At 44.8% G+C, this 144,179-nt stretch overlaps 1 protein-coding gene across 1 annotated transcript; it reads right to left on the reverse strand.

The window, feature by feature from the left end:
* Positions 1 to 39,872: 39,872 nt before the first annotated feature.
* Positions 39,873 to 108,396, reverse strand: C1QTNF9 (C1q and TNF related 9). The gene is made up of 3 exons (XM_078655984.1): positions 108,200 to 108,396; positions 86,889 to 86,951; positions 39,873 to 40,737 (listed from the first exon to the last, which is right to left on the reverse strand). Exons 1-3 carry the CDS (start codon positions 108,372 to 108,374, stop codon positions 39,965 to 39,967), a joined length of 1,011 nt encoding a protein of 336 aa, XP_078512110.1. The 5' UTR covers positions 108,375 to 108,396; the 3' UTR covers positions 39,873 to 39,964.
* Between the last annotated feature and the right edge of the window lie 35,783 nt (positions 108,397 to 144,179).

Raw genomic sequence — 144,179 nt, forward strand, 5'->3', positions numbered from 1 at the left:
ATTAGAGGCATATCGTGTCATAAAGTGTCATTTAAAGAGATTTCGCGGGAAAATGGCTGACCGGATTTAGATGGAATTTGGCAGGAATATACATTATAGAGTGGAAAGGGTTCTTTCTTGTTGTAGATTTAAAGTGGTTCAATAGTTTTAAAATTATACACACAAATCGTAGTGCTAAATTGGATTGGGCATACAGCGGTAATTTTGCAGAACACTGCAGCACATCACAATGACAAAACAGTGTATGATTGGGTAATGAACGTTCTTACAAAATTAAAAGGCAGCCATATTGCTTAGACCAAGGTTAGTCCACGTTCTGGGTTTCAAGCACAAATATATTGTAGTACTGTTTTAGACGTGCATAGGAATTAATGAGTCCGTTTAGCAAAGTATGTAAACGTAGTAACCACTTGTCTTATTACTTTATATACTTTACAAAAAGGTTTATGGAGTACCACAATAATACCTAGAAAGTACCTCCGTAAAAAAAAAGCAAAAAATAAAATCAGGTAAAAATATATTTTTTAATACGCTATATTTCCCTTTAAAACCCAGAACACGAACTAAGGAGTCGATGACGATCTCGTTCGGAAGGGTTCCGAATCGGATTCAGGCTTGCCGAATCTGATTTGGAAGCCTTAGTGTGACCGAATCGTACCCAGTTCTGAATGACCGTTATGATGTCCGGAAACAGTAAGGGCTGTCCGAATTGGTTCCGAAGGGCATTTGAACAGATCAAGCCTTTACCGGAGCCGAATAGTACAGCTCTATGGACTCGGTTTCCGAGCGAGCGATTTCGTTGTTCTATTCAGGCAGCTTTTCCGAATCGGTTTGCCTGGAACAAAACGGATGTCGGAATCACCCAAGCAGGCCCCCCTTCACCCGTGGCCCTTCGAATAGAGCCTGTGGGAGTTGCACGGTTTTCCACAACCACCCCTTTCTTCAATGGGAGCCTGTGTTCTTATTCAGAACGCAGGCTCCCATTGAAGTCAATGGGAATCTGACCAAATCGTTTCCGGAAACATACGGATGCATCCAAATCGCTTGGTTGGTCTCCCCCGATCCGAGTCATTTGGAAAGCATTCCGGAACCGATTCGCTCGGAATACTTTCCGAACGAGATCGTAATCGGTCCCTAAGCTTGGTCTAAACAATGTTTCATCCCTACAAAATTTTATTGGCAGCCATATTGTTTAGACCACACTAAGGGCCGGATTACAATGCCGGGCGGACGTCTTGGTCCTGGGACCAACCAACCTCTGTTCTGCGGTCCCGACCGGCTAATTACAATGCGACCGAACATTTTTCGGTCGCATAGTCCTTTTTTTCAATGGGAGCTCTGTTACGGCCATAAACCAGCAGTAACACAAGTTCCCATTTGTAGGAAGGTGGATACCTGACTATCGTTACCTCAGATTTTTTGCCTTGTGTTTAGCTGGTTTTCGACTTAGTTGGCCTGGGATCCTGCTACTCAGGGCCCCAGGCTATCTGCTCCCTCTGTAAAATGGACTCCATGTACTTTAGGTACATACCTAATTGGATATTGGGTCACTCTTGTGAGTCCCTGTACAGTGTACCATAGGTACCCAGGGCATAGGTGCACCCAAGGCCTACCAGGGGCTGCAGCATATATTTTGCCACCCCTGGCTGGTCATCCAAACTGACACAACTGGCTGATCACTCAGCTGGGGCAAGGTTGTGTAATCACCCTTTGCTTAGGTACAGTATTCCTATATCTACCCTTATATCTAGACACATATACACCTATAAGTCACTCCTATGGCAGGCCTTAACAATCCTGAAGGCAGAGTGCTTTGTGTTATGTGAGATGGTGCTCTAGCATGAGATGAGCCTGTCTGCAGATTTCGGAACCATGTCCTTATAGCTGTTCTAGGATATAGCCATTCCATATACTCTTAAGTGCATTATGAACCTCGCGGTCAAATGCTAACTTTGGTTTGGCTTTATCAAAACATGTCGTGTAAGGTGTCATACGCTTTGGAATACTACCCCCTTGCCAGTTCTGGCGACGGGGGTAGCATTCTACCCTTCTAGAGGGAGAAGACATGTTGTTCCTACTAATCCCGGTTAAAGTTAACCAGAGCCTCAGCATCACAAAATGGATGCTGCTGCCACAGACACAAGTCTGACCTCCTGCTGCTGGGAGTTCTTCCAGCGATAGAGGCTTGGACAATAGGTTTCCTGTCTTGGGAGGTGCTAGCAACCACCCCAGACAGGCCATAGTGTATTGGGGCAGGGAGGGCTAAATGAAATGAGACACTGCCTGGGGCACACAGGGTGTCCCATGCATAGTCCAGTTCAAACCGGTGCTGGGGCACTCCAGCCCCAGCTCTGGAGCGAAACTGGACAAAGGGAAAGGGGTGTAACCACCCCCTTCCTGGGTCCCACCCATAAGAGGGACCTAGCAGGTAATCCAGCCCCTAAATTTGGTATATAGGTAGGAGCTGAGTCCCAAGACTTTAGATTTATCCTGACTGAAACTCTGATACAAAACTATGCACCTTCGACGATCTACTTTGCAAGAAGACGACTGAAGAATTTCCCTTGTGATCAAGGAGCGACCACCCTGCACAAGCAGGCACCATCAAGCGATCAACGGTTTGCTTTGTCGACGCTCCTTCCGGAGCACAAGCACAGAGCCTGACAAGACCCAGACTTCCAGACATCCAATAGCCCGATCCACAGTCACAGCAGAGCTGAGACCAGTGGAGGCGACGAGAGACGTGGGACCTGCCATCTTGGAAAGCCAGCAAATTGCTTTCCGTGCAACTTCTGAAGCACCCTTGAAGTTGTGAATTAGGGATTGAGAAGCCCCAGCCCCGAGTACCAACTGCACCGAAGATCAGCACTCCACACTCCACGAGTTCTGCGTGGGGCCCTTCTGCATTTTCCTGCTTGACATGTCTGTCCGGTCAATTGCCCGTTGGCTAGTGGCCTCTGTGACGAAGAAACCTTTGATTTACACCACTGGTCTGGTTGCTCCAGACTAGCCCTTGCTTCCCTGAAAAGGAGAAGTCCATCAGGCCTTGCTGGCCTTATCAAGAAGCCATCTTCGATTCCTGCGTGGGTTGCCTTTGCCAAGGCTTGTTGACTCCAATCCGGAAGCCGACACCGCCGACAGCGAAAACCTTCGTGGGACAGTCCGTATCCAGCTCCTGGTCATCGTCAACACCTCCTGGTCTACGTGGCTGCAGAGACAAGCTTCACGACATCACCTGATTGCTTCGCGACATCGCCTGGTTCCTTCCTGGTTCCATCCTGATCACTGGCTAGTGACCCAGACTCTGTCCCCTCTGCTTTCAGGTACTCTTCATCCTCGATCCGCCCTTGGATCCACCCGGACACTTCTCTCCTGGTCGCCTGCAGCATCTTTCTCCAAGGCTCCATAGGAATCAGCGACTAAACCCGACACACTTTGACACCTATGCACCCGCGTCCTGTGGGTGAGGTAACGTGAGTATTTCGGTACTCCTGTGGGTATTGAACTAGTTTCCAATACTTTCATTCCCATTCTAACTCTATGGTAACTTGCGTGCGTGTAAAGACACTGCAGGCGCATCCCGTGGGCCTCCTGCTCCCTATCCTTTGATAGTACAGTGTAGCCCCAGCGATTCTGCAGGCCCTAGGCCTTTCCTTTGTTCGTGACTTGGTTCTTATACCACTATTTTAGTAAATGATTCGAAGTGCCCCTAGGACATTACTGTATTTTGTTCAACTTATTGTATTTTAATTAAGTATCTTGTTATGTGCTGGTGCCTCTGACCTCATAAAGAGTTCAGAGGATTGTGTTAGAAATAAATACATATATTTTTTGATATACAACCTGTGTGGTGTCCTTTCACTTCGTATTATTAAATGGATTCCATATGGTAAAACAGTTGGCTTCATATGCCCTCTTGAGTTTAGCCTAAGACTGCTTTTGTCCATGCTACCACTAGGATAGCTGGTCTATAAGGTTGACTTTACAACGATCACCATAAGGGTTGTTTGGACTGGTGCAAGGTGCTCACTAGAATAGTGAACATCATATACCAGGCCAACTTCTCACATTGGTGTGCAGCGGTGGAAATTTGAGCTTGCTGTTTTTTTACCAATTGTAATCTTTGCAATATCATTTGAAAGATCATACAGGTACCTATAGGTACATATAAAACAAGACTTAAAATACTTAAGTTCTACTGAACTTAGTTGTTGTAGACCAAAGGGCCTAGCACACCCTGACTACAACTCCTAGGGAGGTTCAGTAGGAAACACATAGTGTAGGTAGGTGCACACACCACACCTCACTAGATCATGTCTGCCACAGGTGAGCCTGTGGGGAGTGACCCTCCAAGGGCACCCTACAGATATGAAATACTCAACTTCCAAGAGCTGAGACACTTGTGTACCACAAAGAGGTTGAAACAGGGTTCCAACCCTACCCTTCAACACCTGATGGAAATCCTAGAAGAGTATGATGCTCATAAGGCATCTGTCTCAGGTCCTACAGGGAATGCAGATGAGAAAAAACAGCAATGGACCGCACACCGCTAGCACCTCCTCCGGGTCGCCCCTAAGCACTCTGGTATGTGTAGTGCCTGAAGTTCGAAGAATTATTGAAAGTTCGTAAGTGGTTCACCTATGTAGGTGCAAGTAGATACTTGTTGTTCCCCCGATCTCTAGACCCGGGACATGGCCCGGGTTTCAGGATATCTTCCCTCATCAGTAGAGAAAGCCAATAGGGGTGGAAGAGAAGGCCGCCTCGTAACCGTCACGGGCCTCGTTGCCCAGCACGCAGGTGCGTCGGCCAGAAGCTCGTCAGCTTGGGGGGCTCAAGGGAGCCCTTATGTAGAAAAAACAGCAATGGACCGCACACCGCTATCCCCTGCTCCGGGTCGCCCCTAAGCACTCTGGTATGTGTAGTACCTGAAGTTCGAAGAATTACTGAAAGTTCGTAAGTGGTTCACCTATGTAGGTGCAAGTAGATACTTGTTGTTCCCCCGATCTCAGATGCAGATGAGGTCTGCCCTCATTAGAGGATACCACTGATCCTACTGTCATAGATGAGGAGGAGGAGGAGGAAGAAGGTTCTGAAGAAGAGGTAGACAGCCAGGCCCAAGATAGGAGACTTACCCAGGCTAACCTAAGCCTACATGGGGCTGGAGAAGGGCTAGCCCTTCCCAGAAACAACAGTAGAGTTAACCAGAGGTAGAGGAGGGAAAGTTCTCACTCGGGTGAATCTCTCCACTCCAATGCCTCTAGAGGTTCTCAGAGGGGAATGAATTCCTCTCAAAGAAGAGAACATGAGGCTAGGATGAGGGAAGTCCAAATCAGAATAGAGAGGGAATAACTTGCCCAAGCAAAACTTGCTTTAGCAAGGGAGCAAAAGTTAAGTGGATTAGATTCCACTAGTTGCAGCAATACCCCTAAGGATAAAGACAGGTCCTATGATAATAGACACCTGAGTAAGATTGTGCCCCCCTACAAAGATGGGGATGACATCCACAAATGGATAACTGCTTTGGAGAGGGCTTGCAAAGTACAGCAGGTACCCCAAAGTCAGTGGGCAGCAATCTTGTGGCTCTCCTTTTCAGAAAAAGGCAGAGATAAGCTCCTCACAGTTAGTGATGAGGATGCTAAAAACTACTCAGCCCTGAAGAGTGCTCTGATTGATGGGTTTGGCTTAACCACTGAACAGTACAGGTTGATGTTCAGGGATACCCAGAAGACACAGACTCAGGACTGTATTGATTTTGTAGATTGTACTACTAAGGCTCTGGAAAGCTGGTTATTGGGCAGCAAAGTACAGGACTTTACAGGATTGTATAATTTGATTATGAGGGAGCAGATCCTTAGTAATTGTCAAAACCAGCTTCAACACCAGCACCTGGTGGACTCAGATCTGACCTCTCCACAAGAATTGGGTAAGAGGGCAGACAAATTGGTCAGAACCTGGATTAGGCCTAAAAATCAGGGTGGGTGACCAGAAGAAAGATTCTACCAAGCCTCAAGAGAAAGGTGGGGATAAATCAAAAGACAAGACCTCCACAGGGCCCCAACACTCCAAAGGTGGGGGTGGGTCCCAAAACACTTCCTCTAACCAAAAGAAACCTTATTGCCATGTCTGTAAACAGCCTGGCCACTGGAAAACTGACAGCAGTTGCCTAAGGGCCAACAATGAGGAAAACATTCCCCCAAGTAATACTCCCAGACCTCCTGTTACTATTAGGACTAATTCCCCAGGTGGTGGGAGTGCCCCCAAGAATTTGGCTGGGTTTACTTTGGTAACTCATGTGGACTCTGGCCTAACCAGGTCCCCTACAGCAGTTACTCTTGTCTGTGAAAATGGCATAGGGTTTGCGAACTTCACTGCTTGTCCCAACAGTTTGGGCAAGTACAGACACGAGCCCCACATCATTGGCCAGAAAGTTGAAGCCTGCAGAGACACAGGGACTAGCATCACTATAGTGACTGACAGTCTAGTCCCCTCAGGACAACTTTTACCTGGGTTCACCTATTAGGTGACTAACATTGATGGAGTGCAGAAAGATCATCCAATGGTGGTAGTAAATCTCAGCTGGGGAGGTGTCACTGGCCCAAAGAGAGTGGCAGTGCCTACAAACTTGCCTGTAGATTGTCTACTGGGAAATGATCTAGAGATCTCAGCCTGGGCTGGGGTAGAACAAGAAACCCATTCCAAAATGGTAGGCCTTCCAGAAAAGGTTAGTGGGGCTGTGATGGCTACAGCCCCAGCTCAAGTAGAATTCCTTCCTAAAGAGGTTAGAAGGGCTGTGATGGTCACAGCCCAAGCTCAGACAGACTGCCCTGAAAAGGTTGGCAGGGCTGTGATGGTCACATCCCAAACTCAAACAGATTTTAGTGTTGTGAAGCCTGAAACTATGGATCACTCCACTCAGACAGAGAGTATTGGGGAGGAAGAAAAGTCTCCCTCCCACCAGACATTAGGTGAGAGTCAGCCTCCTCGGGGAACTGACCCTACCCCTTGTGAAGAAACTGCCCCAGAGGTAGCCAGGCCTGGCCTGACCGAGCCTCTGATATCAGTGGACCCTTCCAAGGTGGGACCCAGTCTGGAGCAGGTATCCTGCCCCTCTCTACCCTGCCTCAGTCAGCCCAGGGCTGTAAAGGTCAGGGAGGCCAGTGGACCCCAAAGGCCCCCTGTTCACCAGAACACCCCCATCAGCAGATTAGGGGCACCAAAGCTAGCAGCCCTAGCAAGGTGAAAAATTCAAAAACTCCTGAGGGATCTCCCTTACACTTAGTTAGGAACCTCCCCCAGATGGACTCTGTTGGGCACAGCCAAACCTGGGACCCAAAGGCCCCAAACCTGACCATTCCCTCCAGTAAGCCAACAAAAGGGATCCAGCCTCCAGCTGTAGATAGCCAGAGGTTGACCCTGAGAGCACAGTGCAACTCAGTCATGGAAAGAAAGGCACCCATGGTGGATAGTGATTGGAGGAAGCTGAGTCCTACATTAGTGGAGCCTCAATTCAGTACTTCATCTCAACACCAGCCTTTTACTTTGCCAAAACACACCACAGGTAGAGATTCCCTATGGCGGAGACTCTCTGATACCCCTAGGGTGAGGGATTGCTTAGTAGACCATGAGACAGGGGGTAACCATGCTAGTGCAGGTACTTCCTTATATGGCCACTTAGGCAATATAAGCTTACCTGGTCAAGGATAGCCTTATCTCCTTTCGTTTGGGGGGGGGGGGGGGTTGCGTAGGAAGATTGATACCTGACTATGGTTACCCCAGATTTTTTGCCTTGTGTTTAGCTGATTTTCGACTTAGTTGGCCTGGGATCCTGCTAATCAGGCACCCAGGCTATCTGCTCCTCTGTAAAATGAACTCCATATACTTTAGGTACATACCTAATTGGATATTGGGTCACTCTTGTGAGTCCCTGTACAGTGTACCATAGGTACCCAGGGCATAGGTGCAACCAAGGCCTACCAGGGGCTGCAGCATATCTTGTGCTACCCCTGGCTGGCCATACAAACTGACACAACTGGCTGATCACTCAGCTGGGGCAAGGTCGTGTAATCACCCCTTGCTTAGGTATAGTACTCCTATATCTAACCTTATATCTAGACACATATACACCTATAAGGCACTCCTATGGCAGGCCTTAACAATCCTGAAGGCAGAGTGCTTGCTTTTATGTGAGATGGTGCTCTAGAATGAGCTGAGCCTGTCTGCAGCTTTTGGAACCATGTCCTTATAGATGTTCTAAGATATAGCCATACCATATACTCATAAGTGCATTATGAACCTCGGTGTCAAATGCTAACTTTGGTTTGGCTTTATCAAAACATGTCGTGTAAGGTTTCATACGCTTTGGAATACTACCCCCTCGCCAGTTCTGGCGACGGGGGTAGCATTCCACCCTTCTAGAGGGAGAAGACAAGTTGTTCCTACTAATCCCGGTTAAAGTTAACCAGAGCCTCAGCATCACAAAATGGATGCTGCTGCCACAGACACAAGTCTAACCTCCTGCTGCTGGGAGTCCTTCCAGCGAGGGAGGCTTGGACAATAGGTTTCCTGTCTCAGGAGGTGCTAGCACCACCCCAGACAAGCCATAGTGTATTGGGGCAGGGAGAGCTGAATGAAATGATACACTGCCTGGGGCACACAAGGTGTCGCATGCATAGTCCAGTTCAATCCGGTGCTGGGGCACTCCAGCCCCAGCTCTGGCGCAAAACTGGACAAAGGGAAAGGGGTGTAACCACCCCCTTCCTGGGTCCCACCCATAGGAGGGACCTAGCAGGTAATCTTTCCCCTAAATTTGGTATATAGGTAGGAGCTGAGTCCCAAGACTTTAGATTTATCCTGACTGAAACTCTGAAATGAAACTCTGGACCTTCGACGATCTACTTTCCAAGAAGACGACTGAAGATTCTCCCTTGTGGTCAAGGAGTGACCACCCTGCACAAGCAGGCACCATCAAGCGATCAGCGGTTTGCTTTGTCGATGCTCCTGCCGGAGCCCGAGCACTGAGCCTGACAGGACCCAGACTTCCAGACATCCAACAGCCTGATCCACAGTCACAGCAGAGCTGAGACCCGTGGAGGCGACGAGAGACGTGGGACCGGCCATCTTGGAAAGCCAGCAAATTGCTTTCCGTGCAACTTCTGAGGCACCCTCAAAGTCGGCATTGGGGATTGAGAAGCCCCATCCCCGAGCACCAAATGCACCGAAGATCAGCACTCCACACTCCACGAGTTCTGCGTGGGTTCTGCATTTTCCTGCTCGACGCATCTGTCCGGTCACTTGCCTGTTGGCTAGTGGCCTCTGTGACAAAGAAACCTTTGATTTGCACCACTGGTCTGGTTGCTTCAGACTGGCCCTTGCTTCCCTGAAAAGGAGAAGTCCATCAGGCCTTGCTGGCCTGATCAAGAAGCCATCTTCGATTCCTGCGTGGGTTGCCTTTGCCAAGGCTTGTTGACTCCAATCCGGAAGCCGACACCGCCGACAGCGAAAACCTTCGTGAGACAGTCCGTATCCAGCTCCTGGTCATCGTCAACACCTCCTGGTCTACGTGGCTGCAGAGACAAGCTTCAGACATCACCGGATTGCTTCACGACATCGCCTGGTTCCTTCCTGGTTCCATCCTGGTCACTGGCTAGTGACCCAGACTCTGTCCCCTCTGCTTTCAGGTACTCTTCATCCTCGATCCGCCCTTGGATCCACCCGGACACTTCTCTCCTGGTTGCCTGCAGCATCTTTCTCCAAGGCTCAATAGGAATCTGCGCCTAAACCCGACACACTTTGACACCTATGCACCGCGTCCTTTGGGTGAGGTAACGTGAGTATTTCGGTACTCCTGTGGGTATTGACTATCCTAGTGTCCTAGTTTCAAGTAGCTTTTCCCTAGTCCATCCGAAAGTGTCCTAAAAGAACTAGTTTCCAATTCTTTCGTTCCCATTCTAACTCCATGGTAACTTGTGTGCGTGTAAAGACACTGCACGCGCATCCCGTGGACCTCCTGCTCCCTATCCTTTGATAGTACAGTGTAGCCCCAGCGATTCTGCAGGCCCTAGGCCTTTCCTTTGTTCGTGACATGGTTCTTCTACCACTATTTTAGTATATGGTTCGAAGTGCCCCTAGGGCATTACAGTATTTTGTGCAACTTATTGTATTTTAATTAAGTATCTTGTTATGTGCTGGTGCCTCTGACCTCATAAAGAGTTCAGAGGATTGTGTTAGAAATAAATACATATATATTTTGATATACAAGCTGTGTGGTGTACTTTCACTTGGTATTAAAGGGATTGCATATGGTAAAACAGCTGGCTTCACATGCCCTCTTGAGTTTAGCCTTAGACTGCTTTTGTCCATGCTACCACTAGGATAGCTGGTCTATAAGGTTGACTTTACAACCATCACCATAAGGGTTGTTTGGACTGGTGCAAGGTGCTCACTAGAATAGTAAACATCATATACCAGGCCAACTTCTCACATTGGTGTGCAGCGGTTGGGATTTGAGCTTGCTGTTTATTTACTAATTGTAATCTTTGCAATATCCTTTGAAAGATCATACAGGTACCTATAGGTACATATAAAAGAAGACTTAGAATACTTAAGTTCTACTGAACTTAGTTGTTGTAGACCAAAGGGCCTAGCACACCCTGACTACAACTCCTAGGGAGGTTCAGTAGGAAACACTTAGTGTAGGTAGGTGCACACACCACACCTCACTAGATCATGTCTGCCACAGGTGAGCCAAGTGTGCCTCTACCTGTGTGGAGTGACCCTCCAAGGGCACCCTACAGATATGAAATACTCAACTTCCAAGAGCTGAGACACTTGTGTACCACAAGGAGGTTGAAACAGGGTTCCAACCCTACCCTTCCGCACCTGATGGAAATCCTAGAAGAGTATGATGCTCATAAGGCATCTGGCTCAGGTCCTACAGGGAATGCAGATTAGGTCCTGCCCTCATTAGAGGATACCACTGATCCTACTGTCATAGATGAGGAGGAGGAGGAGGAAGAAGGTTCTGAGGAAGAGGTAGACAGCCAGGCCCAAGTTAGGAGACTTAGCCAGGCTAACCTAAGCCTACATGGGTCTGGAGAAGGGCTAGCCCTTCCCAGACCCAACAGTAGAGTTAACCAGAGGTATAGAAGGGAAAGATCTCACTCAGGTGAATCTCTCCACTCCAATGCCTCTAGAGGTTCTCAGAGGGGAATGAATTCCTCTCAAAGGAGAGAACATGAGGCTAGGATGAGGGAAGTCCAAATCAGAATAGAGAGGGAATAATTTGCCCTAGCCCAAGCAAAACTTGCTTTAGCAAGGGAGCAAAGGTTAAGTGGATTAGATTCCACTGGTGGCAGCAATATCCCTAAGGATAAAGACAGGTCCTATGATAATAGACATCTGAGTAAGATTGTGCCCCCCTACAAAGATGGGGATGACATCCACAAATGGATAACTGCTTTGGAGAGGGCTTGCAAAGTACAGCAGGTACCCCAAAGTCAGTGGGCAGCAATCTTGTGGCTCTCCTTTTCAGAAAAAGGCAGAGATAAGCTCCTCACGGTTAGTGATGAGGATGCTAAAAACTACTCAGCCCTGAAGAGTGCTCTGATTGATGGGTTTGGCTTAACCACTGAACAGTACAGGTTGATGTTCAGGGATACCCAGAAGACACAGACTCAGGACTGTACTGATTTTGTAGATTGTGCCACTAAGGCTCTGGAGGGCTGGTTATTGGGCAGCAAAGTACAGGACTTTACAGGATTGTATAATTTGATTATGAGGGAACAGATCCTTAGTAATTGTCAAAACCAGCTTCTACACTAGCACCTGGTGGACTCAGATCTGACCTCTCCACAAGAATTGGGTAAGAGGGCAGACAAATGGGTCAGAACCTGGATTAGGCCTAAAAATCAGGGTGGTGGCCAGAAGAAAGATTCTACCAAGCCTCAAGAGAAAGGTGGGGATAAATCAAAAGACAAGTCCTCCCCAGGGCCCCAAAACTCCAATGGTGGGGGTGCGTCCTAAAACACTTCCTCTAACCAAAAGAAACCTTATTGCCATGTCTGTAAACAGCCTGGCCACTGGAAAACTGACAGCAGTTGCCCAAGGGCAAACAATAAGGAAAACATTCCCCCAAGTAATACTCCCAGACCTCCTGTTACTATTAGTAGTAATCCCCTAGGTGGTGGGAGTGCCCCCAAGAATTTGGCTGGGTTTACTTTGGGAACTCATGTGGACTCTGGCCTAACCAGGCACCCTACAGCAGCTACTCTTGTCTGTGAAAATGGCATGGGGTTTGCCAACTTCACTGCTTGTCCCAACACTTTGGGAAAGTACAGACAGGAGCCCCACATCATTGGCCAGAAAGTTGAAGCCTACAGAGACACAGGGGCTAGCATCACTATGGTGACTGACAGTCTAGTCCCCTCAGGACAACATTTACCTGGGTTCACCTATCAGGTGACTAACATTGATGGAGTGCAGAAAGATCATCCCATGGCGGTAGTAAATCTCAGCTGGGGAGGTGTCACTGGCCCAAAGAGAGTGGCAGTGTCTACAAACTTGCCTGTAGATTGTCTACTGGAAAATGATCTAGAGATTTCAGCCTGGGCTGGAGTCGAACAAGAAACCCATTCCAAAATGGTAGGCCTTCCAGAAAAGGTTAGTGGGGCTGTGATGGCTACAGCCCCAGCTCAAGCAGAATTCCTTCCTAAAGAGGTTGGAAGGGCTGTGATGGTCACAGCCCAAGCTCAGGCATACTTCCCTGAAAAGGTTGGCAGGGCTTTGATGATCACAGCCCACACCCAAACAGAGTTCCTTCCTGAAAAGGTTGGTAGGGCTGTGGTGGTCACAGATTTTAGTGTTTTGAAGCTTGAAACTATGGATCACTCTACTCAGACAGAGAGTATTGGGGAAGAGGAAAAGTCTCCCTCCCACCAGACATTAGGTGAGAGTCAGCATCCTCAGGGAACTGACCCTACCCTGACCCTACCCCTTGTGAAGAAACTGCCCCAGAGGTAGCCAGGCCTGGCCTGACCTAGCCTCTGATGTCAGTGGACCCTTCCAAGGTGGGACCCAGTCTGGAGCAGGTATCCTGCCCCTCTCTATCCTGCCTCAGTCAGCCCAGGGCTGTAGAGGTCAGGGAGGCCAGTGGACCCCAAAGGGCCCCCTGTCTACCAGAATACCCCCATCAGCAGATTAGGGGCACCAAAGCTAGCAGCCCTAGCAAGGTGAAAAATTCAAAAACTCCTTAGGGATCTCCCTTACACTTAGTTAGGAACCTCCCCCAGATGGACTCTGTTGGGCACAGCCAAACCTGGGACCCAAAGGCCCCAAACCTGACCTGTCCCTCCAGTAAGCCAACAAAAGGTACCCAGCCTCCAGCCGTAGGCAGCCAGAGGTTGACCCTGAGAGCACAGTGCAACTCAGTCATGGAAAGAAAGGCATCCATGGTAGATAGTGATTTGAGGAAGCTGAGCCCTACATTAGTGGAACCTCACTTCAGTACTCCATCTCAACACCAGCCTTTTACTTTGCCAAAACACACCACAGGTAGAGATTCCCTATGGTGGAGACCCTCTGATACCCCTAGGGTGAGGGATTGCTTAGTGGACCATGAGACAGGGGGTAACCTTGCTAGTGCAGGTACTTCCATATATGGCCACTTACGCAATATAGGCTTACCTGGTCAAGGATAGCCTTATCTCCTTTCGTTTGGGGGGTGGGGGAGTTGTGTAGGAAGGTAGCTACCTAACTATGGTTACCCCAGATTTGTTGCCTTGTTTTTAGCTGGTTTTCGACTTAGTTGGCCTGCGACCCTGCTAATTAGGGCCCCAGGCTCTCTGCTCTCTCTGTAAAATGGACTCCATGTACTTTAGGTACATACCTAATTGGATATTGGGTCACTCTTGTGAGTCCCTGTACAGTGTACCATAGGTACCCAGTGCATAGCTGCACCCAAGGTCTACCAGGGGCTGCAGCCTATCTTTTGCCACCCCTGGCTGGCCATCCAAACTGACACAACTGGCTGATCATTGGCATAAGTATCAAGGACCCCCTGAGGAACCAAATTATATAAGTCCTAGGATAGGGATAAAGCAACAATTGAAATAAAACAACCTAGGCACTTAAATGTAACGCTTGTCAAAAACAATATTATCCACAAAGAGAGGTTACAAAAGGTTCATATTCAATATTTATTAACACTGTTATTAAAATTACATATATCAAAATTCATTTAAAAAGAAAATTGCAATTCATATTCCAAATACCAAAGACACAATAGTTGGAAATACAATAAAAGAAAAGAAAAAAGGTCTTAAACACAATTAATAATTGGAAAAAACAGTAAAAAGTGGCAAAGGGAAATAGATCTCGACGCGCGTTTCGGCGCCAGCGCCTTCTTCGGGAGAATAGCCACGTGTATTCTAAAGAAAATAAAGGAAATATCACAAGAAATCCAAAATAATAATAAACACGATTGATAATATAAAATCTAAACAATTAAGAGTTTCTAGGACAACTTTATCACCTCTCATTTTTGAACAAGTTTACATAATTAATATAAACCCACGATGCGGGCTTTTCCTTTTCCTTGTTCACTCCGAAGAACCTCAGGCCAGGTAGTTCCCAAAAATTAAACATTAAATTTATAGGTAAAATTTGCTCAACCTTGATCGTTTAAATAACATATTATTAGTTTCAGAGAACAGACATATGCTTTATTTTATAATGGGGGAACTCATAGAACTATTAACAGAGGGTTCAAAAAAGGCAGATATGTCTATCTAAGAACCAATGATGATGAACTCCATTAATACGTGATATAACAGCGTACTCTCAATATGTCTCATAGAGATGGATATGACGGAGACTTAAAAAGTAGTGACATTTCATGGGGTTAAGGGATTTACAATCGTAACGGTTGCTTTTCTAAAGGTTATGATACTTACGTATAAATTTAACAAGATGGTATTTTTTTATTAAAAAAGATCTTGTGAATAGATGAAGAGCGTTTCATCACTTCCAGACCGCAAGGGGTTCAGATAGACTGCGAAAGGAATTTTTTTGTTACAGTTATTCTTATGCTGATATATAATAGAGGAAGTGAAGAGTAATGGTAATAGCTTTATTGGCTGTATTTAATACCTAAATTGATGCTGAAAAATAAAAGATTCGGTTTGTTTCGGCTAGTGTTTGATAATTCAGCTAATTCTACGACATGGGTACTCACAAACTTTCTCTCGGGGGCCGAATTTACAGTGTGGTTTGTGGCCGAGGGCCGAACCGGTGGGGGCGGGGTCATTTGGGGGCGGGGCTAGAGGGGTAAAAAAAGACCACTGTCGTTTCAAAACATTACTAGACAGTGCTGTATTTCCAAAGCAGATGTAACTACATGGGAATGCCTGTTTTTCAGTACACAACCTTGCAATTGTCAAACACCTTCAACGTAAGTCCCTGCTGCAAAAGCCAGTCCTTCCCCAAGAACAAATCAATACATACTGCAAAACAGGTGTTCACCCCTTTTGCATGCATGTCATTTAAGTGAGGTCAATGTCAGTTATGTCACCCATTCTACCCTGCCACTTTGGTGAATCCACTTTCATGGAAACATGTTCAGGTGGTTCGGCGGGAGTTGGAGGTATCAGGGCACCCAAGGTGGATTGCAGTTTAAGGTTTCCCTTCCCCATCTTCATTGCCCTGCCCCATCTTCCCTGCCTCATCTTAACGTCCCTGCCCCATCTTCATTTCACTGTCCCATCTTCATTTCACTGCCCCATCTTCACTTCTATTCCGTTCCCTCAACTCTTTCCATCCCTCCCCAGTAACCTCCCCTCCCTTTCCTTCCCCTTTCCCCTTATCTCTTTCTCTCCCCCTCCTTGTCTCCCACTCATTTTCTATTTGTTTCTCGGACCCCTGTTCAGCGTGCTTCATTGCTGTGCCAGTACAAATTAAGCACGCTTGCTTTCAGTCCCCCGAGCTCAGGTGTAGCCCACGCCCACCACCAGTAGCTAAACTGCAGGTCACAGGACATAGAAGACGGGGCTCTGCTATCCAGGAGGCACGTGCACGGCGATTGTTTATGCAGCGAAATGCAACAGAATCCACCCACTGTCTCAAGAACAGGCCCCGTACCTACCGGCTGGACCATCAGCAAGTGTGCTCTTACTTCAGGGTGACCTTGTGAGGCACCCCGGCGACAATCCTCCTTTTAGGGGCCCAGGCCCTTCCTGTGCCGCTGTAACAATCATTCATTCGGCGTCAGAGGTCTCGGGCTCCTGTTCCAACAACAATGCAGGTCTCTGCATGGAGCAGGTAATGTCAGACCCCTCTTCCTGGTGGTGCATCCCTCTCCCTGGTGCACCATTATTCTGTCCTGTAGTGATGGCGTTAGACCAGACACAGCAAGAGCAGGGAGATGAAACACTACATCAGCCTGTGTGACTCTACAGGCCAGGTAATGCCCCCCTAGTCTCAGGAGAGCAGCTGCATGTTTTACGTACTTTGAGAAAGGGAGAGCGAGAGGAGAAAAGACAGACAGGGGAGAAAAGACAGTCGAGGGGACGGAAAACACGAGTGAGGTGAAACACACAAAGAGAAGGAAGGGTGACATAAAAAAGAACAGATGAACAAGAAAAATGGACGCAGAAGTGCCAGAAGACAAGATGAGAAAGGAGGACAAGAAGAAAATATATAGAGGGGGAGGCGAGAAAGAAAGAAAAATTCAGAGTGCTGAGAGAGACAAGGAGCAGAGAGTAGGAGAGAGCTCCGACACCGTACGTCAGGAACCGGCCTAGTTAGTTGTTCGGGAGTCGGGCTGCATCCAGGCCCAATGCCTCGCTTGCATGCTCGATATGTAATTAATTAAAATGCTTGTGTCCGAGGCTGGAAGCGAGGGGCTGACTGAGGGCTCCAAGAATGCGGCCGAGCAGGGGAGCGCAGGAGGCAGGGATGACATTTGCTTCCGATATTTAGCCAACCATACATAACAAAAGCAAAAAGTGAAATATGACCACGGTTCACTTACCTGCAGTTAAACTATCGAGGCTGAAGACGACTGCAGTGAAGATTCTCCGTGGCTGGGGGCAGCGAGGACTTCAGTGAAGATTCTCCTGGAACACGATGAAGGTGACGATTCTCCGGAGCTGCTGCAACACATGGAAGATTCTCCGGGGCTGCTGCAGAGAGGGAGGTCGACGTCGTCACCATGGACACAGGAAGCTCCTTAACAGGTCCTTTAAAAGTCAGCTGTAACAGCGCTGGATACAGCTGACTTTTAAAGGGCCTGTGCTTCGCACCGGGTGCCTGGGGTAACGTCACAGGGGTGCAGAAGATGGCCGCAGGAGCATACGTTGTGAATACGTATTCACAACGTATGCGCCTGCGGCCATCTTCTCTGTTTAACTTTAAACTTTTAAACATGAAGGACATGCACGGCAACAGGGTCCGCGGGCCGCCAATTAAGGCCAGGCGGGCCGCCAGCGGCCCGCGGGCCGTACTATGAGTACCCCTGTTCTACAACATACGCAATTCCCGCTGCTTCTGTTGGTAGCTGGTCGCCTAAATCCAAAGTAAAACAAAAACACCCTTTAATGTCATTGTTCCTAGAGACATATGAAATGATATTAACACATAGTTGTCATTTTGAGTAGCCTTCAAACTGGAAACTCGCCTGATTTATATGTTGGGTTCAGGTCGGCGTCACGAATAACTTCTAGTTTTAGTGTGATAGAAATCTAGAGAGTTAAGATGGAATAGACTGTCATTAATTTCTAAATTTGTCGACTGACAAGCTATTGACATGTTAAAAAAATATAATAAAAATATCAGTTACCTGCTCGTATTCCGTAGAATCACGACTATGGGAATTTTGTATAAAACCAATGATAACAGGCTCTATGGATGAAGAAAGTTGAAATATAAAGGTAAAAAATCATTCAAAGCGCACATATTCTAATAGATAAGTCGTAGCATAAAAGCGGCGGATACCTGTTTCAATTTCGAGCAATTCATGCACTCGCTCCGCGGACCGGTAAACATGTGATAAGTTACCAGCTGGAAGGTTAAAGGGAGAGGAGATAAATCATGACTAGTATTGATAAATGCTCAACATCATCAACAAGAGGATCCACAATTCATTCGGGAAACGAGACACAGGCAGTACTGGAAGCCGGGAATGGGAATGTAATCCCCATTTTTATTTTAACTAAAACTGACCTGGATGAACCAAGCATTAAACTATTATCTAAAGGCCTATCATACGTTCCCCATACAACAGCGAATTTATTTGAACTATATTGCGACATTATCTCTTTTTTCAGTCAAATTCGTTTAAAGAAATATTTTTCCTCTAGTCCATCACCCGAGGAAGACAATCAAATTATGAGATCCCTCTGTCTTCCCTCTACTTTTAGCCCATCTCTTGAACAGTTGGGCTGAGGTGGCAGCCTTTGAACTGATGGTCCTCAAAAAGTTAGACCAAGCCCTACGTTTTGTGTCAAAACCTTTATACAACTTGAGCAAAGATGAATATCAAGCCCTCCATTCTCTCTCCTCGAATAATAATCTAACCATAAAAGGATGTGATAAAGGCAGGGGGATCGATATTATCGATTCCGCTCAATATGAGGCCAGTATGCTGGAAATGCTGGAAGACCCTGTATTTTACAGTCCAATTAAGTCATATTCCACCATGAATCTCTCTAAAGAAATACGATATCTCACTAAGCAAGCTTTAGATGATGGGGACATCTCAACTAAAGAGCATGATTTTCTAAATCATAACCAAGGAAAGATGGCGTGTGTTTATGGACTGCCAAAAATCCACAAAAATCAAAATAACCCCCCTTATCGTCCCATAGTCTCTACTATAGGTACGATCACAGAACCTCTATCTAAATATGTGGACAATTTTTTGCGTCCGTATATTCCTAAGATCAAGTCCTATATACGTGATACAGGACACATGATCGCAAAAACTGAAGGTTTGGCATTCAATTCATCACATGATTTACTTGTAACCATGGATGTGGAATCCCTATTTATTTATTTATTTATTTATTTGCGAGTTTGTAACGCGCTAGGATCACCTCCCGAAGGAGTATCTCCGCGCCTTTGGCAACCTAGAAGCAAATAAACAACCTGTCGCTGTATCTCCATGATTTAGAATAAGAACGTTTTCAGCTGTCTCCTAAAAGCTAGGTGCTCATTACAGAGTCTCAGGGAAAGTGGAAGGGTGTTCCACAACATGGGGCCCGCAATGGAAAGTGCTCTGTCCCCTTGTCTCACCTTTTTCGCTCTAGGTATCTGCAGCAAAGCCTGTTCGCTTGATCTCAAGGACCGTGAAGGCACATAGGGAGAGAATTTGCTAAGCAGATATAGAGGGCCTTTTCTCGAAAGACATTTGTGCATAATACAACACACCTTAAACTTCACCCTTTGTTTCACAGAGAGCCAATGCAACGCAGTCAGAAGGGGTTTAGAGGGTGTTCGGGGGGGTTTATTAAGGACAAGGCGAGCTGCTGTGTTTTGGACGACCTGCAATCTCGAGGTAACCCCCTCATTTGCAGAGAGGAGCAACCCGTTGCAGTAGTTCAACCGACTCAATATCAGGGCTTGTACCAGGGTCTTCCTTGTTGAATCCGGCAATAGGGGAAATACCTTCCGCAACATCCCAATTATGTGGAAGCAGGACCCTACCACTTGGGCAGTATGGTTTTTAAAGGAGAGGTCCTGGTCTAGGCGCACCCCGAGATCCTTGACCACCTGTTTAGGCTCCGGGACTGGGCCAAGGTCCTGTGGCCACCAGTCTGGGGACCAAAGGATCTTGGCTTCCCCGAACAGCATCACCTCCGTTTTCGCAACATTGCATTGCAGGAGGTTAGATGCCATCCAGTGGGCCACTGCCTTCATCCCCTGGGAAAAGGAGTTCCTGATCTCATCCGTAAGGATCTTAAAAGGGAAGAGGAGTTGGGTATCATCTGCGTATGACGCAGGGATGAACCCATGGGATCTCATGATGTTAGCGAGGGGGGCCACGTAGATATTAAATAAAGTAGGGCTCAGGCAAGAGCCCTGTGGCACCCCCTTTGAGATCCCCGACTCCTCTGACCGATAAGCACCCAAGGTGACAGTTTGGGTGCGATCCCTCAGGAAACTCCCCAACCAAGCCAGAGCCTTATCTTCCAGGCCGATGTTAACAAGCCTGGCGGTCATGATGTCGTGTGACACAGTATCAAATGCCGCAGACAGATCCAACAGGACCAGGATAACAGAGTAACCTTTATCCTGGAACCTGTGTAGATCGTCTGCGACTGACAGCAAGGTGGTCTCGGTGCTGTGCCCTGGCCTAAAACCCGACTGGGAGGGATCCAACCCATTAGTCTCCTCGACGAACCTAGACAGGTGTTGGTTGACATGTTTCTCCATAATCTTACCCATAAGGGGGAGAAGGGAGATCGGCCGTAGATTGGCTAAGTCCGTCCAGGGAACGGCAGAGTTCTTCCTCAGAGGTCTCACCAAGGCCCGTTTCCAGTCTCTCGGCACTTCTCCGGTGCTCAGAGATAGGTTTATTAACTTTTGAATTTCTGGGCCCAGGACATCCGACAGCAAAGGCATAATGCGAGCTGGAATGATATCCAGGGGGCTGCCGCTCTTGATCTGAGTGGTTAGTGTAGTAACCTCTTCTAGTGAGATGGGGGGAAAGCTTTTAAGGCTAGCTACGGTTAGGTTCGGGAATACATTATTGTCTGGGAGATTTAGAACAGCTGTCTCGTTTAACTTAGCAGCCAGTATCTTTTCATAGATGGCATCAATTTTCCTCGTAAAAAATAGTGCAATCTCATCACATAATGTCTGAGAGGCATTCTCCATTGTTTCACAGGCTGCCGGTTTGGTAAATGTTAGTAGGATTTTATACAACAGCCCTGGGTCTTTCCCAGCCTCTGCTAGTTGTGTGTCTATATAATTTTTCCGAGCTACCCTGATAGCTTTATGATATTTCCTTAAGGAAACTTTATGCAGTTCCTTATCCTCAGACCTTCGAGACCGTCTCCATACTTTTTCTAACTTCCTGGTTTTTTGTTTAAGCAATCTCAAGCTTTCGGAAAACCAGATTTCTTGTCTGTTTGCCTTGCGTGCTTTATATATTTTCAGAGGAATGGTAGAGTTTATGGCTGCACTAATAGCCTGCTCGAGCCGCTGAAGCTCAATATTTATATCCACCGACTGACCAGTGGACAGGTGATCTTTATATACCTCTGCAAAGGCCTCGGCAGTTAATTTGTGCCAGGGTCTTCTTTTAGTGGCAAGTGCGGTCTGTATGGCTGGTGTATTCATAGTGTCAGTATAGAATTCCAGAATAAAATGGTCTGTCCATTCGACCTGGGTGGAAGCTGCACATATTGTCCGGGGTGAATTCGAGAACACTAGGTCCAAAGTATGGCCTGCCTCATGCGTAGGCCCATAGTTAATTTTTTTTAGGCCTAAGATCTCAAGATCCGTTAAAAGAGTTTTAACATCCAGGCAGTCTTCCAACTCTCCATGCACATTAAAATCTCCTAATAACAGGAAGTTTTGATTTTGATCTACAAACGGTAGTAGGGCTTCCATGAGGGAGATAGAAAAGTTTCCACTGGGGCCTGGGGGGCGATAGACCAGGGCACCCTTTCTTTGTTCCCTCGATGCGGAGTTAAGTTTAAAAACTAGTAGTTCCATCTGTAGGGTACGTATTGGGAAAAACCCACATAAATTCACCAGCTATAGTTCGTAGAGCTAACTATAACTTACGCCCCCACCATGCACTGCTTATGACCTTACATATTATATCACTCATGACATGTTCTACGAGTTTGATGACATCATCCAAGCTTCTTTTGTATTAATTACTCTATAAACTAGTATGGCATTAGATGCCTGAAAGTAAGTACAAAATAGCTCAGAATAATATGAAGCATCATTAGTGCCATCACAGATTCATCTCCCTTAGGCGTAGCAAGAATGTGCTATGTTACACATTGACGATATACCATACAGTTCACGGGTAGCCTAGTTTACATTAACAATTAACCACAGGTTTATGGGAAACCATCATTACACACCGTGTTGAATATGTATCGGCTGTTAAGAGAAAGCCAAGTTACTCAAGATGCTCATCGTCTGTTCTAAAATAAATGCCCTATTGCTGACAACTTTTATCTGTATCAAACCTCTCACAGTCACTGAGCCTACATTGAGAGATGAAGTTAATATGAATATAAAAGTGGGTATTGTAAAACGTTTTTAGTCTTTGGAGAGAATTCACTCCATACCGCACTGTTTGCAGACAGTGAAACTCCCATGAGAAATATACCACAAAGTATTAAAAAGTATCCAGCAATAACAGTGTGCACCCTATGCAACACTTGCCAAAAAATACTCTATTTTCTTAAAATAACCAAAATCTGGAGATGCTAAAGATTATACTATCTGCAGCCTTCATACTGTGGTGAAAACTTTACAGATACCCCATCTGCCGAAGCACAGGAAGCACATGTACATATGTTAGTACCTGGTTAACACAGTGTTCTATTTTATGTAGAAATTGTCATGCTGAGATGAGTCTGTCTCATAACCCAAGCCTGCTTACAAAACTGTGTATCTGTTATGTAGAATACTTGCCCTGTTGGAAACTTTTTCTGTAGAGCCAAAAAACTTGTGTGGAACATGCTGAACGCAAGTCACCAACTGTCACCTGCAGACAGAGTTACTCTTCTATACAAAGATTTATAACCTATTCAATGCCTCTACACACCCATGATGCATTAGGAGCACATTGTGTTTTGTAAACACTTGCACCCATTAGCTAGAAACAGGCTGTACACAATTAGGTAGAAAGGTAATATGGTAGCTACCCACCACTATGTAAAATATAAAACAAACAAACACACACATTGCTTGACGTCATCAATGATGTCATAAGTGATTTAATCAGCAATGTCATCCCTTATGTCAATTGAATTGGGTTTTCTAAAATGTGTGTTTTTACTGTGTTCTCAACATTTCTCTCTCATTGGTTAGTGAGGCGTACCTCACACTCTTTTTAAATGTATATTTGTTTCTAACCTGAGGCTGCATAGGCCCCCTCTTCTGTCTCATTCGGCTTGTATATAGATAAAATATCAAATATGAGGTTAATTATCTCAAATTGTATACAATATACAAATAAACAGATAGCTGTGATAACATGTGTGCACGTTTTGCATCAATTTGCACCAAGCAATGAAAGATTGGAAAACCACAGAAAAAAACACTAAATAGTATTTTTTGGCATTCCTGAATATTGAAAAACAAGCAGAATAACTGATTTGCCCTTGCTGCTGCCTTGTACAACAAAATCACATTGTGCTTAGTCCCTCAACCAGAAATCAAGAATTACACACTTTCTCTTACTCTCAATTGATTTTGGTTGAATTACATTATAGTTTGTTTCAAAAGATTCTCTGGTTATGTGCGTTGTCCTACTTTGGGGTAGGAATATAACAGGGTTCGAGTTCAGTAGACTGGGTCTGATTGACCTATAGGGAGCAGCGGCTGCTACTGGACGAGGGTGGTGGGGCGGGAAGGAGGGGGAAGGTGGAATAACATTTTAAAAAAGGACTTACTTTTAAAGACCGGTCGACGCCTCTCCTCCATCCTCCCTCATTGTTCTCTTCCTCTTCCTGTCACGGCAGCAGCAGGAAGCACCAGGCAGATAACAGGCTCCCCTGACCCTATCACAAAGCTGCAATGCAGCGTTGTGATTGGCCTGAGCGCCGTGGATCGGCACTCAGATTCAAGCAGGGACTCTGTGTACGTTCCTGACCAGGCTGTGTAATGCAGCCTGGTAGGAACATGCATAGTGCGCATGAAGTTTTTGGTCGGCCCAAGAGGGCCCGCAAAACAGTTCATGCGCACTTAGGGAGTGCACAGCACTCCTCCCCATCTCTAGCCAGCCCCACCCTGCCCCGCCCACCACTGATTGCAACAGGAAAAATTAAATGATGATAACATTACGTTATTATAATTTTACTATTTAGAATGAACTATGCGGCTGACCATGGTTAAGCACTTAAATTTCTGAGTAAAGCTAAAAGTTCATAGATTGTGCAACAACACGTCAGGAGCTTGCCGCACAAATGCTCCAATGCGAGACAGATCCAAAGTTTGTGTAGAAAAGGACGGTGCACCAAAAAGCAAAGTATAAAAGAGCTTCACTTTAGTCCAAAATTCTTTATTCTTTTCAATCTCTTAAAACCTCAGCCAACGCGTTTCGTTCATATGAACTTCATCAGGGCTGAAAGAAGTACAAAATATAAAAACAAACTCAATATACACATTAAAACAAATACATAAACATATCATATACGTATCACATACATGAAAACACCATAAATATACATGTAATAAGACTTCAGGCATATAAAACCTAATGACAAATAGTACCATCACTAAGACAATGCGGACGGGAAAAGGAAAAATATATTACCAAATATATAAAAAGACAAGCACAAAACAGAAAGGAATACATAAATATACATCCCAAGCCTATTTATACAGATGTGCTATTAGCTTCATCTGGCAACTGATAACATACATGAAAATATACACAACATGAATATAACATCACAACCCTAAAACAATAACATACATAATCAACACATTGTGTATAATACTAACAACAAGTGTGTAGTCATAAAACACATAGGTCCCAAAAAGTTCTAATAGAGTGAAGAAAAGAGTGAAAGGAAACGAATAGAAAAGTCCAGTACGATTAAAGAACGCAGAAAAGTAACAACCTCATAGCCCATTGAATCAATACCCCACATCACATAAAAAGAGAACGCAATAAGAAAATTGCCAACTTGCGATATTTCTTCATCGAGGTAGGTTGTCACTATAATCCCTATGATTAATGCCTTACAACAAGGCGCGATACATGTTGTGTATATTTTCATGTATGTTATCAGTTGCCAGATGAAGCTAATAGCATGTCTGTATAAATAGGCTTGGGATGTATATTTAGGTATTACTTTCTGTTTTGTGCTTGTCTTTTTATATATTTGGTAATATATTTTTCCTTTTCCCGTCCGCATTGTCTTAGTGATGGTACTATTTGTCATTAGGTTTTATATGCCTGAAGTCTTATTACATGTATATTTATGGTGTTTTCATATATGTGATACATATGTGATATGTTTATGTATTTGATTTAATGTGTTTATTTAGTGTGTTTTTATATTTTGTACTTCTTTCAGCCCTGACGAAGTTCATACGAACGAAACGCGTTGGCTGAGGTTTTAAGAGATTGAAAAGAATAAAGAATTTTGGACTAACGTGAAGCTCTTTTGTACTTTGCTTTTTGGTGCACCGTCCTTTTCTACACAAACTTATTATAATTTTAGTTTTCCTTTTCAGCAGTTGGGTGACACACCCCCACCTTAGCAGAGGAGCAGCCACTGCCTACAGGGCAATCAGGCAGTGCCTGAAAGACTGTTGTGACAGTTCATGTATTTAGGAGGTTGTTTTGGCTCTTTGTGTGCCTATTTTATGGTCTTCTGGACCGGTTTTTACTGTTGATTTCCCTGATACTAAAACAAACATTGCCTGTAGCAAACTCAAATCCATGCAGTCTTCTATATCTTGCAAAACATTTATACAGCAGCCTGTGTTTACAAGTTCATAACTGCCACAATTTGCAACCATTGAAAACATTTTTAGCAATCTAATTTACTAATGGAGACACGTTTATTTTGGTGGCTGGTTCTATTTTCAGTGCCAGTCCGACCCTGGTTCAGTAAAATCACTATGTTTATCTGTTTGTACTGATAAGGACTGTTTCCACACACTATTTTACATCATACACAGGGATCGGGGATCCCTACACACATTCTCCTGGAGGCGCCTATTGTGTGAAAAAATGGCATTCACGTTGCGTGTGTGATATTGCTTAAAATCGCTAATTCTATTCTAGATGACATTTAGTCTACATTTAAGCCTATGAATATATTTTTAAAATATACCTATTAAAAATATATAACCAAATCTATTTTACTTTTTATTTCAACAGGCAACAATACAGTATAATCGATTCACCCCTTGCAATTATCGTCAATAAAACATTGCATGCGGAAGGAAAAAGTACAAAACCAAAGAGGGAAACGCAGCGTACTAGTGGGCAGGTATTACAACTGCTACCCCAGTTCACAAACTACTGTACAGAATTTGCTTCGATGGATTCATTTGTTAATTTTAGGAAGCGACTTTAGAAAGTTTCCAACAAGCGATCTCCAACAAAATCAAGAGGAAAAGAAAGGGCATTAGAGGGAGTTGTATACCATGTTCCCTTCTGTGTCGGTGCCAGTCAAAAAGCATGAGGATTTGTTCCCATCTCACTTGTATTACAGATACCCACTGATCTACGACTCGAACGTCTTGGATAAATTGAATCGCTTTCCTGATATCAATGTGCAGAAAAAAACAAGCACCAATAACAGTAAGCAACACAAAGGAGGACTTTCAGGAACAAAAACAAACACTAGGGATGCAAAAACAAGCACCACCAAAAATAAGCCCAAAATGATTCAAAACCTCTGTGAGAAGAAGGTGGTCCATGACCCACCTGGTAAATGGTGTTCATCTCCCACCAAGAGGCAAACTTCAAGCAAAGTGACCAGTCATACCAGGAAGAAAAGCTCCAGTGAGAACCGTGATGTCATAAAATCTGATCGACCCATCCAGCACATTGGGTCAACCAGAGCCGCTCCACCTAAGGGGTTTCCAAGAGAAACTAAGTCTGAGCCTTCGCTTCATGCGCCCCACAACACACCGACACATTCTGTTTGCAGCGATGAAGTGCTAAAGATTTTCAAGTTCATAGCTCCCTTGTACTTCTACAGGGAAACTAGGCGCTGCTCCTCAGCACAGAACGAGTGCTGTGGCACATCAAGTCACACTCCTTCCCCACCCTGCCCTCTCTTTCCTCCTCCTCCTCCTAATTCCCCAGGTACAGACTAAGGATGAGACATCTAATAATCACGCGTGACCAGCATTATTCTTTCACTCACATTGTTCCATGGTAGACTTCCAAAGATGAGACCAGGACTGTTTTCTACTTTATTTTTACTAAGTTGAAATACTTTCGATACAATGTGTGCTTAATATGTAATATTAATAATATAACTGCTGTACGGATAACAGAAATGGATCTTGGCCACAGTAGCAATATACAATTATTCAGAATCTGTGTGCTGAATGTCTACACGAATGTGTTTGATGCAAAAATGGAGTGATTGTGTGTGCACTTTAGTTTCCAGATATGAATAGAACTCTGGGGTCCATATTGCATCTTCACCAAGGATTATCATTTTAGAAAATGCCTAACACCTTAGAGAGTAACATTTGCATGTTAGGTGTAAGTTAAAGAAAAATACATTATAAATGTATTTCCATTGAACTCACTTACAGATCAAATCATTCCATACCTCTAAGGACTAATGCATATGGACATAGAATAAACAACTCAAATAAATGTATTGTGTTCACAGATCCATTCTTCTGAGAAGTACTTTTATAAAATCAGTTTACATAACATCTTACTGCTAACAGTATGTGCTCCCAAAATATCGTGATACACAAACATTGTGAACAAAATATAGAGCATAAATATATGTCTATCTAAGAGTCTCACTAGTGCAACACTAAAAGGCCAATCATTCCCTTTTCAAAAAAAGTTTTAGTAGTTGAGTCCTCGCATACCATATCTTTTTCACAAGGAAACGTAATCTATACTACTATTATAAAGAGAGAGCTATGTCCTTTGAGCCAGGTAAACTCGAAAACTACGCCACCAACCCAAACACCCAATACATCTTTAAAAACGTCAGGGCAAGCAGATGGACATAGGCTATATAAAAAAACAAATATACGTTGTTTAAAAAATAAAATATAAAAAAAAGTAGTCCCCTGCAAGTAGCGCCGGCCACGACGTGCGTTCTGACATCAGGAGCAAGGGGAGGAGCGGCGTAGAGGAAGAGAGGCAGACGTGAGCGCGGGGAGGAGTGGTGGCGGAGGAGGTAGGTCAAGCACCCACGGCATCAGGAGCAAGGGGAGGAGCGGCGTAGAGGAAGCGCGGCGGACGTGAGCGCGGGGAGGAGTGGCGGTGGAGGAGGTAGGTCACGCACCCGCAGGTGCGGGTGCGCTCCGGGGGACCCAATGACAACATCGGGGCGGGCGGGGGCCCTGAAGAACTTTATGTTTATGTTGTTCACACAGCTCAGGGATCACAATTATCTGGCAACTTATCACACGCAAAACAAAAAAAAGCACTCGAGAGCATAAGCAGAGATGGGCACTTACATTTAGGATTTATTGCACACTGAAGCAGCCTTAACGTCGGGGCAGGCGGGGGCCAAAACAAAAAACTGCATTTGAGAGCATAAGCAGAGATGGGCACTTACATTTAGGATTTATTGCACATTTCTAAGACGGCGAACACCCTCAGGTTGACATCTTGCATGGTATTAACATCAATATGTATCACATAGCTCAAAATGAGGCCCACACTACCTCTGCAGCCATATTCATTTGTACTATTCTACCAAAGATCAGTAAATAGCACTTCTCTGGCCACTCTCTATAAGTAAGCAACTGATTTCAATGAACATTGGGCGGGCGGGGGCCTTGAGGCAGCCTTTTGCTCCCGGACAACGTCGGGTCGGGCTGCTAGTCGATTATAAACATAAAAACAATGACATTTAAATCTATACTTCCATCCAGTACAACACAAGTCATAGATAATATAATGTATCATCATAAGATATCTTTTCATACTAAAGGTCTAATTATGAGTTTGGTAGTCCATTGGCCCACCAAACCACAGTGGGGGTTGTGTACTGCCGCACTGGCGGTCCGACCACCATAATATGACTACAGTGATTGGACACCCCTAGGACCGCCGCAACTGCTGGGAATCCACGTGATCCCTGGTAGTGGTCCGGCAGTCCAATGCCGCAATGTGCTTGATGTGTGCTGCTGCAGCACCGGTAAGCATATTGCGACTTTCCTTACCCCAGTAGCCTCATGGCAGTGCTCACACGTTGAAAATGCTGCTGGTGAGGAAACTGAGGGGGCCTTACAGGGCCCCCTGTTGATTCAGGGGCTGGCGATACATGCAGGTGGGCATATGTTGTGTCCCCTTGTGTGCATGCACCCCAGTTGCTGCACAGCAAGGACTGCGACATCCCTTCCTTGCAGGAACCTGCTTTGAACTGCACCACCGAAGGACTGCACGCCGCCCACCCACGAGACCACGAAGTGAATCTGGTGGGCAGGCGGAGGTCGACTTTGGCAGTATGGGAGCGGGGCACTGGTTGTGGGGGCCCGTTCCCACACCACCAAAGTCGTAATCAGGCCCTATGTCTTAGATTTTTGCAGAGAGATTTATACAATATTGAATCTGTCCATAAAATGTGTGACAAGTGCTCTGCCTCTCTCACCTGACCACTGTGTTCATTCCTTCTTCAAGGAGACAATTGACAAATTCATTTATTTTTGGAAACTTAGGCCCTGAATTCGAGTTTGCCAGACCAGGGCACTTTGTGTCCCAATCATGACAAATATCCTGTCCGTCGTATTACCAGTCCATTATGTCATCTGGGACTTGTACTACGGCGGGCTGGATATCCGTCACGTTTGTGATGGAGTAACCCATCCGCCAAACTCTAAATCGGGCGCTTAATGTGGACCATGTTCTGAGCTAGGTCGTCTATCCTTTCTTGAGGGGCAAGTAATTTAACTAGCTATCTTCCTTTCTGAGGTGACTGCAAAGCTGGAGGTTATTGATCTACTCAGATAATTCAATGAGATATCTATTTTATAACCTCTTGTGTTGACACGCTTGATCGTTTTGTTAGTGGACAGCCCTTATCAATGATGAACACACAAGTGGGGTTGATTTGAGTCACAGGTAAGGAGAGCTCCCTCTTGATCAGCCGCGGCCGGCAGTGGGATTACCTGCAGGGCGGTGACGTGGGGAGGGGGAGGGGCAGGGTGGGGGTAGTAATGTATGGATTACGGAGTTTTACAGGTAAGTAAACATTTTAAATAAATAAAATGAATTTTGTTGCGCGCACTGCATCGCATTTATCTGTAAAACTCCATAATCCATACATTACTACTCCCCCACCCTGCCCCTCCCCCTCCCACGTCACCGTCCTGCAGGTAATCCCACTGCCGGCCGCGGCTGCTCTTGACGTCGCTGTAGTAAGTGTGTGAATTTAAGAGATTTAGTCACTTGTAAATCAATGTGCCTGTGAGGATGTATGTCTGCTGCCTCATTCTACATGGTGAGCAGATAGGTCTGCATCAGTATAACTTTCGCCGCTTTATACTATGTAATGCTAATCAGCCCCATCTCCTAAGGTTCATTCTGGAAATAAGACTCAAACCACCGCTTTGTGCAGTACAAAAACTGGAAAAGTAAAGCCAAATAACCACACAATGGGTATTAAGAGCAGTAAAAGATTAGATAACACATGCTGATGCCTATTAATAAGAAATCCCTAAATCTAAGACATAGTGAATTATAACTTTCAATAGATTACACTATACAATGTATACAAAAAGGCTTATCAACCTGATTTCTTTCCATGATAGTTTAGTTCTCCCATCACCTTAATGGGATCATATATATTTCAATATCAAATGATTGAACGGAACAAAAATATTTATCATGCGTTAATATACAATATTATATGAATCAATTTAGCCCTGGATGGGCAAACGCTTCTTAACTTGTAGTTAATTATTTTGCTAAATGTTTGCATGTGTTCCATAGAAATTCATATCATGGTGCACAATCTTGCCTTGAATAGGCAAACACTTTGATTTAATTGTTCTTAAGATACAACAAATGAACAATTGACAGATTTTACCCATAGTATTAATTCATTATCTTTCTTTCTCTCCTATTTCTTTATCCTCCAACTATTTACAATATGTCACACTGCTACGGAATGTGCCATATCTACACTCTAACCCTTGCTGGCTCACCGTTTTTCTTTGAATTGGACCTCGGACCAGTGTGGGCATTCCGCTCTCCCTTCGCCGCTGCAGACCAACAGCAGCCGCTGTGCAGGGGAGAGTGAGAGGGCAAGAACTACCTTTCCCAGCTGCCCTTGCCCCGGGACCGGAAGGGAGATCCTGAAACAGCGCGCCAGGCGGCGCTTAAAACCAAGGCTCCACATCGTGGAGCGGGGGTCATATCTACACTGTAACCTTTGCTGGCTCACCCTTTTTCTTTGAATTGGACCTCGGACCAGTGTGGGCATTCCGCTCTCCCTTCGCCGCTGCAGACCAACAGCAGCCGCTGTGCAGGGGCGAGCGAGAGGGCAAAAACTACCTTTCCCAGCTGCCCTTGCCCCGGGACCGGAAGGGAGATCCTGAAACAGCGCGCCAGGCGGCGCTTAAAACCAAGGCTCCACATCCGCGTTGCGGGAGCGCGCGGGCAGCGCTGGGCGAAGCCCGGGCAAAGGGCGGGCCCTCTGAGGCCCTCAGAGGTCGAGGAGGCCTGGCCGGGCGCACCCCCCTAACATTGCCTTTGTATGCCTCCTGAGGTATGTGCCCGTTATATTTCCTGCTTGATTGACTCTCAGACTATCATATCTTCAACCTTCCAGTCGTGGGGTCTACATAGTCTCATATATAACACCACGCACTTGCTGACTTTATAGTCCCCACTATATGGTATATTGCTCTTTGCTTTGCTTGTTTTGCCACCTGAATGACTATACCCATCGCTTACATTGTATTTGCATCTGCACCGTGCATCGCGAGTAGCGCGTCGCTGGATTTGCCCAGATACACCCCCTTTGTACAATAGCCATCTTATAGGGGATCCTTTTAAAATTCTTCCTTCCCAGCAAGGAGAGCGCGAGGGCCCAAGTTTAGCATAATATTTTCTGTTTTTTGTTTTGTTTTAGGAATTGAGTCACATTTTACCTGTGATAAATACAAACGCACCCAAAACTATCATTATGACTACTAGGGGCACCAGGAGCAAAACAGCAGCTGGGGGGCCCCAGTGACAGGCTCAATAGATAATTTTATAACAAGGGCAAATGACGCTATAAACCAGGGCATCACACTTCTGGAGCGTAGGGTCTCGCAAGATCTAGCCTCAGCCAGACGATCATCTCTTGGGCTCATTGCATCAGCAAGAACACCAGTCCAGGCCACAAATACCAACGCTTGTCCTACAACTGCTGTTTGTGCTGATATTCATAGTATACCTAATGAGGTTAATTTATCTGCAATCAAACCCTCTAACAGATTCTGACCTAGATTCTACTACGGACCTGGAAAGGACCCCGGACCTGCCTATTGACCCCACACTAGTCGAAGTACCTGCAGATAGCATAAGGCAATTAAGGGGCAATCGGGAAGGTGCAGTACGAAAACAGACTAAACATATAACACAGCCCAGCAGGTCCAAAGCTAGAAAGTACAGCGCACCAAAGCGAAAGGCCAGGAAAGCTGCTAACTTACATACAAATGTAGATGGAATGAATGCAGTAATAGAAATAGAAAATGAAGTGTCCCACGGGGCGCCACAGAGCATAGGGGACAAACCTGATATAGATGCTGTAAATGACCACCTGTTGGAAAGAATGGGTGAACTTTTTAGCATCTACTTGTCCCCAATAGAATCTAGACTCATACGGATTGAAAAACAACTAGCTGAGCTAAGCGCACCCACTAAAAACACTCCTAGTGATGGTGCTCCAAACCGTATGGGATCTAAACCTAAGAATAACACAGCCCCCACTACGGTTGTAAAGCCTAAAACACCATAAGCCCCATGTAAGGGAACTGCTGCCAAACAACCAGCAGCCAGCACTACCACTACTGCTAATCCCACTGCCAATTCCCATAAGACTATGGTAACCACACAGCCAGGGAAGGGGTCAAACACCATCCAAAGTACGGAAATCCAAACTAGTCAAACCAATAATTCCACCCAAAATCCCCCAAGGGTCCATCCCGCTCAAAATATGGTAACCAACACGAGGCAGATCCCTCCACGCATTAGTCTGCCGCCCGAATGCGGGGCCTACGTGCTGGTCCTGGTAAATGTTTCTAAACTTAGGAAGGATCAGGAAGAAACTCCCATATCCCTTAAAAATAAGACCTTACACTGGTTAATTGCAAATTGCAATTTCCCAATGGAAGGGGCAAGGGAGATTATTCACACCCAGAGAGTGGGATGGGTAGGCCCGCTGAGGAAAAAGTTTGAGGGGGACTGTATTTTTGTAAATTTTAAAAACCCTCAATGGGCGGAAAAAACCTTGGCTAGTGCACCACTACGTTCACCATGGGAATTCAATACCACTATGCTCCCATTGGGCTATTTTTATAGACATTTGATTCCCCCCAAGCCAAATATGGCAAATAACTCTGTTGTGCCCTCTCGGGACTTAAACTCAAACTTAAATTTTGGTGCTGGGAATAGGTCCCCACCCTTTCGCCAGAACCTGGGCGCTAATTTCCTGAAGGGCCCTGTATCACGCCACCAGGCCCCAATGTTAGCACATCAACTTCACTATACCAACTCCCCCATAATGCCCCAGTATGACCATAGGGATAGATTTTACCCTACAATTATCCCCAACCAGTTCACGTATCAAAATGAAGTAAGGCCACTATTTAATATCCCAACCTATAATCGGTTTGAACAGGGCTTGTCAAATTTAGATGACCTGGACTGACTGGTTACTGGGGCAGGTGACAATACTGACAATACTGGAAGTACAGCTACAAGCAATGATTACAAGGGGTGCCACCTAACATAGGAAGAAAATACAATCCAGGGGAAATTACTTGGTGTCATGGATGTTAATAGTGGTCACACAGCAGTTGGCAACAGCAACGAGGAATGTTTATTCGCATTACTAGGCAATGCTGATCTGGGAATATCATCGCCTGATCTGGATGTGAATATGTGAATAGCCTACAACTGGATATTGGGACAGGGATCTTGATTGGGGGTGACTTCAATGCAAAGATACCTATAGATTCTGGGATCAAGGACAGGACCTATTCAGACCAAGCAGAACGAAGGGGCACTGAATTAGGGAATATTTTATCTGAGTTCAACCTTGGTGACGCCATGGAAATAGGCTACAATCCAAGAGCTCCCCATGCTCCTGCGTTTAGAGGTAGGGACTGCAGTTCCACCATTGATTACATCTTTATGACGCCCCATCTAATAGATTGTGTAGTTAAATCTACAGTGATGGAGACATCGTTTGGGGATCATAACCAATTAATAGTCACCTTAGATGTAGCCCCTAGCTCTGTTTACTCAAATATAAATGGTGCAAGAGATATTACACCCTCGGCTGACGGCCTGAGATTAAAATGGAGGGGGGTTGATAGTGGGGCAATTTTGAACACTGCCCAAGTTAACCACCCCCACCTGATTAACTCCTGTTTATCCATGGACGGCAATCACCATAAGATAATTGCCGACTTTGGCAAATTATGTTTAGTCATAAAAACTCTTCTGTCAGTCCCTTTACCAAGGGTGGAGACAGAACCAAGATGGTTCGACTTGGCCTGTTCACTGGCAAACAGGGACTTAAGAAGGGCACTCTCCACTAACCCTAGGTGCACTACGGCTGTCCAAATAGCCAGGAAAAAGTATAAACTCACAATAACAGGTAGAAAGGCAGCACTGCTCTCAGAACAGTGGGATTCACTGGTCGCCAGCGCAAATCTGGGGGGCAAATCTGGTGGGCCCTTCTGGTCCGCAGTTAGGAAAACTAGAGAAATGGGTAAAAAGTTAACACCAATTAGCTGTAACATAACTAGCAGTGTTTGGGAGGCCCATTTTTCAAAAATGTATGCTGCCCCACCTGAGGAGGCGATGACTTACAGCTTAGGACAGCTGAGTGGCCTACAGATTGATGTCCATGAAGTTGAAACAGCTATAAAAGAAAGTCTTGGAAACAAGGCTCCAGGCCCTGACGGTCTGCCCATCGATATTATTAAGTATAGTTCAGATTTATGGGCACCAATCTTAGTTACTGTTTTTAACAGTCTGCCAACAGTGCCCATGCCTACCACCTGGGCAACTAGCACCATCGTCCCAATTTTCAAAAAGGGAGATAGGTCGGACCCAGTTAATTACCGTCCAATCTCCCTTCTGGATAACACCCTAAAAATCTTGGGACAAGTAATTTATAACAGGGTGCTTGAATGGACTGAAAACACAGAGTTATTAGACCCGTGTCAGATGGGATTCAGGAGCGGGGTGGGGACAGTAGAGCAATGTTTGAATTTAAAATTGATAATTGATAAGTATAACATTGCTCGATCATCTCCCATTTACCTTGCTTTTATGGATCTCTCTTCCGCTTTTGATCTAGTGAACAGATCAAAACTCTGGACTATCTTATTGAATTATGGCCTAGATGAGATCCTTGTTAATTTCCTGGCTTATTTACATACTGATCTAAAAGCACAGGTCCGGATTGGGATGGGTGGAGAGGTCTCTGGAGCCATTGATATTGGTAGGGGGGTGAGGCAGGGGTGCGTTTTAGCACCCCTGTTGTTTATCATCTATATTAATGGCCTATCTGGAACCCTCAAACAAGTCACCAGCGATGTTCCGATAATTATGGGGAAACCACTTTCAGTTTTATTATACGCGGATGACGCGGTGCTTATGGCCCGCACACCAAATGCCCTCCGTTTACTTGTTCAAAGTTTTGTTAAACATATGGAGGGACTGGATCTGCGTGTAAATTTTTAAAAGTCTTTTATCATGTCATGTGGGCCTGGGAAGCGGAAGCTCAATACTATATACATAGGGACAGACAAACTTGAATCTGTCCCTACGTTTCCTTATTTAGGGTTGGTTTTCGCTGCAAACGGCTCGTGGAGTGGGCATTTGGCCCACGCCACGAGCAAGTTCTCGAAAGCCACCAATTCTATTCTGAGCTTGCCCCGCCCGAAGAAAATAGGTGCCACAAGAGCCATTTTAAAAATATTTAGATTACAGTGCTCTCCAGTAGCTTCTTATGGAGCAGAGGTTTGCGGGTTGGGAGATAGCACATGCATTCAGCGGGAAGAAAGCCGCTTTTGCAGAAAAGTACTGGGCGCCCCAATCTCATCCTCTGATTTTATTTGTCATAACGAACTAAACCTCCCCCTATGTATGTGATTTTATTAGAGCTAGACCAGCATTATTTTGGGTTAAGGTCTGGAGGAACAATTCAGCCACTCTCACACAAAATATTATAAAAGATTGCTTAAACTGTGACCGTGGCATGAAGATCCCATGGCTCTTAGGAGTTTTTAAAACACTAAGTGCCGTGGGCAAAGGTGATCTTTACTCCGACCCCTCCAAGATTGAGCTCAAGGATAAAACAGAGGTTAAACATGCACTGTATGCACTTTTTAAATCTGAAAGGATGGGAAGAGAATTAATAAAATCAACTGTCGCAAAATATATGGGAAACAAATTGTGCAGACATCCACTCCCGCTCTACCTTACTCTACCCATGACCAACTGGGAGAGATCACTTTTGTTTCGTTTAAGAGCGGGTTCAGTGAAATTTTTGTTGTCCTTCCCTCTGGGCTATCGACATAGCACTGACTTCAACCCATGCCCGTGTGATGGTGTCAGCACACAGAATGATTTACACTTCCTATTCTTCTGTAAATTTTATTTAAGATATATTAATTGGTTTTTAACTCCATATTTTAGGAAACATCGACCCCTCTCGCTGGAAAAGTCCTATTTGATGTTGGTTTCCTTGGACTCAGATGAACTAATTTTCCGCACTAGCACTTTATTGAGACTGTTAACGCGAGTGTGTAAAATGATGGAAAATCCTTGAAATTTGCCTCACTAGAACTGTATCGTACTGTATTATATATATTTTTTAACTTGATAATCTCGTAATAATGTGTTATGCAAATGAATTGTTGTTTTTATGTGGTACTTTTATGAATTTTATGAAATTAGAATAAAGGTCTTTTGAACTTGAACTTGTGTACGCACAACTCCTCTTCGTTATTAAGACCCTTTGGAAGTTTTTGTCTGTAGTTCGATAATGTATTTTGATTCTAATTCTTAACTTTCTCGTTCTATCGCCTCCCCTTTCTTCTTTGGGTATCTGGTCTAAGCAAAAGAACTTCAGGACATTTGGATTGCTTTTGTGTTTATCCTGAAAGTGGCGGGCCACCGGGTATGCTGGATCATGGTTTTTGATCGCCTACATGTGCTCCAGGATTCTTTTTTTGTTGGGGTGAATTGTGCTTCCGATATATCACATTTCGCACGGACAGGTAAGGCAATAAATCGTATATTTGGAGTTACAATTCAGTAGTTTGTTGATTCTACATTTAGTTATTCTGCCTGGTATCACAAATTCTTTGATTTTTTGGCTATTCTTGCACACCTTGCATCTCATACATGGAACAAACCCAGTCACCATATCTCTCTTCCTTTGCCCCTTCATGAAGTGGCTCCTGACTAGAAGGTCTTTTAATGCGGGACTTCTTCTGCACATGATGAGTGGTGCTTTAGCGATTTGTGGACCCACAATGTTATCTGTTTTACGTATTTTCCAGTTCTTACGGAAAATACGATAGACTTCAGAAGAACTTGTGGTAAATTTGGTGACCATTCTTATCGATCCCTTGTCACCTGGTATCTCCCCTGTGCTATCTTTCTTTTCTTTCTTATCCAGTAGGAGATTTTGTCTATGTCTTCCATCTGATTTTCTGACTGCCTCTCTTAATATCCCTTCTGTATATTCTCTTTCTTTGAATTTTTGAAGTGCTTGATCCCTTGATTTCAAAAATTCATTTTGGAGGAGCAATTTGATTTGATCCTCAGTATTTCCCCATAAGGGACACTGCTGATCACACTTGGAGGGTGAGAACTACATGCGTGCAGCGTGCTATTTCCTGCCATAGGTTTACGATAAAGTGTGGTTTGCAGAGTGTTGTCTTCAATATAGACAAGCAGATCTAAATTTGCCACCTGTATGTAGCTGATACATTCAGTGAACTTCAAGTTAAGGTCATTGTCATTAAGGACTGCAATGTAAATATTTGCCTCTTCATATGTCCCCTTCCAAATAATGAAAAGGTAATCGATATATCAAGACCATAACGTTATCTTCTCCAGCCATTTCTCATTTTTACCAGACCAGGCCACATGCTTCCCCCACCACCCCATGAATACATTTGCGTAACTGGGGGTGAAGCACGTGCCCATGGCAGTCCCCTGCTGTTGATGGTAGAGTTCCCCTGAAAATAAGAAACTATTATTTTTCAGGCAAAAAGATATTAACTCCATCAACATCTCATTGTGTTCACGATATTTCAAATTTTCCTTGTCAATGAAAAATTGCATTGCTGGCAGTCCTTTATCATGCGAAATGCTAGTATAAAGGCTCGTTATATCGAGAGTTATTAATAGCATGTCTGTCTCCCATTGGATATTTGTTACAATGAGCAAGAAATCTTTTGTGTCCTTATCATAAGAACTAAGATCGTTCACAATGGGGTTTAAAAAGCAGTCTATGTAAATTGATGCATTTTCGAGAAGGCTATTTTTTGCGGACACAATTGGCCTTCCAGGAGGATCAGTCAGATCCTTGTGAATTTTTGGAATGTGATAGAAGTCAGCAAATGTTAAATGAGAACCTTAGTCCGTCTTTCCTTGGTAGCGTTAAAATATGTGGTCCACAAACCTTGGACTTTTCTTAGGTCTGCTGAGCCCCAAAACAGTAAAGCTGAAAAGTTCACCAGACAAGCCATGCTAGCAAAACAGTAAAACAAAAGAAAATGAAAGTAAATGGCTAATCTTACCCCCAAAGCGGCATGAGAAAATGAGTAAGGAATTGCTACTATAAACCTAATACTCAAATAGGTAGTGCATTATAGTCAATAGTTTTTTATCACAGTGATTGACTCTGTTCATTTGAGAGAACAATTTCTTGGCCACTGTTCCTGCCAACACAATTGTCTATTGTCCACAGAGTAATGTCTGGCAACATACCCCTGACCAAAAATTAGGTGATTTCATTGTTCTACATTACAAAACGCTCCACCGTTCACTGTTCTGGAGGCTGAATCAGGATGAGGGATGACTATGACATTGGCTCATTTGATATTGCATTTGAAGTTATCATGAAGTTGTTATGGTGCAGCTATAAAAAAAATCACAATCTGTGAACACTTTGTCGAAGCAAAGGATATGTGCAATAATTATGCTGATATAAAGCCTCTGATTACTAGCATGTGCTTAACATGTGGTTGAGTACTTTGTTGGTTCCTGATGCTCACAAACAGCTGCAACCTCATTTTGCTGCTGATAGATTCTGTCATGTACAGTTTGTCCAATCCCAGCCCTTTGAAGATGTATCCATCATCCTACTGGTTGTTTTTGGGAGGTCCTAGAAAGTGGACAGGAGTGGAAGTTGTGCCCCAGGGTTTCATGCCAGCGAATTCAAAGGAAAGGGGATGGAGTAGTGGATAACACTTTTACTATTGTACAATCCGAAGAGGTTGGGCCAGGAATGCCCTTCTAGTGAGTTTTTTTAGGGTGTTTCCTAAACAATTCAGTTCTCACTTTCCTAGGAAATCCTAAAATTTGACATCACAGAAAGGGAACTGAGATGGAGTTTTTAGGAGAGTGTAGTAACACATTAACAATAAAATTAAGCTGTCCATACTTTTATACTAAGCAGATTATGGCCTTTGACGTTATAGGCCTTGTGACACAGAAAGCAGTGATTTCATTATTGTCAATGATACATAAAGGAATGAACCAAAATGCAGTATGAGGTTAGGCAGCATTTTAATTGACCTGTGCAATTTAAACATGAAACAATAAGGAAAGTCTGTTTTTGAGGAATTTGTATCCTTCATCAATTTATTGAAAGGAAAATAGAAGAAAACCAGTGAAAGTTGTGTCATCATCCTGGTCTGCAAACAATCCGCTGAAAGCCTCTCCCCCAGATGTCTGCATCCACACCTCATCGTCAACTTGCAGCTGGAGCACTGCTCCACCCGATGCCTGGTCCTCAGAGCCCTGGTACTTGTCCACAGTGTGGATGATTTTAATCCCATTCTTAACCAGAGCTACCCTTACATTTCTTGAATAAACTGTGATGTGATAGGTGAAATAATAGATCCCGGCAAACTCGCAGGTAAACTTTCCTGTTTCTTGACTGTAGTGACTTTGCCCATTATAGATCACTTTGTCAAACCTGATGGGAACATTTCCAGGTGGAAGCTTGGTAGCAATTGTGAGACCAACGGTGAAGGCACTTTTTGGTACTGTGGCGATGTCGCCTGTGTTACCCTTCTCCCCGGAATCCCCTTTAGTGCCTTTTTCACCCTGCAATCCAAGTGCGCCCTTTGGTCCAATATCTCCTGTATCCCCTTTCAGACCTTGAATACCAGTGGGACCCACAGGACCAGGCAGCCCAATGGCACCTGTGTAACCTATTTCACCCTTTGCTCCTTCAGGGCCGCGGTCTCCTGTGTCACCTTTCATGCCTTTACGTCCTTGTAGTCCTAGTTCTCCCTTTTGCCCCTTGTGTCCCACTGGTCCGGGAATCCCTTGAGGCCCAAGTTTCCCTGGAAATCCTCGCAGTCCTTGTTCTCCTTTATTTCCTTTTTCTTCGACCTTGCCATCAGTCCCTAAATACAATGAAATGACATGTATTTAAATCAGATTATTTTTCATAGGACAATCTTCTGTTTCAGCCTTTCCACAACACAACACTTCTCTTGTGAAACTCTCAAGCTAGTGTACCCACAGCGTATCACAAACCCGTGAAGAGGTAGATGGTAAAAAACCAAAGGGGTATTGTTTATATACTGACATGTACTTTTCAATAAAAAATATACAAAAAAACAAAGGGGTTAATTATTAAGGTGTTTTCTTTGGTTCAAAATTTTTCCATAATTGCTTACCATTATAAAAGTCAACAGGTGCAGTGCAAAATCACACAGTGCTGTGTAAGAGTTCTCACAACCCAAGGCAAACAATCGGTCAAGGCCAGTATGTGCTTTAGGAGCACCTTGCACGAACCACTTGCCCTTTTGATCCACTTTAGCAAGGGATCAATAGGATGTGCTCACTGGGACATAGAGGCAACCTAGGTACTGAGTCAAGATCAGATAAAAATGGTTTCTTTTTGCACAAATATGTGGATGGATGGGCCCACAAGGAGCTAAAATAAGAACTGAGCAAAGCATGCAGGGCCGGACTAGCCGCAGCAGACAGCGGGCGTTTCCCCGGTGGGCCGGAGGGGTGGGGACTGGTTTTGTACCAGCGGGGGGCGGTTTTGTTACTGGGGGCCAGTTTTGCTGCAGTATCGTCCCCCTGTAAGAAAAGAAGGAGTGGTGCTTCTCACTAGCACCCCAGACCCCATGCCCGCTCCCGGGGTCTGTCGAGCAGCAATCTGTCAGGGCTGGTTGGTGTTCCCAGTCCGGCCGTGAATGCATGGATACCAGTGGACCCGCACACAAGAAACACAATAGCATGCAATTTGCATGTTTTACGGGTCTTCATTATTATATTTTGGGTGTGTTGCTACTACTGCATGAATGGTTATATGGTTAGCTGTATGCAATGGTTTTAATTAACGATGCATATAAGCTTACTTACTTAGTAAGTAACCCCCCTCCTCTAAGATTGTAAGAAAAGCTGAAATGTTCCCTGTGCAATCCACTTTTTGTGGTGTTATGCACCATACTTACCTGTTAAGAAATCCAAGGGATCCATTGAAGCCTTTTCAATTTACTTCCATTCATAGCAACAGTGATGCAGTCCATGTTTCTTGAAAATGCGTGCCAAGGCCCAAATCTTACCAATTTGGGCCTAGGTAGGGCAAATCTGTCACCATCGCCCGCTCTTATGGGTACCCCAAGCAGACCTAACCTCAATCACCAACAAGCAAAGAGAGATTTTAGTGATTCCCAGCCCCTCAAGTATTCTCTTTGCAGTACCACATTAAATATTTTTTATGTCAGAATATCAAGGTCACAAATGTCAACCTACAAAAATATCAACCGCAGAATATCGGCTATGCCATCAAGGTAAGTATGGATAGGTATGTATAGATTTACTATCTATGTATAAATATATATATATTACAGCTCCTCTGACTGAAATCAGTAAACCAGCACTCGTAGTAAGTTAAACCACATTTGGTTTATTGCACAAAAAGGAAAAACGCGTTTCGGCTCTTGCCTTCGTCAGTTTCAACCGCAGAATATCGGCTATGCCATCAAGGTAAGTATGGATAGGTATGTGATTGTATAACTGTGACACTTCAATAAAAGTTTGTGTTAAAAAAATAAAAAACTGTGATGTCACTGACCATGTCATGAGTCATGTAATATGTGAGGTGCAAAGCAGTGCATTGCGGGGGAGTAAGTTATAGTTACCTCAGGTAACTATAACTGCTGAATTTCTCTGGTTTTGTTCGAGTGAAATGTGAGCCTCACTATAATGTACCAATAACCTTTTTTTTTTTTAGTGTATATATATATATATATATATATATATATATATATATATCACGAGCAAATGTCCCAAGCAGGGGGAGCAGCTAGATAGCTGGTGCTGGCGGCAAGGTTAGGACAGCCTCGCAAATTATTTAGAAGCAAACAGACCTTCAATAAAGAAGAACGCCGCACACCACTCCAAAGATTCTTTTCGTTTTTTTATTTCATATAGGTATTCCCCACCTACGCGTTTAGGACAGTAGATGTCCCTGGTCACAGTTAACAAACATTTGTCCCTTGTTTATTTCACCTTTTTATACCATAGACACCATGTGGCAGTGTTACGTTGCATTATGGGTTTGGCAATTTTTAATAAATGCCAGTTTATTTTAAGGCTCATCCTTAGCTTTTGGCAGGCCTGTGTTCGACATTTTTGAGACAATATGGGATATGATTAATCTCAGTTGGCAGTGATGCCTGTTAACTGGATATAATTGTTAGGATGAATTCCTAAATGGTCATATTGAGATTGCGTGTTTACAGCGTTTTTTGTGACTGAGTGTCTTTGAGCAATATTGGCTTAGTGCCTTTGTTTGCTTATTGTCCACTTGAATCATCCATGTCGATCTCCTGGTCTGTGTTAGCTAGGATGCCAATCAGTTATATAAAATTGTTTAACATGTCTTTCGATCTTATATTGGTCAGAGTACAGATTATAATAGAACAGATTTATGCTGGTTCAAATTCAATTGGGTTACTGTTCACTTTCAAAATCAACATTTACAATGAGTCCTTGATTGTTCATAATTCATCAGAGTTTCAGAGATGTACATACATTTCCTCATCCACGTTCAGTCCCCATGGGCTCCGGGTTTTGAATCTTATTATTAGTTTAGATTCAAGTCGTCCTTTTTTTTTATTTCTATCTCCACCACGTTCATTTTCTTTTATCATTGCAATTCCCGCATACTTTATATCTTTCCAGGTTTTTCCTGGATGGCTTTTCAGATGTTTCGCAATGGCATAACTGTGATCATTGTTTTGAATTGATCGAATATGTTCAAGTATTCTCTTCATAAGAGGACATATAGTTGAGCCAATATATTTTAGACCGCAGTAGCATTGTAGTTGATAAACCACAAACTGTGAGTCACAAGTTATTTTGTCTTTTATTTCAAAGTTTCTTCCTTTTGGATCTTTCAGACATTTAAGGTTCTGACCAATTTTGCATGCCTTGCATGATTGGCATTTAGTGAAGCCTAGTTGTAGTTTGTCCAGCCAAGTGATAAGTTTATCTTTTTTAAAATGACTGTTTACCAATGTGTCTTGAATTGAAGGAGCTTTGCGAAATGTGATCAGTGGTCTGTCTCCTATCAATGATCCTATTTCTGTATCTTTTTTTAATACACTCCAGTATTTTGTTTGGATATGTCGTATTTTGAAGCTTTCCTTTGAATAGGTGAGAATCAGTCGCAGTTTGACATCATCTACTTTCGTATTTCTTCTGTCCTTTGGTATGAGGGTTTCAGTTCTTGTTTTCATCCTCGCTCTTTGTTCACCTCGTAGTATGTCTTTGGGTTTATATCAATGATTGGCGAAACGAACTCTGGTTTCCTTGAATTTGTTTTCCATTTCTGATGGTTCAGAACAGTTACGTTTTATGCGTAAAAATTCGCCATATGGAATGCTTTGTTTTAATGATGTAGGGTGGAAGCTCGTGCCGTGTAGCACACTGTTCGTGGAGGTTTTCTTTCTGAATACTGTTGTCTCTAATTTGTTGTTTTTCACATAGACCTTAGTGTCTAAAAAGTCAATTTCTGTTTTTTGGATGTTGAAAGTGAATTTTAGTCCCACTTCATTTTGATTAAGTATTTCTATATACTCTATCAGTTTCTGTTTTGGACCTTTCCAGAGGAGGAAATGGTCGTCTATGAACCTGAGCCACAATACCACATCCGTGGTATATCTTTCGTTTTCTTCTCTCCAAGCTATGTTTTTCTCCCACCAACCCATAGTGAGGTTGGCATAGCTTGGAGAGAAGGAAACGCCCATGGCACAACCACATATTTGTTCATAAAAGTTTTAGTTGAAAAGGAATACATTGTTGGTTAGGCAAAAAGTTATCATAGTTAGCAGCATGTTGGTATGTCTCAAGTCAGATATTGGTCTTTGTTTCAAGAAATATTTGATTGCTGTTAGGCCTATGTCGTGTTGTATTGACGTGTACAACGAGACAACATCAATAGTCGCTAGCCAATAGTCAGAATGCCAGTCAGTCTCCATGATTATTCTTAAAAAGTCACCGGTATCTTTGATGAAAGAATTAAGAGTGGGTACAATCGGTGCCAAGAAGTAGTCCACATATGATGCTACAGTTTCACACAAAGAGCCACAGCTTGATATTATTGGTCGGGCTGGTGGATTGATTAGTGTTTTATGAATCTTTGGCAAGAAGTATATGGTAGGGGTTATTGGATGTGTTACAGTGAGGTACTTTGCTTCCTCCTTGCTGATCAGTCCCTTTTCTTGCCATTCTTGAATTAATTTGTGTAGTTTGGTCATTATATCAACAGCTGGATTTCGTTGTAGTTGTTTGTAGTTCATCACGTTGTCTAATTGACGGTTAGCTTCTTCAACATAGTCTGTTTTGTTCAGGATGACTATGTTCCCCCCTTTGTCTGACGGTTTTAGTTCAATTAGAGGATTTGTTTCAAGCGCTTTCAAGGCTAGGCGTTCCTTTTTCGTTACATTTTCTTTTTTTGTCAATGTGTTGTTCATCACTTCCAGTTCTGCCACAACTAGATCATGGTAGGTGTCTATGCGGTTGCCTGGGTATAGGACAGGACAGAATCGGGATTTGCTTCTGAGGTTTGTTTTGGAACATAAATTTGTTGGTATTCCCATTTCAGAGATTACTTGAGTATCAGTGTATTCAGTTTCTTCAAGTTGGAGGGCCTGTTCGTATGCTGTTCGTATGCTTGGTGCATCCCCCACTGTAAATTGTTCTTGATTTTTCTCAGAATTAGATTCAGTGGTTGTTCCTTCAATTTTTTCACAGTTTCTTTTTTTTGCGAATAATTTTTTTAATTTTAATTTTTTAATGTATTTGTATACATCAATTCTTGTTTCCACCTCATCTTGATGTTTATCGGGGCAAAAGGTGAGACCCTTTTTCAGCAATGTACATTCCGATTCTGTTAGTGTGTAGTTTGACAAGTTGATAACCACATTTGGATCCGTTTTTGTTGGTTCAACTGTGGTTACTTCTTTAATCCTGTCCTGTTTCGCAGGGGATACCTTTGATTTGCGGCCTCTCCTGGTTTTCCTCCTTGGCTTTGGTTCGCCATTTGTCCTCTTCCTCCTCCTCTCACTTGGGGATTTCCCCGTCCTCTTCCCCTTGTCTTTGGATTTTGTTGATCCTTGTAGAGGATTTGCATTTCCTCTAAAAAAGAACATTTCTTTGCCCCTACAGATGTTTGTTCGCCATCACTGACTTCTGATTCTGTTTCACTGGGAATGGTGTCATTGTCCACAGGTTGGGGATTTGCGTACTGTTGTTTTTAAAGGTATCAAAACGTTTCCCAAAGGTAAAAATTGTCCCATTGGCGAAATCAGACTCATCCCGTCTAAGTTTGCGCTGTTTTCTTTCCTGAATCTCTTCGTCATGTTTGTCCAGATTTTTCTCCATTGTTTGGCGCAGGTTTTTTATTGTGTCTTCACTTTCTCCTAGGGCTTGTATTTGATCTTCCAGTTCTTTTATTTTTATATGTAAATCTTCCACATTCTTTTTTGCATGTTTGATTATAATTAAGATCATTCTACGCGAGCAGTCCATGTTGTTTTACCCCCATACTTCCAACATTTCCGCACTTGTATCTGGGTGATTGGGCAAAGTAAAAATTTGCAGTCCTCACGGTACTAGTCCCAATTCGATATATTTTTCTAGAGTGATTATTTCCCAGCTGCGTGAGATTTCTTTTCGCAGTAATTTTTCCATTTGTTGGAATAGTTGCTTTATGCTTGGATTGAGGGTTTTAGATATGCTTGTTTTATTTGCTGTCCCATTAGAGACAGATGGGTTTTTTCTGAACATGCTTACCGCTTTTTCAAGACGTAGGGCTGCTCGTTTTTCCATTCTCAGATCAAGAGGTCGAGTGCCTGGGGTGTAATTCTCCAAGCGGTCTCTTTGATATATCGAAAGACGTGTGATTATTTTCTTTGCGTGACAAGTTCGTTAAGTTGTAGGGAATAGATGTTTCACCTGTTTAAGAGGGAGTAATTGCTCACTTTTACGAAATCGAACATTTTTGGAGCGAGTGTTATTCTGGCTTTTGTTTTAGGCACAGGAAAGATCCGCTTTACTAAGTCAAAGTCGTAATCTTGTTAAACACTCGCTGCAGCATTCAAACGAAAATGGAAAATAATGGCACTGGATTTAGTGTTTGGACTTACCCGGGAGACTCCCGTCGCTGTTGGTGTCCTCCGACACTACCAGTCGGTGCTCAACCGGTAAATCACTAATAACAAAAAAGAGCTGGCTCTAATCAGTTAGGCTGAGCACCGAGAGCTATTGAAATGCTATGGAATAGTTTTTCTGATCTGGTTGACAACCAGTGTGTTGGGATTCAATTATCAGTTTTGGCATTTCTTTTGTTACATAGCAACCGGTAAATCAGCAGCCTGGATTTACCGGTTGAGCGCCGACTGGTAGTGTCGGATTACAGAACAAGAGGCAGCCTTTTTACAAGCAGCCAATCCAATAATGCCATATTTTTATTGCCTCCGCAAAATACACAAAAATGTATTACCACCACCGGGGAGGCCAATAATTTCAGATATCGGCTCCTTGTTAGAGCCTCTGTCCACTTTTGTCGACCACTTCTTGCGCCCTTTGGTGCAGAAAATGCAAACCTATTTACAAGACACGAAAGACGTCTTATGTATCCTTCCTGATATACCATTTGATCCAGAGTTAGATATTGTGGCATCTCTTGACGTCGAGTCACTTTACACCTCGATTCCGCAAGATGAGACTCTGCAGACAATATTCCGGATATTGAAAAACACCGAACTAGATTCCATCACTCCCGTGCCCTTCATACTTTCATTAGCACAGATTGCAATGAAAGACAACTTCTTCAGATTTGAAAAAGACATTTTCTTGCAAGTGTCGGGCACGAGCATGGGCAGCATTTTTGCGCCGAGCTTGGCAAACTTGTATGTCGATGCATTCAAGCAGGAACATGTCTTGGCCGAAACTAACCCATATTTATCGTCAATACGCGTTTGGAAACGCTATATTGACGACGTCTTCTTGGTGTGGAGAGGAACTTTAGAGTCCCTGACATTATTTAAAGAATGGTTGAACGAGCAGAATATTTTCCTGTAGTTTACTCTTGAGGCTGACAGAGAGAGAATTTCCTTCCTTGACCTGTCCATCTTCCACACTAACGGTGGTCTACACAGTGAACTATTCCGGAAACCGATGGCACGCAACTCTTTATTGCGTTTCGATAGCCATCATCCAAAATCCTTAAGACACAACCTCCCAGTGGGACAGTTTTTATGAGTCGGGAGAAACTGTTCCACAATGGACAAATATGAGGAACACGCAGAAATGCTAAAACCACAACTCAGAGAGAAAAATTACCCAAACAGACTGATAAAGGCAGCTAAAAAACGGGCGAAGAACAACAACAGGGAGTCCCTAATTGAAGTACCAGTGAAAAAAAACCCACTGGGCCGTATGACCTTTGTACACACCTTTAGTACATCAACACATGATGTCCAGAAAATAATAAGGAAGCATTGGCGCATCCTCAACAGCGGCACATCTAAGTTAACAACACCTATGTTTGCTCTCAAGAGAGGCCGTAATTTAAAGGATAGACTTGTACACACTCGTCCGCAAGAAGATTCACTCAGGAGACAACCCTATGGAATCTACCCAGAGTGAAGGGGCATTTCCCATGTGGTGCATGTGGAGCCTGCCCACAAACGAGAATTTCGAAAACTGTGGAGATTGGCGAGCCTGCCCACAAACGAGAATTTCGAAAACTGTGGAGATTGGCGGAGAGAGACCATGGGAACAGTGATTTTTTTCGAACTGTAATAGCTCTAACTTGGTATATCTCATAACATGTCCCTGCGGATTGAAATACGTGGGGATGACCACGAGAAAAGTTAAACTCAGGCTAATGGAGCACAGGAGCACCTTCAGGTGCAGGAAAACTGCAACAAGACTAATGAGACATTTCTTAGAGAAAAACCATCGATCTGATGATTTTGACTGGACAGTCCTTGAGAAACCAGTCATTCCGATGCAGTGCCAAGACGTATCTAGGCTCTTATTTCATCGTGAACAGAGATGGGTATTCAGGCTCAAAAGTGACCAAATTGGGTTGAATGATTCTATCCCTTGGTTGACTCTGGCCAATAGATAACAATAGAGTACCCCGAGGGTATATTGTAAAACACTGCAAAGATAAAAAAAACAGGTATCAATCTTAAATGTGATTAATCAGTGACCCCCATGTACACTAGCAACACTATAAGTGATGCATAAAAGGAGGAGAGTTTAAAATGATATCTAGGCATACTGGTACTATCCAGCCTTATCAATCAATTATGTATATTAGGAACATGTAGAAACACCACCTCTTTCAAATAAGAATATACATACACACCATTTGTATAATGTGGCGAAAAACCTTCTCCTTAAAATAGGAATATACTATTCAACATTTGTACAGTTCAGGGGCATATAAGCTTTATCACTATTGTGAACAAGTTACTCGCTGCGATACGCTTTAACAAAGTTTTTTATTTAGAAGTATCCGTGGCGAGTATAACGAACTACGAAGCCCGGCAACCCTTGCACCTGCGTAGCGTGCATGCCCCACGGGATGACGTGGCACGCACGCTGTGACGATGAGGGGCACGGAGAGTGTTTAATGGCGTGGGAGACAGTTTGCCGTTCACCTCCATCCCAGCCTCGATAGTGCCGGGAGGCACCGACGGATAGGTAGGTAGATCGGCCCGACCTTTCCACCACACAGAGATTTTCTATATATAACTCAGCTGTTAACAGGACATAACATTCCCGCAAGAGCCACCAGATATTACCCAACCTTTTTACTACACTGAGCGTTATGTTTTCTAACAGTATCGAGCACTTTTATAAGAGCTAGGCAACTAATATGGAGCCTCACTGTACGTAATAACTGCTCTATTTATACAATCCAACAGGCTCTCTAGAATCGGGCAGGGCGGGCCGATTGCATTTAATACATGAAGCCTTGCTTCATATACATATCGTACTTTGTATACATTTTTCCAGGTCACGTTGTCTGGGCATGGCTATTTGTAATCCTAAATTGTTTCCCTGTAGTACAAGTACCACGATGTAAGTACAATTTTGCAGATTATGTCAACTACATGACAGCACAGACAACGTAGATTATATGTTTGTTTAGAGTATTATTAGCAGCCTTAGTTCTAAATTACATGCTTGGACATATGACGTAGAGTGAGCAATGTATTTACTTTGCTCTTTTTAAAACATGACAACACATGCATGTTATTACACAGACAACCTGTGAACTGCCTTTGTGGTGGTGGTGAGTGAGTTGCCGGATGGTGTGCCTGCGCATTGCTGTGCGCAGTCACAATACGTGAATATAGGTACTATATGTGCACAATTTTAATTTTGTTCTACACAAGCTTAGATTTTGAATTTCCCTCCGCAGAGCGGGGTCTCACCCAATCTAGCTGGAGCCCAGTGAGGTGAGGTATAACTATTGTGGAGCATTGGAAGCCCTTATGAGTTGTTTTTCTTCTTAAAATGAAGTTAATGTTAGTGAAATGGAAGGGTGGGGAACGTAGTAAATTGAGTTGGAAAGATACTAGAAATTATGATCTCTTTTTCAGATGCAGCACTGTCCACATGCTCTGCGTGGTTCTTAGAAGCAATACAGAGACTGTATGTATCTGATTTATATCCACTTGAAAAAACTTGTTTATGCAGTGACATTAATTGACATGGTCCCGAAGAATGCCAGGGTTCTTATATCCATAGAAGGCAGAAACATGTTGACCTAGTTAATGTTGGAGCAGTGATTAATTCTCAACTGTTCCAAGTCTTTTTTCACTTTATTAGTTACACGGTTTTAAGTAGGTCAACTGCGTGGATTCAAGAATTGTATGTGCAGTGAGTTAATGCACTCATGATCCAGGGAGTTTACCCTTTTTAAATCACTTCACTTGCATGCACTGCACAAATTGTGACAATGAATACGTGTCAGATTTAGTACACTACACAGGTTTTGGTTCAGTTTTTTTTCCTTCAGATAGAATCATCAGAAGGATACAGTACTTCACGCAATGGTTTTCTCTGATTTATAAGAGAGCCTGTGTGGGCACTGTTTGGTTCCCAGATGATGACACTGGGCACGATACTGTGTAGTGATGGGATACCTTAATATCCTTGTATGATTTCTAGTTGTAGCCTTTCCCTTCTCACACACTTGTGGCGTTAGAGAGAGAATATTTTCCTCTCTGCTCATATGTACATTGTTCTTAGAGTACACTGTCAATAGTCTTCAGGATTCCGTTTTGTGTAGGAATTTGTAAGGAATGGGGGATTGAATCCTGTTGAAACTTTAAATTTCCCTCGGACCCTCTTTTGTGGTATTGGCAAAACAACATGGACTGCTCGCGTAGAATGATCTTAATTATAATCAAACATGCAAAAAAGAATGTGGAAGATTTACATGAAAAAATAAAAGAACTGGAAGATCAAATACAAGCCCCAGGAGAAAGTGAAGACACAATAAAAAACCTGCGCCAAACAATGGAGAAAAATCTGGACAAACATGACGAAGAGATTCAAGAAAGAAAACAGCGCAAATTTAGACGGGATGAGTCTGATTTCGCCAATGGGACAATTTTTACCTTTGTGAAATGTTTTGATACCTTTAAAAAACAACAGTATGCAAATCCCCAACCTGTGGACAATGACACCATTCCCAGTGAAACAGAATCAGAAGTCAGTGATGGCGAACAAACATCTGTAGGGGCAAAGAAATGTTCTTTTTTAGAGGAAATGCAAATCCTCTACAAGGATCAACAAAATCCAAAGACAAGGGGAAGAGGACGGGGAAATCCCCACGTGAGAGGAGGAGGAAGAGGACAAATGGCGAACCAAAGCCAAGGAGGAAAACCAGGAGAGGCCGCAAATCAAAGGTATCCCCTGGGAAACAGGACAGCATTAAAGAAGTAACCACAGTTGAACCAACAAAAACGGATCCAAATGTGGTTATCAACTTGTCAAACTACACACTAACAGAATCGGAATGTACATTGCTGAAAAAGGGTCTCACCTTTTGCCCCGATAAACATCAAGATGAGGTTGAAACAAGAATTGATGTATACAAATACATTAGAAAATTAAAATTAAAAAAATTCTTCGCAAAAAAAAGAAACTGAAAAAATTGAAGGAACAACCACTGAATCTGATTCTGAGACAAATCAAGAACAATTTACAGTGGGTGATGCACCAAGCATACGAACAGCATACGAACTGGCCCACCAACTTGAAGAAACTGAATATACTGATACTCAAGTAATCTCTGAAATGGGAATACCAACAAATTTATGTTCCAAAACAAACCTCAGAAGCAAATCCCGATTCTGTCCTGTCCTATATCCAGGCAACCGCATAGACACCTACCATGATCTAGTTGTGGCAGAACTGGAAGTGATGAACAACACATTGACAAAAAAAGAAAATGTAACGAAAAAGGAACGCCTAGCCTTGAAAGCGCTTGAAACAAATCCTCTAATTGAAATAAAACCGGCAGACAAAGGGGGGAACATAGTCATCCTGAACAAAACAGACTATGTTGAAGAAGCTAACCGTCAATTAGACAACGTGATGAACTACAAACAACTACAACGAAATCCATCTGTTGATATAATGACCAAACCACACAAATTAATTCAAGAATGGCAAGAAAAGGGACTGATCAGCAAGGAGGAAGCAGAGTACCTCACTGTAACACATCCAATAACCCCTACCATATACATCTTGCCAAAGATTCATAAAACACTAATCAATCAACCAGCCTGACCAATAATATCAAGCTGTGGCTCTTTGTGTGAAACTGTAAGCATCATATGTGGACTACTTCTTGGCACCGATTGTCCCCACTCTTAATTCTTTCATCAAAGATACCAGTGACTTTTTAAGAATAATCATGGAGACTGACTGGCATTCTGACTATTGGCTAGCGACTATTGATGTTGTCTCGTTGTACACGTCAATACAACACGACATAGGCCTAACAGCAATCAAATATTTCTTGAAACAAAGACCAATATCTGACTTGAGACATACCAACATGCTGCTAAGTATGATAACTTTTTGCCTAACCAACAATGTATTCCTTTTCAACAAAAACTTTTATGAACAAATATGCGGTTTTGCCATGGGCATTTCCTTCTCTCCAAGCTATGCCAACCTCACTATGGGTTGGTGGGAGAAAAACATAGCTTGGAGAGAAGAAAACGAAAGATATACCACGGACGTGGTATTGTGGCTCAGGTTCATAGACGACCTTTTCCTCCTCTGGAAAGGTCCAAAACAGAAACTGATAGAGTATATAGAAATACTTAATCAAAATGAAGTGGGACTAAAATTCACTTTCAACATCCAGAAAACAGAAATTGACTTTTTAGACACTAAGGTCTATGTGAAAAACAACAAACTAGAGACAACAGTATTCAGAAAGAAAATCTCCACGAACAGTGTGCTACACGGCACGAGCTTCCACCCTACATCATTAAAACAAAGCATTCCATATGGCGAATTTTTACGCATAAAACGTAACTGTTCTGAACCATCAGAAATTGAAAACAAATTCAAGGAAACCAGAGTTCGTTTCGCCAATCATGGATATAAACACAAAGACATACTACGAGGTGAACAAAGAGTGAGGATGAAAACAAGATCTGAAACCCTCATACCAAAGGACAGAAGAAATACGAAAGTAGATGATGACAAACCGCGACTGATTCTCACCTATTCAAAGGAAAGCTTCAAAATACGACATATCCTAACAAAATACTGGAGTGTATTAAAAAAAGATACAGAAATAGGATGCTTGATAGGAGACAGACCACTGATCACATTTCGCAATGCTCCTTCAATTCAAGACACATTGGTAAACAGTCATTTTAAAAAAGATAAACTTATCACTTGGCTGGACAAACGACAACTAGGCTTCACTAAATGCCAATCATGCAAGTATGCAAAATTGGTCAGAACCTTAAATGTCTGAAAGATCCAAAAGGAAGAAACTTTGAAATAAAAGACAAAATAACTTGTGACTCACAGTTTGTGGTTTATCAACTACAATGCTACTGCGGTCTAAAATATATTGGCTCAACTATATGTCCTCTTCAGAAGAGAATACTTGAACATATTCGATCAATTCAAAACAATGATCACAGTTATGCCATTGCGAAACATCTGAAAAGCCATCCAGGAAAAACCTGGAAAGATATAAAGTATGCGGGAATTGCAATGATAAAAGAAAATGAACGTGGTGGAGCTAGAAATAAAAAACTAAGACGACTTGAATCTAAACTAATAATAAGATTCAAAACCCGGAGCCCATGGGGACTGAACGTGGATAAGGAAATGTATGTACATCTCTGAAACTCTGATGAATTATGAACAATCAAGGACTCATTGTAAATGTTGATGTTGAAAGTGAACAGTAACCCAATTGAATTTGGATCAGCATAAATTTGTTCTATTATAATCTGTACTCTGACCAATATAAGATCGAAAGACATGTTAAATAATTTTATATAACTAATTGGCATCCTAGCTAAGACAGACCAGGAGATCGACATGGATGATTCAAGTGGACAATAAGCAAACAAAGGCACTAAGCCAATATTGCTCAATGACACTCAGTCACAAAAAACGCGGTAAACACACGATCTCAAGATGACAGTTTAGGAATTCATCCTAACAATTATATCCAGTTAACAGGCATCACTGCCAACTGAGATTAATCATGTCCCATATTGTCTCAAAAATGTTGAACACAGGCCTGCCAAAAGCTAAGGATGAGCCTTAAAATAAACTGGCATTTATTAAAAACTACCAAACCCATAATGCAACGTAACACTGCCACATGGTGTCTTTGGTATAAAAAGGTGAAATAAACAAAGGACAAATGTTTGTTAACCGTGACCAGGGACATCTACTGTCCAAAACGCGTAGGTGGGGAATACCTATATGAAATAAAAAAACGAAAAGAATCTTTGGAGTGGTGTGCGGCGTTCTTCTTTATTGAAGGTATGTTTGCTTCTAAATAATTTACGAGGCTGTCGTAACCTTGCCGCCAGCACCAGCTATCAAGCTGCTCCCCCTGCTTGGGACATTTGCTCGTGATATATATATATATATATATATATATATATATATATATATATATATACACTAAAAAAAAAAAAGGTTATTGGTACATTATAGTGAGGCTCACATTTCACTCGAACAAAACCAGAGAAATTCAGCAGTTATAGTTACCTGAGGTAACTATAACTTACTCCCCCGCAATGCACTGCTTTGCACCTCACATATTACATGACTCATGACATGGTCAGTGACATCACAGTTTTTTATTTTTTTAACACAAACTTTTATTGAAGTGTCACAGTTATACAATCACATACCTATCCATACTTACCTTGATGGCATAGCCGATATTCTGCGGTTGAAACTGACGAAGGCAAGAGCCGAAACGCGTTTTTCCTTTTTGTGCAATAAACCAAATGTGGTTTAACTTACTACGAGTGCTGGTTTACTGATTTCAGTTACATGCAGGTTACATGCATTTTCTTCTTTTGAGCACTTGAGTCAATATCATTAGCATACGGATAATTGTTTTTACTTGCTATTTACGTTGATGCATACTGTACAATAATAAACGGTTTGTTATTACATCCGAAGTGTTACATCATTGTACTTTCAATAATTGTTGTTCCTGATGATGTATCACCATGTTTTAAATCGTATACTATTCATGTTATTGTGAACCTGCTCAATACTGTAATTCAAAACCCATGCCTAGTTAATGAACAATATATGACAACCTCAACTGGTATTTTATTGGCATAACATTTTCTTTAAAAAAAAAAATCCTATCCCCCCACCACTCTGCATCTTTACTTTGGTAGTCTGGGTGGATTGATACATTTGAATATTATGGAGAAGGTAATTATTAAAGAAAAAGGGAGGATAGGACTGGACCAGACAACAATTCCAGTCAGGTGTCGGAAGTGGTTTCTCTTTAGGGAGTTTTCAAATCTAATAGTGTGAGTTTGTGTTCAGTATTTCTTTAATCATCATTAACATGAGCTTTAAATTGTTCCAATAAGTGTGCCCATTCCATGGAGATCGGCTTTTTGCGGAGCCTCCTGTACTCTTCACGCTGTAAAGCCTCCCTTTCTGCCGTGGCCCACTGTATAACTTCTTCCTCCCATGCACCCTGCCTTGGGGCTGAGTGAGACCTCCAGCTCTGAGTGAGCATTCTTTTGGCCAATATTAAAGAGAGGTCCATTTTGAGGAACTGAGGTATGCCTAATATACAGGCTTCGATAGAGGGCTCTATGGGACGTTCCGAGATGTGCGTTAGTCTTGTCATTTGTGCGCCCAATACCCTTGTATGGAGGGGCATGTCCAAAGCATATGTATCAGCCCTGCATCAGGTAAAAGACAGTGGGGGCAGCCCAAGGAGACACACGGGTACATTGCATGCAACCTATGTGGTGTGAGGTATGCCCTATGCATAATCAAGAGTTGGATACATTTGAATGTAGCATTACGGGGTACCCGCTTGGGGTATTCTAGAATTTGTTCCCACTCTTTATCTTTTAGATCCCGTGCAAGATCCGCCTCCCATTTCCACTGCAGTGTTACCAGCGAGACCTCCAAATGAGCCCTTAGACCCCGGTGTAGCCATCTCACCAAGTGACTTCCGTGTCCTATTACATGTAATGTTTGTAACAATTGGAATGTGAGGGGCTCTTGCTGCTCCACCAGCAGGTTTGTACGTATATAGTGTAATATGCTAGCTAGTGTCAAAAATAGTATTGCAGGTACGTCATTAAGGGCCCATCTGCAAACATGGCCTCAATTGTTGTAACTCCAGACTCTTCCCAGGGAGCCAGCCTACCGGCTGATAAGATCCCTTGCAGGGTTGGTAAACTACGAAGAGGAACATTAGGAGCATACGGGAAAGGAGTTTTGGTATATTTCAGTGCTACTCTCCAATAGCATAATGCTGTCTGGTGAAGTGGGGGAATATCCGTCCGTCTTTTAGAGGGGGGGCAGAGCAGTGCTTGTAACGTTCCATTTCATAGTTGTGCACATGTATACCCAATATCAAACAGGTTAAAGCCTGCCAACCAGTATGCCAACGACTGTAATTGACCCACTATGCAGTATGCTTTATAATCTGGGGCTCTCAAACCTCCTCGAGTCATGGGCAGTTGTAGTTTAGAGAGGGCTATGCGATGGCGTCCCATTCCCCACACCAGCTCAGTCAGTAAATAGTTTTAAAAAACCAAGCTGGTACCATCACTGGGAGATTAACAAATTGATATAGTAGTCTTGGCAGCATCACCATTGTAGCCACTGCAACTCGTCCTGTCGTCAGGGGCAATTTAATCCAAAAGGCAACCTGTGATTTTAGGGAGTTGATAGTATGGACCAAATGTCAGTCCAGTATGTCAGGAGTCGTCCTATATATCTGGATTCCGAGGTATTTAAAGGTAGCCGGTTCTACTGTGAGTTGTGCCAGGCCAAAGTGTAGTGTAGTTCCTAAATTCCCAATAGGCTCTGCGCATTGGAATAATATACACTATAGATTTGACATAGGACTGAGGTCAGTATGTCTCTATCGAGTATACTAAACTTAATTGTGTGTGCCAGCTAACTCAGAGGTCCCTAGAAACTTTCTCGCATAAACAAGAAAGGATTAGTTTATGACAACCGCATAAACATGACAACTTTGTTTCCCTAGAATCGAAACATATCTTCAGCAGCGTGGAAACAATAGATAACTATTTTACTCAGTCAACCATGCATGCTTTGTTTTTACAGAGTTGCATAAAAATAGAGAGACGAGCGTTTCAATGAAAGGTTTATTGAACAGTCTTCTTTCTCATGCAAGAGAGGTGAACTCCTACAATCGTTAGACAGAATGCAAAGTATAATGCGTACAGCGTAAACAGTATTATAAAATAATACTGTAATAGCATTGTCTGTTGCTATGACATGTAAAAATACATACATAAATAACACAAGCTAAAATACTCAACTGGTGCTTCTAAAATACACCTACCCCAGTGTACCTAATCTAGGTCTAGTACGAGGGAAGAAGTAGGTGTTTGTCTCCAGCATAGGTTTAGTCTTTGCCAAGAATTTGCCAAAGGTTTCTCTAGGATCTAATCAGCTCCATACCTTAGAAAGAGAGAGGTTGGTATCTCTTTCACGGACTAGATTTCCCAACACCCCGCAAGGGGAGTCAGAAACACTGGAGTTGGATTCTCGGCAGGAGGATGACACCTTCTGGTCAGTGCGTCAACTGGAGAGTTGGCTTCCTTCGGCACTTGTTGTAGGGAGCTGCGTCGTGCAAGTAGGTAGTCGAACTGCACCGCACCACACCATGCTTTGCTATAGCAAGTGAAGGTAAGTTTATACCTTTGAGGTGTTTCAGAATGCCAGCTTTGACGTAAAATCGGGCATATGAACGTCATGAATGAAACCCTATGGCAGTGGTCTTCAAACTAAAGGGCGGGCCCCCCTAGGGGAGCCCCAACTGATACCAGGGGGGGGGGGCACCAGGCTCTGCCCAAAAGAAGCATTGTGCTGATAACAGTGCGTTGTTTTAAGCTGACAAAAATGAACGGCACGAAGCTGCTCTGTTTTGTCCTTTATATGCTTGCTGGGAGAAGGTGTCAAAAGGAAAGGGACTCCAAATATTCTTCAAACCCCTCACCCCCACTTTTAATAGTCACAAGGCAGATACTTGTACATGTTAGTAAGGCCTGCTTGCTTTGCCTGAATAGTATGTTTGGCAATCATGGATTTGATTGCATTTTAAAACATTAAGAGAACGTAACTGCAATGGTTAATTATGTATGGACATATTTAAACATTTCTAATTTAATCAAATAATTTTGAAAAATAATGAGGAGGTCCCTGATAATTATTTTTCCCCACTGGGGGGACGTGGCATTAAAAAGTTTGAAGACCACTGCCCTAAGGAATAGTTGTTCATGCATAATAATGAGTTCTGGGAGCAATCAATATTCAAGCAAGGGGAAGTCCCTAACAGCTTAAGAGTCTGATTTTCCAAGAAATGGTTATGACGTAGATGAACGGATGGAAGTAGCCATGCCTGTATTTGGGCAGCATGGTCTATGCCTAAATAGGGACTGGAATTCTATGCCTATATAAGGGCAATGCGAATTGTACCTATATAAGGGCATGAATCGGGAAAATCATTCAGAATCTAAAATCGAACACAACACCCACTCCACTTTCTTATGTACGATGGTACTAAATTCGAAACATTTTGAATCATATCTAAAACATATCTACACATGAAGTGTTCAAAACCCACCCAAAAACATAAAAATGCATTGCTACTGGTTGTACACAAAAATAAGCATAGGTGCTTTACACATTTAAAGCAATGTTTCATTCGAAGCATAGTTGTTGACATTTGAAATGCTAACTGAATGAATCACGAAAATATACATTTATGAAATGGCTCGTGAATACAGAAGAAAAAGGTGCCGAAACCATTTCATGTCAGAATACATAAAACAGTTTGTATGTGGACAAGGTCAAATATTGTCTCTGGAAGTACTCGAAGAAATCCTGTTCTCTATGAATAGTTCTACTATAAGCAGATTACTTGTGCCCAAAAAATAAAAAATGCAAATTTGGAGAAAAAAAATTAACCATAGGAAAAAGAGTTCCAAAGATAGTACCTTGTTTTGAAAAATCGAAGGTCAAATGCAAAGTCTCTCAGAACACTGTGTGCCAAAATCAAAAGTCAGTGTTAGGGCTTGGAGAAAACATGAAATCTTCTAAGTCGGTTGACAAAAAATCGTCTACCATTGTAGGTGAAAGTTGGATTACCTCGTTTAGAAGATTAACCGCACATAGATGTGAAGCATCGCAGTCAGCAGTGGTCACATTAGCAATGTTCGTAATGGATGGTACCTGCGCGCCTGTTTCCTCTCGTACCTCAGCAGTTGCAATTTGGGTCTGTGAGATCTCAATGAATGCCGTCATCAGAATTGGTAGCCGCTGGGGACAACACAGAGCATGGGCAGTTACCGGGTCCAGCAAAGTATCAACCTACGTTGGCATGACTGATGGGAGTGTGAGACATGTGTCTAACACGCATTCTTCGCATAGCAGGCAGCGTAGAACAGGTAAGATACAATCTTGCCAAATTGATCTGAATGACAGAAACCGTATGGTATTTAATTCTCGTAGACGAGGTAGTCCTAAAATTTGGACGATGCGCTCACGACACTTCATCGCCAGTAGAGTTGTCTCCATGGAGAACTGGGTGTCGCTGGTGAATTGGCTTGCCATATCGCAGCAGAAGGAACAGGAGGGGCAGTCCACCAAACACAGAGTGCACGAAGTTTGATATATTCCTAGGACTGCTTCAAAAGGTGCTAACAGTCCAGAAAATACGGTCTTAAATACATGTACAATACCGCTCGTATCAGACATGTTTAAGATATGACTTAACATTTCCAAGAAATGTATAGGGCAGTTTGTAGTTGAGAGGGCAAGTATCTCGGCAGAAGTCCTTGCGACTTGTAGATCATAGGTTTCTTTGGCTGAGGTCAGTGGCACAGTTTTTTGCAAAAGAATGGCTTTCATTCTGCCTAAAGTATCAACTCGTATAGAAGAGATGTTCAGTGAAGGCCATAAAGGCGACTCCCTGTCTGTCTTAGTTTTAGGAAACAATACTTGCATACAGCAAGTGACCCTGGCTGACACAGTTACTAGATATGGTATGCCTGGCAACATGCCACAGCAGCCGTGATCATTCAACATGAGGTAACTCCCATTCGAGAGCTGGCCAAAAATTGGATCAATCATTGCAGCTGGTGAACCTTGCAGGTGAGAAGATAAATTGTTCGAGGAACCAACACAGGCCCTGTGTAAGTTTATAACCTGACAAAGGAGAGAACGGCTTAGTGCGTTTTCACAGTTTTTACCGCTAAGAAACACTTCATGTCCCCCACTCCAACAACTATGTGTTTTCGGTAATTCCCAGGATGTCTTGATGTATTCTTTACCCAACCTTTCATATGTGCCTGCTGGTATGTGTTTTAGGCAATACTGAAAATGGAGAATTGTAACAGGCAGAGTGATTGTTCCATGTATTATCCATTCAATACCCGTTTTTTCTGCTACTGTAAATGGCAATCTTTCCAGTTTTTCAGTGCTCAGCACCGTATAGTCTGCTCCCCTTTGTGCCAATTTGATCTGCTTATCAGTGAGATTGAATTCTGAAAACAGAGATGTAGTATCGATTAAACACCAAGGCACATAGCCTGTACAAAGGTTTTGCAACTTCCAGCCTAATAGCATGATAAAATGTAGTTGCGACTGACCATGTTGCAACATGACCAAGGGCCAGATGTAGGTAGGGTTTTACCGGTCGGTAACGGCCGAATTCGGCCGTTACCGACCGGTATTTGGCATTTGATATGTAGGGGCAGGTAAACAGGGAAAATCGGTAATTTTACCGATTCGGTAAATATACCGGTCGGTAAATTTACCGACCGGTATATTTACAGAATCGGTAAAATTGATATGTAGGTGGGACTCTTCTGAGTCCCACAAGGCCTACAAAATCGGTATTTTACCATCAAATTGTATTTGATGTTAAAATACCGATTCAGGTGTGCATGCACATGTGTGCATGCACACCTGTGCCATATGACAGGCAGACCTGCCCTTAGGGCAGGTCTGCCTGCCATATGGCCCCTGAACCTTTTGTGGGGGTGCTAGAGGGTGTCAAAGTGACACCCCCTGCACCCTTGTCAAAATCGGTATTTACCGAATCGGTAAATACCGACCGGTAATGCCCCATTCATTCCTATGGGCTTCAAAGCCCATAGGAATGAATGGAGCATTACCGGTCGGTATTTACCGAATCGGTAAATACCGATTCTTAACGATTCGGTAAATGGAACATCTGGATGTTCCTACATACCCCCACTTCTTATTTACCGATTCTTAATTACCGAATCGGTAAAATTCGGTAATTAAGAATCGGTAAATAAGTTTTACCTACATCTGGCCCCAAGTTCTGTTCTATGATGTCTATGGCAGAAAACACTATGCTGTCCAATGAATATATCCTGGACGACAGAGTCGTTAACCCATTGTCAACCACAGAGAGAGTTTTCTCTAAATTAATACGATCAATTTCTCGTATTCTTTCTGCAGTCTCTGCTTGCGTAATCTTCCATGCTTCATTATAAGCAGCATAGATACCGGCATATATAGAACGTTTAGGATGCGGTTTTCTTGGTCCTAGCAATAATTCCCTAAGATCAGCGCCATATATAAGTAAAGATAAGTGTTGCTTTACATCCTTAAGTGTAGATCTATGTAGCCAATCAAGGCAGACCTTTCCTACACTGTATGTTGTTACTATATAAGGATGCTGTCTTTGAACATATCTTAGGTCTGGCCTATTGAATGTGAAACCCTGTGTTTTGTTCAGGAATCTTTCTTGACAGGTGTTTGTGTCTGTGGGCCAGATTAAGCATTTATTCCAATCTGGATCTGTTCTGTTGTGATGCAAAATACTATGTACGTCGACCTCCCCCTCTGAAGTGTTATTGCTTTCAGGTGTAGGCGTAGGTATGGACAGATTGTTCAGGTCATTTATCTTAGCTAACCCAAGGCAAGATATCTGTTGGACAGTGTCATTCAAAAACATAATTTGCTCAGGGAGGATACAGGCTCTAAACATAGCTTCTATACCCTATACCTGCCAATCGTTTGTTCCCCAGACAGTTTTTGTCTCAATGTTGTCTTTCCAAAAGTCGAAACCTAGTTTAGACAGTTGGGCATAAAAGTTTGGTATTTGTCAACATACTTTTCATTCCTGTTTTGTTTGCATTTTTAAAGTAAAACAATTCTGGATTGGATACATTGAATCCTGAAAAGTACGGAAATGTCTTTGCAAATGTTTTTGAGCTACCCTTTGGTGGCGTAGGACAATGTTCCCATTGGTTATACATTAATACATTTCTAGGATTTGCAGATTTGTGCAATAAATGATGACCATAATGATTATAACAATACATTTGTTCATAGTCCGATGAATCTTCTAAATATTCATGATTTGTAAACACTGCAGACATTTCTTACATCATATTATTAACAGTCTCGAAGTCCCAATCAACAGAAAAGGTAATAGTTGAAACAAAGTCACTAAATGAAATCTTGAATAAGTGTAGCATCTTCAACAGCTCCGACGGACCAAAAATGTTATAATCCATTTTGTCCAAAGCTATACCACCAGGTATAGGAACAGCTGTGATATTCACTTATGACAAGTCTGTTTGTTCACAAAGGGATGATTTATGTGGCTTGAGTAGTAAGTTGACGTTCTTACTTGCTGTGTCCATTTTGACATATCTTCCATTTATAAGCATACCCAGAGTTATTACTAGAGTCAACCAAAGTAGAAGAAAAAATACCTCCAACACAATCCAAAGTTCAATCCATGGTGAAATCAGATAATTCTTTTCCAGGTGATGAAGAGGGTCATTTGCTTGTTCTTTGAAAGTTCTTTTCGCTACCGTCGTTTCAGGTTCGCTGGGATCCTCAGAAAACGTATCAAAGTTAATGAAATAGCCACAGGCAGTTCTGTCAATTGTAGGGATTACATCAGGATTCGTTGAAATCGCTGGAACCACAGGATCACTTGTCATGTTTGTGTAGACAGATGCTACTTCGTTGTAGACAGGTGTTTCTTGACGAACTGTTATTTGAGTCTCAAGAGGAACAAGTTCCATAGCTTTGTTGCTTAGTCCTTCCTTTTCGCACTGCAGATTCTTCAAAGGTGATGAGTCTATCAGTTTGAACCTCTTGGGTAGTAGCTAGAGCAGGGCGTCTGCTACATTGGCGGAGTCCACTTGGCCTACTGCCTATTATCAGCCACATAATGTGGTTTGGCCAGGTCGATAGATACAAACCTGTTCTCCTTTTTACCAGCAAGGGGCGGCAGTAAAACTGTTCTTGATCCGCGGATTGCTAGGACAGGTACTGCTTGTCTGTAAGAAGGCCCAAATTCCTTCTTGTCCGCGATCTTTTCTATGACTAGATCCCCAAGCTTTGGGATCCAGACAGGCCTTGCTGGGACGGTCGGTTTTTCCTCATTGTTGGTTGATTTCAGGAGCACGTTGCTTTGTTTCGTTCTTATTTCTTTTAAGTCCTGTAAAACAGCCAAACGATCTTTGATATCAAAATCTTTTTGGTCCACCACTGATGTCTGACAATCAAGGTCCGCAACCAGCATTCTAGTTCCAAAAAGGACCTCATATGGAGTGATACCCCCTAGAGAATTTCTTGGCAAGTTGTTAAGACTACGTTGGACACTTATTAGATGTTTGACCCACCCGTCACCCGAACCTAATACCCTAGCTGTTATACATTGCTTTGCGTCCCAGTTTTTTCTCTCCACAGCCGAATTTCCCTCAGGATGGAATGGACTAGAATACCGCAATGCAACGCCCAAATTGGCCATGGCCTCTTTGTAAGCTTGAGAGCAAAACGCAGGACCCTGGTCAGAATGTAGCGTTCCAACGGCGTATGTGCCGATAAAGACTCGCAAATCTTTTATAACAGTTAGAGCATCAGCCGAGCCCTGAGGCCACATCCAAATGAACCTTGAACACAAGTCCACTGTGACCATGATATATTTATGGTTACCATCCCTCTGCAAGGGACCGCAGTGGTCCAGGTAAATTTAAGCTAACGGTTTATCTGAAATTAACAGGGGGGTCTGCGCAGGACTTTTCACAGTAGATAATTTCATGTTTTGGCATATTTCACATTCCAAAACATAGTTTCTGGTTTGTTTCCTCATGCGTGGCGACTAGTATCTCTGTTCTAATAATGACACATCTGGCGGAAACACCTGCATGTGCAGAGGCGAGCCCTTCATGTGCTGCTAAGATTAGTCCTTATCTATGTTCCATGTTTGGAATCACTCTATTCCCCACTCCAGGAATTCGAGCAAACTGAACATTGTTTGCATCAGTTATATACGAGTATTTGAGTGGAAACCCTTTAGGTAATATTTTACCACTGTCTTTGCTAGAAGCATTGACAGCCAGCATTATTTCACTGTCTAGTTTCATTTTTGAACAAGTGATTGCAGCTACGGAAGCTGTTTGCACAGCTGCCTTCGTGGCTCCATCAGCCAATGAATTCCCTTCAACGTGAACGCCATCACGTTGATGACTCAGCGTGTGTATCACGTGAGTGTTTTGTAGTCCTTGTCGTAACTGAACTACTTATTCCCAAAGCGTTTTATGCTTGATTGTGCCACCTTTTGCATCTTTGTAACCGTTTTGAAGCCAGTTTTGCAAATATTCATTGTAAGATTGAACACAATAATACGAATAGCACACTATGGGCCAGATGTAGGTGGCCATTTACCGGCCGGTAACGGCCGATTTCGGCCGTTACCGACCGGTAAATGGGTTATTGGGATGTAGGGGGCCAATTTTACCGAATCGGTAAATTTACCGAATCGGTAAATTTACCGATTCGGTAAAATACCGAATCTGTATTTTTACCGATTTGGTAACTTCTAGATGTAGGTGGGACTCTTCTGAGTCCCAAAGGCCTTTCAGATTCGGTATTTTACCACCCAATCCAATTGGGTGGTAAAATACCGAATCCAGGTGTGCATGCACATGTGTGCATGCACACCTATGCCATGTGACAGACAGACATGCCCTTAGAGCATGTCTGTGTGCCACATGGCACACATGCCTGTATTTGGGGTGCTAGAGGGTGTCAAAGTGACACCCCCTGCACCCTTGCTGGAATCGATATTTACCGAATCGGTAAATACCGATTCGGTAATGCCCATTGATTCCTATGGGCTTCAATGCCCATAGGAATCAATGGGCATTACCGAATCGGAATTTACAGAATCGGTAAATACAGAATCTTAACGATTCCGTATTTACCGATTCTGTAATACCTACATCCCCCCCCCCTCTATTTTACCACATCTTAAATACCAAATCGGTAAAATTCAGTATTTAAGAAGTGGTAAAATGAAATTACCTACATCTAGGCCTATGAGTGTGGGGAATTCGCGGTCCGTATTCTCAACTACCATCTTGAATACTTGTAGTTCAGTTCGCTGAGCTGTACAATCTCCTAAGGATTGAGTTTTAGTGACCATTGGTCGGAATTTGCCATTGTGCCAATGACCTCTAACAATCGCGCACGCCGCACTATAGGATTGTTTACTCCCCCCATAGCGGGTTGAACTGATCCGTCAGTATAAATTATACATTCATACTGCTCTAGAGGCAGAATTTCAGTAGGCAGAGGACATTATTGTTCGTATTGTAAAAATGCTTGTGTTTTCAAATAAGGATCAGTAAGAGAATTAACCCATTGTATCCATCTTGGATGTAAAGCTTTAGCATTCGGAATGCTCACTTTCGTCACTGCCTCTAAGGCAGGTACAGGTGTAACGACCATAATGCGCTTACCCTGTGCGAGGGCTCTCTCTTTTGCTACAGCAGTTTGAACAGCTGTCAGAATTTTTTCTGTAGAAGTGAATTTCATTTCTGCTTGTGTGATTTGTTAGCTATTGGTCCTTTTTCACCTTCGTTAAAGGTTAAGAGCGTGAATCCGCATTGTCCTGGAATGATTCGGATCACTAAGTTGAGTACGTTTACATGGGTTTGCAAATGTTTAGTTGCTAACATATCTGTTTGTAATGAACGCAAACTTTCAGTGTGTTTTTATGTCCAATTTACTGTTTTAAAATCAGGTTTGATTAATTCGTAGAAAGGTTTAACCCTTTCTGCGTAATTTAGAATGTATGTTCTTCCAAAGTTCAGGAAACCTAGAATCGACTGTAAAATTTTCTGCGTTTTTTGAGGTTGGAGCAGCAACTTTTTCTAAAAAGTTTGCTGCTAGGCTTTTGCCTTCACTTGATAATTCATATCCTAGGAAAAGGACGTTGAGGTGGGCAATTCTTGATTTCTTAAAATTGAATTTGTACCCTTCAGAGGCGAATCCAAGTATAATGGTGTTCACCCTATTCAAGTGCCTATCCAAGCCATCGTCTGTCAGATAGATGTCATCGACATATGACAATGCTTCATCATCATACGTTTGTAGTAACCCTTGCTGAGAATAAACCAGGCATATTCCTGTAACCCTGAGGGAGACGACAGAAGTGACGCTGTGTCCCCATAATTGAGAAAGCGGTCAGATACCTACTTTCTGGTGCAATGTTTTGACAGATGAACCCATTTGAAATATATAGTGTGGTTTTATATTTTTTACGCACAATGTTATTCATTAATGCTGTACTGTGTGCATTTTGCACTGCAAATGTTTTGCAACAAGAGTTTAAATGTCTGTAATCCAATACTAGATGATATGTATTGTCTGGTTTGGAGACAGGATGCAAAGGATTGTTCATTGACGAGGTGCAAGTTTCAATCACCCCTTGATATTCAAGTTGATCTAATATCTCCCTGACCTGTTTTTTAGCTTCCTGCTTAACTGTGTACTGCCTTTGTGCAGTTAGTTGATTTTTTAATTGTATTTTATAGTGAGGAGAATCCTCATCCTCTCCTACATGATTTTTGTATAATGCTGAAGCTTGGGCTACTGCCCATTTCCTGGCATAAGTATATTTTAAATGAATTGGAATATGGCTGGAGAAGGCTGGCATAATGATGTCTTCGCCATGTGGGCACTCCCTGGCAAATTCTGGTGGCCAGTCTTGTTCAGCGAGAAGAATGTCATAACCCCTAGAAAGTCGCTTCCAAAAGAGTGATATCACTTTTCTTGGTATGTCTCCCTCCATCCGGAGTGTTATTTCGTATAACTTATGTGGAGAACTAACCCTGGTATCTGCAGTTTCAACTTGAATGAATTCATTCATGTCCGCTGTCTCCAGATGATCCTTCAGGTTCTGGCGAGCTATTGTGATCTCTGCTGCGCTGTCCAACATTGTCTGAGCCCATTCTCCGTTCTTGAGTTGTGTCCTCAAGATCCTCGGCATGTCTGATTTTTTGACCTACTACCTTCTTTTTGGTATATTGAGTTTTCTTGTTTTTCTGAACGTGTTGATCATCTTTGGACTTCACGTGTTCTTCCTTGTTTTCTGACCGTCCTCTTCTTTCGGATTTCTGTGACTAAGTCTGAAAGGTACGAGAGGAACGTGTATCAGTATCTTGATATCTATCAGGTTTTCTCAAATTATCCCTATTCCTGAGGATATACCTCCTTTCAGAGGACTCCTTTTGAGGACACCTACCTCTGGAATGAGAACGCTTCTCTTTAGAAGTTTGTTTACTATTCTCCCACTTCTTTTTAGAAGGAGTAGGAGTGTTTTTAGTAAAGACCTTTTCGGGACTATCAGACAGTTGGGGTTTAACTGTATAATTCTATTAGATTTTGTATATTACTAAGTAATTGTACGTCCAACATTGCTTCAATGTCAGGATCAGGTATGTAGCCGTCTAAGGCTGACCATGTCGCTCCTGGTCTACCTAGTGGACCGAGCGTGGTAATGTGATTTAAATGTTTTAGGGCGCCTTTAAACCAGAGCTCATGCTCCTGGTATGTGAGTGGAATTTCAATATCCTCAAAAGGAATGTATTCCTCTGGCGGATCATCTTCTTTGTAGGAGTAAAACACATGTGTTACTGGATTTGCTTCAGGGAAGACTATCCATGAATAGAATACCTCTGTCTGGTGATATTTATGTGCCTCTATCACAAAAACTGCCTTACCACCTCTCAATGTTAGGCCATGTTTTATAAGTTTTATAGTGATGGCTTTCCTTAATTTATAGGAATACATATAGCATCCTCATCGGTTTCTTGGAAACCTATGAAGTTAAAAGCTGCTGCGCCTTAGTCGCCTGCAGCTCTACCGGTTTCGATATTATCGTTGCTATCCGGAATTTTGTTGACTGAAAGTTTGCAGAGCAAGTTTCAAGGAAACAAAGATAAGGTGCACAATATTTTGGAACACTGTATCCTTCAACGTTGAACAAACCAAAAAGCTAATACATAGGATTTTGCGTCCTACTCAGCTATGGCGATTATTATCCTTTTACCCACTCCAGACGTCTATTGGAGTATTACGGAAAAAGGGGTCTCTGAGAAAAGCACAACTGAGTTACTCCAGTATCTAGCGTTAAATTAGTGCCTTACCAAACGGTTGGGTGCCATGTAGTGTAGTTCCTATATTCCCAATAGGCTCTGCGCATTGGAATAATATACGCTATAGATTTGACATAGGACTGAGGTCAGTATGTCTCTATCGAGTATACTAAACATAATTGTGTTTGCCAGCTAACTCAGAGGTCACTAGAAACTTTCTCGAATAAACAAGAAGGGATTCGTTTCTGACAACCACGTAAATATGACAACTTTGTTTCCCCTAGAATCGAAACATATCTTCAGCGTTGTGGAAACAATAGATAACTATTTTACTCAGTCAACCATGCATGCTTCATTTCTACAGAGTTGTATAAAAATATAGAGACAGGTGTTTCAATAAAAGGTTTATTGAACAGTCTTCTTTCTCATGCAAGAGAGGTGAACTGCTACAATCGTTAGACAGAATGCAAAGTATAATACGTACAGCGTAAACAGTAATATAAAAGAATACTGTAATAGCATTGTCTGTTGCTATGACATGTAAAAACACATACATAAATAACACAAGCTAACATACTCAACTGGTGCTTCTAAAATACGCCTACCCCAGTGTACCTAACCTAGGTCTAGTACGAGGGAAGAAGTAGGTGTTTGTCTCTAGCATAGGTTTAGTTTTTGCCAAGAATTTGCCAAAAGTTTCTCTAGGTTCTAATAAGCTCCATACCTTAGAATGAGAGAGGATGGTATCTCTTTCACGTACTCGATTTCCCAACACCCCGCAAGGGGAGTCAGAAACACTGGAGCTGGATTCTCGGCAAGAGGATGACAGCTTCTGGTCAGTGCGTCAGCTGGAGAGTTGGCTTCCTTCAGCACTTGCTGTAGTGAGCTGCGTCGTGCAAGTAGGTAGTCAAACTGCACCGAACCACACCGTGCTTTGCTATAGCAAGTGAAGGTATATTTATACCTTGAAGGTGTTTAGGAATGCCAGCTTTGACGTAAAGTCGGGCATATGAACGTCATGAATGAACCCCTAAGGAATAGTTGTTCATGCATAATAATGAGTTATTGGAGAAATTAATATTCAAGCAAGGAGAAGTCCCTAACGGCTTAAGAGTTTGGTTTTCCAAGAAATCGTTGTGACGTAGATGAACGGATGGAAGCAGCCATGCCTGTATTTGGCCAGCATGGGCTATGCCTAAATAAGGACTGGATTTCTATGCCTATATAAGGGCAATGCGAATTGTACCTATATAAGGGTATGAATCGGGAAAATCATTTGGAATCTAAAATTTAACACAACAAAGGGCCAGACTGGCTGGTTCCATTTAAAAGGAGTACAATATAGATTTTGAGGCACTTAACTGTAGCCCAGGTATGGACTTGAATCGGACCAGAAGCTCTGCCAATGGCTGCAAATCCGGCAGTATGTCCTTAAGCTACAACAACATATCGTCAGCAAGATACCAAGTGTGTGAGCGGGCCTATTGGTATGTCATATGTACTCATTGCTCAGCGTAAATGTTGGACAAGGGGCTCCATCGTCATTATTTATAGTAATGGTGAGAGGGAGCAACCTTGACGTGTTCCGCGAAATATGTGGTATGCGGGGGAAATAGTCTGGCCTGTTTTAGCCCTCACTGTTGGCATTGTATATAACAGTTTCACCCAACGACAATACGCCGGGAGAACCCCAAACTTCTCCATTGGTGCCAGCATGTACGACCAGCTAAAGTATCGAAGGCTTGCCTGATATCTAAAGATAGACATCATGCGTTTGGGAATTGTGCTGAGCCATATTCATGAGGGTGAAGAGGCGACAGATGTTGAGGGATGTACTGCAATGGGGTACAAATCCGCACTGATCTGTGTGGATCAGCCCAGTGAGGAGATGGAGTAGGCGAGCTCCAATATCTTACTAAGAATCTTGTATTCTGTGTTGAGAATGGATAGGGGACGATCGGATGTAAGTTCCATTGGCGGCTTACCTGACCTTAGTAAGGAGGTCACCACTGCTTCCCTAGTTGTGGAGGGTACATTTCCTTTTTTTAGTGACTTGTTATATAATTGTAGTAGCTTAGGAACCAGTAGTGTGGCATATGTTGAATACAATTCCACAGGGAGTCTGTCGGAGCCAGGCATTTTGTTGCGAGCTAGTTCTTTAATTGCTCCCCGGATTCCGATTTGAGTAATTGGAGCTTCTAAGCCTGCAACTTCCTCACACGAAACAACTGGAAGTGGTATGGCAGTTAGGAACTCAGCCATTGTCTCCTCTGGCTCTGGGGTGGTGACGAGTACAGGTACATAAAATGATCCTGAAATGCCTTATTAATGTCTATCTGTGTGATAACCAGTTTATTATCTCTAGTAAGTACCACTAGTATTGGCGTTGGGGATGATGGATGTCTTATTATGTGTGCCAGCAGTGTGCTGGATTTGTCCACGTCTACGTGTGTGCATCTTGTATATGCGTTCAAGTCTATTATTCACAAGCGCTCTAGGTATTCCGCATACATTGCCCTGGTATCTAGTAACTTCTCCTCAGCCTGGGTATCTGATTGGGCTGCCACTTCCAGTGCTTGTAATGTTGTCTCCAATCCCGTAAAGTCCAGAGGGATCTCTCCCCTGGCCCCCACCACCTGCCCCATCGCGTCCCCCCGCATGGCCTCCACTCTATTAAACTCAATGGAGCCGTGTTCTCAGTGAAGTAGGAGGTAATCGATGTGGCTCTCGTGTTCCTAGACACTGGGTCGTCCAGAATTGTCAGCTGAAGCCTCTAGGTTGGAATTTGGGAAGGGATGCAGCCCCATTTATTGGTCAGTATTAGCGGGTTGTGGTCAGACATAGTCTTACCTAAATATGTGGTGTGCAGTATTGATGGGAGAAGGTCTGGTTTGCAAAGGAATCTATAAAGGCGAGAGTGTAATCCATGGAATGTGAAAAAAAGGAATATTCTCTCATATTTATATGTTGGAGTTGCCAGCCATCCCCTAGGTTCCACCCTGTCACCCATTGTTGCAAATGTTTTGCCTGTTGTATCGTACTTGCTCCCGGCAGTGGGGGGTGTGAGCGATCCAGCCTCACATCAAGGATCGCATTGAAGTCTCCGACTAACAGCCAGGGGTATTGTGACTATTCCACAAGGGTGGTGGATAGGCTGGATAGATATGCTTCCTGGTCAGTGTTAGGTGTGTTTATTGACCCCAGTACCACATTTTGTCCATCTAATGTGCCATGCAACAATACATATCTACCTTGATCATCAATTTTGTTATCAATCAGAGAAAAGGGGATCCCTGCACGTATCCACACCACTGCACCACGAAGGAAAGCGGAATAGGCCATGGCATGCACTTGTCCCCTCCATCTTTTCTGCAATTTAAGGGCTTTAAGTGTGTTTCCTGAAGACATACAATTTGGGAATGGTGGTGGTGCAACTGGGCCAGTATAATGTGCCATTTGTGGATTGAGCCCATTCCTCTCACATTCCAGGTTAGAAACTTGTATGTTTTAACCACTGATGCCATTTGAAGGCAACTTGCGAGTCCGTACTCCCCAGTCCCCGATCCCCAAATAGCAACCCACTCCTGTTAGTGTTACCCAGACCAATCTCAAGCTTGGCCCACAATCAACAACCCAATACTCTGTCAATCGATCAACCTTCGTTCGACCAAACAAAACCTTACACAATAACATGATTAACTATGATCTAAACAGGTGCCTTCGCTAGCGGGGTCGGCTACTACCACAGGTGGTGTGTAAGTATCTAAGTGTAGGTGGTGCGTCTCCACATGATCCGGACCATGTGTAATATACCATGACATGATAGGATTTTTAGAACAACTCTCTCACAATATATAGGGAATAGGGCACTGATCTAGGTGCGAAGTGTATTAATTTCCTGCAACTGCGGGGTAGTAGAATAGTATGGCCCAACCACACAGCCCTATGTTCTCTATTGGGGTGACGGGGGAGGGTCCCTGCCCCCACCCCCATGCCAGACAATATCAAAAGCACCCTTCACCCCATTGGGTCATTGCTTAATTGTGTGGACACTGAAGGAAATAATGCAACACTTCCCCCGAGTCCGACGTTGCCTCTCCCGTTGGGCTGGAGCTAACTGGCGGGCAAACAGTTTTCAAGGCAGATGCCGATCTAAGAGCCTCTTGTCTGCCTTCCAAAACCATTTTAGGAGATGGGCCTTATGCTAGGCTGTTCTGTGTGATTAGGCCTCTCCTGCGTCTACGTTGCAGTCTTTGTGTTTTTGGGTGTCTCTGGAAATATTCTGTCCATCCAATCCCATGCACTCTCAGGCGTTTCAAAGAAGAGGGATCTTTGGTTATGCAGGATTTTTAATTTTGCAGAGAATAGGAGGGCATATGTAAGGCTGGCAGCTCGAACTCTGGATTTGACTTCGATAAATGAAGATTGCTTACCCTAGACTGCCAATGTATAATCTGGGAAGATGGAGACTGTTGTATTGATAATCTGGAGGGGACCATTGTCTCGAGCAGCTTTGAGGATTCGATCTCGGTCTCTGTAATTTAGGATCTTGGCTATAACCGGTCGCAGATTTGTGCCCAGTTTAGGCTTTGCTGTAGGGACTCTTTGCACTCACTATACAATAAAGAAATCCAACAATCCCTCAGTGCCACCTTTGTCTTGAGCCAGTTTTCAATGAATAATGTTGGCTGTGAGCCCGCCGACCCCTCCAGGAGTCCCACTATACTAAAGTTGTTTCACTGGGATCTTCCTTCCGCGTCATCTGCCCGGGCCTGTAGGATTTCTATTTGCTGGCATAGTTGTGCTATCTGAACATCATGTTCTTTGACCTTAGGCTCAACAAAGTCCAGTGTCTTTTTGGAGGTCTTGACCCTGTCCGCCATTTCCTGTGGTCATCTTTTAGCAAATTTAGATCTGTAGAGATCGCCCCATCTGTTGCGCTATGGCGGATCTTGACTCCCTTATCTCCTGTAGTATCATATCCAGTTTGTCCATAGGGCAGTTCAAAGAGTCATCCATGCCTTTTGTACTTCGTATTGAAGAGGCCTCCAAAGGCGAGGAACGAGAACGAGCCCTCGCCACCAGTGCCTCCGATTAAGTCTTTGTGCGCCCCATTGTCCTCTTTCGCCAGCCAGCGAGGGGGGGGGGATGGTAAGTGTTATTGAAAGTATCAGGCCCCCCCTTATGCAAGTCTGTGGTACTAGCTCATTTCCAAGTGGACCCCGCCTCAGCTGATCTCCCCGGCCCCTCTAGGGTTTTCAATAAACTTGTGGATGTGTACGCCATAATCACTACGGTGTTACTGCCAGGCCACGTGTGTTCTCAGGCCTCTAGTGAATTTCACCATGGGGGGGTTACTGTAAGAGAGGGCTCTGTTCCCCTATCTAGTATTTTTGGGGGAAGGCGGTCCAACAAGGGGGGCCACCCCCTCTCCGATCCATCCCCCACCAGCTGCTGCCGGTAATGCCTTGTTTTACCCCCAAGGTGCGGGCCCTTGTGATGTTTCTCCCAGGCCCAAACTTCTGGGCGCGGGGGCCACATTCAATGTAGGACTCTGTGACCTCCAGTCTGCATTCGGGGCTGGCCGGGAGTCAAGCAATGAGGGAGAGGTAGTGATGCAGTTCAGTTAGGTCGCAGACAGACCACAGCTGGTGATTGTTGCAGCAGGTGCTGCCTTACCTGCCGCGAGCCCCTCCCGGGCCTCGATATCCAGCTCCATCGGCCTCCTTCGGACCCTCTGGAACTGGCACCAGGCCAATCCACCACCTATGCAGTAGTTGCACCCTGGTAGGCCCCGAACCTGAGCGCGTCTCGGGGTCCCGGTTGAGGGCAGCCTCTCCCTCTGCAGTAGCGTTCCACCTCCTTACTGCCGGTTGCACAGGTCTGTGGGTCAGGGCCTTCATCAATCTGGCATAAAGGTCCCCACCCAAGCCCTAAGGTACCATCACAAGCCATTCGTCAGTCGGCAGCGGGATTAGTCAGCCCCGGTCCGGCCCCAGCGGCTCCAGCACAACCACCACCGCAAAGCGGCTCATCGATCCGTCTCTGTTAGGCGTGTCTGCAAGCTCGGCTTCACCAAGGCCGTCCGGGTCAGTCCACTGCACCCTCTGTGTCTCCTCGGCAGGACTTCAAGGCACCCCAGCAATTCCACCCCCCTGGTAGTGGGCCTCTGTTCCGCAGGAACAAGCAATTGAGCCCAGGGCTCAACCGACCTCAATACAATGCGCAGGCCGTGGTCGGTAAAGAGGCAGTCTACACCTTCCACTGCAGTCTCCCTCGCCTCTGCTGAGCCGTAAAAGACCCTCCTGTTGCAGGGGCAGCACAGGTATTTTTTAGAGTCGTCAGGGTCGATTTTATTTGATGATATGTGCCGGATTTTTGACCAGGTCCCAGAGCTCGTGGATTAGACGACCGCTATCTTCGGCTGTTAGCCACTCCCCTCCAGTGACATCACTGATGACCTCCCAAATGACACCAATGATGACATCATCCAGTGATTGTGAGTGTATTCTGAAAGTGAGTGTGTGTTAAACGTACATAATAAGCTACCACAAAAGTTAAATTAGTATCTTGTGTACTACTAACAAGTCATTCCTTTTGAACACAGTTTATGTGAGTCGTTGTGTGACTGTGTGTATCAACGTGTGAGTGAGTGTCTGAGTGGCTCTACAGGTGTGTGAGTGGGGGTGTGAGAGTGGTGGTATGGGTGTATATGTGGGTGTGTGAGTAGCTGTATGAGTGGCTGTATGGGTGGATGAGTGAGTGTGTCAGTGACTATGAGTAAGTGAGTGTGTATCTAAATTGCCGAATGAGGGAGTGACTCGGTGTGTCAGCGGCTGTATGGGTAAATGAGTGGCTGTTTGAGTGAGTGTTTAGTCAAGTAAGTTGGTGTGTGAATGGTTGTATGGAAGAGTGAGTGTCTGTGGGATTGGCTGTATGGCTGAGTGAGGGGCTGTGTGAGTGGTTGTATGGATGTGTGAATGGGTATGTAAGTGGTTGTGTGGGTGTGTGAGTGAGTTTGTGAGTGGTTTTATGGGTGGTTGAGTACCTCTGCTGAGAGGCTATTTGGGTGAATGAATAGGTGTGTGAGTGACTGCATGGGGGAATAACTGGGTGTGTCAGTAGATCTATGGGTGAGTGTGTGGCTATGTGAGTGCATGTATGGGTAGTTACTTGCTATTTGATCAGGATCTATGAGTGAGTGAGTTGGTGTGTGAGTGGCTCTATGAATAAGTGAGTGGTTGTATTTGTACTTGTATGGGCCTATCAATGTGTATGTAAGGGGTTATGTGGGTGTGTGAGTGGGTGCATGAGAGGTTGTATGGAGTGTGAGCAGGGCCGGACTGGCTGTGGCAGACACCAGGCATTTCCCAGGTGGGCCGCCAGGGTGGGGGCTGGTTTTGAACCCCTGAGAGGCCGTTTTTGTTACCAGGAGCCGGTTTTGCAGCATAGCTGCAATATCGGCCTGCTGTAACAAAAGCGGCAGTTGTGAGACGGGAGTGGTGCAGAGTGATGCTTCAAACTTGCCCCCCATATACACCCGGGGGCCGGCCGAGCTGTTTGTCAGTGCTGGTTTCCGTTCCACGTCCGGCAGTGTGTGAGAGGCTGTGTGAGTGAGTCTGTGAATGATGTCATCAGTGATGTCATTTGAGATGTCATCAGTGATGCCGCTGACCATATAAAGAGTGATGTAATATGTGACGTCATTAGCATTGGATTGCCGGGGCTTATGTTATAGTTAGCTGAACTAACTATAAAGACTTTGGGCCAGATGTAGGAAGCCTCATTCCGGTCGGTAACGGCCGAAATTCGGTAATTTCGGCCGTTACCGACCGGAATTAGGCTTTTCATATGTAGGGGCCTAAATTAAGCATTGGGTAATTTACTGAATCGGTAATTGAAGGAATCGGTAAATTACCGAATTCTTAAAGACCGATTCGGTAAATTACCGAATCCTGATATGTAGGGAACATTCAAATGAGTGATTTTCCCATTTTAGGATTCATTATTTACCAAGAAACTACAAGTTGGTGGTAAATTTCGAAAACCCTAAAAAATGCAAATTTATGCAAATAATAACAGTGCCATGTGGCACACATACATGCCCTTAGGGCATGTATGTGTGCCACATGTGCGCCCATACACAATTCAGGGGTGCAACAGGGTGTCAAAGTGACACCCTGCCACCCTTCAATGTTTCCCCCCTTTTACCGAATCGGTACTTACCGATTCGGTAATTCCCATTCATTTCTATGGGCCTTAAGGCCCATAGGAGGGGATGGGGAATACCGAATCGGAGAATACCGATTCGGTATTTACCGAATTTTACAGATTCTGTAAAATTTACCGATTGGATACCTACATAGCATTTACCGATTCTAAAATACCAAATCGCTATAATTCGGTATTTTAGAATCGGTAAATGCTGATTATCTACATCTGGCCCTAAATGTCTCTGGTTATGTACGAGTGAAATGTGAGCCTAACTATAAAGTTCCTGTAACCTTTGTTTTTTCTGGGAATTTCTAAGTTTTTTTAAATTCTATTTCCTAACTATAACATCCCTGCAACCTTTGGTTTTTTTAAGTGAATTTGTATGGCTTTAAAATGTTTATGTCCTAACTGTAACCACTATCCTTTGACACTGAGTGGGTGAGTGAGTGCATGAGTATCTCAGTGTGTGTATGAGTGTCTGAGTAGGTTTGTAAGTGAGTGTGAGAGAGTATTAGTGAGGCTGTAAGTGGGTATATGAGTGTCTGAGTGGGTTTGTCAGTGGATGTGTGAGTCTCTGAGAGGGTCTTTGAGTCAGTGCATGAGTCTCAGAGTAGATCTGTGAGTGGGTGAGAGAGAGTATGAGTGATTCTGTAAGTGTATACATGAGTGTCTTACTGTTCTGTGAGTGGGTGTACATTTTTGAGTTTGTCTGTGAGTCGGTGCATGTGTGAATGGGTCTGTGAGAGGCTGTTAAAGTGTCTGAGTTGTTCTGTGGGTGGGTGCATGAGTACCTGAGGGGGTTTTGCTAATTTTCTGCCTTTTTCCTGCTCACTTTGACCTTTATTTTGCCTCTTTCTGCTTGTTGCTGACCTTTATCTTTCTTCTTTCTACGTGTTTCTGAAATATATTTTGTTTCTTTCTGTTCCATTCTGACATTTATTTTGCCTCTTTCTGATCGTTTCTGAGCTTTATTTTGCCTCCTTCTGCTTGTTTATGAGCTTTATTTTGCCTCTTTATGCTCGTTTCTGATCACCGTTGTGCCTCTTTCTGCTAGTGTCTGACCCTTATGGTGTCTTTTTTGCTTGTTTCTGATCTCTATTTTGCCTCTTTCTGCTCATATCTGATCACTATTTTGCTCTTTCTGCTCATTTCTGACCTTTATTTAGCCTCATTCTACTAATTTCTGATCTCTATTTTGCCACTTGCTGCTCCTTTCTGTCCTTTATTTTGGCTCTTTCTGTTCGTTTCTGACCATCATTTTGCATCTTTCTGCTTGTTTCTGATCTCTATTTTGCTTCTTTATGCTTGTTTCAGACCGTTTTCTGCCTCTTGCTGCCCGTTTCTGACCTCTAATGTTCCTCTTTCTGCTAGTTTCACACCTCTATTCTGCCTTTCCACCAACTGTGGGTATCTGTTCACGCCGTACTGGGCCAAAGTCACAAGTTCAGGCCAACCGTGATAGAGCGCGGGCGGACTACAGGGACCTAGGTAGGCTCAAAAGTGATTTCACTTGAAGCCAGTCTGATATTGAACATTGTGGAGAGGTTGCAATTATTAATGTTGTTTAAACAATAAACCTCTTGTTTATAATGTCCCTTGGAGGTTATACATAACTCTTTTTAAGTAGGCCTTCCAAGTTTTTTATGGTTGCCTACCGTAGACAATTTGTTCAATATTAAAGCTCCCCAAGCTTGTCCGTCGATGGGTTTCGAACCTCCTATTGCTTTTGGGTTTTCCTCACGACCTTGGCTGGTTGGTTCTCAGTCTTCCTTAGGTTCTACTTGTTTGTTGCCATTCATGAAGCTTCTTCTGTCACATTTAGTATATTTGTTGTTATGAAATAATTCTGTTATCTCAATTAGTTCTTCTTTTTTAGAAATTTCCACTTAAGCTTTCATCTATCCAGGTACTATTCACTTGGCTTCAAAGTATTAATTGGAACCTCTCCACAATGTTTAATATCAGACTGGATTCAAGTGAAATAACTTTTGAGCCGAACTGGATCCCTGCAGCCTGTTATGTACTAAGGGGCTTATTTACAAGCCCCTTGCGCCACCCTTTACGTCACTTTTCCCATGTTAAAAATGACGCAAAAGTGGCAAAGGGGCAAAGGGGCTTGTAAATAAGCCCCTAATGTTTTTGGTACTATGTTTTTTGTACATTTTCTGTTTAATTATGTCTGCAGGATGCATTAATGTGCCTCACATTTTGAATGTAGTCTGAAAGATATGCTAAATTGCACATGAAATATTTGCATAATAACCCAACAAATTATTTAAAATAGACAGCAAGGGCTATGGCAATTTAATTACTTGATCCTGAACAAAAGGGCAGATTGAATAATTTCAGTTTGGGTATTTGTTAATATAAACTATCTTTAAAAGTGTCATTTTCAAAATTGCAATATTTTAAGACAATCCCAATGTTAACCTATGGGAATTTAAGAGTTTTTCTCTACCACTACCAGGACATATAAGACTTAAAAGTAAATGTCTAACTTTTTAAATACACTGCCCCTGTCCTTGGGGTTGTCAGGGGCCTACCCTAGGCGTGACTTATAAGTATTAAGAAGGAAGACTTGGGCATGGCAAAAAGTTTATTGGCTGGTTGTTGTGGCAAGAGTGGGTTGGAGTTTGTGCATGTATTGTGAAGATTTGTGGCTGGGGTGGCTGGATTATTTTGTGAGCGTGGTTGATGTGAAGTGAATAGAGTGTGGATGCAGGGGGGAATTGAAGAGGTCGGAGGAGTCAGTGATTTGATTTGGTAAATGTATAATTTGTGATTGGGGTGGTTTTAAGTATGTTGCGAGTTTGATTCAAAGTGGATAGAGTGTGGCTGTGGGAGAATGGAGTATTTGGAGGGAGTGGTTTGATTTGGGGAGCTTGAGATAAGGGCACGGTGTGTATGTGTAGACAGTTATTTGGGATGGATAAATGATCATGGGACACAGGAGGGGTGTATATAGATTAGTTCAATATTGAGGGGATGTATTTTGAGTTCATTAGGATGGGTGATTGTTTCAAATAATAGAGCACGGACAGGGAATGGGTTTGGTTTGTTCAGCATGGTATTAAGGTTTAAGCAAAGTAATAAAGGGAGTACAGACTATGTAACATATTTTATGGAGAACAAATCCGTAATGGTGGTTTTTAATTTACAGTTACCCCTGAAGAAGGGCTTTGAGTGCCAGAAATGCATTGGGTTGGAATGAAATATACTGCCTAGGATGAATTATGAATTTTTCAGCGTGCTCTAGAAAGAGGCCTGGATGGGCACATCTATAGCATTAGAAGTTTTGGAAAAACATTCAACCTTATATGTGGACCAAGAATGAAAAAGCATTAAATGTTTGGAATAAAGTGTCATGAAATGGTTAACAAAATGGATGATCTTATTGAACTGGAGCATCGGATATTTACGACTTCGCTGTGCGAATGGGATTGGGGCATAATGAAGCCCCACAATGAACAAAAATGTTTATTTAGTCAGGTTGAAATGGCAGTTTTAAAATTACACACACAGGCTGCAATGACAGGCCTGAGGCATGTTTAATGAGCTACTTAATTGGGTGGCACAATCAGTGCTGTAGTCCCACTAGTAGCATTTAATTTACAGGCCCTGGGCAAATGTAGTGCCGGTTTACGCTGGACTCACAAGTAAATTAAATATGCCTTTTGAGTATATGCCAATGTTGCTATGTTTTAAGGAGTGAGGACATGGATGTTTAGTATGGTTTAGCAGTAGTAAAGTGTGCAAAGGCCTAAGGCCAGCAGAAACGAGATCAGCAAAAATTTAAGAAGGAAAGAAAAATGTTGGGGGAAGACCACCCTAAGGCAGAGAGGTTTAACACAGAGCAAGCGTCTGAACATATATTTATCAGTTCAATGGCATGCACAGTGGTATAACAATCACTAGAGTTGCAGATGAATTGGCACTAGTGCTCAGGGCTGTGAGTCGCCAACTGAACCCCAATTTTGGGTGTTTCAATAGCCAACAGGGAAGAAGGGGAGTACATTTTGCTTCCATATAGTAGAGAACCCTCAATGTACTGAAGAACATACACCTGATATGAAGAGCTAATATTCACTACGTATCTACTATCGTGTTGAAAGATAAGTAATACACGTGGTCATGATCTTAGTAGGCTCCATTTTTACCCTCTTATGCTCAGCATTAGTGTTTCATTCCGGGGTTTGCTCATGGCTTTCTTTAATTCTTTCCCTTTTCACCATGGTTGACTCCTCTCAATCCCCTTTGATGGATGTATTTTGTATTATACATTCACCATTCTTTCAGTAAAACGTATTTTTTTTTAGATCTAGGGGTCTTTTAGAAGTGGACTCCAGTGGGACATCTGCCAAAATTTGACGAATGACCCGTCCGGCCACCTTGCATTTGAAGCACCTTCTTCGGAGATGGGGGAGTTTAGTTTCAGTCTGCAGAACCTCCTCCAACCGTTTATGCCAATTCAAACTCCACAAATCCTCCATATAAACAGCCTCAAAAGTCCTGCCTTATCGAAGGTGAGGCTTTCATCACTATTTTTCACTGTTCATGGCTGCCATGACATGTTTGGAGATTGCAAACAGGAAACACGACCAGTATGTGCAAGGCTACAACTCCCCGATCATCATGGACAGTGTTTTTTGCTTTGCAGAAGTAAAACTTTGTTTTAGAGGTTTATTTCTGAAAATAAAATCATTATGAATGGTTTGGAGGCTTGACTGGCCTTGACATTCTTGCTGAAAGAGCTTCTGGTATGTCATCAGGAACACTTGGGCAAACATTTCTCACCAGATTGGCAGGAGACTCTAAATGTTGTAAGCAGATAGCTGCAAGAGTGTCTAAGGTTGCTGGGTGTCCACATTCCTAGCGCTTGGCAAACTTTATATGATCTCCCTAGTTTCTAATTTACAATCTCTAGTTCAAGAATGGATAACTAGATTGTAGTAATTTCTTCTGACAGCTCTAGTGCCATGTGTACTGGGAAGACTCATATATACCAAAGTATTACCCCTGATGGTATTACTCTCTTAAATTTGTAAAGCTATTTAAAACAATTTGAATACTAAATTAGTTTGCAGCAAGTATTCATTCGGAATTTTTCACAGTTCAAGATAGCTAAATAATCAAGAATTTCACAGGACAGATTGTGAAAGTGGCTTCAAACAAACGCTTCATTTCTTGATTATCAAATAAACATTTATTATAATTTTTTCAGAACCAATACAATCAATGAGAAAAGAAGTTTGCACCGAACACAGGCAAAACATAAATATTTCACATCAAATATAATGATTAAAAATGGTTAGAACATTGTTAGACTCTCAAAAGCATCCAATGATAGAAATGATGTTCTAGACAATTCACATTTGTCCAATCGATGATGTAAATGTTGGGGTTTCGGCCCACTCGATCACATTTCTTGGACAGTCATCAGGATTATGGAGCTAACTCAAAAAAAGCTATCTCATTGACGGGTAAGGTTATCTTCCTGCTGATGAGTGTTCATCATCAAGGGCCCAATTAATTATGATAGAGTGAACACATTTCAAATCAGTCTACCTTTGAGCTCTTACAGAGTTTCTTAAGATATCCAGATGGGGCAAATGATACATTCTATCCAGGAAACACTGACTCAGGGTCAACGTAGTCTTCAGTAGTTAAACATCATTTGAAGAACGACAGTGCAAATCCACTTTCTCCAATATAACGAACTGCACATAAAAGAATGCATGTTACCGACACTCGGATCTTAACATGGCTCATTTAGATGTCTGAAGAAAATCAAAAGACAGGGCTGAGTCATTACAGGTTCCTGATTATGTTGACAATTTTCGTGACTGGTGCGAATGGCGGGTTGTGATGAGAAGCTTGCACAATGGGCTGCCTTTTCCATCTAAGCCTCCCTCTGAGATTTCCTCTCAGCCTAATTTTTCACTGGAAGTCCCAATTTCCTCTACTGTGAAATATGGATACTAAATGGTCTAATTGTCAAACAGGTGTTTCACCCATAGCTTTGGATCTTGTATTCATCTGAAATCTGACTTTGGGCCTAACTGGGACTCACAATGTAGAGACCAACATGGAGTGGCTGGGGCATCTATTTTATAAAATCAGTCTTTCTGGATGCTTTTTAGGTACACAATGGGATTACCTTACACATTGCAGGCATACTGGGTTCGTTGGTCCCAATATTTTTCCAAAACATATGTAAGCTATTTTGGGTTCACATAAAATGGCCCTTAGATTCAGAAAAAAGCTGAGTGTTTAAGAGATGGTCTGACATTTCTCAAATTGGGACTCTTGGGTTTGAAGGTCATCTTTGCACCTACATTCAGATTGCTACCCTCAAACTTTGACTTCTGTGATGTTATTGAATACTAGTACTATTGAATGCTACTGGACTTCTGGCCAACTATAAAGGGAAAGGGGAAAAGAAGGAAAAAAGGGGGGGGTGAAGTGAAAGCTATAAGGCATACACACTCAGCCCCCAAGTCTGCCGTCCTCTTATTCGCCACTCCGATTCTCCCTTTAACTTAGGGTATATCTATCAGAGTCTTGCACTCCTTAGAAAAAATATTGTGTCTCCTGAGGCACATTAGGAGCTTCAGACACAACCATCTTCATCCCCATAATACCCTCTGTCCCCTCATCTAATCTCCCCTCACTCCTGAAGTCACAGGTGATATGGATGATGAGTGCAAGGTGGTGTGCTCACAGTGCGTACTCTCTATTTCCCTTGTTGTTATATTTGTTGGCAGTGTGTACATAGGACAGATTCACAAAAGCATTAATGAGTGCGGGAAGTAGAGCGACAGGAGTGCTGTTTTACATACTTTTATATAGCTTTGTGGATCAGCCCTAAGAAATCCATCTCCCTATTAGTAAAAATGCAAAGAGGGCATAGTACTTTTTAATCTGTACTAACTGTATATAAATAGTCCATGAATATTTCCATTTTATTCCCAGTTTAGATGTTTTGGGGCCAATTCACAAAGAGCATATAAAAGAGTACTGCAGGAGTACTCTATTACGTACTCTTACACGTCTATGTGAATAAGCTCCATGGCACAAATTGATGGATGAATCCTTTTTTTAAAATTTTTTTATAGTTTTATATATCGCGAACATGACCCAAATCGCACCAGTTGGATTACATGAGGACACATTCATTTTTTTATTTATTTTTTGTTAGGCACAGGGAGATTAAGTTATTTGCCCAGAATCACAGGATGTTCAGCGTCGTTGACCAGACTCAAACCCAGTTCCCCAGATTCAAAGTCAACCGCCCTAGCCGTTAGGCCAACTCCTCTCCCTTGATTACCCTCTACACAATGCCCTACATGTACATCAGTGACACCACAAGACCTCCGCAGGAGTGTTGAGAAATCCCATGTCAAATAGGCTCATAGGGCCCGATTCACAGAACTAATCTGAGACAAAATCCTAAATTACTACTTTTGGTATTCACAGAAGGCATTTAGTAGTAGTAAAGTTAGGATTTTGTCTTAAGTCTGTCTTAAGTCTGTCTGAAGTCTGCCTTAAGCTTGTCTTAAGTTTGTCTTAAGTCTGTCTTAAGTCTGTCTTAAGTCTGTCTTAAGTTTGCCTTAAGTTTGTCTTAAGTCTGTTTTAAGTTTGTCTTAAGTCAAACTTAAGACAAAATCCTAACTTTACAACTACTAACTGCATTATGTGAATACTAAAAGTGGTAAGTTTAGGATTTTGTCTCAGATTAGTTCTGTTAATCGGGTCCATTGAGAGTTTCAGAAGCATGCTTAAGACGGCAGAGCTCAGGAACCTGGCAAGAGCATTCCTGACTAACATGTCAAACCGATTTTGAAAAAGGGGGGTGGTGATGGACAGAGTTTCTGAATGATGCAGAATACTCTTACCAAGTCAAGAGATCATGGTTTTAATCCATCACCGTTTTTTAGCTCACTGCACCATCCCAGCTCAGAACCTGGCTATATGCAAATTAGTCTGTTCCTGTCCCAGTGCATGATGGGAACAGGGCAAACCAAACTACCAAGCCAATTCTTATACTGGGAAGGAAACAAGCTCCCGGGGACCGGTTTCTGGCATCACAGCCTTCTTCGGCCCGGTTTGCTTGAATCCTGATGGTGCAATGAGCAAGGGACTCACGTCTGAGTATACCCTCCCACACATAGTGTGGATAAAACCGATTTTGAAAAAGGGGGGTGGTGATGGACAGAGTTTCTGAATGATGCAGAATACTCTTACCAAGTCAAGAGATCATGGTTTTAATCCATCACCGTTTTTTAGCTCACTGCACCATCCCAGCTCAGAACCTGGCTATATGCAAATTAGTCTGTTCCTGTCCCAGTGCATGATGGGAACAGGGCAAACCAAACTACCAAGCCAATTCTTATACTGGGAAGGAAACAAGCTCCCGGGGACCGGTTTCTGGCATCACAGCCTTCTTCAGCCCGGTTTGCTTGAATCCTGATGGTGCAATGAGCAAGGGACTCACGTCTGAGTATACCCTCCCACACATAGTGTGGATAAAACCGATTTTGAAAAAGGGGGGTGGTGATGGACAGAGTTTCTGAATGATGCAGAATACTCTTACCAAGTCAAGAGATCATGGTTTTAATCCATCACCGTTTTTTAGCTCACTGCACCATCCCAGCTCAGAACCTGGCTATATGCAAATTAGTCTGTTCGTTCCTGTCCCAGTGCATGATGGGAACAGGGCAAACCAAACTACCAAGCCAATTCTTATACTGGGAAGGAAACAAGCTCCCGGGGACCGGTTTCTGGCATCACAGCCTTCTTCGGCCCGGTTTGCTTGAATCCTGATGGTGCAATGAGCAAGGGACTCACGTCTGAGTATACCCTCCCACACATAGTGTGGATAAAACCGATTTTGAAAAAGGGGGGTGGTGATGGACAGAGTTTCTGAATGATGCAGAATACTCTTACCAAGTCAAGAGATCATGGTTTTAATCCATCACCGTTTTTTAGCTCACTGCACCATCCCAGCTCAGAACCTGGTTATATGCAAATTAGTCTGTTCCTGTCCCAGTGCATGATGGGAACAGGGCAAACCAAACTACCAAGCCAATTCTTATACTGGGAAGGAAACAAGCTCCCGGGGACCGGTTTCTGGCATCACAGCCTTCTTCGGCCCGGTTTGCTTGAATCCTGATGGTGCAATGAGCAAGGGACTCACGTCTGAGTATACCCTCCCACACATAGTGTGGATAAAACCGATTTTGAAAAACATGTCAAACCGTGCACAAGGAGAATTTGAGAGTGAAGATGCATGCTCATCCACTTTCATTAGTCATTCCGCAACACAAATCTTTCCTATTATTACTACTAGAGGTACACATGTAAGAGCAAATTCCACCAGTGGCATCAGACAGTGAAGAAAATGTACTACCAGAGTTGCTCATTGAATGTAAATCTGTCAGCAACATCAGACATGGTGGCTAAACATCCACAGGCGGAATTTCCTCCCTTATTCTACAGTGCAGAGAATTCTTAATAAGTCAGATTTTTATCATTACTGTGGCTGGCAGAAAAATGCCTTACAACAGCCAACCTTTAAATCACACCAAGTATCACATTATGCTCACCTGGTGGTCCTCTTTCTCCTTTGTTGCCATCTTTTCCTGGGATCCCCAGAGGTCCTGCTTCACCTAAGAGAAGAAAGAAACATTGACACATTTAAATCCCATCAATAACACATACAATGACAATAAGGCAATGACTAAATGAAAGCAGGATTTTCTTTTTAAGGATACATGATAATAGATATTCCAGTTTATTGAGCCTTGCCATCTAAGATAAACCACTTCACAAAGATTTTTTGGTGCCATTCTATAATCTCCTTAAATTCTGGACATCATCAAATTGGGACTGATAAAATGCTGTTCTTCTAATTTATTGCTTTTTATAGTTTATCAATGTATGTATTCATTTGTGTTGGGATAAGGATATACAGAAAACAGAGAGGCATGTATTGGTACACATGGATTCTGGAAGAGAAATGTATGGATATTTTGAAGGAACAGCATGAGAAACAGGACTGGGAAATAGCAACAGAGACAGAGAAGGACAGGGGGACCCCGAGAGAGCAGGACATTGAGATACAATATGAAGGACAAAAATATTGTTCTGCAAAATACCATAGCCAGCATATATACTAACAAAATATTGTGACAAAAAGCAAACATTTACTGGGCCTGATTTGGGGCTTGGGGGATTGGATACTTGATATTGTGATTTAGTATTCCATCCGCTGAGATCTAAATAAGACCCTTCATTTTTTACAAATCAAGCTGAAGAGGGTAACCCCGGACAAAGAAGAAACAGAAAAGAAGTCCACTTGGACAGGGAGAAAGTTGAGTAGGGAAGTTCACTGCACCCCAGCCACGGCCAGCAGTGAGAGTACATGCAGGACGGTGACATGGGGAGGGGGAGGGACAAGGTGGGGGGTAGTAATGTATGGATTACGGATTTTTACAGGTAAATAAACATTTAAATAAATACAACGAATTTCATTTCATTGCGAGCACTGCATTGCATTTGGGGATGCATTGCACTCAATGAAATTCGTTTTATTTATTTAAATGTTTACTTACCTGGGAAGCTCCGTAATCCATACATTACTACCCCCCACCCTGTCCCTCCCCCTCCCCACGTCACCGCCCTGCAGGTACTCCGGCTGCGGCTGCGGCTGCGGCTGCTGCACCCCAGGGCAAGGCTCGGAAGCTAATGTATTGTATCCCTTATGGATATGCGCGGCTCCCATGAGGGATAAGGAGTAGGTTCCACATTTGTATTTATGTTGTTTATCCCCAAAAGTAGCAATGCAGAACGTTAGTGGGGAGCTCCGATGCCACAGGATGGAGGGGAACCCGAGAGCTCACAAAGGTAGCCTTCTGTCAGGCCTCTCAAATTATTTGCTACCTAACTCCCATAGGCATCTGGAAGGCCTTGTTTCTTGATAGAGTTTTAATATGCAATGGGTATGTGCATGTGGTAAGTGAAGCTAGTCCATCATTAATTCACACGGTTGTTGTATATGTGAGACATGACACTGAAGATTTAGGGAGGGGTCTTTTCTGTGGTAACTACATGTCTGCAACTAACAAAGCTGCAGAATTGTATATATTTTCAGGATTAACATGAGCAGCACAATGTGGAACCTGGAAGAACTGAAGCAATGTTGATGGACCTGGCCCTTTTTGCAGGGTCACCCCCAAATATTTGCCTTTGCCCTCCATATTTTGCTGAATTTGTTTTTGCTGCCCTTAGGACTCTGTGCACCTTTCTACTACTACCAAGTGCTTAAGTGCTTGTGTTCACTCATTAAAACATGTAGAATTGGCTTATATCCAAGAGGCATATTTCAATTACTTGTAAGTCTCTAGTGGAGTGGCGGTACATGTGCGCAAGGCCTGCAAATCGAATTCTACAAGTGGGTTTGCAGCACTGATTGTGCCACCCACTTAAGAAGTCTTTTAAACATGTCTCAGGCCTGCCATTGTGTAGCGTGTGTTTGCAGTTCTAAACTGCTATTTCGACCTTCCAAAATAAACCCTTTGCCAGGCCCAAAAATTCCTTTTTAAAACATATAAGTCACCCCTAGGTTAGTCTATGGACAGCTCCAAGGGTAGGGTGCAGTATATTTCAAAAGTTGGATATGTTCTTTTAAGTTTTACATGTCCCCGTAGTGGAAAACTCTTAAATTAGTTTTTCACTACTGCAAGGCTTATCTCTCCCATAGGATAACACTGGAGTTGCCATATTACATTTTATAAGTGTAATTTCCAAATGGGAAGAGATAAGTGGTTCAGGTTGTGCGTCTCTGCAATCCTAATTTAAAATCCTAAACTATGGTAAAGTCATATTTTAAATTACAGTTCTGAAAAATCCACTTTTAGAAAGTTGGCTTTTTCTTGCCTTACCCATTTTCTGCCAACAGCCTGTCTTTGGTCACATGACTGGGTGTAGTTGGCAGTTGATCTTTGTTTATTCCTCCTAGACAGCCGCACACAATGGGAGCTTAGATGTGACAGGATGGGTCATCTCTGACAGGTTGGGAGAGAGGAGCTGGGCCCAGCCTTCTGTACACCTGAATAGGCTGTGTTCTGTCTAAACACAAAGGGCTGCATACTCCCTGTAGTTAGTCTGGAGCCAGGTAAGGCAAGGCATTTGTGCATGCCTCCAGAAGCTTCATCCCACTTCAAAGGCACAACTGTGTATAAAAGAATGCCCTCAGACAGCACCACTTGAGTACACTTCAGGACCTGTGGATATTCTGACAGGAAGAAGGACTGCTGTACTGATACAAGGACTGCCACTCTGCTGGACTGCTGCTCTAAAGGAACTGCTGCCCTGCTGTGCTGACCTGCTGACATCTTGACTGGGGAAGAACTGGACCTGCAACTTCATTTTCAACACAAAACTGCAGAGTGACTCAAAGGGCTAGTCTGCTGACCTCCTGATCTGAGGCTCAGGGATGATAAAGGCTCCCCAACAGCTCCTGAACCTATCTTCAGCAGGTTCCTGAACCCCAGGTGGTAACTCTCAGGTCATGCACCCTTGGTTGTGGCTCTGAAGTTCTGGAACTCATGCTTTTGGGCTCTTCATAATCATTAACTGTTCCGTTTGAGCTGAAACCGCGCCGCTCGCTCGCTCTGAGGGCAAATGTGAGCCCCCCTCCGCTAGCCCATCTCTTCGCACATTAGCATTGACAGCCCCCGGGGGACCACTGACATGAAGCACCAGCCCGCCTATCTGTGATGCACGCCCTGCTCTTAGCGCCATGCCGACCACCGCCCGCGATGCCCTCCTTGCTCTTCCCGCCCCTTCTCCAACACTAACAAGACTCTTGTAATACAACCTGAGAAGGTAAACCTTCGGCTGGAATAATCTGGGACTGAATCCAACCCATCCTCCTTTGCGGTCGGCCTGAATATTTGACAGTGACCTTGTTCAGCGCTACCAGATAGCCGCATTTGGCGCATTATGCTTTCAGGTGCTATATTGCAGTTTATTATTTCACAATTCATAACTCTGGTTCTACTGGTTGAATTCTTGTTGTTTTGGTCTTGTTTTATTTTTTTGAATTGAGCTCTAGTTTTCTAACCAGGTGTGGGATCTTTCTGTGTGTTTTTTTCAATTTGTTACTGTTTGAAATGTTGCAAACATTCTTTGCACATTGCTTCTAAGTTAAAGCAGACTGCTCTGTCAATAAATCAATCAAACAATCGGGGGTTTTTAAGCACACTACTCACCTGTGAGGGGCTCAAGGCACTGGGGGGGGAGCAGTTACATTCAGTCGAAGAGCCAGGTCTTGAGGGTCTTCCTGAAGGTGTCCAGGGAGGGGCGCATCTGATGCTGATAGGGAGCTTGTTCCAGGTCTTTGCCATGATGTAGGAGAAGGCTCTTCCCCCTGTTCTGGCTCTGCAGATGCGTGTGGTTTTGGCGAGGGCAAGGTTGGTGGACCGGAGTTTTTTTTTAGGTACGTGGGAGGAGATTCTCCCATTGAGGTATTGGGGTCTTGTGTTGTGGAGGAATTTGTAGGCGTGGGTGGGTATCTTGAAAGTGATTCTTTTCATGACGGGAGCCAGTGGAGGTTCCGTAGGTGTTGGCTGATGTGCTCATGTCAGGGGATGCCGAGGACGAGTCTGGCTGCGGTATTCTGTATCGTCTTGAGCTTGCAGAGTGGAGACTTGTTGATGCTGGCATAGAGGGCATTTCCGTGGTCCAATCTGCTGGTTATGATGAGTGCGTGGGTGACTGTCTTCCTTGACTTGGAGGTGATCCATTTGAAAGACTTTCGGAGGATGCGGAGGGTGTTGAAGCAGCTGGATGCGATGCTGTTAACTTGTTTGTTCATGGAGAGGAAGAAGTCGAGTATGATGCCAAGGTCTCTGGCATGATCCGTGGGGGTCGGAGGGCTGTCGAGTGCAGTGGGCCACCAGGTGTTGTTCCATGCTGATGGGGTGGTTCTGAGTACGAGGAATTCTATCTTCTAACTGTCTCCGAGACATAGCTCGGTGGATGGATAATAACTTCCTGAGAATGAACGCAGGAAAGACCGAGGTTCTTTTTTTTCATCAATCCTCCCCTCTGGACTCGAACATCTGGTGGCCGGTGGATCTGAGCCTTGCCCCCTCTCCTAGGGAATCAGTAAGAAACCTTGGGGTTAGATGGGACACTAGTCTCTCCTTCCACAGCCAAGTTCACTCAGTCTCCGCCGCCTGTTTTTCTAAAATTAGGATGATCAAAAAATTCATTAACTATTTACCTAGCAATACTAGAAAAACAATAGTCCAGGCATTAATTACTTCTCATCTGGACTACGCCAATGGTCTTTACCTTGGATTAACTACAAGCCTGTGCCATAGGTTGCAAATAGTTCAAAATGCCGCTGTTCGGCTAGTTTGTGGCATTTCTCTCCGAGAACACATAACACCTTATCGTCGTAAGTTACACTGGTTGCCTGTCCACAAAAGGGTCGAGTTTAAAGCTCTGACTTTGGCCTATCGGGCCACAAAAGGACATGGATCAGCCTATCTATTATCATGCCTCCGTCCCTACAGCAACGTCAGAAATCTCCGTTCTAATTCCAAATTTTTACTGGTCTCTCCCAGATTTAAAAAAGCTCGTTCTGGGGCAGAACTTTTCAAGTGTGTGCCTCCTCCCAGTGGAACAAACTTCCCATTTACCTGCTTAAGATCCAGGAGGAACTTCCGTTCCGCAAAGCGCTCAAAACGTTTCTCTTCTGCTAACTGCGTCCCCTGACAGGATTTAGTACTTTGAGCACAAGCGCCGGGACACCCCGTTGGGGTAGCTGCGCGCTATATAAAAGACACAAATAAATAAATAAATATCTTCTCCGAGTTGAGCTTCAGGCAGCTGTTGTTCATCCAGGCTGCGGCGGTCTGCATTCCTTCCTGGAAGTTGAGACTGGTGGCGGTGGGGTCCTTGGTGAGGGAGAGGATGAGGTGGGTGTCATTGGCGTAGGATACTATGCTGAGGCCGTGCTGTCTGACGATGGCGGCGAGGGGCCATGTAGATGCGGAAGAGGGTTGGGCTGAGTGATGATCCAAGGGGTACTCCGCAGTTGATTTCTGTGGGTTCGGAGAGGAAAGGTGGCAGTCTGATTCTTTGGCTTCAACCAGTGAGGAACGAGCGGATCCAGTCGAGGATGGTTCCTTTTATGCGGGCGTCGTGTAGTCTGGCGGCGAGTGTGCAGTGGGAGATGGTGTTGAAAGCTGCTGACAGGACGAGTTGTATTATGGCTGCGGTGTGTCTTTGGTCGAGGAGGATGCGGATGTTGACTGTGGTAGCGAGTAGGGCTGTCTCAGTGCAGTGGTTGCTGCAGAATCCAGATTGGGAGGGGTCGAGGATGGAGTTGTCTTCGATGAACTTTGTCAGCTGTGCTTTGACGGTCTTCTCAGAGACTTTTGCCGTGAAGCGGAGGATAGAGATGGGCTGGAAGTTCTTGGGGGCTGTGGGATCTGCTGAGGGTTTCTAGAGCAGGGGTCTGACTTCTGCGCGTTTCCAGTCATCGGGGAAGGAGTCGGTCATGAAGGTGGCATTGATGGTGTGTCATAATTCTGGTGCAATTGCAGCTCTGTGGTAGATGTGAGGTGGGCAGGGGTCCATGGGGGCTCCAGAGTGGATGCTTTTTTATGGTTGAGGCGGTCTTTTAGGTCGTGACCCGTGTCCAGGGGGCGATGGTGGGCTGCTCGTGTTGCTGGAGGGTGCGGTGGTTGCGGGGTTGGGTGTTTGGTCGTTGAAGTTGTCGAAAAGGTTCTTGATTTTCAGGTGGAAGTACATTCCAAGTTTGTCGCAGAGGTCCTGGAATGGGGTGATGTCTGTGGTTTCGCTGGCAGATTTGGTGAATTCCTGGATGATGTGTTAGAGTTCCTTGCCTGCCGCTTTCTGCATGCAAATGCACAGCATGCATTTTTAACTTTGCGGCGGGTGCTGCTTAAAGCAGCACCCGCCGCAATGTTAAATATACGGGATGTGACCGCCAGGGTGGCGGTCACATCCTAATTCCAACGGAGGTAACGCCGCTGCCCCTGCGGACAGTCCCTCCACCTCGGGGTGGCGGACAGACGCAGGTCCGTCCGCCATCATAATCGACCCCTTTGTTTGGGTAGATTCTTATTAGTAAAGTCAGCCTTTACCAGTGCTTTAAAACAAATGAAATATATGTGAAAGAGGGTCTATGCAGAGATATGGGACACTTTGGCCTTGGTGGTTGTGAGGGAATCCGAGGAGATGGTCATGGAGTGGGGGGGTCAACAGAACTAATTGTTGCACCGGGCGCCAACAGCTCTAAAGCCGGCCCTGGGTACAGAAGTCCCATCTTCTAGTAGGTTGTTATTGGAAAGTTTTTTTTTTGTAAAGTATTTTTATTGAATTGAACAATAATAAATCACGTATTAATTTGAAAGATATTTGGAATATTTCATCATACATAACAGTAATCTGGGTAATACAGTCATTGCAATCAGGGTGAATTCCGAAGTCGCCTTTCAGTACGTTGCAGTTCTAATTCTGTTGATGGGGACACACATAAATCACCTTGATGCGCATTCCACTTGCCCCACTTTTTATCCCATTTCTCCGGGCACTCTCTCGCTTTAAACACCTCTTTTTCCGCAATCATGCATTTATCATATTCTTTAACCCATTTCTGGAGTGAGGGTCTGTTCGCTACTCCCCATTTCCTAGCTATCTCCCTCTTGTGTAGCCTAATGTCATGAAATGTTGTTCGATTTCTGTAAGGTCTGTCGGCTCCCATTTATTCAAGAGACCCAGGCGAGGTGTGAGGGTGTGTTCCTTCCCCAGTGCCTCTAGGATGTGTTCCATGGCTCCCTCCCACAGGCGACTCACTTCCGGGCATTCCCATATCATGTGGTAAAAAGTTGCGTCTTGTTGATAACCTGGAAGGCAGAGTGCGTTTATTAATTTTTTTATTTGTAAAGCGCAGCTTTCATCCCTAAGGATATCAAGGCGCTAATGGCGAGAAAGGCCAGGCTGCAGATGGGGTAGGAACAGATGGATGTTAGTCTTTGGGGAACAGATGAGTTTTTAGTTTTTATTGAATGATATGTAGTTGGTTGTGAGGCGTAGATCCAGATGAAGTTCGTTCCATTTCCTAGCGGCCAGATATGAGAAGGAGCGCCCTCTTGTCCTCACTTTCTTGATGCGCTTAGTTCTGGTTAATGCTTTCGATTTTCCCCTGCAGTATTCTAGGGCCGTTTAGATGTAGTACTTTATGTGCATGACTGAGCAGTTTGAATACTGCTCTCTGTCACATAGGTAGCCAAAGCAGGTTTTTCATGCACATTGATGCTGAGCTTAATCTACTTTTGTTGCACACCAGCCTGGCTGCAGCGTTTTGCAGCACCTGTAGCTGTGTGAAGAGGAGCTCGTTCATGCCCACAAATAGGGCATTTCCATAGTCAAGTTGGCTTATGAGCAGGGCCTGCGTGACTGTTCTTCTGCAATCCAGCGGGATGCAAGGGAAGAGTCTAGTCAGCAGTTTCAGGGTTGCAAAGCCCTTTCCACAGAGGGCCCGCACATGGTCCTTCATGGAGAGGGCATTGTCGATAGTGATGCCCAGGTTTCTTGCGCATTGCTTGGGGGTTGGGGCAGTATCAAGGGTTTGGGGCCACCATGTGGCATCCCAAATTAAGTTGGCCCCTCCAAAAAGCAGGATTTCTGATTTCCCGGCATTTAATTTCAGATGGTGCTCGGACATCCATTGTGCCATCTCTGAGAGGCAATTATGCAGTTTTATTTCAGTGACTTCAGGTCTTTCCTCGAGGGCTACCATCAGCTGTGTGTCATCCGCATAGGAGCAGATGCCAATTCCCCATTTTCTACACATTTTCGCCAAGGATGATACATAGGCGTTGAATAGAGTGGGGCTTAGCGATGCCCCCTGCGGGACACCACAGCTGATGGCACTAGGTTTAGATTGGAAATGACCTAGTTGAACTGTTTGTGTTCGGTTACTTAAAAACGAACTGAGCCATTCCAAAGCTTTGGAGTGGATTCCATTTTCGTAGAGGGTATCCAGCAATTTGATGTGTGAGACCGTGTCGAACGCTGCCGACAGTTCTAGCAGTATCAGGGCTATCGCTTCTCCCTGGTCAGTCCGCGCTCTGATGTTGTCCAGTACTGCCAGTAGCGTGGCCTCTGTGCTGTTGGTCGCCCTGAAACCTGTCTGAGAGGGGTCGAGTAAATCGTTAGTTTCAAGGTAATTTGATAGTTGTCTATTTACCAACCTCTCCAGCACTTTGGAGAGGTATGGTAATTGAGAGATTGGCTGATAATTTTCAGGGTTGAGCACATCTGTTCCTGCTTTTTTCAATAAAGGCATTACTACAGCCTGTTTCCAGCTGTCTGGGAAGGCGGCCGCCAGAAGTGAGTTATTGAGGAGCTGTGTGAAATAGGGCCAAAGGATTGGGGCAGCCTGAGTGAAAATGAAATGGGGGCAAGGATCTAGGGGGAAACCAGATTTTACTTCACCCATTGCTTTTAAGACCTCGGTCTCAGTGATGCGAGAAAAATTGCTCATCTCTGATGGGGCTTCTGGGTGAGCGCCCAGAAATTCCGATTAGTTGTATCTGATTTTGTGATCGGGCTGAAGGTGGAGTAAATTTTTCTTATTTTCTCCGAAAATACGTTTTTTTATAAGCTTCTATTGAAGGGGTAAAATTTGGGACATACTGGCTGGTTTGCTGAGTTCTTTGACTATTTTATTGGAGCTCCTTAGCTGAATTACAGTTTTCTTTAATTCGTTGTGCAAGTTTTTTTGCATTTCTTATAGCGTTATTGTAGGATTTAAGTTCAGATTTGTACCGTGCTCTATCTGTTTCCTGTTTGGACAGTCTCCATTGGTGTTCCATATTTTGATATTTCCTTTTAAGAACCTTGAGTTGTGGTGTGTACCATTTCTCAGTGGTGTGTCTCTGCGATTGTTTTGATTTCGCATAGGTGCAAGTTGGTCTAATGTCACTCTGATTTCCGTTTCCAAGTTATCTGCTCCCGTGTCGACAGGGAGATTGCTCAGGTTCTGGGTGTTATGGCAATAAAAGTGTGATTGGAACGATGTGTTGGTGACTAGTCTGCAGGCTCTATTGGTTGACAGCTGGGGCTTGCAGGTTGTTTTTTTTGTTTTAGCCGGTAGACCCAGTGAGAATGATATAAGCGAGTGGTCTGTCCATAATAATGGTTTTATCTCATGAATTAGAGTATGTTCGATGTTAGAAAAAAGTAGGTCAAGGGTGTGCCCTGCTGTGTGAGTCGGCCCCTTGATCCATTGCTTCAATTGCAGGATCTGCATGTCGTTCTCCAATTGTGAGGTCACTGGATTATCAGCTTTTTCGTAGTGAACATTGAAGTCCCCTATTATAATGTAGTTCTTGTGCTTTAGGCATACTGGGATGAGTTGGGTAAGTAGCCAGGTACTATGTTCGACTTGGTGACCAGGAGGATTGTAGATCACAGCGCCAGCCATTATAGTCACGATCAAGGACCTGCCTATCTGAAAAAGAGATTTACTCTCTATGCTCCCACAAGAGCTCTTAGATCGTCCTCTCTTTTTAAAATAACCCTTCCTCGCTTCAAGCGATCCAGACTAGGAGGCCAGTCTATTGCAGTAGTGGCAGCACGCGCTTGGAACGCTCTTCCCCTTCACTTGCGCTCCACTCAGTGTGTTGACCTTTTTAAGAGAAATCTAAAAACCCATCTTTTTAGGAGTGTGACTTAAGCTGACTCTTGTTGTTTCTTCTCTGCACTTTCCCTCACGCCAGGATACTCCCAAGTAACAGAGCGTGTCACAAAATGATTTATACATACATATACATATATAGTGAGACCGTCATGGAGTAGCTGGAAAGCTAATATTTCGTGTTCAACCTGTTGTGCCACTTGGACAGGTTGGCATGTCAGGTGGTCCTTAAATAGTATCGCTACCCCCCCCCCCTCCCTTTCGTCCGTGCCTATCTCGTTTAACTATTTTGTAGTTGGCCGGTAGAGCATTAGCAACGTCAGGGAAATTATTTTCATCCAGCCTGGTTTCAGTGATAAAAACGAGTTTGGGATTCCTCACACTGACAGTGTCCCAGATATCGTGGCAGTGCTTTGGTACCGATCTAGCGTTAAAATAAATACAAGACAATTTGCAGAGGTCTAGTTCTGCCTCCCTGCCTTTCTGATTTTGCCTCAAGCTGCACCATTTACAACCAAGGCAGGAGAATGGCCCATTTGTAAATCCTGGGTAGGCTTTTTCGCATCGTGTGTTATCATTGTCTGCCTTGTGAGAGAGGACTATCAGTGCATCTCTCGAGTATCTAAGAACGGTACCTGGGGTTGAGTTGACACAGGAGGGGTTCTGGCCCCTGGCCCCGGCCGGTCGCAGACGGGCACAGACGGGCTTGCCTTAGCGCGCCAGCGGTGCACCCGCTGCGTGCGTCCGCTGGCACATAGGTTTAATACCGTGGAGAGCGCAGGAGTGTAACTCCGCCCTCCCTAGGACCGGAAGTGCCAGCGATTGGGCCTGCTGCTTCCTGGAACGCCCTCCACTCAAACGGTACACAGCCATGGTGGACCAGGGCGGGGAAGCCATCAGGGAACAGAACGGCGTGTAACAGTGCAAGTGTGCAGTAAAATGAAGTAAACACTACAATTTTAAAATTTCTAAAAGTTTCAGCAAATAGGTATTTTGCAAGAGTAACGGAGATAAAAACACCGGCAGCCTTACCGAAATGACGCTACACGTCTACTGGCCACCTCTGTCTGATATTGTGGAGAGTGCAGGAGTGTAACTCCGCCCTCCCTCAGACCGGAAGTGCCAGCGATTGGACCTGCTGCTTCCTGGAACGCCCTCCACTCAAACGGCACACAGCCGCGGTGGACCAGGTCGGGGAAGCCAGCAGGGAACAGAACGGCGTGTAACAGTGCAAGGGCGTAATAAAATGAAGTAAGCACTACAATTTTAAATTTTCTAAAAGTTTCAGCAAATAGGTATTTTGCAAGAGTAACGGCGATAAAAACACCGGCAGCCTTACCTGAATAACGCTACATGTCCACTGGTCACCTCCATCTGATATCGTGGAGAGCGCGGGAGTGTAACTCCGCCCTCCCTCAGACCGGAAGTGCCAGTGATTGGACCTACTGCTTCCTGGAACGCCCTCCACTCAAACAGCACACAGCCGCGGTGGACCAGGGCAGGGAAGCCAGCAGGGAACAGAACAGCATGTAACAGTGCAAGGGCGCAGTAAAATGAAGTAAGCACTACAATTTTAAAATATCTAAAAGTTTTGGCAAATAGGTATTTTGCAAGAGTAACGGAGATAAAAACACCGGCAGCCTTACCGGAATGTCCTAGAGCCTATCCTCGCCAGGGTTATTCCTGTCAGGTAAGACCTATGTAGGATTTTTAGTTGAATGAGTCTATAACAGAGTGTTATGGCTGCCTCCCGAGGAGACATCAATGCAGCCTGCCAGTCATCGTCATCAATAGTCCCCAGGTCCAGTTGCCTTCTCTCCTGAAGTTTGTGGAAAGTATATGGCAGATTGTTGCATAGTTTTTTATATGTGAGTGAGATTGGCTTGGTGAGCTATGGTCTGTAAAGAAGCCTGTCCTCAGGAGTGGATGAGTCTGGGATTTCTGTGATGTCTGGGAGAGCTGTGGTGAGGGTGTGTCTAATTTGAAGATATCTAAACACCTCCCGCTGGGCCAAGCCATACGTCTTCTGTAGGTCTCCGAATTTGAGAAGTGCACCCTTCTTTACCAAGTCTCCTATCGTAGAGATTCCTATAATGTCCCATTTGTCAAACCCTGGGTGGCGGCCAAGAAGACCCAATCTCTGGATACACCACATAGGCGTAGCTTTAGTGAGGGTCTTTGCCCAGCCAGACGGGAGTTTGCCTGGTGCCATATCATTACTGTGTGGGCTGTTGGGCCTACAAATCGACCTTTCCGAGCCTTAGAATACAATGCCTCCAGATATCCCGTTCTCCCCATCTGATATCTGTCTAGCATGTATGCCGGGTCCACCCAGGGCCTGTACATCCAGTGGTTCACCACCACCAGCTGTGATGCCCAATAGTAAAGGCGGACGTCTCGGAGGGCGATGCCCCCATCATACCACCCCTTGGTCAGCTTTTTCATATCTATTCGAAGGGATCCACCATCCCATAGCAGCGTTCTACCCCTGAGAAGTATGCATCTGGGATCCTGTGTAGACAATTTTGAATGATATACAGGAATCAAGGAAGGGCTAGCATCTTAAAAAGGGCCGCCCACCCTACCAGGGACAGGGGCAGGGAACGCCAGTGTTTAACATCTGCCCTTAGTCGAGCCAGAGGGGTAGCCAGATTACGCTCATAGAAAAGTTGGGGTCTGGAGTTACAAAGATCTCCAGATAGCAGTAGCCTTCTGTGGTGACCTCCACCATGCAGCCCGCGGGCAGTCGGGGAGCCTGGCCCTTCAGAACGAACAGCATTGATTTACTACAATTTATTGCATAGCCTGAGTATTTCCCAAAGTTTGTGAAAATATTCAAAACCCCATGAAGGGATTTGTAGGGTGAGGCTAGGTAGAGCAATATATCGTCAGCATATAATGATATTCTATCATCATGTCCCTCCGTCCATTTCAAACACCTCACCATGACATCTCGTCTAACCCACGAGGCCAGCGGCTCCAGCATCAGAGAGAAGAGCAGGGGGGAAAGAGGGCAGCCCTGTCTAGTGCCCCTTTTCAGTGGGAAAGATCTGGATGTGTAATTATTTACTCGGACCTGTCCCTTAATATCTGTGTACAGTAATCTTACCCATCCCATAAATTTGGGACTGAAGCCCATATGTCTCAATACCTCAAATAAATATGGCCATTCAATGGAGTGGAACGCCATCGAGGCATCCAGCGAGAGGACAACTGCGTCCTATTCGAGAAACTCTTGGCACCCTACTACGTTATGGAGGCGTCTGATGTTAAGTGCCGTATTTCTCCCAGGCATGAAGCCCAATTGATCTGGGTGAACCAGCGAGAAGATGACTGCTGTCAGGTGTATGGCGAGAACGTTTGCTAAGATCTTTGCTTCCGCATTAATTAGGGAGATTGGGAGGTAGGAGCCACATGAGTCGGGGGTTTACCCGGCTTTCTGATCACTAGAACAGATGCCAGTCGCTGGTCCTCTGGTAGAAGACCCCTCTCATAGCTCTCCTCAAACATGGCCCATAGTGGTGGTGTCACCTGGGTGGCCAATACTTTTAGGAATTCTATGGGGATCCCGTTGGGTCCCATTGCCTTATCCAACGGAATTTGACTAATTGCTTGTTGGATTTCGAGATCTGTCAAATCCTTGTCTAATGCATCCCTATCGCTGTCAGACAATATCGGTATATCACTATCCACGAGGAGTTGGCGGGAGTCCTCCGTAGTGTATGGAGTAGATGGGGTGTACACACTATTTCCAGGTGGTCAGCAAATGCGTTGGCTATGTCCCTTGGGTGTGTAACGTGCGACCCGTCCCTGAGAGTCAACTGGGGCACCCACCTCTCACCCTGCTCCCTCTTCTCCAACCACACCAATAGTTTCCCTGCTCTGTCTCCCAGCTCATACAGTTTGTGTGTTGTGTGAAGGAGCTTAGCCTGTATCTTTTCCCTCACCAGGATCTTATATTCCTCTTGTTTGAGTGTCAGGCGGTGTCTAGCGTCCTCTGAGGGGGCAGTATTATAGTTCTCTTCTAATCATTGAAGGTCGTCCTCAATCTGGACGAGGTGCTGTTGTCGTGTCTTGGTATACCCTACCCTGAGAGCCAGGGCTTGACCCTTCACCACCACTGTGAAGGCCTCTCATATTGTCTGTGCTGAGTCCACTGAACCTACATTTTGTTTAAAGTAGTTACTGATTTGTTCCAGTAGTTCCTCTTTGATATCGGGGATCTTCAGCAACCATGGACTGAGAGTCAGTGTGGTTCGTGGCTGGCGCACGAAAAGTGTGAGTTCCACTGTAACTGGGGAGTGGTCTGAAATGCCCCTCGGGAGCGCCCGGGGGTTTCGAAATTGTCCAAGGGACCCTGAATGTGTTAGGAAATAATCAATGCGGGAGGAGCTTTTGTGGGCGTTAGAATAGTAGGTAAACTGAATCTCGTCCGGATGTAATGTACGCCATATGTCTACAAGACCCAGGGCCGTGGCAAACTCTTCCATATGTGTGTGTGCAGCCGAGACATCTGTCTGAGTGGAAGTCTATCTTTGCTATCGTCCATCGTCATATTGAAGTCCCCCTCATTATAAGGGTGCCTACGGAAATGTCTGCTAGTATCCTCCTCAGGTCCACCAGCGCTTCTTTACCCAATGCCGGGGGGAAGTACACTGAGACCATATTCAATATCTTGCCCTCCCATTGCCCCTCTGCCACAGCAAATCTGCCCCTTGGATCAGCCCATGCGTGCTTCAATGTGAGTGCCACATTCTTTTTTACTAGGATACCCGTGCCCCGTGATCCTGAGGTGAAGTCCACAAACACCAACAGCTTATATCCCCATCTCGTAAGGGCTTTGCATTTATTACCCACCATATGTGTCTCCTGGAGTATCACTAGATCAGGGGCTTGTCTTTTTCAGTATTGCTGCACAATTCCCCTCTTGATTTAGTCCCCCATCCCATTCACGTTCCACATCATCATTGAAAGTGACATGCCCATGTTAACCCCGCCATCATACGTCCATAGACGTAAACTTAAATATTCCATGTCCTTTAGGGGCAGGATAGCAGCCGCGTGGGGCGAATCTCCCCCTGCCTACCGTTGGCCAACTTGATGCGCACATCAAATTTGACCCAGATGACGGCAATTACCCCGTTGATGTAACTGTCCAGAATTAACGTGAAATATGCTCTTAACGACCTGTGATTTGTGAACACAAACAAACCCCCGACCTCCCCCCAAACTGCCCTCCTTCCCCCCTCCCTGCCCCTTGCCAGTGGATTTAAAAGTACCCACACCTGAACTAGGCAGAGTGCCTCTCTCCCCCCCCAAAGTACACATGGGTGTTGGCTTGCAGCTCTCACACCCTCGCCTTCACCGTTTTGATCGTGTTGTTCAGTGTAAAGTCCAAGGCCTGTGCTGTTACCAGGTCTCTGTCCCTTCACCAGGTATGGTGTGCAGATATATCGCCCATTTTCTCTGCCCTCTTTGATCGCTTATTTGTGAACGAGTCTGGTCCGTCACAAACTGGAGTTCAGGGTATTACATTGCGCCCCGTCTCACCCTTTCCTGTTCCGTCCCTTGTATGGAGCCAGGTGGGCGGGCCCTCCGTTCCGCCCCCCCCACGCGGACCCCCAATTCTGTGCCACCCTTCCATCCAGTGCCAGGCTTCCTTTGGTGCGGAGAAGAACCACGTCTTCCCCTCCGATTCTACATGTAGTGTTGCAGGGAATAGCAAAGCATATTTTACTTCGCGATTTCTGAGTTATTTTTTTACAGCCATAAAGCTGCGCCTTTGAGCCTGGACCTTCCCTGTGTAAGCCGGGAAAAAGGTGACCACACTATTTTCAATCTTAAGTGGAGGTGTAGCTCTGGCCATCTGCAGAATTATATCTCGGTCTCTGAAATTGAAGACCCGAGCAATGAGCGGATGCTGAGGAGCCCCCGGCTTAGGGCGACCCCCAGGGACCCGATGGGCTCTTTCAATGGAGAAGTAGCCGGAAAGTCTTTTAAGTTGTAGATGGTTTGTGAAAAGATCTTCAACGTAGAGGACCGCTGCAGGCCCCTCCGCACGTTCCGGAACCCCCAAAATACGAATGTTATTTCTTCACGCCTCCCCTTCATAATCATCCAGCTGTTTAGCCATCATGGCCTGTTGATTTCGCAGTTCGCTGACTTGCTGTTGGAGCTGGGATGTGTCCACCTGCAGCGCGGCCGTCATGTCTCCTAGGTTTTTAGCTTTAACATCCATTTTGCGAAAGTCCGCCCAGAGTAAGGACACCTCCACATTCACTGAATCAATGCGAGCCTCTAGGGAGGTACGCACCCCCGAGATGGCCTCCATTATGTCATGGAGTGTGAGGTCAGTCTGGGGAGAAGTGCCGCATTTTCCATCTGCAGCTTCGTCTGCTCTTTAACCCGCTCCTCTCCTGCCTTGTACCATGCAAATTTTGCCAGTTTTTTTTCAGCCAACACTTTAGGTCCTCTTCCACTCGCCATTGTATTTGGGGAAAGTGTCCGCTGTCAGAGGCCTGCCCCAGTAGTCCCCGCCACCTGCCCAGTGGAGAAAACAGTCTCCTCGGCGGCCTGTCGGGTTTCCCAAGGACCAGCCCCTTGTGGTTGTCCGGGGTTTGTAATGGCGCAACACCGTCACCTCCCCGCGTCTTCTAATATTTCGGTGGCTAGTGGGATCTCTTGGTGTGGCACTAACAGTTAGGGCCCAGTGTCCTCTTCTGGCATAGGCCCAGGCCGCAGTTTGCACCCGGGTTCCCGCGCCTGTTGCTGGTCATCTGTGGAGCTCTCTCCTCTTCAGGGGCTCCCAGTTTGTCCCACCTCATCTCCCCCTCTCAAACTATTGCTGCGGTCTCACTAAGGCCTCTCACATAGTCCCAATTTGACTCGCTAAGGCCTAATGTCACTTGGGGTGAGGAGGAGGCCCCTCACGGGGGCTTCTTTGCTGTCACCTCCCCGATGTCTCCCGCAATTGCGCCCGGTATGTGCTGCCATCTAGCCGGACTTCTCTACGGAGGGCGCAGGGGGAGGGGCGCTGGGCCGCTGCAGAGGCCCCACTCTTCGCTCCAACCGGGGCCTCGATTTCTGATCCAGCCGGTCGGGTAGCTAGACGCCGCACTCTCACTCTGCACTCACCGCCCCCCTGATGTCTGGAGTTGTCGCCGTCTAAGATGATCCTCTCTACGCTGCCTCAGTCATTTCTTCGGATTATCTGGAGGCTGTCAATCCGCGCAGGGACTCCGGATTGTGTTTGGTGCTTTTAATTGGTGCAGGAGCTCCAGGGCTCGACCCGCTGATCACATTACTGCCGCCATCTTGCGCTCTCAGTCCGACTCGGTCCGAGTTCTTTTCTGCTGTTTGGGCACCCTGGGACTCTGCAACATCTCTCTCTGGGCCCCAAGGCACATGTACCTTTCCCTCCCGGTATTCCGGGGTCTGCACACGATTTATTCAGGATTTATGTCGGATATTCTGGCGCGGGCTGAGGAGCCTCGCTAGGGAGCCGCCATTCGACTCGACTGTTGTTAGCCACTCCCCCTGTCGGAGTGTTTTTAAGAGATTTGTATTCTATTCAGTACAATAATATGGAGTATGGAGTGAGTAACCACAGCTCGCATATAAAGAAGGGTTATGCATGGAGATTGTTTTGGTGTACCTGGACAGAACTGCGAGGAGGTTGGTAGATGTGGCACAGAGAGCTATGTCAAAAGGGGGTGGGGTGACAGTGTTTTGGTGTGTGTCAGTGAAGATGTAACCTTGTTCCAGGTTATGGTCTCAGCTACCTAGGATTATGCACATAGTATGCTGTCTGGCTTCATTGCTCTAGGGGGCATGGGTGGTAATGAGGAGATGGGTGGAGTGGAGGAATGTGATCTCATGGGGTTGTAGGCCTTAAACATGGTAGGCATGGGATCAGTGCTAACATATCTAGCCATGGTAGAAGCTAACAATGTTGGTAAGATATTGAGGTTTCTATTGAGGATCGAATCATGACCTCTTCTTTTTTTATGAAACATTTTAGAGGCAATATGGTTTGGATTATTACATAATTGCACTTGACTACAATATTGGTGAGTTAGAGCCCTATATGGGTCACGACTTAAATATTATTTTAGGAGCTTGATGATCTCCTTATACTCATCAGCAAATCTGGCGTGATCTGCCTATGCTACCTAAAATTTGTTCAAAATCATTTGGGAAGCCCCTACCTTTATATACCATTTTGTCTGCCACTGTACACTAATTCATATGCTGTGACAAATGAACTTATCATTGGTGAGTGCAGACTACCGCATTTTCTGTACTGTGTCCATCTTTGTCATGATCAAACCTTGATTAATGAATAGTTCCAGTCTGTTGTGGCATCTTGGTCCAATATCTTCCAAGAAAAACAACAGATACTTTAAGATCCAAGGGAAATTCCAGGACTTCAGCAGTGTCTCTAGGTCCCCAACACCTTCTTCTAATACAGTGGGATAAGGAGCAGCTCCACATCCATTACTAGAAGGTCTCCCTCTGCCCCAGCCCCACAGGCACCTGTCATCCTCCGACCTTTCAAATATTTTAGAAGGACTTTGTATAATATACCCTGTGAAGTACCTTAAGCTGCACCAGGCGGAAATCCAACCTAATTGATTTCTTCTGTGGAATGTGGAAAATCCAAGGCTTCTACCCGGTCTCTGTCCTCAGCAGGGGGCCATGTCTTTTTCCCATTTGATTTTAAGGCTATTTAACCCCTTCCCTGCGGGGCATATTCCCCAGCTGTGCTGGGGGGAGGGGGGCACGCACAGCGCCCCATACTCATGATGAGGTCAGCTCATCATGAGGCACAGTGCTCGTGTGCTCATGACGAGGTGAGCTCGTCATGACCACACCCCTTTGTGTGGAACGCTCGCACAGCAGGGGAATTAGCCCAGCATGTGAGCGTTTTAACGGTCATGACGAGCTCAGCTTGTCATGAGCACACGAGCACCATGGCTCATGACGAGCTGACCTCGTCATGAGCATGCACGGTGTTAAATCCTTCTGTGTGTATCATTATGGTGGTACATGTGAAAGATATTGCATTCCTGTGTTACATGGCATCCAATACTAGGCTCTCCGGTGATGGCTACTCAAGGTCCCCAGCCTTTGCATTTTCTTATAAGATTGATGTGTAACTCACGTCTCTGTTTAAGGTTATATGAGCTTTTCATGTAAGAGATTTCTGTGCTTTTTAAGGCCATGAAGAAAAAGCTACATATATAGTAGGGGGGAGTATATCCTTAGTAAAATAAAGAGTAGTTTAATGTTAATGGAGACCAGTCAGAAACTGTTTTCCACCGACGAAGGTTTTGTGTTGCCCACCAGTCTTCTGTGTTTCTAATATTTGAAATTATCTATGAAAATGCCAAGGGGAACAACATACCTCAGGTCTTGTTACAAGCAATAGAGTCTGATCTGATATGATGCTCTCTGTTGTAAGTCTGATGGTCATAATAATGGGGAGAGGAGCTGGCCTAACGGCTAGGGTGCTCGACCTCGGACTTGGGGATCTGGGTTTGAGTCTCAGTAACGACGCCAAAAACCTCCTGTGATTCTGGGCAAATCACTTAATCTCCCCGTGCCTAAAATGAATGCGTGTCCTCATGTAACGTAACTGGTGCTATGTAAAGCGCTCTGATACCCGATTCAGTTCGGGTCTAGTTCGCGCTATATAAAACTCTGTAAAAAAAATAAATCATGGGAAAATTGTGTAGACTATTGATCTTGACAAAGTCTGTATAAGGCAACCTCAATGTACAGCTATGTGGTTAGCAGCTATGGGGTATCACTCAGTACAGAAAGAAAATGTGGTTTCAATAGCTGATATAAAGGGGTGATCACAATGACAGCGGACTTATGTCCACCGGACACCGGTGCATTCTCGGGATCGACCAACCTACGGTCAGCGGTCCCGACACCGCTATTACAATGCACATGGTATGGTCGCATACTCCCATTTCTATATGTGAGCTTGTAAGAATAGGTTACAGACTCGTTGTACCTCATTCATTATGCAGGCCCCACAGTGTCACAATGATAGTCCATCTGCATCACTTCTGCAGTGAGAAATTTCACTACATTAACAACACAATGGCGCATGGGCTTTATCGGACAGACTTTGGAATTGATGAGGGTTCCCAACATGCTGCCAATGCCACCACCTTGGAAGAGTTAGGAACACATTTTATACCTTGCCAGTAAGAGAATGTCTGGAAGGGGGCCACCATGCCATGTGATAAGACACCAAACGTTTCTGTGTAGAGCTTTGACATTGCCAAGCTCTGTGAGACTATTTCCAGCCTAATAAAGGTTCAGGGTATAATGTTGCCTGTATATGTGTCGAGACACTCTAACCTCAAACTCCAAATCTAACAGGACCGATGATCACTTTTCAGTGATAGCCTAATTTATTTTGAGTGCTGTAGTCTTGTTTTGCTTCTATTGAACTCACTGCACTACACAACACACATGAAATAAATGATTTGTAGGTGAAAAGTTCAGGACTGGAAACAGCGTCCATAATGGCATGGAATTGGATAGTTACAGCAGCCCTGAACTAAATATCAAAGTACAAAGAGGAAAAGTAACTGTACAATTCAATATTGGTAAATAACAAGATCCCTTAGAAACCCATCCCAAGCATGGAATGTTTGAAGAGACTCAAGCCTATATTAAGGCCTTAGGCATTTTACAAATAACTATTATTCAGCTTGCTCTAAAAATGTAAAAGTAAAGAAGCAAGACCCAGGTCAACTGGAAAAGACTCCCACAAATGTGAATGAAAAGAAATATAGGCCAGGTTCCGATTTTCACTTTTGTAGTAGAGTAACCTCTGGCATCAAAGATTGTGTACAGAGTAGATAACTCTTACTGCCAGAGATTTACAGTTTTAGCTCAGATATAAAGACTGATCTTAGTAGAAAGTGGTTGGCATGTGTCATTGCATGGAATACAATGCCTGCACATTACATATGAGTACGACATTTGATGTTGAAAGAGTTTTTTCACAATGTGGGAATGCAGTTGTATAAGATCAGATACTCAAGGTCATGTTGCTTCAAAACCCATCCTATGATGGCAGCACGAATATACCAGAGCAACCTATGAACTATAGATGTCCTTCTGCGGTCTCAGTTGCCATCATTGTACCTGCATCTCCTTTGTCACCCCTTAATCCATCTCGTCCATCCCTTCCAGGTGAGCCATTGTGGCCAGGCGTTCCAGGCGTCCCAGGATGCCCCTGCATGCAACTGTCCTGCTTCTGAAGGTCCACTGGACTCACCAGGATCACCAGAAGTAGCAGCAATGCCACACAAACATACATCCTTCAAGCAGCTTGTCAAGGGACTGTGGGACACAAACAGAAATGTTAAAATGCAGGCATAGCTCACCCTACCATACCCTACAAAGTAGAGATACTGCAGACTTTGAACATTTCAAAGCATTGGCGATAGGATGATTTTCTCTAAGCTAAGTTTTAAATTGGAATCTAAGTGTGTCACATGGTGCATTGAGACATTGTCGTCTTCTCTAAGTTAGCATGAGCATGCTGCAGTTTGCCCACTGCTTTGTGCACGTTACTACATGGCTTTATTTTTGCAATAATTTCTATGGCTGTTTTCAGATGAGAACTCATCGCTGTGTTCACTCTCTGCAGGTTCCTGGGATTTTGACTAAACATTGTGAGCACGGTCGAACAACAATGCCTCTTGTTATTTTGTTCCGGCCAGGCCTTAGCCCTTAGAAAAAACATACCGATGTAGCTGTTGTTTGAACAATGCACTTTGGTTTTATTGGAATACACGAATAGGTAGCACAAACTTGGAGAGGGACCTTCCCAGGGAGAAGAGCGAGACAGTACCTATGATGTTGATCTACCATCTATAAGCTAAGGTATGGGGTCTGCTGACAAAGCCCAGAGATTTTCTAATGTATAATAATACTGCTTCTTAGCAAGGGGAGGGAGGTTAGGCTCTATTGTCTTTTCATGATGACATCTCCCTTCATGATATATGGACTAGCTGCTATGCTGACAGTATTTGTACTATCCTTTCTTCTGCGTGTTGTGGTACGTATACTGCACGTAATTTTGGACAAGTACAAGAGTGTGAGCGAAAGGGTTGTGTCTTGTTACCGCGATTCCTGAGAGATCTGGGAGTGTTATGTTCTGGGGTGTCTAATCATTTGTTTCTCTGTGAGTGAGTAGGAGAACAAGTGAGACACTATAGCTAGTCGGTCCTGGGCTCATGGGTAGTAAGGTGATAGGATGACTTAGGGCCAGATGTAGGAGCCCAAATACCGGTCGGTAACGGCCGATTTCGGCCTTTACCGACCGGTATTTAGGATTTGGCATGTAGGGGGCATCTCATTTACAGAATCGGTAAATTTACAGATTCTGTAAATATACAGAATCGGTAAAATACCGAATCGGTAAATTTACCGATTCTGTAAATGAGATGTAGGTGGCACTTCACAGAGTACCACAGGCCCTTAAGAGTCGGTATTTTACCACCCAATCCTATTGGGTGGTAAAATACCGAATACAGGTGTGCATGCACATCTGTGCATGCACACCTGTGCAATGTGACACACAGACATGCCCTGAGGGCATGTATGTGTGCCACATGTTACACGTGCCTGTATTTGGGGTGCTAGAGGGTGTCAAAGTGACACCCCCTGCACCCTTGCAGAAATCGGTATTTACCGAATCGGTAAATACCGATTCGGTATTGCCCATTGATTCCTATGGGCTTTAAGGCCCATAGGAATCAATGGGCAATACCGAATCGGTATTTACCGATTCAGTAAATACCGATTTTTACAGATTCGGTAAATCAAAAAAAGATTTTACCTACATCTCCCTCCTTCTAATTTACCGATTCATAAATACCGAATCGGTAAAATTCGGTATTTATGAATCGGTAAATTGAAGTTACCTACATCTAGCCCTTAGTCCCTATACACCAACGTCCTATAATCCTGCGCCTACTTCTGTTTTTGGGCAGAATCCCAGCAATAAGGGCATCATTATGATGCTGGTTGGACGAGCATCTGACCGGCATCATTTCGGAAATGTGACTGCCCGACAAGAAGTCAGAGGTCCCGCATTCCGAATTACGATGTGAATGCCTTTACAACAGCATTTGCAAAGTGCATGCACAATCCTTTCCATTCTAACCAGATACTTAATTTGCTTCTTCTTTCAATAGTATATTTGCTGATACCTGCTATGCCTAAATTATCTGACTTACTCACCAACATTAGAGAGCTTCTCTTTATGGGAATGGAATTTTACCTCATTTTACATATCCTGTCTTCTAATGTGTACTTACATTTGCTGAACTGAATTGCCTGGATTATATTAATACATATCACTTTCAGCTTGCGGTGTATGTGACCGTAGGGGGAAGGTTTGTTGGATTTTTATTCCTGTCTTTATAACAGTGTTATGTGTTACCCCAGATTTGATCCAGATTCTATACATGTGTTGCATTAGGTGTGTGATAAACAAGAAACTCATCCATGAATTTACTTTGATAATTGAATGACCTGTGAATGTAACTGCCATTTGATGTCATTGAATATCTTGGCAACTTTTCTTTTTTGCAGTTTCTCGAAATCCGAACTGTACTGTTATTGTGCTAAATACTAATAAAGAGAGGTTATCAAAATACATGCTTCTTTCAGGTGACTATTGATTTATGCTTAATAAAGCTTTGTGGTTCGCAAACTTACTCCTCTCTGTCATTACTGTAGGACAAAATCTGCTTCAATATCATTGAGATGGTATTCAATTCATGATTTCAGCCTCAGTTAGATGAAAAGGTCCATCTTAGTGGGTATAGCGGAGTACTGAGTTTTCACCAAGTTTGTGCAGTGTAAATACCATCCTTATCTATCCCGCTCTCAGTAGCTACTAGTAAGCTGAGGAGCAGGCTCTTGTAGAGTTCATAACTAACTTGTTGCGAGAGTACCAATTTTCCTTGTGAACCCTTTTGCATGATATAATGCTCATCACTCCACTTCTGTAACAGAGAACTATTGAAACTGTTGTGATTCTGGAAAGACACAATATTCCAGGTAGAAATAGGTATTTAAGTGGAATGAAAAAACTAAGGGGTCTCTCAAAGTGGTGTGGTTGATGTAATTAAGCATGTGGCTTAAAAATACACAAGTTAAAAATCTGTGCTTAGCATAGTGTGCTCTGGTATTTTGCTGCTTCTGTCATTGCATACAGATATACAATACAACAAGTAACATTAAACCCACAACAATTCAAGGCTATTGGCTTTGCCAATGGTTGTTAGTTGTGTAAGATAAATAAACAACAACTATGGCTTCATTGTATGGAATATTGAAAATGCTTCAGTTCTGAAATGAGACTGTGAAAGAACTATAACGCGTCTTTGAAGTTACCTTAAACGCAGCGAAGGGTGGTACTGCTACAGAGTTAAGCTTTCTTTTTCACCCTGAGGGCAACAACTGAGAGCCTGATAGAGACCTGTCTTAGCACCTGCTTTTTAGAACTTCCGTTGCTGAGCACCGGCAGGACACAGCCCACTTAAAGCCCTGAGTAGAAATATGGTTGAATTCTATCATAAACTTATTTTTGGAACCATACCAACCATTTAGCTTTTTGCAGATAGATTTTAATTTAGGATCATATTTCAAGTTCAGCAGCCCATCTGCAAATCAGATGGTGCAGGGAGGCACAGACTTGACTAATCTAGACTCAGCAGGTCAGTCCAAATTAAAACCTCTGTCCCTTGAGCTGCATCAGGGGTGATAAAAATGAGCAATAGATGTGCCTTGCCACTGCTGTAGGTTGGATCTGTTGTCATTTACTTTTATTCCAAAAACACATAAAGTATCGGTCAATTTTGGGAATACAATAATAAACTCATTTCCTCCTAGGTCTTGGAGTTGTCTTACAGTGCATGGGAAAAATTAAAGGACTTAGTGGACATAGCATTAGGAAGGCTATTGAGTGTTACAAAATGGAACCTGAAAAAAATGGATTCACATTCCCTCCTCTGTCACTTAATAGTGTCATTTATTCAATTTCTATTGCCAACATTCCTTTGTCTTCTTTATTTAATATTGTCAATCTCACTTCATCTAAGACTGGTCATTGTCGTGGGCAGCAGTATCAGAGAAGCAGTGGGGTAGCACTGATAACCACTATAAAAAGGAAAACCAGTATTCCCAGACCATCTATTACGCCCTCCAATATTTATGTACACTGTTAGACCTGGTATTTCTTGGCATGGTTACCCCTGACTTTTTGCCTTTACCTCCTCTATTTGTGATGCTGTGATGGATTGTGTTTTGCTGGCTTAGGTGCTTCGGGCACTTTGCTACTGCTGATCAGTGTCAAAGTGCAAGTGCTCCCTGTATAAAATGTTATGGTAATTGGTTGTCCATAACTGGTATTTTTGTCTTACTAGTAAAGTCCCTAGTAAAGTGCATTATGTGTGCCAGGACTAGTAATACAAATACTGCTAGTGGGCCTGCAGCACTAGTTGTGCCACCCACACAAGTAGCCCTGAAAAGAGATCTCAGGCCTGCCACTGCAGTGCCGGTGCGCAGTTTGTTAACTGCCTTGTTGTCCTGACAAATGCACCCACTTGCCCGGCCTTACCCTTCACTTTTTATGCACATCAGACACCCCTGTAGTAGGCCCAAGGTACCCCCCTGGGCAGGGTGCAGTGTATGTGAAAGGTAGAACATGTACTGAGGTGTGTACCATGTCCTGACGGTGAAATACTGCCAAATTAATTTTTCACTGTTGCAAGGTCATCTTGCCCATTGGACAGAATGGGGAAAGCTGTGTCACATGTTTCCAGCATATCTTCCCATAGGCATAAGATGGAGGGATGGAGTTTAGTGTGCCTGAACTAAGAATGTAATAACACATCTTTTTGTGAAGATGGTTTTTGAATTGTTGTGTTAAGAAACCAAACTTTTAGAAGTGGCTGGTATCTTGTATTAAACCATCCTGTGTGCCTCTGCCTGGTTGTGTATTGACTGCCTGTGTTTGGATGTGACAGGGTCTGGGAAGAGTTCTGACCCCAGGGAGGAGTAGGTGAGACAGCAACAGGCTGGCATGTGGGGGGAGAATTAGCCCCCTGGATGTGAAGAGGGCTATGTTGCTGCCACAAAAGGATGGCTCCACCTCCTGCAGAGCGCCTGGGCCCCAGACCCTCACTATCAAAGGAAGAGGGTTTGCACTGGCAGGAAGACACCCAGGTCTGGTTTGGACTGGGCTCAGGGCCCCCTGAACACAAACACTTCAAAGGCATTTAGGGGTATAAATGTGAGAGCTGAAACCCCTGAACTGAAGACTGAACCCAAGCCTGAAAAAGGATTGAAACTACTTTGTGATCAAGAGGAACCTCTGCCAAAGAGGAACATCTGAAGAGACTTTAGAGAAGGACTGCCCTTGCTGTGTGTTTTGGGGCTGGCCTGGGGTTTGCTGATTTGACTAAGGAAAGGACAAGGGACTTTGCTGTGTGCTGTGTCACCCTGCTTCAAAGGACTTTGCTGTGTTCTGTGTCCTGAAGTAACTTGTCTCCAGGGGCCCGAGGAGACTGGTCCCCTGTTGTGGAAACTCAGGAACATAAAAGTTTCCAACTGTGTCTCAGTGACGCTTGGTGCGTGGTGCTTTTGCACGCCAGAGACTGCCGTGTGGTCTGTGGTACTGTTTACGCGGTGCCCCGTGATCGCATTGCCCCGTCAGCGTGAAACATCGTCTACGCTGCTGCATTGCAGTTTGTGGCCCGAGCCGTCATCGTAACTGGGGCTGTGAGGAAGGATCGCCGCCGGCCCGAGCCGCAACGTGCTTAAGGATTTCTGGAAGACTGCTGTGTGGTCTGTGGTACTGTTTACGAGATGCCCTGTGCCCACATTGCCCCGTCAGCGTGAAACATCGTCCACGCTGCTGCATTGCTGTTTGTGGCCCGAGCCACCATCGTAACTGAGGCTGTGAGTAAGGATCGCCGCCGCCGGCCCAAACCGCAACGTGCTAAAGGATTTCTGGAAGCTAAGGAAGCTGTAAGGTGAAAGGAATCTTGATCGTTGTTTGCCAAGAGGAATCTGCCCAAGATCGCTAACAAAGGGGAAGGCAGCGCCGTAACCCGTCCAGCTACAGCGTCGCCAACCACTGGAGCTGCAACGTCATCGGGACCGCCCAGTAGGATGTCCAACGAGCGGGGAGAGAGGTAGAGCGAGGCAGCGCACCCCCCAGGTAAGGCTTGGTCTCCGGTCGGGAGCCGCAAGCATGAGTGGCCTGGGGAGGCGTGCAGGAGGAGTACAGCAGTGCTCCGATCTCTCTCCCGCTGCACCGCATTAGACGCGATGAGTCCCCGAGCGGCCCATACCTGCCCAACAGTACCAGGGCCGCCCCTTTAAGTTTACGACCGTTGTCTCTGTTGTTGGGGCCGAGTGGTGCCCAAGCTGATTGCGCATATTGGCTCATCGCGCTATTCCTTGCATTACGAACTGCATTATTCTTGCATTATGAACTGCCTTATTCCTTGTCTCAAGAACCGCATTAGTCCCTGTATTACGAACTGCATTATTCTTGCATTATGAACTGCATTATTCCTGCATTAAGAACTGCATTACTCTTGCATTAGGAACCGCATTATTCTTGCATTACGATCTGCTCATTGATACAGCAAGAACCTACAAGTGATTACTGGCCTAATAACCGACCCAGTGAAATATTACGAATATGCATATGTTGGATTTCTATCGTTTGGTTTCATCGTATTTCTTTTGCTAAAGATACCGCTCTTTTTATAAAATCAGTGTGGTGTCCATTTGTGGTGTTATCACTGTGTTACTGGGAGTTACTGTGGTTGCAAATACTTTACACATTGCCTTGGAGATAAGCCTGGCTGCTCATGCCAAGCTACCAGGGGGAGAGCAGGGGTCATCAAAGAGGGTGTCTCTCCTTTCCTTGACTAGAAGCAAGAGTCCCTATTTGGACTAAGGTACCTACCTCAGCCAACTAGAGACCCCCAGGTCTAACATTGGTGGCAGCGGTGGGATTTGAACTTGTATTTGTAATTGACTCACAGTGATTGGTGTACATCATTAGTTTTAGCACAGACCAGGACTCAACCACATATTGTGGTTTGTTTTTTTTTGGTTCTATTTTTGAGCGACCTTAAACCGCACATCATGTCTCAAAGGAGTCAAGTAGCCAGTGAGGCTGCAGAATTGGAATTGAGGCATTGCTTACCTACAAAGTTGATCAATTGAAGCAATTCTGCAGAGCTTTGGGATGTCCCATGAAAAGTAGCGCCAAGAAGGAGGAGCTGCAAATGGCCTTGAGGGCCTGGTGGAAAGCCATAGAGGCTCAGGAGACAGGTGATGCTGAGGTGGATGATGATGACCTAGGGAATGGATTTGGTCTACAGGATTTGCTGGTGGGAGGACCAGCCTCAAGGTCTGGTAGTAACCATTCAGGGAGGAGCTTTTTCCCAGAGGAGCTGGAGGAAAACCAAATGGTCAGAGAGCATGAGTTGAAGGTTTTAAAACATAAGGCTCAAGAAGAGGAGAAAAAGCTGCTCATTGAAAGTGAAAAGCGAGCAGAGGAGAGCAAGAACGCTCTCGCCTTGGAAGAGAAGTAGATTCTCTTAACTCATGAGTTAAGCATGAGGGAACTGGACATTAAGGCTAAACAGGTGGAGTCCAGTTCGAATGGTGGCAGCGCACAGCCAGTGTCAGCGGTAAGGTGTACATTCCCAAAGACTTAGTGCGAGATTACCAAAGGGGTGATCATATTTATCCGGGGTTCACGGTATATGAGATCGCACTGAAGATGAATGAAGAGCATGAGAAGCATTGTGGGCGGGCCTATGGAAACACTTTGAGGCTTCTGGGAGGGATGTTTTACCACCTTTAGAGAGGGCGGGAACCCTGACCTACGCCAACATGAAGGAGGCTTTATGCCTCAGGTATGGGCTCACTCCTGAACAGTACAGGCAGAAATTCAGGAACTTCATGAAACTGGAATCCAGTACTTGGGTGGAATGTGTGAATACGTACACAGGTGCACTGGATGGTTGGATGATGGGCAGCAAAGTAACTGATTTTAAGGGCTTATGCAATTTAATTAGTTGGGAGCACTTGAGTAGTCTGTGTGTTCCAGAGCTGCGCCAGTATTTTTTAGACAGTAAGCTGAATGATCCCTGTAAGCTTGCTGAGGAGGCGGACCGCTGGATCAGCACCAGGGTCCACAAGGGGATTGGGAGTACCACTGCCAAAGGTGTACAGGGTCCCCAGCAGAAGGTGGGGGAGGACAAGGGTAACCACAAGGAGTTCTCTAAAGGGCCCCAAAGTAGTTCCCCGGTAGAGGAGTCCCAGTCCCCCAAGGCCAAGAGGCCAAGAGGCCCTGGCTCCCTAAGGGCAAGCGGGACCACAGACGTTCTCCTACTTGTTATTTTCGTAAGGAGGTGGGTCACATTGCCCCTAAATGCCCCAAGAAACCACCTGCACCCACTGGTGCTCCAACACCGGGTTTAGTGAGTGTAGCGTTGGGAGAGGAATTGAGTCCTTGGGATGGGAAGGAGGAAGAAATTATGACCCGGTCTCATTAGGAGATCAAGAGATGGTCCAAGAAACCCCTCTCCCTGAGAACACTAAGAAGAACAGGCAGTGGGTGACCATCAACAGAAGGAGGGTGGAGGCTCTGAGAGACACAGGAGCCAGTTTGACATTTGTCAGGTGTCAGTGGGTGTCTGAGGAGCAGGTAATTCTCAATGTACTTCAACCTGTAGTTGCAGCAGACAACTCTGTGCACCTCTGCAAGGTGGCGCCAGTTCCCTTTGAGTGGGGGGGTCTCAGGTTCCTTGAAGATCATTGTAAGTCTGTCCATGTCTGTAGAATGTCTGCTAGGGAATGACCTGGAGAGTTCGCCCTGGAAGGAGGTGGAGCGCCAGGTGCATTTGGAGATGTTGCGTCTGCCTGAGTGGGCTTGTGTGACCACTCGGTCTATGGCAGCCAGTAAGGGTGCTCAAAAGGACCTGGAGCCTGAAACAGTGGACCAGGTGCCTGCCTTAAAGAGTGGAGGCAGGGGGCGCAGGTAACCAGCCCCCAAATTTCCCACGGTCCAGGTGGAGGCAAATCTTTAGGGGGATGCCCTGGAGCCTACGGGGGAGCAAGAAGCTGAACAGGGGGACCTTCCTGAGCCGACCCAATGGCTGCAGGAGGGCGGGCCCTCCAGGGAATTCAATGAGGAGCATAAAAGTGCCCTTCTCTTGTAGGTTTACGGCAACAAGCAGCAAACCAGGCAGCAGGTGATCCGTCCAGGTCACATGTGATTTACTGGGAGAATGATCTCCTATATAGCGAGCCTAAGGTTGCTGAGCCTGGGTCAGCCTGTGTGCTGGTGGTACTCCAGCGCTTCAGAGTCTTTCTACTGGAGCTGGCTCATGATGTACCTTTACCAGGGCGTTTGGGGCAGGACAAGACCGTTGAGAGGCTTATCACCCACTTCTACTTGCCTCAAATGCGCAAGAGTTCTGATACTCATTGCAGGACCTATCAGACTTGCCAGGCAAGTGGTCAGAGTGGGAGGAAGTGCAAGACTTCTCTCCAACGTTTCCCTGTAGTCAGCACTCCCTTTGAGAGGGTGGGCATTGACATCATGGGGCCTCTGGATCCCAAGACAGCCATGGGCAACAGGTTCATCCTAGTCTTGGTGGACTATGCCACCCGGTACCCGGAAGCATCCCTCTCTGGACGGTGACAGCCCCCAGGGTGGGCCGTGCACTGATGGAGATTTTCTCCCATGTGGGGTTCCACAGAGAGGTGGTGTCAGACCGGGGTACTAATTTCATATCTAGGTATGTGAAATCTCTGTGGAAGGAGTGCTGTGTAACCTATAAGTTTGCCACACCTTACCACCCCCAAGGGAACAAGCTAGTTGAGAGATTTAACCGGACACTAACGCGGGCGCCCACGCATTCGCATTTCTTGCGAGAAATGCACATGCGAGGGCACCCGCGCAAGCGCATTTGTGAGGAAGAAGTCGGTGAGAAACCAGGAAGAGGGAGCCCCCGGACGCCGCATCTCAAGTAAGTCGTTTTAATTAGTTTTACAATGTTTTAAATGATTTTAAGGGCAGTTAGAAGAGGGCGGGAGTGAGGCGGGCGGCGCGTAGTGGGGCTACGCAAAGTGTGTGGGTGTGCATAGATTCCCCCCCACTTCGTGATGCTTCGCATAGCCCCACTACGCCCAGTTCGCTCAGGGTTAGTCGAGACCCTGACGCTGTTCTTGTGGACGATGGCGATTCCTCGTCCAACTCCGTTGGTGCGGTCTCTGCAGGTGATCTTGTAGCCATCTGGGATGGCTATGGCGATGTCGGGAGCGGAGGAGTCGTTCATCCAGGTCTCTGTCAGGAAGGCGACGTCCGGGGATGATGTGTCGAGCAGGTCCCAGAGCTCAACGGCGTGCTTGCGTGCCGAGCGGGTGTTCAGTAGATGGTGGTTGAGGGTTTTTTTGGCGGGTAGTTCAGCGGCTCTGAGGCTTGCGTAGCTGCAGTTCCGGCAAGTGAAGGGACCATGTGTGCGTTTTGGTGGGGGTGTGGTGCAGGTGTGGGTCCGTCCAGGGCTGAGGGCGTGCAGTGTTCTGGCATCGTAGTGGCAGCGGTCGTCGTGGCAGGCATGGGAGCTAGGGTTTCTGGTGCTGGGCTCGGTCCAGGCGCGGACGGGCGCAGACAGGCTTGCCTTAAGCACTCCTTCGGCGTGCCAGCGGCTCGGATGCACAGCAGCCGTCTTATTTGGGAAGGTGGGAGGGAGGAGCAGCTGGGAGGTGGGGTCAGCGAATGGGCAGTCAGGGGGGTGGGGCCGAGGGGACGCAGTGGCCGGACAGAAGCAAGGGCACAGAATCCCGGGTGCAACGGTGGGGACAGAAGGAGACAAAGGCAAAGAATCACAGGGGCAGCGAAGGGGACAGAAGGAGAAAAAGGCACGGAATCACGGGGGCAGCAAAGGGGACAGAAGGAGAAAAAGGCAGAGAATCACGGGGGCAGCGAAGGGGAAAAAATGCACAGAATCACGGGGGCAGAAGGAGAAATAAGGCACAGAATCACGGGGGCAGAAGGAGAAAAAAGGCACAGAATCACGGGGGCAGAAGGAGAAAAAAGGCACAGAATCACGGGGGCAGAAGTAGAAAATAAGCACAGAATCACGGGGGCAGAAGGAGAAAAAAGGCACAGAATCCCAGGGGCAGCGAAGGGGACAGAAGGAGAAAAGGGCACAGAATCACGGGGGCAGCGAAGGGGAAAAAATGCACAGAATCACGGGGGCAGAAGGAGAAAAAAGGCACAGAATCACGGGGGCAGAAGGAGAAAAAAGGCACAGAATCACGGGGCAGAAGGAGAAAAAAGGCACAGAATCACGGGGGCAGAACGAGAAAAAACGATTCAGAAAAGGGGGTGGTGATGAACAGAGTGTCTGAATTAAGCAGACCACTCTTACCCAGTCCAAAGATCAGGGCTTGATCCATCACCGTTATTTAGCTCACTGCCCCATCCCAGCTCAGAACCTGGCTATATGCAAATTAGTCTGTCCCTGGCCCAGTGCATCATGGGAACAGGGCAGACCAAACTACCAAGCCAATTCTTCACCAGAAAGGAGACAAGCTACCGGGGACCGGTTTCTGGCATTTCAGCCTCATCGGCCCGGCTTGCTTGAATCCTGATGGAGCAGTGAGCAAGGGACTCATGTCTGAGTATACCCTGCCACACCTATAGTGGCCAAAAACGATTCAGAAAAGGGGGTGGTGATGAACAGAGTGTCTGAATTAAGCAGACCACTCTTACCCAGTCCAAAGATCAGGGCTTGATCCATCACCGTTATTTAGCTCACTGCCCCATCCCAGCTCAGAACCTGGCTATATGCAAATTAGTCTGTCCCTGGCCCAGTGCATCATGGGAACAGGGCAGACCAAACTACCAAGCCAATTCTTCACCAGAAAGGAGACAAGCTACCGGGGACCGGTTTCTGGCATTTCAGCCTCGTCGGCCCGGTTTGCTTGAATCCTGATGGAGCAGTGAGCAAGGGACTCATGTCTGAGTATACCCTGCCACACCTATAGTGGCCAAAAACGATTCAGAAAAGGGGGTGGTGATGAACAAAGTGTCTGAATTAAGCAGACCACTCTTACCCAGTCCAAAGATCAGGGCTTGATCCATCACCGTTATTTAGCTCACTGCCCCATCCCAGCTCAGAACCTGGCTATATGCAAATTAGTCTGTCCCTGGCCCAGAGCATCATGGGAACAGGGCAGACCAAATTACCAAGCCTATTCTTCACCAGAAAGGAGACAAGCTACCGGGGACCGGTTTCTGGCATTTCAGCCTCGTCGGCCCGGCTTGCTTGAATCCTGATGGAGCAGTGAGCAAGGGACTCATGTCTGAGTATACCCTGCCACACCTATAGTGGCCAAAAACGATTCAGAAAAGGGGGTGGTGATGAACAGAGTGTCTGAATTAAGCAGACCCCTCTTACCTAGTCCAAAGATCAGGGCTTGATCCATCACCGTTATTTAGCTCACTGCCCCATCCCAGCTCAGAACCTGGCTATATGCAAATTAGTCTGTCCCTGGCCCAGTGCATCATGGGAACAGGGCAGACCAAACTACCAAGCCAATTCTTCACCAGAAAGGAGACAAGCTACCGGGACCGGTTTCTGGCATTTCAGCCTCGTCGGCCCGGCATGCTTGAATCCTGATGGAGCAGTGAGCAAGGGACTCATGTCTGAGTATACCCTGCCACACCTATAGTGGCCAAAAACGATTCAGAAAAGGGGGTGGTGATGAACAGAGTGTCTGAATTAAGCAGACCACTCTTACCCAGTCCAAAGATCAGGGCTTGATCCATCACCGTTATTTAGCTCACTGCCCCATCCCAGCTCAGAACCTGGCTATATGCAAATTAGTCTGTCCCTGGCCCAGTGCATCATGGGAACAGGGCAGACCAAACTACCAAGCCAATTCTTCACCAGAAAGGAGACAAGCTACCGGGGATCGGTTTCTGGCATTTCAGCCTCGTCGGCCCGGCTTGCTTGAATCCTGATGGAGCAGTGAGCAAGGGACTCATGTCTGAGTATACCCTGCCACACCTATAGTGGCCAAAAACGATTCAGAAAAGGGGGTGGTGATGAACAGAGTGTCTGAATTAAGCAGACCATTCTTACCCAGTCCAAAGATCAGGGCTTGATCCATCACCGTTATTTAGCTCACTGCCCCATCCCAGCTCAGAACCTGGCTATATGCAAATTAGTCTGTCCCTGGCCCAGTGCATCATGGGAACAGGGCAGACCAAACTACCAAGCCAATTCTTCACCAGAAAGGAGACAAGCTACCGGGGACCGGTTTCTGGCATTTCAGCCTCGTCGGCCCGGCTTGCTTGAATCCTGATGGAGCAGTGAGCAAGGGACTCATGTCTGAGTATACCCTGCCACACCTATAGTGGCCAAAAACGATTCAGAAAAGGGGGTGGTGATGAACAGAGTGTCTGAATTAAGCAGACCACTCTTACCCAGTCCAAAGATCAGGGCTTGATCCATCACCGTTATTTAGCTCACTGCCCCATCCCAGCTCAGAACCTGGCTATATGCAAATTAGTCTGTCCCTGGCCCAGTGCATCATGGGAACAGGGCAGACCAAACTACCAAGCCAATTCTTCACCAGAAAGGAGACAAGCTACCGGGGACCGGTTTCTGGCATTTCAGCCTCGTCGGCCCGGCTTGCTTGAATCCTGATGGAGCAGTGAGCAAGGGACTCATGTCTGAGTATACCCTGCCACACCTATAGTGGCCAAAAACGATTCAGAAAAGGGGGTGGTGATGAACAGAGTGTCTGAATTAAGCAGACCACTCTTACCCAGTCCAAAGATCAGGGCTTGATCCATCACCGTTATTTAGCTCACTGCCCCATCCCAGCTCAGAACCTGGCTATATGCAAATTAGTCTGTCCCTGGCCCAGTGCATCATGGGAACAGGGCAGACCAAACTACCAAGCCAATTCTTCACCAGAAAGGAGACAAGCTACCGGGGACCGGTTTCTGGCATTTCAGCCTCATCGGCCCGGCTTGCTTGAATCCTGATGGAGCAGTGAGCAAGGGACTCATGTCTGAGTATACCCTGCCACACCTATAGTGGCCAAAAACGATTCAGAAAAGGGGGTGGTGATGAACAGAGTGTCTGAATTAAGCAGACCACTCTTACCCAGTCCAAAGATCAGGGCTTGATCCATCACCGTTATTTAGCTCACTGCCCCATCCCAGCTCAGAACCTGGCTATATGCAAATTAGTCTGTCCCTGGCCCAGTGCATCATGGGAACAGGGCAGACCAAACTACCAAGCCAATTCTTCACCAGAAAGGAGACAAGCTACCGGGGACCGGTTTCTGGCATTTCAGCCTCGTCGGCCCGGTTTGCTTGAATCCTGATGGAGCAGTGAGCAAGGGACTCATGTCTGAGTATACCCTGCCACACCTATAGTGGCCAAAAACGATTCAGAAAAGGGGGTGGTGATGAACAAAGTGTCTGAATTAAGCAGACCACTCTTACCCAGTCCAAAGATCAGGGCTTGATCCATCACCGTTATTTAGCTCACTGCCCCATCCCAGCTCAGAACCTGGCTATATGCAAATTAGTCTATCCCTGGCCCAGAGCATCATGGGAACAGGGCAGACCAAATTACCAAGCCTATTCTTCACCAGAAAGGAGACAAGCTACCGGGGACCGGTTTCTGGCATTTCAGCCTCGTCGGCCCGGCTTGCTTGAATCCTGATGGAGCAGTGAGCAAGGGACTCATGTCTGAGTATACCCTGCCACACCTATAGTGGCCAAAAACGATTCAGAAAAGGGGGTGGTGATGAACAGAGTGTCTGAATTAAGCAGACCCCTCTTACCTAGTCCAAAGATCAGGGCTTGATCCATCACCGTTATTTAGCTCACTGCCCCATCCCAGCTCAGAACCTGGCTATATGCAAATTAGTCTGTCCCTGGCCCAGTGCATCATGGGAACAGGGCAGACCAAACTACCAAGCCAATTCTTCACCAGAAAGGAGACAAGCTACCGGGACCGGTTTCTGGCATTTCAGCCTCGTCGGCCCGGCATGCTTGAATCCTGATGGAGCAGTGAGCAAGGGACTCATGTCTGAGTATACCCTGCCACACCTATAGTGGCCAAAAACGATTCAGAAAAGGGGGTGGTGATGAACAGAGTGTCTGAATTAAGCAGACCACTCTTACCCAGTCCAAAGATCAGGGCTTGATCCATCACCGTTATTTAGCTCACTGCCCCATCCCAGCTCAGAACCTGGCTATATGCAAATTAGTCTGTCCCTGGCCCAGTGCATCATGGGAACAGGGCAGACCAAACTACCAAGCCAATTCTTCACCAGAAAGGAGACAAGCTACCGGGGATCGGTTTCTGGCATTTCAGCCTCGTCGGCCCGGCTTGCTTGAATCCTGATGGAGCAGTGAGCAAGGGACTCATGTCTGAGTATACCCTGCCACACCTATAGTGGCCAAAAACGATTCAGAAAAGGGGGTGGTGATGAACAGAGTGTCTGAATTAAGCAGACCATTCTTACCCAGTCCAAAGATCAGGGCTTGATCCATCACCGTTATTTAGCTCACTGCCCCATCCCAGCTCAGAACCTGGCTATATGCAAATTAGTCTGTCCCTGGCCCAGTGCATCATGGGAACAGGGCAGACCAAACTACCAAGCCAATTCTTCACCAGAAAGGAGACAAGCTACCGGGGACCGGTTTCTGGCATTTCAGCCTCGTCGGCCCGGCTTGCTTGAATCCTGATGGAGCAGTGAGCAAGGGACTCATGTCTGAGTATACCCTGCCACACCTATAGTGGCCAAAAACGATTCAGAAAAGGGGGTGGTGATGAACAGAGTGTCTGAATTAAGCAGACCACTCTTACCCAGTCCAAAGATCAGGGCTTGATCCATCACCGTTATTTAGCTCACTGCCCCATCCCAGCTCAGAACCTGGCTATATGCAAATTAGTCTGTCCCTGGCCCAGTGCATCATGGGAACAGGGCAGACCAAACTACCAAGCCAATTCTTCACCAGAAAGGAGACAAGCTACCGGGGACCGGTTTCTGGCATTTCAGCCTCGTCGGCCCGGCTTGCTTGAATCCTGATGGAGCAGTGAGCAAGGGACTCATGTCTGAGTATACCCTGCCACACCTATAGTGGCCAAAAACGATTCAGAAAAGGGGGTGGTGATGAACAGAGTGTCTGAATTAAGCAGACCACTCTTACCCAGTCCAAAGATCAGGGCTTGATCCATCACCGTTATTTAGCTCACTGCCCCATCCCAGCTCAGAACCTGGCTATATGCAAATTAGTCTGTCCCTGGCCCAGTGCATCATGGGAACAGGGCAGACCAAACTACCAAGCCAATTCTTCACCAGAAAGGAGACAAGCTACCGGGGACCGGTTTCTGGCATTTCAGCCTCGTCGGCCCGGCTTGCTTGAATCCTGATGGAGCAGTGAGCAAGGGACTCATGTCTGAGTATACCCTGCCACACCTATAGTGGCCAAAACGATTCAGAAAAGGGGGTGGTGATGAACAGAGTGTCTGAATTAAGCAGACCACTCTTACCCAGTCCAAAGATCAGGGCTTGATCCATCACCGTTATTTAGCTCACTGCCCCATCCCAGCTCAGAACCTGGCTATATGCAAATTAGTCTGTCCCTGGCCCAGTGCATCATGGGAACAGGGCAGACCAAACTACCAAGCCAATTCTTCACCAGAAAGGAGACAAGCTACCGGGGACCGGTTTCTGGCATTTCAGCCTCGTCGGCCCGGCTTGCTTGAATCCTGATGGAGCAGTGAGCAAGGGACTCATGTCTGAGTATACCCTGCCACACCTATAGTGGCCAAAAACGATTCAGAAAAGGGGGTGGTGATGAACAGAGTGTCTGAATTAAGCAGACCACTCTTACCCAGTCCAAAGATCAGGGCTTGATCCATCACCGTTATTTAGCTCACTGCCCCATCCCAGCTCAGAACCTGGCTATATGCAAATTAGTCTGTCCCTGGCCCAGTGCATCATGGGAACAGGGCAGACCAAACTACCAAGCCAATTCTTCACCAGAAAGGAGACAAGCTACCGGGGACCGGTTTCTGGCATTTCAGCCTCGTCGGCCCGGCTTGCTTGAATCCTGATGGAGCAGAGAGCAAGGGACTCATGTCTGAGTATACCCTGCCACACCTATAGTGGCCAAAAACGATTCAGAAAAGGGGGTGGTGATGAACAGAGTGTCTGAATTAAGCAGACCACTCTTACCCAGTCCAAAGAACAGGGCTTGATCCATCACCGTTATTTAGCTCACGAGAAAAAAGGCACAGAATCACGGGGGCAGAAGGAGAAAAAAGGCACAGAATCACAGGGACAGCGAAGGGGACAGAAGGAGAAAAAAGGCACAGAATCACTGGGGTAGCGAGGGGGACAGAAGGAGAAAAAGGCACAGAATCACGGGGACAGTGAAGGGGACAGGAGAAAAAAGGCACAGAATCACAGGGGCAGCGAAGTGGACAGGAGAAAAAAGGCACAGAATCACGGGGGCAGCAAAGGGGAAAAAATGCACAGAATCACGGGGGCAGAAGGAGAAAAAAGGCACAGAATCACGGGGGCAGAAGGAGAAAAAAGGCACAGAATCACGGGGCAGAAGGAGAAAAAAGGCACAGAATCACGGGGGCAGAAGGAGAAAAAAGGCACAGAATCACGGGGGCAGAAGGAGAAAAAAGGCACAGAATCACAGGGGCAGCGAAGTGGACAGGAGAAAAAAGGCACAGAATCACGGGGGCAGCAAAGGGGAAAAAATGCACAGAATCACGGGGGCAGAAGGAGAAAAAAGGCACAGAATCACGGGGGCAGAAGGAGAAAAAAGGCACAGAATCACGGGGCAGAAGGAGAAAAAAGGCACAGAATCACGGGGGCAGAAGGAGAAAAAAGGCACAGAATCACGGGGGCAGAAGGAGAAAAAAGGCACAGAATCACAGGGACAGCGAAGGGGACAGAAGGAGAAAAAAGGCACAGAATCACTGGGGTAGCGAGGGGGACAGGAGAAAAAAGGCACAGAATCACGGGGGCAGCAAAGGGGAAAAAATGCACAGAATCACGGGGGCAGAAGGAGAAAAAAGGCACAGAATCACGGGGGCAGAAGGAGAAAAAAGGCACAGAATCACGGGGCAGAAGGAGAAAAAAGGCACAGAATCACGGGGGCAGAAGGAGAAAAAAGGCACAGAATCACGGGGGCAGAAGGAGAAAAAAGGCACAGAATCACAGGGACAGCGAAGGGGACAGAAGGAGAAAAAAGGCACAGAATCACTGGGGTAGCGAGGGGGACAGAAGGGGAAAAAGGCACAGAATCACGGGGACAGTGAAGGGGACAGGAGAAAAAAGGCACAGAATCACAGGGGCAGCGAAGTGGAAAGGAGAAAAAAGGCACAGAATTACGGGAGCAGAAGGAGAAAAAAAGGCACAGAATTACGGGGACAGAAGGAGAAAAAAGGCACAGAATCACAGGGGCAGCGAAGGGGAAAAGAGGCACAGAATCACGGGGGCAACGAAGGGGACAGAAGGAGAAAAACGGCACAGAATCACGGGGGCAGAAAAGGGGACAGAAGGAGAAAAAGGCACAGAATCACAGGGGCAGCGAAGGGGACAGAAGGAGAAAAAGGCACAGAATCACGGAGGCAGCGAAGGGGACAGAAGGAGAAAAAAGGCACAGAATCACGGGAGCAGCGAAGGGGACAGAAGGAGAAAAGGCACCGAATCACGGGGGCAGCGAAGGGGACAGAAGGAGAAAAAGGCACAGAATCACGGGGCAGCGGAGGGGACAGAAGGAGAAAAAAGGTACAAAATCACGGGGGCAGCAAAGGGGACAGAAAGAGAAAAAAGCCGCAGAATCACGGGGGCAGCGATGGGGACAGAAGGGAAAAATAGGCACAGAATCACGGGGGCAGCGAAGGGGGCAGAAGGAGAAAAAAGGCACAGAATCACGGGGCTAATGAAGGGGAGACAGACAACAGCAGTCACGGACACCAAGAGAGGGCAATACAATGGAATGACAAATGACAAACAAACCTAAGGCCTACTACTGGCCACCAGGGATGAGGCGCAGGTGGTAGCCTGCAGTTGGTGGAGGGCCTCGAACTACCGCAGCAGCGGCAGCTGAGGCAGGGGACACACAGGCGGTGATGTGCGGAGGGGGAGCGACCTACCTGGTGGGGTCAAGGGCACTTAGAGTTTTTTTTACAGGAAGAATTGGGGTATCACAGGGTCTATCATGTAGTTCTTTCAATATTCCCTACTGTACAAGATATGTGATAGTTGGCATAATGCCTAGCTGACCTTTCATTGAAATTTTGTACTGAGGTATCCTAGTTAGCAATGCACCGGGGCGGACTTTTATCTCTACTGGAGGGAAGTTGGTGACTTGTCCTACTCTATTGGTGTGTAGAGTCCATACATGTGAAGGGACACAGCTTTGTAGTTCATTAGGGACTGAAAACATGGCATATGCTTAAAATGTCTTTAATATTATGCCCTTAGTTTTGCTTTCTAGAAAAACACCCTCTGGTGTTCAGTGTATAGTACATTACAATGTACACAATATATCTTTGCCTAATGAATTTACAGGTTACGTATGACTCAAAAGAAACTACCTATATAGTAGTTCCCGAAAGAGGGGCAGTGGGTATTTCCAATACCTTTACCATAGATATTTTAGCTCCAGGATCAACCAGTAAAGAAATCCCTTGACCCAGTATCTTCCTAGTCATATAAGGGACCTTCTGACCTATCTAACATTCAGGAGCTAGGAGGCAGTCCTTACCTTTCAGCTAGTCCTAAAAAGTCTCATGTGCTGGGGGTTTCAAAGGGTAGTATCCGTTAGTTGTGCCAGTGTCTGAAGTTCACTGATTCACTTGATTTGGGGAGGAAAGGGGACACCAACTTGCAGAGGGGCGGGGAAGGTGGGACATAAGCATTGAAAGAGCTAGGAGCACAAGGAGTGCCCACAGGCTCTGATTATTTTGGCCCCATCCCCTGTTTGTTTTTTGTAACAACGGGCAAGCATTGTGCCAATGACCAGGCTTGTATCAGTAGCAAAAGGTATTTCCTTGCCTGTACTCAGGACCCATTCGTCCTCCCCTGCCTCTTCGTCGACCCCTCCCATTTCTTCTACCAGGCGCTCCTCTTGTTATATTTCCTGCCTGATTTCCGGTGCTGCGCCCTTGGTAGCATTCTGTGCACACACACCCACCACACCAGCCGCTACTTCCCGTTTTTCAATTTCCCCTCTTGTTCTTCAAAAAGTCTAGCATGATAATCAACACAATATTTGGTGGTGGCTAATATTTTTTTTTTTCTTGTTGCCCTCAAACAAAAGACGTTTGCAGATGTGTTCTAATATTTAGGCAGTGAGAGTTGTCAAAAGTAGTGACAAAGAGAAGCAGACCCTGGTTCGGTATGCCACTATTTTGTTGATATATCTGTAATAGGCATTCATAATAAACAATATTATTTTTGACCAATCCACCCTATCCTCAAGAAACTTCTTTAAAAAATATTTTGTAACCTCTTTTAAATTAACTTTCACCTCGTGCCCTGGCCCATTCTCTTTAATCCTCTGTGGCTTTGTTGCTGGCCAAGTAGCCTCTTTCTCACAGTCTCCCCACAGATCTTTTGGTATAATAGTATCAAACATTACATCTAAGCCTTTCCAGAGCAGCCCTCCCATTGCAGTCAAATGGTGCAATTCAGTATACCATCGGTAGGGTTCTTCACGCAACTTAGAAAAGTTCTTAGTAAAGGACAACAAACCGGCCCGCCATGATGGAACATGGACATAGGCTCAATATTTGCTGTCTGGAGAGGTCACTTCACGCAAGGGCAGCATAAGGGCTGGATATGCAGTTTGTAATGGCCCTCCTGTCTGTTGAGCTTTAAGGCTGACCATAACCTCCCTCCATTCCCTTAATAAACCTGGGGCGTTTCTTAGGACCAACAATATTTAAGGGGCGTCCCATGCTTTAATTTCAATGAGGGTTAGAAAATATTCAGGTGGGTCCCACTGAGGCAATGGGATGTCCCCATCACCGGAGGATGATAATTAGTGTGAGCACTGGGTCTCCTGGGGGCCTTGTCAAAGATTATCTATAGCTGGCAACAACAACACTTCTCAGCAGTGATCCAGGGAGTATTTATCTAATGGTTGTGGGTCTGAAGTTGACCAGACAACAACTGTTGGAAATTTTCTGGACATTTGTTGATTTTGCTTATCAAGAAGGGCTTGTAGAGCATTGCTGCTGGTGAACAAATGGGGAGTGATGTCATAACAAGGGGAGTCGGGAAGGGGTTGCAGCTGCACAATAAAATATCATACTGCTTAGTTTTCTCAAGGGATATATTAGCTAAACCTTGCATCTCCAGTATTAAACCTTCTGTTTCAGTCATAGAGCAATTGCACTAGGTAACTATCTAAGAGGGGTAAACCAATTGGTGAGGGAAAAGCTCAAGCAAGTACATTGATGAATTTACTCTTACACCTTCTCTTGCAGAAGTAAAGGCTAAAGACCGAGGTGAAGCTAGCTCAAATGGTTTTAATATTTTACTGTAAATGAACAATGATGAATGTAAAGAATTTGCTTTTATCTTTAGGAGATTTGTAATGCCCACTTTTATCATGTTTGGAGGGTTTTATACTCTTATTGATTTTACAAACTACAATATTGAGGTAAAATGGTTTTAGCATAGAAGTATTTATCTAGAGCTGCCCAGAAAGTAATTGTGCGATTTTATATGTGATTGTATTACCCTGCTACTGATTGGTTTTTGTACAGTGTTTACATTTTATATGATCTTGAAGTTTAAAGACCATGGTCTAAATAAACAGAGTTCTCTCTCTCTCAGTGATAGATCTAGAAACTGGATAATCATCAAATCTTTGTTGCCTCTGAAACTCCATCATAGCTTCAGGAGTAATTGTTATGTGTTTATCACAGCAGTTTATCAGCCTGGCTTGCACTTCCTTATAAGCAGTGCTAGGAAATTCACTGCCATTTTCTAGCAGGGTGGTGAGGCATCGTTCATCAGTAATATGGCGAACATCAGTCTCTAACAAATACCCTTTCAGTAATTTATTAGTCCCTGTCACATTTCTTCTGCTGCTGGTTGGGTAGTAGGTATTGTAGTAGGTTGAGAGTGAGCAGCAGAGGATGCAGGGTGTGCAGTGCGTCATAGGGGGGGCAGTGGCCTGGAGATCCATCCGAGAAGAACATTACTTAGCAACGAGTACGGTTCATCCTTGCCTTCCGGCGCCGGTGCACATAGAACCAGGAGAGATGGATAAATACCCAGCAAATCTAGGACTTTCTGATTCCAATTCTCCTTCTTTTTCTGGTCATACCTCAACCCTGTTGCGAACTTGTGTAAGCTCAGAAGTTCCTTATGTACCTTACCCTTATTATTACCAGTCATGCACAAATCTCTAGCCTCAAGGTCCCACAAATTGAACATCTTCCATTCTTCTGAGTTAACCTTCTTACCCTTCAACAAAAACATATGTTGGAGCTAATCTAGGTGCAAAAATTTAAAGGTATCACTCAAAGCAAACTTTACCTTCACCCATTTTTTCTTGATGGAATGCCATTTTGATGTCCATTGACAAGTATTTAGGTCATTTTTAATGGCCATTTGGTATGCCGGGGATCCATTGGGAGGGTCCAGTCTGCTATTGTTCAGTTTCTTACAGGTTTGAGAGCCCCTTTTACTTGATCAGCAACTAACTCACTCTGCAGGTGAGACCGTCACTTACACTCAAATCAAGGTACTGGAAAATCCTGAGAACTAATTTCCTTGGCTCATACCCAACAATCAAAGATGATTAGCAAGAGAGAAAGATACAAAATACACATACTGAAGATACAGGGACAAGGAATTGCTGTACAGTGTTAATAGCCATATATAACCAAACACCAGGTCAAAAGAAAACCATAACACATTGCCTAACAATGACATATGCTACCAGTCCAATAGAAATTCACATTTATTCTTCATTAACAGGAATCATAGCTATCAAGAACAGGCACTGGAGATGTCTAGTCTTTGAAAAGACCTGCAGCCTTGCGGCCGAAAAGGGAAGTTGGGTGCTAGAGGTGTGTGTTTTCTCAAAGAAGGAGCCACATCATTGCCACCAAAAATATGAAGCTGGACAGCAGAAAACAGGTTGGAAAGAAGGTTTGTGGGGTCAAGGGCACGGCCAACCCTAGCTTTCAAGGTAGGAACAGCGCCCCCCACTTGACGTGGCTGCTAACCACACCCTTAGAAACATTCCGAAATCACTCTGCTACAGCAACAACCAACACATAGGTTGGTGGACTTCCTTTCACCCCACTCTTTCATTTACATATAGTCTAAGAACTGTCCCTAAACTGGTATTTTAACCTACGCAAGCACCACCTCTACTGATTAATAAATGCGTACAATCAATCCATACAATAGTCAAAAACCAATAACAGCCACTTTATATTTAACTCTGTATTGTCCGTACGTGCAGCCACATTTTTCTTTTGTTGGCCAATCTGACATCGTAAACTCCTGGTAAATAGAAACCTTATCTGTGTTCAACTTAAACCATATTTACACGTTGGTTCCCTATTAAAAAGAGCCTTTGGACACTGCTCACAAACACATTTTTCAGCACGGGGGTACCGTGCAGGCCCTAATCCTTGCACTGTCAGTGCAGCCTCTTGCCCAGCGGAGTCAGTGTAGCACTTTTTACCCTGAACTTCTCACATAAAATGTTTCTACATCATAATCCTGCTTCCTCAAATCATGTTACTGTAATCTACACCCCCTCTTTTGAGCACATACATTATTCACAAATGGGTGCCCTTCTACCTGCCAAGGATATACCCCCTCATGTCACCAGATCACCATATAAACATGTTTACAACCTGGTGCTCTTCTTAATGGGACATGCATGTGCTCCCCTAAGTGGTGACAACATGTATACTGTGGGCAACCTAAAATAGAAGCATGTAGACAGTAGTCACTATGTGGTCACATATATATATATATATATATACACATATATATATGTATATATATATATATATATATATATATATATATATATACATATATATATGTATATATATATATATATATGTATATATATATATATATATATATATATATATATATATATATATATATATATATATATATATATATATATATATATATATATATATATATATATATATATATATATATATATATATATATATATATATATATTACCTACTGGCGATAGCCAGTAGGTATATATAGTTAGGATTTTTTTCCTATGGGATTTTTGAAAATTCTATGTCGAATAACTTTGGCGTTTGAGGACAGAATTGGCTGAAATTTTCAGGAAAATGGAACATTTTGTTTCTGAGCAGCCCCTGAAAATTTGGGGGGGTTTCGTCAAGGGGGGGCCGAGAAAAAAGGGGGGTCCCAAAACGTGTTTTTCCCATGCAATTTTCCATAGGGCGGTTGGCCTCACTTTTAGCCTGAACGGCTGAATGGATTTACACCAAACTTGGCAAAATTGTAGGGACTGGTAGCCCGATGTGCCTTTGCTATGTCTCAAGATATAGGCTCCAGTGGTTTTTACGAAAATTAACTTTGAAAAATACATATTGGGCTACATTGGGCTATATATATGTTGGAGCCCAAATATAGCCCAATGTAGCCCAATGTAGCCCAATGTAGCCCAAAGATGGCCACCAGAGACAAAAAAACAAATGTAGCCCAAATATCAGCCAGATGTAGCCCAACTATAGCCCAATGACAGAATGTCCCAGAGTGTTCTAAAGAACAACTAGAGTGCTAACAGTCCTACTTATTACAAAGGTATGGCACACCTGAAGCCATCTTGATTGGAATAAAGTGGTAACTCTTAAAACATTTAATTTAAAAATGAACAAAATGAGGGGGTTCATTTTGCCATAGAAAGTATGATTAGCGAATATATGACGAAATCCCGCATACCATCAGTCCGCAAAAAAAATCCCGCATGTACTATTAGGCCGCAAATTAAAATAACGAAAACTTTTAGAACGAATATGCCTTTAGCATACACTAAACAACTAAACTACCCTAAACCCTAAAACACTACCCCCAGCATGACCCTACACTACACAAACAGTACAACACTACCCTAAACCCTAAAACACTACCCCCAGCATGACCCTACTCTACACAAACACTACAACACTACCCTAAACCCTAAAACACTACCCCCAGCATGACCCTACACTACGCAAACACTACAACACTACCCAAAACCCTAAAACACTACACCCCAGCATGACCCTACACTACGCAAACACTACAACACTACCCTAAACCCTAAAACACTACCCCCAGCATGACCCTACACTACACAAACACTACAACACAACCCTAAACCCTAAAACACTACCCCCGACATGACCCTACACTACGCAAACACTACAACACAACCCTAAACCCTAAAACACTACCCCCAGCATGACCCTACACTACGCAAACACTACAACACTACCCTAAACCCTAAAACACTACCCCCAGCATGACCCTACACTACGCAAACACTACAACACTACCCAAAACCCTAAAACACTACACCCCAGCATGACCCTACACTACGCAAACACTACAACACTACCCTAAACCCTAAAACACTACCTCCAGCATGACCCTGCACTACGCAAACACTACAACACTACCCAAAACCCTAAAACACTACACCCCAGCATGACCCTACACTACGCAAACACTACAACACTACCCTAAACCCTAAAATACTACCCCCAGCATGACCCTACACTACGCAAACACTACAACACTACCCTAAACCCTAAAACACTACCCCCAGCATGACCCTACACTACGCAAACACTACAACACTACCCTAAACCCTAAAACACTACCCCCAGCATGACCCTACACTACGCAAACACTACAACACTACCCTAAACCCTAAAACACTACCCCCAGCATGACCCTACACTACGCAAACACTACAACACTACCCTAAACCCTAAAACACTACCCCCAGCATGACCCTACACTAAGCAAACACTACAACACTACCCAAAACCCTAAAACACTACCCCCAGCATGACCCTACACTACGCAAACACTACAACACTACCCAAAACCCTAAAACACTACCCCCCAGCATGACCCTACACTACGCAAACACTACAACACTACCCAAAACCCTAAAACACTACTCCCAGCATGACCCTACACTACGCAAACACTACAACACTACCCAAAACCCTAAAACACTACCCCCAGCATGACCCTACACTACGCAAACACTACAACACTACCCAAAACCCTAAAACACTACACCCCAGCATGACCCTACACTATGCAAACACTACAACACTACCCAAAACCCTAAAACACTACACCCCAGCATGACCCTACACTACGCAAACACTACAACACTACCCAAAACCCTAAAACACTACCCCCAGCATGACCCTACACTACGCAAACACTACAACACTACCCTAAACCCTAAAATACTACACCCCAGCATGACCCTACACTACGCAAACACTACAACACTACCCAAAACCCTAAAACACTACCCCCAGCATGACCCTACACTACGCAAACACTACAACACTATCCTAAACCCTAAAACACTACGCCCAGCATGCCCCTACACTACGCAAACACTACAACACTACCCTAAACCCTAAAACACTAGCCCCATAATGACCCTACACTACGCAAACACTACAACACAACCCTACACCCTAAAACACTACCCCCAGCATGACCCTACACTACGCAAACACTACAACACTACCCTAAACCCTAAAACACTACCCCCAGCATGACCCTACACTACGCAAACACTACAACACTACCCTAAACCCTAAAACACTACCCCCAGCATGACCCTACACTACGCAAACACTACAACACTACCCTAAACCCTAAAACACTACCCCCAGCATGACCCTACACTACGCAAACACTACAACACTACCCAAAACCCTAAAACACTACCCCCAGCATGACCCTACACTACGCAAACACTACAACACTACCCAAAACCCTAAAACACTACCCCCCAGCATGACCCTACACTACGCAAACACTACAACACTACCCAAAACCCTAAAACACTACCCCCAGCATGACCCTACACTACGCAAACACTACAACACTACCCAAAACCCTAAAACACTACCCCCAGCATGACCCTACACTACGCAAACACTACAACACTACCCAAAACCCTAAAACACTACACCCTGAGGTTCTGTGAGAATCGTCACGGTGTTCCGGGCATGAACGAATACGGGCAAGTAAGGTATCTATGAACCGTAAATGACGTGTTCAGTAAGTGTACGCGTTTTCACTACACTACCTGTTATGGTTCGCCTTATTTACGTGTTTCTACATCTGGACGCTTGGGTTACATTTTAGATACGGCATCCATTTTGTTTCTTGCCCTCACATAGTCAGCGAACAGGCAACTGTCCGCATCGTGACCTTTTTAGTTCCCAAGCTTTACGGAAGAAACATATTCCTTTCATGCGTCTTTTATAACTAGGGGAAGGACACTGCTAAGGCAATTGCCTCCGATCGAAGGTGATTCTGCCCGGTCGGTCTATTGTTTCAGCCTCGCACATGCTGGGGTCAAGCCCTTTTAAGCTACGATTACGCATCCAATATTAACTTCTTCCCTGCTGTCTGACTTCCTTGCAGCTGTTCTTGTCTCTTTCTCTTGCCTATTTACAACTCAAGTGGAATGTACCTAATGATGAGAAGATGTGCTTTTACAGTTGGAGCTGGCGATGTTAATGTCATTATGTTCCGGGGTTCTGAATACATGAAAGCGACCCTTTTGATGCCTTTTTGTGGGAACTGGGTTGTAACCTTTTGTTCACATGTTGTGCAATGGTAAAATCTTGTATAAAAGAGAGCGACTCACAAATACAATTTGAAGCAGACTCTCAGAACTACATGCTGTTGTACTTCTCGTGACTTTTGCCTCCCTGCAGTAATAAACGCTGATCTTTGACGCCGAAGGAAGTCTCCCGTGTCTCTGTCTTTAGTGCGCCAGAACAGGTATCCCACGAAGGTTTTAGGTGTTGTTCCCTGGCACAGCTGGGCCTTAAAAAGTCCAGTCCTTCAGTTTGGCGCCCAACGTGGGGCGACATCGGCGGTACCGGTCCAAAGCATGACGATTGTGAGGAACTTCGTGTGAAATCTCCGAGGAAAAGGTGCACCCCGCTTCATCGATCCTGTTGTCGAAACAAGTGGTCCGAAGATTTTTCCCGCGAAGATTCCCGCCTCCTGACGGCTGCGACGGACCGATGCCCTGACTGTCGACCTGTTTTCGACGCCTGGCGTAGACCTTTCGTACAGCGAGACGATAGACGGGCCTTCCTGGTGACGCCATTGAAGCTCTCAGTTAAGTATTTGTGGGTCGCTCCCAGTCCTTAGTTGTTGTTTCAGCTTGTTGAAGCTTTGTTGTTTGCATGGTTCCATTGCATTTGTGGTTCTTAGTTGTTGGTTCTTAGTTGTTATTTGACAGTTGCAATTGCCAAAAACCGAGGGTTTTGTCTTTCACGAAGATTCAGTACTTCGGTAACCCTTGAAGTTTGATACTAGGTTAGTGTGCACGATGCCTAGCCATAGTGGTTTTCTTGGTTTCTTTAAATGTTGCAACAAGGATTCCCGGTTGGAGGACTCGTGTCCGATACCTCCAGTTGGAACTCCGATATATGAGCTCTATAGTCGACATGGTGTGGGCCCTATTATATATAATAAATATTGGGTCCGTTACACGAAAAAAGATGGTGTCCTTAGTTGGCCACCGCACGGAAGTTTTGAACTTACGGTTTTAGATAATCTTGAAGCTAAGTTGTTTAAAAGGAAAGCTAGGCCAGCTATGTTTGATTCCTTTCGGTTGTGGCGTAAAGAGGCCAAGCAGAAAGAAATCAAACAGCTTAAAAAGGATCGAAGAGAAGGGATCGTTCCGATAATGCAAGTTGTACAACAATGTCAGCGAGATAAAGAAAAAAAAGAAATAGAAGTTTCCACTAGACTGCATCACATGAGGATAGACAAATGTTATCCGGTTTTACCAACTAGTCAGGATAAGAAAGAAGAGGATTTAAAGGAGGATCCCTTGTTAGCGTATTTGATGAAATCGCAACCTCCTTATGCACAGGGTGCTACACCCCCTGTAGTTCCTCCTGTAGTTCCACCTGTTGTTCCTCCTGTTGTCCCTCCTGTTGTTCCGGCGGCTGCGGGTCAGCCCGTTGTTGGTCCTACGTTTGTCCCACCACCTGTCTCTATTCCTACTGCTCCTTTGCCTGTACCTTCTCAGCCTCTTGTCCCTGCCACCCCGACTATCTTGCCTGCTTCTGCTGTGTCTGCCTTCACTTCAAACGTTGTCACTCCTGTTTTCCTTTCTCCTTCTGTTCGTAATCGTATCCCTAACACTGTTGCTACCCTTTATTCACCGCTTTCTGGTCAGTTATTTCCATCCGATACTTCTGAAACACCCCAAAGACGGAGTCAGATCCCTAGTGGAAGGGAAAAAGAGACATTAGTGACAATGGCACATAGGTGGATAAGACATCCTGCCAACTACCCTCCACGCATGGTTTTCGAGACGTTTTCTCAGTTTAATGAGCCGACGCAGAGATTCGTGTTCGAAGAAATGTGTAACGTTTTGAGGGAAGAATGGTATAATGACAATTTAGATAACGTACCGCCCGATATGATTGAACTTCAGAGTCAATTTTCGAGCGGTATGATTGTAGGTGGCGATGTACGACGTGCCTTAGAGCGATTGTTATCCTTTAGATCCACAGTGCCTTCTCGCGTGTCATTTAATGATGACGACTTAGAAACTTGGAAAGCGGCTCCTGGTCAGTATCCCATGAGAGAAGTTCCGCCAGTATACATGCCAGGTGCTCCTGCTGCTAATCCTCCGATTCTTCCACATTTCCAAAGAGTTTGGATACACCTCCCATGGAAGCGATCAGAAGTCTTGCAGGTGAAACAATCTTTGCCTGATCCACGCAAGAATCCGGCGGGTTACTATAAGGAGTTGTCCCAATTGGTAGATGCTACTATTATGAACCTTGCCGACATCGACATGCTGTTCGGTAATGTTGTGCCACAACCGGTTTGGGCGAAAATTCGTCAGGAAAATCATGCGAATGAGTTAGGCGGTGATTGGGCTGCACTAATAGCAGCTGATGGCCGACAAGTTGGTGGGGCTAAGCCTGAGCAGTTAATTACGGATCTACCTCAGAGAATAATTACACTTATGAAAACTCTCATGCCAGCGATGAGGGTGAACTGGGACAAATTATCAGCTTGTAAGCAAAAGAAAGACGAGAGTGTCTCGGACTTCTTTACTAGGTTCGAGGAAGCATTTATCGATCATAGTGATCAGGATATGAGCACTGAGGGAGGTCAGCGGTTATTCGTTGATAAGTTCGTGTTAAATCTGTTACCTGAACTATGCAACAAATTGAAGAATTCAGAAAGTGCATGGGCTGTTTCAACCACTGCACAGTTATTAGCGACGGCTCAATATTATGAGAATAGGGAAAAAGAAGAAAGTGATCGTGTAGATAAGAAAACGAAGGAGCTCAAAACGAAGGTTTTGTTGCAGCAAGCATATCCTCCACGTTCAAATCAAAATGATTCGCAACAGCAATATAGACCACAATCGCAATCCTCCAGAATACAGTCACGTCCTGACTCCTCTGACTTCAGATCTATGCTTGGGTATAACCAGTGTGCATATTGTAGAAGAGAGGGACATATAAAATATGATTGTCCGGCTTTACGTGATCGCCTTAATGGTGTATCGGCACGAGGGGGTCGTGGTGGTCCTCAACAAGCATCTCGAGGTAGAGGCCGCGGTACCTTCCAAAATCAGACTGAGCGCCCTAATACGTCCTCGGACGCGAATAATTGTTTTGACCAGCGAAATGTAAGGTCCGATAAATCAGCGCAGTATTATGCGGACGACTATTACGTTGAACATGAGACTGATGTAAACGATCGTTACTAGGACAGCCACCGACAGAGAGAGGGAGTAGTATCAGTTCCGGTTGATCAGAGTGGGCCTTACGTCGCAGTTGCTACATCTGGCGTAGTTGAGCCTTTTCTGTTAGACACTGGTGCGACGAAAAGTTCCATCATGCATTCGAAACTCCCTGGCGCACCTTTGTCCGGCTTAACAAATGTTTCCGTTGGATTCTCTGGCGCCCCTGTTACCAATCCGGTCTCTAGCCCTTTACCCCTTACAATTGGCCCTCGTGAGCTGGAGGCTCCATTGATTTTATCTACTGGTTGTGGTGAGAATCTTCTGGGCTTGGATTTGTTAAAACGGTTATATGCGACATTGTATTGCTCTCCTGAAGGAGTGGAGCTTACATTAGGTCGGAGAGTAATCTCTCCTATGTACTTGTCAATCGATAAACTCCCGCCGGAATTGAGCTCCCTTCCTGCGTCTCTATGGGCCACAGGTCCCAATGACGTGGGTCTCTTGGACATCCCACCTTATATGATCAAGCTGAAACCAAATGTGCGATTGCCACGTATACCTCAGTATCGTATCTCCATTGAGGGAGAACGGGCGCTACTAACGATTGTACACGATCTGATCGAAAAGGACGTCGTTGAAGAAACTCGGGGAAATGTGTGTAATAGTCCTGTGTTACCCATTTTAAAATGAACTGATCCATCTAAACCTCCTGTGTACCGTTTCATAATCGATTTGAGAGAAATAAATAAAATCGTGATTCCACAGTTCCCCGTGGTCCCTGATATCACAACTTTGTTGACCCTGATTCCAGCGTCTGCCTCCTGGTTCACGGTGATCGACCTAAAGAATGCTTTCTTTAGTATCCCGATTGCTGAGGAAAGCAGAGACCTATTCGGATTCTCATTAGGTGGTCGCAGTTTTAGACTGAAACGTGCACCACAGGGCTATTGTGAGAGTCCGTCGATCTACAGTCAAGCACTTAAAAGTCAACTTGATTCATTTGTATTACCAACAGGCGCAGCCTTGATTCAGTACGTTGACGACCTGTTGGTAGCTGCTGATACCGAAGATATTTGTAGAACTGCTACAGTATCGTTGTTGCGGCATTTATGTGACTTACATCACAAGGTGTCACCTTCCAAGCTGCAATATTGTTGCCAAGAAGTAACCTACTTAGGTCACTTATTGTCAAAAGAAGGGAGAAGGTTGACCCCAGAAAGAATTGCAGCGATTACCCAAATGACTGTGCCAAAAACTCAGAGAGATGTACGTGCCTTTCTAGGTATCACGTCATACTGCAGACAATGGATCCCAAATTTTTCACTATTGGCGAAACCATTGTTAGCTCTCACCTGCAAGGACGTTCCGACTCCTTTGCCATGGACTGAAGAGTGTCAAAAAGGTTTTTCTGAATTATGTGATGCGTTGTGTTCGGCTCCTGTGTTAGGTACTCCTGATTACAGTAAGCCATTTACACTGTACGTTCACGAGAGGGATGGTTGTGCGTTGAGTGTTCTGGCGCAACAATTTGGTGACAAACAGCGCCCATGCGCATATTTTTCTTCGACCTTAGACCCAGTAGCTAGAGCTTTGCCGAGTTGTTTAAGAGCAACAGCGGCAGCTGCGGTGTCCATTCGACAGTCCGCAGGTCTGGTCATGGATAATATGCTTACGGTGATGGTTCTGCATGCAGTTGACACTCTCTTGAACCGAACGAAAACTCAACATTTGACGAACGCAAGATTGTCTGGGTATGAGCTGACGTTACTGGCTAGTCACATACGGATAAAACGGTGTAATGTGTTGAACCCAGCAACATTATTGCCGATCAACACGGAGTCAAGTGATGTAGCACCACATGACTGTTATCTGAGAACTGAAGAAGAAACGAAGGGTCGTATTGACCTAAAAGATACTCCATTGGTAGATCCCGATGGTACTTAGTATGTTGATGGTTCCTGTTTTAAGTTACCGAATGGTGATGTGACGACTGCGTATGCTGTAGTGACGTTGAGTACGATTGTGGAAACTGCGAGATTGAGTCAGAAATCGGCTCAGGCAGCTGAGTTGATTGCTTTGACGAGAGCGTGTGTGTTGTCTAGAGGAAAACGGGTGAATGTGTTTACAGACAGTCAGTATGCTTTTGGTGTGGCACATAGTTTTGGGCGATTGTGGAAAGAAAGAGGATTTTTTACGTCGCATGGTACGAAGATTCAGCATGGACAGCTTGTGAATGACCTATTAGATGCACTTACATTGCCTAAGCAGGTGGCCATAATTAAATGTAGTGCGCACCGAAAAGTGACAGATGATGTTGGTCATGGTAATGCGTTTGCAGACGAAACTGCTAAAGAGACAGCTAGAGATCTGACAAATCGAATGTACGTTGCGAATCCGGTAAGATGGCCAGCCGAGACTAGCATGTGTGAGGACACAGTTGAAAGTGTGAAGGAAATACAGAATGAGGCCACTGAAATGGAAAAGACTAAGTGGAAAGAAAGCACGGGAAAGTTAGACGAGAATGGATGTTGGGTTGACTTGTCAGAGAAACAGAGATGGATGTTACCGGATGCATATGTGCTTGCTGTTGTTACAATGGCCCATGGCACAGCACATATTAGCTCGAAGGGCATATGCAAGTTATTGTCTCCTGTATGGAAGAATGATGGGATTACTAAATGTGCAGAGAGAGTGGTTAAGAATTGCATGGTATGTTTGATGCATAATCCCGGTAAGGGCACCCCCACTCCACCTGGTCATTTTGCCCCTCCTACATGTCCTTTCGAAGTTATTCAGTTAGATTTCATCCACATGGAGAGATGCAACAATTTGAAGTATGTGTTAGTCGTGGTTTGTGCATTCTCCAGACGGATTGAAGCTTACCCTCTTAAGGATAATACTGCCCTATCCACAGCGAAAATTCTGCTCAAAGAGTATTTCCCCAGGTACGGCATGCCTCGGATTGTATGGTCGGACAACGGAAGTGAGTTTGTGGGAAGTGTGATGAAGAGTGTGTGTCGTGGTTTAGGAATATCCCAAAAATTTGATAGTGCTAATCATCCTCAGTCAGCAGGGTTGGTGGAAGGATATAATGGCACCCTGAAATTGAAGCTTGCTAAAGTCCAGGCAACGACTGGTTTATCATGGCCCGACGCTTTGCCTCTAGCTCTCTTATCGACCAGAGCTACTGTACACTCTCGAGTAGGGCTTAGCCCATACGAGATTGTGTTCGGCCGTCCTGCGAACATTTGGGGGGTTCCGAGGCCTAAAGAGTTTAACAGACTTGAATATCCAATGTTGATTGATTATCTATATGATCTGACTGCTAAATTGAGTTTGATTCATCAACAGGTCTTTGAGGCTCTGCCGTCACAAACAGAGGGTCCTGGTCATCGGCTCCAACCAGGGGACTGGGTCCTCACCCGTAATTTCGGACGAAAACGTCACCTTGAGCCGAGATTTGTGGGACCCTTCCAGGTGCTACTAGCCACGAGGACGGCGGTTCGACTGGAGGGACGGAAACACTGGGTGCATGCCACCCACACCAAGAAGGTTCCGCTTCCTCTGCCGGCAGACACATGGATACGTAAAGGTTCTTCCTCGTCTGAAACTGACGTTCCCCAGCGCTTTGTCCCATTTAGCGAAGCTCAGCCCATAGGGAACACTTCAGTTTTATCTGACACCCCTGTTGATTCCTCTCACACAATTTCCTTTCCTTCACCATTGAAGAATTCAAGTACTGAACAATTGCCTGAACAATCGAACACTCTTTCGCCATCCAATCCACTGTTTGAAGATCAGACTCGACCCGTACACGCAATAAAGATGAATAAATTTTTTTTATTATTTTGATTTTAAAATACCCCCTCACATTTTGCCTTGACCATTGTGGACATTTTATTATGTATGTATTTCTTTTCCAGAACAGCTAGGAGACGTATATAAAATTGATTATTTAACTGATTAAAACCTGCCATCTGGGTTGGCCGTAGGGCCGCGCGGGTACTTCTTTCTGTTTAGCAGTTATTGACATTAGGTCAATTTCTTTTGTCGATTTCTGGGAACTCCTGGGAATTGATAATCGCTACTCAGAACGAAGTGCGTCAAGAACGTTGCGGACGGTTGTTAGAGGATGGAGTTCTCCAAGCTGTCGAAGCTAGAGGAAAAGACGGCGCAAAGATCTAAATTGTACAGCACATTTCGAACAAAATGTTTTTTATTACAGGTTTTCATGTTGTTCCTAACTGTTTCTATGCTGCTGGTGGGTGGAGTATATTTTGGTTTTCAATCATTACTGCCTTCTGCCTTACCTACCTCTCCTTCTCACGATCTAAATTTCGTCTCTACTGTTTCTCCACATTCTTTTCACCTACTGCCCCAACATGAGCAAGTCAGACGTGCGGAATTTAGAAACAATTCCTTTGTGCAACTTTTGCATCAGCATCAGTTGGTGGTAAATACTACAAATTGTTGGGTGTGTGGGCTAATGCCACATACCATGGACAGGGGTATCCCATATTTGGTTCTTCCGTACAGCCCCCAAGGGTCAGCTCGGGCATTCCAAATCATGTTCCGTAGTGCACTAGATTCCTACCCCCATCGAGAGCCACGCTCAGCAAGCTTTGGTCCTGGCCCGTACCATAAGTCTCTGGCGATAACGATGGCTGATCTAGATAGAGACATTTTTGATGCTTCGCTCATCCCAGAGGAGGAAGTGCAGGCCTATAAGTACCTTAGTGAGGCTGAGTATAGTATATCAGTGGGTGATAGGCAGCTTAAAAGCTCATCTCCGATCTGGATTGTACCTCACCTAGGCCACTTTTGTCTGCAAGGTCGTGGCCGAAATCCAAGAGCCCAGCTTGGGAAGAGTGCTTGTGTGGATACTTACGTTCTACCGATGCTCTTTTCCCCTGTCTTTCTGACTGCCAAGGGTACCTATTTTGTATGTTATGACCGAGCATATACGTGGTTACCTCATGACTTCTCAGG

Source organism: Lissotriton helveticus, chromosome 8, assembly GCF_964261635.1.
Source record: "Lissotriton helveticus chromosome 8, aLisHel1.1, whole genome shotgun sequence".
NCBI lineage: Eukaryota > Metazoa > Chordata > Amphibia > Caudata > Salamandridae > Lissotriton > Lissotriton helveticus.

Coding starts and splice junctions, on each gene's coding strand:
- C1QTNF9 (XM_078655984.1), bottom strand. CDS start 108,374: ATGTATGTTTGTGTGGCATTGCTGCTACTTCTGGTGATCCTGGTGAGT. Junction 86,952..108,199: donor GGGTGACAAAGGAGATGCAG/GTACAATGATGG, acceptor TTCTTCTCTTAG/GTGAAGCAGGACCTCTGGGG. Junction 40,738..86,888: donor AGGAGAAAGAGGACCACCAG/GTGAGCATAATG, acceptor CATTGTATTTAG/GGACTGATGGCAAGGTCGAA.